The following is a 142,654-nucleotide window of genomic DNA, read 5'->3' on the forward strand; positions in this document are numbered from 1 at the left end:
GAGTAATGTTTTTTCAAGCAAAGGTAGACACAGGACATTATCTAAAACTAAAAATACACGCTTATTTTTTTTTTTTTTGTTCCTGAGAGTACATGCTTAAATATTAGTACTAGATTTCAAACTATGAACATTAAAAGGGGTCCAGCAGTTGCAGATGGGTTATGAAAGTAATTAATAGTACTAGTAGCCAAACTTGACCAGCATCTTGACCAGCAAGTTCATCTCCTACCAACTACAAAACATATGCTTGCTGCAACTGAGACTGCGCTTAGAGATAGAGATAGAGATGAGAGAGACCTAATGGCAGATTGCTAGAGAAGAACAAAGGAAAATATAGCAGTCTTGATTGCTCACTGCTTAGTAAGGAGAGACACCCACATTTGCTGAAGCAAAAAACCCATCTTTCAGAAGAGCGTCCTCTCCTTCCTACAAAGACTCAAAACGAAAGAAAACTTCCATCAGTTTAGTAATAGTAATGTCTATCAAATGTTTTTGGTCATGGGAGGAAAGGGTGCAAAAGTCACCTGCTGGCGCACGTTAGTCTTCTTTGCATTCTGATCAGGCATGATGCCAAAATGAATATGTGGGAAGTGAGCCCACTGACAAAAAGAAAACAAAATAGGATCAGTCAAAGGACCCCAGCAAAAGAGAAGAGCAAGAAAAAAGATAAAATTAAATGAAACCCTAACTTTATTTTGTGTGTGATATAATAACTAATTTGGTAAAGAAAGCAAAAATCATATATCTCCAAAAGATTTTTGCCTTGGATCTTACATTCTTTGCAGCTGCACTGAAGGCTTTTCTGTGAGTTATATCAGGATTTCCTGCCTTGATGCGTTGGATCTCGTCCCTGCAGCACAGATTCATTCACCACATCCAATTCACATGATTTACCAACTTTATATTTCAAGAAAACAAAAACCACACATGAATACGTATTTATGTATACAAAAAAATGTGTTTGACGTAAATTGCCAAAAAATCAAATTGCCTTAAATGATTGCTTACTTGATGAATCGGTTGTACGCGGAGGGGACTCTCTGTCGCTTCTCCGGAGCTGAACATGAACAGACACATATTAAAATCACTATACTGACTTTTACTGGAGTTCTGCCTCTTTCTTTTTTATCTTTTTCTCTACTGTCACTTCACCATCATTTCTAATTTTCACTATTCAATGTTTTCTTAAAGATTCTCTCACTATACTATTACTATCTGCATTTAATTTCCGGGGGAAGAAAATGCTTTATCATTCTTTACTGGCTAAATCTGCGATTGGGGGATTGAAGCACTGTTGCACTCAATGAAAGGCCCCATCTCTTAAGTGATATTTTCTTGCCTTTAAAACTTGGCTAGGCCTTTGATCAATTATTACCAAGAATTTAAAGGGACTATGATGTCATCTTGGTTTTCCGTGGCGATGGCGATATAGTGCTCAAGTTTTATAGAATTGTGGGCAGTTTTGCAACCATTAAAGAAACATTTTTTCTTGCTGCCAATTATAATGAAAAGATAAGAAATTTTTTTTTTTTTTTTTCTAAATCAGGGCGTCTGGTTTTGAAACAGAAGGCTGAAATGGCAGGCATTGGAGGGTTCTTATTATAGTGGTGAAAAAAGGAGGTTTCTCTTTCTTGTCTAACACCTTGTGAAATGACCTTCAAGATTGCAAGAAAGAGTGCAAATAATGGAAATGGTCTGATTTCATTGCCTTCTTTTGCAAGTGTTATGATCATTCCCTGCCTCTCCATTTTTCCTTTATAACCCTGGAAAACATACCGGATGTTGAACAGGAATATAAAGTGAAAGAATTTAGAGAATCTTTGAAAGAAAAAAACAAGTGCACAGTGGCTTTGACAAAAACAGTTTCAATAGTTTAGACAAACAATATTCAAAGAATAAGAGTTTTGGGCACTCACGTCTGTTGATTACTGGGGGCTTTGGAACCCCGTCAGCTGCTCCACGGGTGGATAAGGTGAAGTCAGTCGTGTTGGTTTGATTGACCAAAATGTTTGGAGAAGGATTTGAGATCTCTTCCTGGAATAAAGACATCAAATTAACCAGACTCAAAATACAAAATTCATTTCTGGATATGCTATACCAGTACGAATAACAAGTAGTACTAATGTTTAGCTGCTTAATCAGCAAAAAATATATATATGGTCCTCTAAAATTTGCTTATATCATTATACCAGAAGATTATATGAAGGAGAGAAGAAACTGTGAGCCAAATGAAACTGATTAGCTGAAGGCAGAAGCAACCCACGCATGTTCACTGGCAAGTGATTGGTGCAGTGTCCACATCGAACCGTTACAGTCTTGAACAAACTTGTGCAAGGAACACTGACCTATATAGCACAAAAAAGAATCCGCAAAAGACATCCCAAGTGAAAAACATCATCCTTATGAAGGGGACATATATAGCAAGAAGGTGATATAAAAAAGGAAAGAAAAAGAAAACCCTAAGCTATAAGACCCTAATTGGTGAACAAAAGGTTAAACCAAGAAAAGTGAAAGTGAGAGGGGAAAGCAGTGGATGAGCAATGAAGGCAAACATTGGTTAATGGTACCGCAAGAACAGTGTCGCAAATGTTGCAATGAACATAGCAGAGCTGCTCGGAGGGAGGGAGGTGGTCCAAAGACAAGGTAGAAGAGGAGGACATCTTCTTTGATTCCCCTTTCCTTTCTCTTTTAAAATTGATTGATGATTGCTCTCTTTTTGATTGATTGATGGATTGATAGAATGACAGCTTAACCACCACCTTGGATCTGCTTTTCTTGATTATGAGTTGTTAGAGAAAGAGACAGAGAATGAGGAAAGAAAGAGAGAGAAGATAGATGATCTACTTGGTCTACTAGATATAAGACGGCAGAAAAGGAACAGAGAAGGGGGAAAAACATAAAAGCGGAGAGAAATCTCCTTCCCTCTTTGCCTTCTGTGTATTAGTTTTGTTTGTAGCTAACATGTAAATTTGGGTATTAAGACATGCATGACATATACCAAATCATAGCATCATACATACATGTAAGACATACACACATCATGAGTTCATGAGATGTGTGGTTGGCATTCCCAAGGTAAAGTTTGTGTTTGTGCAAGTGAAAAGGAGAGAGAGAGAAAGGGCTGAGGCGGTAGATGTGGGGGAGAGAAGCAAGAAAGGGACGTGTGCATGGGGTGACATAGCTTTCACTTACTCACCCGTTGCTTTCAACAGCTAAGAGGCTGTGTTTGCATAGTGTTTGCTTCCTTTTCCTGATAAAACTATTATTTTATATTTTTTGCTTCAATTTCCGAACCCAAAAACCCTAACGCGCCTTTGTACCATCCGGGTAATAAACCCCTCAGCTCTGTCCCCTGTCAACTCCTCGCTTCCACCTCGTAAAGGCTCCCCGTCCCCATCTCCATCCATATCCATCATCTGAAATCATTCACTCATTCATCATAACATGAATCATCAAATTCATCATAGCACAATCATCAACCAGCATGCTTTTGCTTTCATAGTATTAAGTACATTACACTATATATACAAAACAAAAAAAGTTAAAAAAGACCATAATTTAATGTTATGTGTATTTATTTAGAGCTGAAAGGTTACTTTTGGTGAAATGACCACTCAATTTCTCTCGACTTACACGCAGACAGAAGCGTATTTAAGTCAGTCGAAGCCCATTTGCCAGTGGCCACAGACTTTGCTCCCAGATACAACCTTTGTCCTTTCCTAAATTTCTATTTCTTTCTGGCTTATGTTTGTTAATTTGGTTAGAACTTTTTCAAGCTCTCTTTTCTCACCCAGAAATCGGGCTTTTGTTATCTTTTCTGCCAACTACCTATCTTAACTTTGCTTTGATAATTACTAGTAATAACATATGAGATTATATTCAATATATTATCAATGTATAAATTTTATACGTTAATAAATCAAATGATAATATCTTATCAATAAATAAATATAAATCTTTAAAATAAATATACATAAATTAAAATTTTTTTAAAATTTTTCTCGTTAACGAGATCTTATTATTTGATTCACTTAATAAATAAAATCTATAAATTGATAATATATCAAACATAAGTTCGTAATATACTATTCAAAGCTCAAATAACAATTCTCTCCTTTGAATATTCTCAATGATTTTTTTAACCCTTCTATCTTCATGACAGAAAAATGAATGAGGGGCCTTTATAAACTCGTATGCAACACATTACCATTAATTGAGTTGTGAGAATATGGTATAATTGAAATCAGAAAGGAAAAAAAGAGGGGTTTGCAAAGTTTTCTTGGCCTTTTACAGGCCATGATCAAAATGAGCTATTCAAAATTTAAACCATACCCCTTACCATGCTGAAAGGGAAATGAGCCTGAGAATCTGACACACACACTTGAATAAGCGATCTTTTGCTCAAAAGTCAAATTTGAAAAGAGTTGAAAGGCTATTTCGCTTGCGGCCTTAATGTAAAACGTAAACAAATTAAATCCACTAGCAGTATAACATGGAACTTTTTTTCCTCCTTCAAGTACTTTAGTACATAAAACAATTGACATTATCTGCTTTCCATACTGTCCATTCTTTACTCTCCTACTTAAAATTAACAATCAGTCACATTTTCAGTTTGTATTGGCTGGCCAAAAAAAAAGATTTTATCTTAAGAGGCAATGATATCGTTTAATTCTAGCTAGTATACAAACTATGTTAATAGTGTATTTTTGGTAAGTTTTATGAAGAAATGCAACTCGTTTTCCGGCCTAAACCAATTGGTGCTTTATTTGATCCAAATAGTGATGAGAAAGGAGAACAACTCATGTACGAGAGTAGTGTCAGGATGCTCTAGATCAAACCATATATAGGGCTTGAACTATCGCCTGACCTAAATCTTTAATATATGTGTATGCATCAGCATTTTGTAGGGATAGGGCAGATTAGATCCAGAATCTGACGCAACATTCTGAAGTTCTGACAATTGGCGCTCTTGTTCTGCTTGAGCACAAGGCTCGAGTTGTTAGTCCTCTACATCGGTCTACTTATAAAAAAAGCTGGTTTAACTCTTATTAATCTTACTGTTGCTAACTTTGGGGGTCAGGAGACCGAGAACTGGCTTAACTTTGATCAATTTTAGTCTTATGTTATGCATTGAATTGCCCATAAAAATATTGGTTTAATCAGAAGATTTTAACGAGATTTATGAGTAAACAATAGAACGGGGATGATCAGAGTCTTGCTCTCATGGTGATTGGGAAACATATAATACTTTCAAACAATTACTATATATATGTTGCTAATTAAACTTTCTACTTACCAAATTAGGTCAATAATAGTTAAATAAAACATAATATCACAGGCTACACAAAATTATTTCATTAACTAGTTTTGTTTCAAAAAAATAATTTGTGGAGATTAATTATATTTAAATTTGAGAATCTTGAGGTATATATGATCAACATGCATGCAATGCAGCTATAACTTATTATGTTTTTAGTTTATTAACTAATTTTCCATTAGCATACACTAAATAATATATGCCAAATTGGCAATTGGCAAACAAAATAATTTAGAACATTAACCTGAAAAAAAAATTAAGAGACAAAAAAGAATATTGTAGTATATGAAAATGTATCTCACACACCCGTTGTAAAATCTTTAAAGTTTACAAATGTCAACTCTAATCCCTTTTGTGAAGTTTAAGAATTCTATTTTCAGTATATACTTAGAAAAAAAAAAATCTAATTGTCTATAGACTAATTTGATTCTTTCTTTCTTGTTACGTGTGCATATGTGTGTTGGCTTTGAATTTTATATACACACATACTAATAAATTGATTTCACTAATGACCCATCATAGGTGAGAAGCTGTTATGTTGAGTTGTGTTAGTGAAGACATACCAGCATATGTATTCATGCCTACATGTACGAAAAAAGGAAAAGCTGTCTCCCTCTGTATAAAGCCTGCAGAAGCTATTTGTTACTGTTTGTGAAGGATATGATTGACCTTCTCTCTCTTATGGTTATGGCTGGTGCCCTGGTGGGATTGGGTAGAAATTGATAAAGTTGATATTGAATTTGGTGTGTTGGTGTGTGTCTCATATTTTGTGTCATTCTCCCAAGCTCCAAACTGAATCTGCGTTGGCTTTTGCCTCCTCTGAAATTAACGTATGTCCGAGTTCGAGAGGGAGCTGATAGCTAGATTTATAGATTGATACGTTAGGCTTGGAATGGATATGGATATGTTATTGTTACCCCCACATGCTTTTTCCAGCTTCTTGCAGTTATAACTCTGCTTCATGGGCAACTGGAACTTCTTGTTGTGTCTGAACGACTGAAACCACACAATAAGTAGGTGAAGAGGTTAATGGTGTTAAGAATTAGGGGTCGTTTGGTTCGGAATTTAGAGCTTTGCCTTCTAAATGTGATTTTAGGATATTCAGAGTTAAGACTGCACTAACAGAGGCTTACGTCAGGATGGGCCCAAACTTCTGCCCAATAAATTCCGTCTGGAACTGGGAGACCCTTAAGACCCATATTCGCCCACTAATAGGCCTGGAGGGTGGACAGCCAGAACCCACAATATTAATTCATTTGTATTTTCATATTCTTGCATTTAGTGGAGGCGTGGGCCAATAGGATTTATGCTGGTCAAAGCTGGTTCCTTTCCGGAGTAGTGGATGATGGAATAGCAATAACCAAGGAAGAAAGAAAGACACGTGTGCTAATATTCCCAACCTATCCCCCACTGCAAAACAAATGGATAAGAATGGACCAAACATATATTAAACGTGCGACATCCTACTCCTTGAACACTTTGGCTTCATTTTGACTGTGATGCCGACAATGATAAAGATAAAAAAATAGAAATAAAAATTATTATAATTATAATCGAAAAAAAATTTATTATAATTATTATTAAAAAAATTTTAATAAAAATTTTAATTTAATTTAATTTTATTAAAATTAATATTTCGATTCAATTAATAATATAACAAATTTAATTACATCAAAAATATTCGAACGAGTACTTCCTGTTTCCCTCCACATTTCCTCTTCGTAAGAACAAAGGAATAAACCAAACTAACCACTACTACTTGTAAATGGCAAAAGCTCCATGTTACCATCTGCAATCTTTCTCGAAATGTTTTTGTGTCTTTTGCCGGATAAATGATCCAGAAATTAAAGCCCGAAGTCGCTGCGAGTAATGATCTTATTCTTCCTGTTTGATGAACATTATTTTAATTTTTAGTACTCAACATTTACAGTGTTTTTTTTAATGAAAAATTTAATGATAAATACATTGTTTACTTTTTTAGGTTAAAACAAGATATCGTGCAAAAAAATTAAAATAAATAATTAAATTTATACATTTAAAATAATCTTAATAAAATTCGAACCCAAAATTTTATGTAAGAAAAAGATAATCTTTTGCCGGTTGAGCTAACTACTTATCAGCAACTTTAACAGTGTTCTCCTTTGGAAAAGCAAGATTGTTCCAACAATAAGTCTGTAGTCACAGGTGATAAGTTTAAGAGCCGGAGAGCCTTGGTTTCAACAGCAATATTGCCGGCAGCAATGGTTGCTTTTCCTCTGATATTTCTGCTCTGGCTGAATTTAATTACCAAAATCACTTTGCTTTAGGTGATCCACGCTGATCCAAACATGGCTGACACTCAATAATAAATGACATCCTTTCACAATATGTGTACAAGAGAATTATGTTGCTATGTGGAGTGACAGTGTGGATTAATGTTTGCTGTTTCAAATGATGTTTCAAAGGAAAAAGCTTATGATTTTTATCAACAACATGACAAGTTGACTTCAAACCTGGAATACCAGTTAGGCTTTGCGATAATTATGTTGTTACTCCATTTTGGGATAAGCTATTTTGGAGTAAACTTACCAGTCTAATAAATTGAAATATTCAGATGATTTCTGATATTGGGAAGCCATTACAGCTAATGGCTTCCTGGATGGTCCTTGAAATCCAAGGCGTATTGATGCCAAAAAAAACTCTTATAAAGACTAAGCATCTGACTCTGCATCCAGTTGTCAGAACAGTAGACTTCTCCAGTCATGAAGACGGTCAAAGAGCTAAATTTATGTTAGCTACCTGTTATTGATTGAAGTTGAATTAAATAAAATCTTAATGGTTGAGTTGGCTTTGAATTTTTTTTTTTTTTACCTCTTTACTTATTATCTGGTAAGGTATAGAACAAATTATTTCATCAGTTATGAATCATCTATGAATGAAGTGTCATCTCTGTCTTTATGCGATGAACTCCCCAATAAAATTGCCTGATCACCATTAAACGACACAAAGAGTGATACCTATTGAACCAATGAGTCCATAAACAAATTGTTTGACAAGGTCAAAGGATCAAGCTAGACATGTTCATAAACACAAGCATGCATTCATTTTGCCTGGGCACTCATTCCTCAGTCGTCAATTTGTTCCTTCACATCCTTTCTATGATTGCGGGATGTTCATCTGAGTGGAACACTGGAGAGAATCTACCTTATGACCGCCATCTGAATGCTCCTAGTAACTTGTAATTGTGCATTTTTATTCAAGATGTTCAAAACATGTTAGCAGAATAAATATTTCATATTTAGAAACAGTCTTCTTTTTTCATTTCTGACAAGAGCCCTGCTTTATCTTTCAACTTTTATTTGATGTTGGGTTGAGTTATTTACCTTCTATTTATCACACTAAAGCCCTTAACTTTCATTTTGAGCTCAGTTTCATGCAAATTCAGTTTGGCATCAAATATCTTTGAAAACACTGCAATTTGAAACTTTGCTCTGCTCTGAAAACAGAGCAACTAATCAGTGTAATATTGGGAGAGAATCCAGGACCTTAATCCTGAAAAGCTGGAGAGATCATGTACATGAACATGTGCATGCAACTGCAAACCAATCACTAGGCCTTGCACTACTTGCACTACAGCCAAAATTGTTCCATCTTATCCTCTTTTGTATAGGTTGTATGGTCATCTTAAGCGGAGCACCACAGAGAATCTACCTTCTGACTGCCCATCTGAATCTTCTAACACTAAATTATGCAGTTTAATTAGCCAAAACTAGGCTTTCCCTCTCAGTTTAAAAGACAGTGGATATAACCTAGGAGGAGAAGCCTATCTCTGCTCCCAAGTCAAGCATAGATCACTTGTTAGTGAAATCAATCAAGTTGCTTGAACTTTACTTTTTCTTCCTTTTTTTTTTAACTTTGGTTCTAGTGGGCCAGCAGACAGCAACTCAAACAAATAAGAGCTCAACATCAATAATTGAACAAAGTATTGCTTGTCCCCTTTATGGCTAACTCTCAAGTGTTTCCTATCAGGGTTTGCCCCCATTATAGCTATGTATTTTCATCCTTATGCTTCAGCAAAACCTTTCATGGTATGACATTCAACTCGACTCTTATCACCCAAAACTATCCATGTGCTCCAACTCTTTTCAATACACTGAGAACAGCATTAATCTCAACAAGCATAGAGAATTATGATTATCATACAACACAGGAGACCATGGGATGAAAAATATATATTGCTGTCATATTTTATTCCAGTACATACGTTCTGCCCATACCAATGTAGCTACTAACAGAGTAGCTGTATTATGACAAGGAATTCTACACCTTGAGAGATGGATCGAAGATTTTTTTTAAACGGGGACAAATTTATTATATAATATATTTACTTAAATTTTTTTATTTAACGTAAAGATAATGTTTTCTAATTGTAACACAGAGTTTTAATAAAAAATTTTGAAATATTTGTTACACTACCAAATATATAAAATGTTTAAATAGAAATTAATAAAAATATAACAAAAACTTATAATATTAAATGCATAAAAAATTTAAATATCAAATAAATACAAATACATAATATTTTCATTTTTCAAATGAAAATAGTACTATAAAATTGAGTTAAATAGTTTTCATAAGTAGAAAATGTAGGATTTTTTTTATTGACATTATTAAAAGATATATAACTTTATTCAATTTCATATATTTCTTTTAAAATTTACTTTCTCTTATTAATAATATTTGTCTTTGACTAACTTAAATCAAATTCTAATTTAATTTCTTTATAGTTTTTAAAACATAAGATAAGATATAAAAATACAAAATAGGACCAACAATAAGCTATTTTGATATAATTTTTAACTTTTTTAATAATTTTAAAATCGATACTAGTTTTTTTTTTTTAAAATTTAGATTTTGTTAGATTATATTTCCACAAGTTTGATATGTTACATCTCTACAACATTATTTTACATCAAATACATATTATTATAAATTCTAAATAATGTTAAAAAAACACCCTATCACATTATCAATATAAAAGAAAAACAACAAGAGAAGAAAGTACTTTGATATGTTAAGAATAAATTTTTTTATCTTGAGTATTTTGTCATAGTTTTGTTTTACTTGTTATCTATATTTTACTATATAAGATTAATTTAGCTTTAGTTTAAGCTTTTTTTTTTCTTTTTACAAACATTTTATTATTTTATGCTTAACTTTGTCACTTTTACAATAATATAATGATATTTCAAATAAATAAAAAAAATTGAAGTCTGCAAATGGAAAGAGAGGAGAATAGAAAAATGGAGACAAAAGAAAGAAAAATAATACTAAATTGTGACTTAAGTTAGCTAAGTGAGGCTTACATAAAATAATTACTTATAAGCTAAAATTTATTAATATTTACATATGATACTTTATTTTCTTTTGAAATGAGTCAATTTTTTTTTACTAAAGTATATCTATACTTTATAATATTTTTAAAATTTTTCCTTTTATGTGTTTCCTTTTTTAATTTAGTGAGGGTAAAATGTAAAAATATTAAAATTTTTGTTTAATATCATAATATATTTAAAAAGGATTATAGGATTTCCGTCCCTGTATACCTCCATAGTTACTCAGGTATTGCAACAATTTGTGAGATGTAAATACTACTTATTCAGCTATCAAAATTTTACCATGTTATGATATTGTTTTATGTGTATATATGTTAACAGGTTCAATCACTAAAGGTTCGGTTATTCCAGTAAATAATGCGTCAAAGCAACACAAAATGAGTAAGCTGAATTGCTAAGTTACACAGGTTTGAAAACCCACTCAAATCATGAGCCTACTCAAGCACCAAAGTAAGGGCGATTCAGACAATGTGGTCCAAGAGATCAAATTGAAAAAGAAAAATACTAGGGCTTAGAGCATTTTAAAACATTGTTTATTCTCACAGCATGTTAGCAATCCTAAGGAGATGATGGCTAATGGAAACATAAAATGGATTAAGGTCTGGACTGCGGGAAATGTGGGGGTTTGGGATTTGGGAAACTAATGAAGCACGCTAATTAATGGTGACTCACATGGAGATTTTGCTTTCACATGATCAATATTGATGTTATCTTACTTAACCTGCAAACAACATTTCTAACATTGAACCCTAATTATTCTGTCACACCTATATGCATCAATGTGCGCATGGTCTGCTTGCTATGGGCTTTGGTGGGCACAGAAATGAGGCCACCCTCTCTCTCTCTCTCTCTCTCTCTCTCTCTCTCTCTCTCTCTCTCTCTCTCTCTTATTCTCACATTTGGTTCAGAGAAAATGGACGGTAAATGTTCTGTTTGGAAAGGAAGCCATGATTATATACCAAGAAGACTCCAAATAAAACCCTAAGGAGGAAAGACTAAAATTTCACGTAAAACTTAGTCAGAAAGAAGCACTTTCTAAAGCATTTTATCTTTCGATCTGCTTCTTTCCAATGAGGAATCCTTCGGCTAAGCATGCCTCTTTACAAGTTAGATTTGTTCCATTATGAGTCCATGAGAGCACGCCCAATGATTATGTCGCTTGGAAAATTTTCATTGCTTTAAAGGGATTTTCATGCTTGACTTCAACCCAAGTAAAAGGATGTTCTACAAGTGAATAACAACCAAACAATTGTACTGCTTTTCTTGCTGGTTAGTCCTTTTATACATTATTACTAGATTCCTTAAGTTTGTTTCCCTTCCTCCTGCTATTTAAACGAAGCTGGTAAAATTTCAAAACATACTTCATGCGGTCAATTGCTGCCACCCCTCTCCCTGCCTATTCTTTGAACAATTTTAGCTCCTTCATGTTTTGCAACCTTGGAAGCTCATCATGAAGGCCTGAGCAGCAGAGCTGCGTGGCTGAAAATCTATGTCAATCTCTGATGAGCCAAAAGTTTAAAGACATTTCCCATGTCAAAGATCTGTCAATATCCAGTCTCTTCAAGGCATTTTCAGTCTAAATATATTGCTGAAATTTGAGACATATGAGAGTGCTGCAGCCTGAAGGTTCCTATATATATGCTTCCCTATCTCTCTATATATTATCAAGTTCAACTTTTTGCATAAGGATCTAACGAGTCTGCTAACCTGAAGGAGATAGAACTTCTGGCTGCCTTCGTCTTAAAACATCTTCTTGAACAGGTATGTAGTTACACCAAAGGTATTCTGTTAGTAAAAATTATTCCAACAACAAATTTTTTGTGAAAGGAACTTTTGTCAATCTTTTTGTACTCTTCTGCAACTTTTAGACAAAAATTAAGATATGATTTTGTGAACAGAGAATGACAGTTAATATTAGCATCTAAATTCTTTGTCCTTGTTTAGGAAGTAACAAAAGCTTTTTTCATTAAAATGCATCCTCCCTTATCTCACATTTGGTAGTAGATGGTCTCCATTATCCTTCTTGTTTTGGTGCTTTCAACCGTAAGCCTATAACTGCAACCTTTTTAATGAACAGTTGGTAAATATTTGGGTAGTGTATGACCATTATTTTTTTTTGTGGTTTGCTTTGGTTACAGCATAGACCATTTATATCTCGTCACTAACTACATGCATTAGAGTAGGACTGCGCTAGCAAGCCATTTTGCTCTTTTAGTGATTCTGAGCTGCTGGCATTTAACTTGTCTTCATTCGACTAATTAGTTCAACGTTGAGGAATGAACTTAAAATAAGATTCATTTTAGCCTGAGATGTAAAATTAAACTACTATTCTTCTTAGCTTATGCATATATATATATATATATATATTTATCATATCTGCAGCATGATTGGTCCCAAAGTAGGATGTTGTTCTTTTTTTCACAAAATGCAGCTTGTTTTCCTCTCCTCGCTGAAATATTTCACTTACTGCATCAAATTTTTTATCAAAAGGGATTGAATTAATTCACTTACCGCATATACGATTCTTAGCCAAAAGATTAAGCTTTTGTTTATCTGAAAATTTGTGAAAGCAAGATTAAAAGGTAAATTAAAAAAAAATGGCAAGGGGGGATGACAAGAGAAATAGTACTTGCAATGCTATATCAATTTGAAAACATAGATTACAATAAAGACACCCTTCATATGTATATCAAGAGCTGCAATACATTCAATATTAGGCCGAGTCAGACCCAAAGAGCACTCAGCCATAGTCCACCTAAAAGTAGTAATTTATTTGTACTTGCAATGCTCAATCTAGTAATAACTCCATGCCTAGTATTAATCAATACAAATTAAGGACACCAGCAGTCCCATAGCTAATACAATACCATTATATAGTTTTATTATGTACAGCAACCTGGATTAAAGACTTCTTTTCTTATAAGTGTGCTTCCTATAATTAGTATGTATGCTATAATTGCTAGAATATGCTTTCACTTCCACAGATCAATTTGACAACTCAAAGTGGATGTGGAGGCATATTCCTGATGAACAAATTCTGGCCTTCCGGATTCATTGGATAGAAAATTCATTTGTTCAGCCATTTGAAAGTTGTTGGCTGCATTGGAGTAGTTGTTTCCCTTGGAAGCTTCCTCATGACTGAGCTGAGAGGCAACAAATTTATCAAGAACTCGCCAATCTGTCACTTGATCCACAGCTTGTTCAGTACTATTGTTATAAAGCGAATTCAGATTTTGCTGATGCCCTGGGTTCATGTGCTCTTCTTGTGTTAGGGTTGAGGACTGCAATGTGCTTCCATTGTTCCTATCGTAACCATAAGGAGCTGAGTTGCAGTTTACACTAGCAGCAGATTGTGGAACTTTCGGACTTTCTAACTGAGGGAGCTGGAGCAAAGGGTCATGAGGCAAATTGTATTGCAACTCAAGCTCCTGCTTGCAGGGATAATGGGGATGGTATGATGCATAAGGCTGAGGAATTCGCCTTGGGGAATCAAGTTCCTGCATGAATGAGACCTGGTCGTCGTACCAACATGAAGATTCATATTCACCCACTTTTTGCACTGTTGTCATTCGCTTCTTGAACACCCTGCAAACCACCCATCCTTCTTCCTGCAGGAATAACAAAAACATCAAATTAGTCATACCATGGAAATGCAAAACTTCAAGGAGATCTCATTTTCGTGCATGGTTGTACATGTGTATAAAAATGTACACACATGGAATTGCACCAAACGTTTCTCAACTTAGAAAAAGAATAAATTATCAGATTTCCTACAAACATTACTTAAGAAAAAAAAGGTTTAGAATTGATAAAATAGAAATTAAAAAATATATATCTTATGGAAAAGACAGGAATCACAAGCATTTTTTAATTACAGAGATAAAATGGTAAATATAATGTACAATATATATCAATTACTAATTAAAGTAAACAAAAACTTTTTTTACCTAGATAAAACAGTAAATATATATACTTACCTGAGGAGTTCCATTTTCATTTGTTTCTAGTCGATACTCATGCATGATCCAATCAGATTTTAGCCCATTGGGTGCTCGTCCTTTGTAGAAGACTAGGGTTTTTCTCATGCCAATGAGGCTATGCCTGGTGTAAATACCCTTGTCTCTTCCAGTAGCTTTCCAAAATCCTGCTTTTGTTGCTCTATTAGTGCGAGTACCTGTTGGATACTTCTTATCTTTGTGGCTAAAGAAGTACCAGTCATTCTGCTCCTCATTTCCTATTCTGCACAATTCTGTTTATCCAAACAAACCAAAATAATCAATATCAATGGTTGATTAAATAATTTAGGCAAGGGTTTTGTTTTTTTTTTAAATGCTGTACCAGAAACAATGTGAGAAAAAATGGGAATATTTATACCTTGCAGATCCCATGGTTCAATTTTATAGAGGTCAACATCTTTGATGACATCCAGATCTATCCGTTTTGAAGCAACCTTTTTTCTGAGATAATAATCAACAAGTTCTTCATCTGTGGGATGGAACCTAAAGCCTGGGGGAACGTGTGTAAAGGTATTCATATTCTTTCAAAGACTCAAAACCTGCACATATTAAAATGGCACATTATCAGTAACATATATGAGCTCATAAAGATATACAAGCACAAAAAAAGTAAAATTTACAACAAATAGATAATTCAAAAGTTAGGAATCATGGAAGAATTGTCATGGAAGTGTATGACACAATTTGATACTAAATTCCAATCGAACGTATATCCACTACTACAGTTTGATATGTTCTCCATCCCAAATACTGGTGGGAATAAGAAGAAGCACAGATGAAATATGAATGGTAAAAAAATCACACACCTTTGATTTGGTGCGTGTTTTGGAACTAAAAGAAATTTAATTGAGACTTCTCACTTACAAGTTATAGTATGAAGCTAATTTACAATAAAAGGAGACTTGAAAACAAAAAAAGAGAAAAAGTAAGAAAAAAAATTCATATTATAAAGATATATTGTGAGATTATATGTTTCTCAAAGTTATAGACAATCCATATCAAATATGGCCGTGCAAGTCACCTAACCAGGATACAAAAGTTATTATATTGAGACAAACTGAACATTTGTTACACAAGTAGAGCACTTAAAGGGAAGTATAAATGTCTTCACATTTGAAGCAAATAAAGCACTATTAATTATTGTTTCAAGTAAAAATATATTTATCACTTACTCACTACTTTTGGTTTCCTTGCATGAAACATATGTATACACAAAAAATCATGCTGAATTCCATCCCTTATTGGCGTATGTAGTGCAGATCATACATGAACAAACATCATATGTTTCATGTGGAAGGCAAAGGATTATGGCGAAAAGAAAATCTCTTTGAGCATGGAAATTCAAAATGCATAAACCATGCATTATTACTATTTTGCCACATGATATATGTTAGGACAACCGAAAATAGTCTATAACAGTTCCAAGAAAAAGGAGTGGATGCAAAAATATATTATTTGGATAAGGTCTAATTCAAGAGGGAATTGGTTTAACCTAATGCATTCTACTACCCAAACAAGATTTTGTCTCCAGCTGTAACAAAACAAATCATTATATCTAATAATGATTAAGTTAGATGCACTTCTAAGACAAGTTTTCTCAGACGGAAAGAGCTATCATTTTTTTGGCTTAACCTTTCTATTTTAGAATATATTGTAAGTTTTAGCTCCATATCTAAAAGTTGGCTACAAAATCTCCATGCTGCTTTCTATGCTACACCGAAAAAGCATATCCCTTGCATATGCATACATGGACTAAACGGGCATTAATGTATTACAGATAGATCGGGGTCCAGGATACAAAGTCTCTTGGAAGGGTATAAACAGGAAAGCTTTTAAGTCATTAATCCAATCTTCGCCTTTCTCCTATATGATTTAGGGTCATTAGCTCCAGATTCAAAACTTGTAATTTAATTCTGGATACTGTATAAAGGAGAAATGGTTTTTTTTTTTTTTGGTTGCTCAATTGTGAGAGGAAAAGAATTAGTTCCATTAATATGTGACATTCGATCATAATAGAATCTCATAAAGAGTATACAAAAACTAGGGATAAAACTGATGAGAAATTGAGAAGAATAAATATAAACACTACTCTACTCATAAAAACCATGGCTGTTTACTCATGAGTTTTAATCCTAACTAATAAAATGTGCAAGATATATAAAGCTCAAGTTTTCTTGAATTTCAGCTATGTGCTATATGAATGAAGAGTAGATGAACAATAAAGTGTTTCTCCACTCATAAAAGTGAATTCTGGATAGGTATAGGGAATCAAATTTAAAATCTTTACTTTATGAGACAGGCATAAGAAGAGTAATTGTTTTAAGAATCGACAAGAACATAAGTAAGATGATATTACATGTAATATTCAAAGTTAATATTCATAACTCATAAGAAGAAGAAGAAGAAAAAAAAAGTAGTAGAAGAAAGAATAATGATGCATAAAACTTTTAATGATTCTTCGTTCCTTCTGTAATAATTTCGAGATGACAATTTCATGTACCCCATAGCACTAGAACTATCATCTAATTCATATAAAGTGAGATCTAAACTCAACCATCTCAAAACTAAAAAAAAAAAGTTGAACATGTGATATGTGGAAACAAGATTAATCCTCTGGTTGTGATACCTCAAAAAACAAAATTTCAGAAAGAGAAGAAAAACAGCAGTTCTTTATGTCAAAGAAAAAGAAAATGTTGCTAGAGAACTTGAAAAACCTAGGAAATATAATGAAGAAAAAACAAAGACCTTAAGCGGTTAAGCCCCCTTGCATAAAATATCACCAAGTAATAGAAACAACCCAATAAAGGAGACGATACTTGGGATCTATGAAACAAGATTATATATATATATATATATATATATATAGGAATTAAAAAAGTATACAGATCAAACTGAAGCCATGTTGAGCTAAAAAGCAACAATCTTCAAGAACTGATCAAATAGTGAAAGACATCATATCTTGTATAGTTTCATATTTCATTGCTTAGAGTATAGCAGAAGCATCTTCTATTTATCTGAAACCTTAGGGAAATGATCACTCAAAAAACATTCAGAAAACAAATAAACTGAAAAGGAAACAGCAAAGAAAGAGGAAGAAAGCTCACGATAGCACAAGCTTGATAATTCTCTAGAGCCCCATAGTACCCTATCCAACTCAAACTGGTTAATCCTCAGAGATCTGATTGAAAACCAGACTCGTACGTGTATTTGCACCGATCAACTTAAAGCTAACTTTTTTGTTCACTCTCTTTTAACTTTAACAAGGCACAGCAATTGATCCAGACAAAAAAAACACAGAAAGAAAGCAAGAAAGGTGTGGGCGTGATGAAAAGTTATAACCCTCGGGAATTGAGCTGAAACCCCCCGACAACTAACTCTTATAGAGTCAATAACTTGTCCACTAGTTGTCGGCAGGGGAAGAGGGAGATCAGATCCCAAGGAAGGAAATTAAAGAATGAAAAGAGAAAAGAAAGGGGTGAGGAATGGGAAAACGAAGAAGAGATAGGGTTATATAAGAAGGGTAAGGGGAAACGAAAATGAGCAGTGCCAAGAAACAAACACATGCCCTAATAATCTATCCCTCTCAAATATTCTCTCTCTCTCTCTCTCTCTCTCTCTCTCTCTCTCTATCTTTTTTTTTTTTTAATCTTTTTCAGTGGAAATTGCTTGAGAGAGATTTATGTTAAAAAAAAATTACTCGGTAACCTCCAATGCCACCCCACCAGCTACTGACAAAGACCAGAAGAGTGTTTAATTTGCTCCTTTTTTTCAGAGAAAAGAGAAAGAGATTGATGAATGTTGTGTTCAGTTGATCCGACGGCAAAGATTGAATGGGCAGCTCGAAAGGCCTTCAAGGAAGCAAGAAAAGTGTTGCTTTCATTACTTAGAGACATGATCAGAAGCCTCTCCATTTCTTTTTATAATTTTACAAACATCTTTGTAGTTTTTGTTTTTAATTTTCTTTTAATTTCCCACTTTTTTTTCTTTGGTTTCTCTTTTATTTTTATTTTTTTTTGTTCACCGCGTGATGTACACTTTAAGATTCATAATAATAACAGGAATATTACCCTTCTAGAATATGATCATGTCCATGCTCATTCTTAAGGGATGCATAGGGTTTTCACTTTACAGCCTTTTCTCTCTTCTCATTTCTTTATCTTTCTCCTCTCTAATTTAGAATTAAAATCAGCATTCATGGTGAAATGTATATAAAGTAAATCAGTTTCTTTTTCTTTTGAAAATATTAGCTTATTCAAGTTTACATAAATATAATACAAAGTTTATTCCCATGTAATAGTACTTAAAAAATACTTATATATTTGAATTTTGCAAAGAATAGAGAAAATTACTAACAATCTCGTGATTTGTTAATAAAATCTTAAATTTTTAATTTCGATGATCAATATTTAATTTCTCACAATCTTAAATATATATAGAAAAAGATATTTTTATAAGATAGGAAAAAAAATTATCTTCATTTGATAAGCTCAAGTCTACAAAATTTTTACACGTACAAAATTAAAGTTTATTTGCAATAACTTTGATAGCTTATATATATTCAAAGATTCTTTTATTATAATACTAAATTTGATAAGTTTTTCGATATTTTTAATGCAACTTTGATTTTTGCTTCACATAAAAAAAAAATACTATACTTTTACTCATTCCACCATCCAATTCTTAAAAAAAAAAAAAAAACACCATCCAATATCTTTAACCAGTATTAAGAGTTTTTGTGCATTACTCATTAATCTAACTATAGCTTATATCATATTAAATTTCTACATTATACAAAAATGGGTTAATTTGTAATTTGATATCTAAATTACATCATTTTTATAATTTAATATCTATGAAAAAATTTATAATTTGATACTTTAACTTTACTTTCGTCATATATTTTGAATTGTCGATTAATAGTATTAGTCAAAATAATTATATGATAAATATTGACTAATGAAAATGTATCATATGTTATAATTTTATTCGTTATTTTTCGTTATATTATTATATTATTAATGGAATTAAAATATGAGATAAATGGCTTGAAGAATTAAAAGTTTGAATACCAAACCATTAATTTTTTATGGGTATCAAATTATAAAAATTAGTGATATAATTCAAAAATCAAATTATATATTAACTTTACAAAAAATTTAAATGCAAAATTTTAGTTTTGATGTCTGAATTTTTAAATATATGTATATAAAAATCGAGAAACATATATAGCCTACCTCCATGACTTTCTGCTTTTTTATGTAAAGAAAAACTGATTTTTAAAACTAGCAAAAGCACAAACCAAAATAAATTTTAAAAAAACTCAAAAAGTGCAAATATTTTTTTGGGTGCATAACTGTGCAAATATTTTAATGACATGAACATAAATGAACAATACAAATGAAAAAAGCCAGGGAGGATTAAGTAAAATAAAATACTCTCAAAATGTACTCGCCCGCAATTGCACGCGATGTGAGGCTCCCCCGTTGGTTGGTCTGCAATTTTTTATACTAATAATATATTTATAACCTTAATTATTTTATTTTATCATTAATTAATTTTTTCTCTTGTAAGTTTTAACTAGCTTTCACGAGCTGTCCCCACGGACCGACCCTATACACGTCAGATACTGACACTTTTCCAAATTAATCATATAAAGTAATATAAAAAATTCTTTTAAAAATAATACACTGACTCGATCGGCTAAACTCCAAGTCATAACCAGATAAGCCGAGTTTAAAGTTGCAGAGAAGGATATTATTTTTTTATTGAAAGCGTTAAAATTTAAATTTTGATAATTAAAATTAAAATTTAAAAATTTAATTAATATTAAAGTTCAAGAAAATATATTTATTTTTATCTCAAATTAACGAAATTTAAATTTTAATTGGTAAAATAAAAATAAAAATTTTTATTATTAAATCACGTGATTCTTATAAGAAATTAATACAAATGCATAAATCATTGATAAATAAGAACAAAAATTTACAAATATGAAATTTCAATTTTATAATCTTGCTTGTATACTTAATAAAATTAAAACTGTTATTTTCTAATTAAAATTTGATATATATAATTTTTACATTTTTTCAATAACTAATAGGATAATTACCCTTTTTTCCAAAATAAGATAATTATCTTTGTATCTTGGAACACAAAGAAAATTAGCACTTTCTATAGCAATATTGTATGAGTAATTTTTTTTAAAAAATTAATTTTTATTTATTTTAAAATTAATATTTATTTATTAATGAGATATGTTATTTAATTCATTGACATTTAGTGTGTGAAATATGATTTTTTTTTTTTATTTCTATAAATAGTGGACTGCGGCTAATGGTTGGCGTGGACTAACCCATGATCATTAGGCTCCCGGTTTTGGATTGTAGGCTGGCTCTTTCAAGTGGGCCCTACCAGGTTAAGCCATTTGGGCCCACTTTTCTGTGGGCTTCTCTCTCTTATTTATTTATTTTGTCATTTTCACTCTGTGTTTGTTTACACGGTGCTTGTGGTTGCCGATAAAGTAATAACACATATAAAATAAAAATGTGTGGCTTGGCCAGCGTCAGGGGCATCGCCTAGGGTTGAGGGATTGCATTAAAATTTAACAGGTGTTTGTGTGTATTTTTTGCTTTCTTTGTTTTGTTGGGGACAAAGTATAGAAGTGAAGCAAAAGTCTCTAACGTTATCCAACTGTCATCTTGGCCCCATTCTTGCTTGCTTGGCGTTGTGCCATTCGATCCTAAAAGCTCTACATGTATATATATGTATATATGGACTTCAGCATAGTTGATTGATTATTAATTATACTATAGGTAATTTTTATAAATATTAATGTACATGAAATTGCTATTTTACTTTATTGATCAATAACTCGAAGTAAAACACTTGAAGGTTAGGGTTTCAAATTATTTTGATGAATTTGTTTGTTTTATAAATTGTCACTTAATTAATAACAAGAAATTAAGAAAACAAGAACATGAGATTGGATGGAATGGGCTTTTTTAAAGAGTGAATTTAAAAAAAAAAATGTTATTCAACTAAACTTATGGTGGGAAGCTTTGATCATCACAAAAGCAAACACAAGGGTGAACAAAGAAATGGTCAAATAAAAAATTGGGTTCTCAAGACTGTCCATTTGGTTCAACATATGACATTTTCGAATGCACTAGAACACTAACAAGTTGTTCATTTGATAATAAAAGGAATTGGATTTGGTTAGGCCACGTACGGATCAAAAAAATGTAAATTATATAGCAAAGGCACATTTGTTTTCTTTCTGGTTTTGTTTTTTTGTTGCTTTGCAAATAAATGAAATGCAAAGGTTTTGTGACGTTGAAAAAGTTAATGAAAGCAAGTGGGTTTAGCTGAATCCCAACCAATGGTGGGGTTTCTTTTAATCATTGCTGACGTGAAGTCATTATTGTTTTGGTTCCCCACGTTTAATCAAGGGAAATGGGCAACTCTTCAAAAAACCTTAATTAAATTGAGCGGAAGGTTTCCATGCCTTTCTCCATTCTCCATTTCTCTCCAACTCTTATGTCCACGACATGGGTTCTTTCTATCTTTTCTTTTTCTTAAAAAAACCCTCATTTTCATCATGGTGAGTTCCTACTTGTCACCTACCAAATGTCTAATTATCGAGTTCTGCCTTGATCTCATCCAATTCATTGCTTTCAACTCTAATTGGTAAACAGTTCATGCGTACATAAACCTTTAAGCCATTGTAGGCGGTACCTAGCTGGCTTGGAGAATTTGTTTTTGGAGCAAGTCATTCCTAGAATATATCTATATGTGTGTACCAAAGTGGTACAAACAAATGGGTATTGAGTAAAGCTTAAACAATATTATCAACAAGTAGGCCATATGCTTGATACATACCAATAAAATTTTATATTATATGCATATATAAATTTTAACTGTACAATTGAACATCAAACTTGAAGACTGTTTACCGGTCCATTATTCAAAGGGATGTGGGATTAGCTTTCCTAGTTTTTTTCCTGCTCTTTCCCTTGGAAACTTAATTAAGGTGCAAAGAATGATCAACATTCAATTAATTTTATTGACTTAATCATGACAAGGTAGACGAAAATTGGTATGTCTACAGAAACAAATTCACTGTGTTCATTTCTAAGTAAAAGCTGTCAAAGTTGATTACTTAGTAGGAACCTTCATTTGCTAGGCTACTTTTTTTTTTAATAAAGAAGATCGTAATTTGAAAATATAAAAAATCAGATTTCATTTTCGAAGATTTTGATAATTGGTATCTATAATCGTATAATCTTAAGGTTTTTAAATGGTTTGCGGCCCTTTTTATAGGAGTGTTGATACTTTACATATTTTTGGTTACTTAATTCGGAGCCGCAAAAGCTATTTTAATTCTTGTAAACTCTTGCAACTTGAAGTTTCCATATGACATGGCAAACATAAGTTGGATTTGTTTTCTTGTCTGTAATCGTATATTGGAATTCGTAAACCTGATATTCTACCCTTTCTCAAACTTCAAACCTGAATCATGATTGACATTTTACACGCCGCTCATGATCATCATCAATTATAAGAGACAAACAAATATTTTGTCTTGAATTTTTATGCATGCCATTTTGAAATGCCATTTCTTGATTTGAATTAATCAACCCTTTAACAAAGTCAACATTTCCTCCAGGGGCGAAATGGGGTCAGACCTCATCAACTTTGGTCTTGATTTGTCTCCAATGAATAAGATTGAGCCGAAATAAAATTGTGGGAAATGAGGTGTAGATCAGGTGCAACCATGGCCGCAGCTGAATTGAAGTTGGTGGAGGTGGGACTGAAATAGATCAAATTGATAAAGAGAGTCAACTGAGACGCTGTTCCAATGATAACAACGCGGGACCCTGGACGTTTCTGTTGATATTTTCCTAGTAGTAATGTGGTAAACATGAGCAAGCGTTTAAGCCATTACCGAATCTCATTTTATAAAAGTTTATCAAGATCATTTTCTTATAATTGAAGCAAAATCTGCTTAGGAAGAGAAAATAGTTTATATATATATATATATATATATATTTAAGATAATCGGAAATCGAACTCTAATAATTAGCATTAAGAGCCTAACATTCTACCAAATCAAAATTGATAAAAAATTTTATCCCAATAATTAGCATTTGGAGGAGAACAGTATTCAAACGTTGAGCATTTCAGAAAACAACCTAGATAGAAGAAAAAGAAGAGGCGGAGGAGATGGCCCATCAACCAGATAACACTCTCTTTCTCTGACTAGGAAGCCAGGTTGCCCTGTCTGTTGCTTTTCCTCAAAGGTCATTGAGCCTTGAAGGGTACTCTCGTGATCTAAACAACATTGGCTTTTACAATGTGAACTGTTACAAAAGGGATTGGCACTGCACAAAAGAGCTCTTTTTTTTCTCAAGGCAGATCATATTGAATAAAAATAAGTTTGGGAGCTGTCCCACAAAGCAGTTATAGTTGAGATCAATCCCTTGTACGGTCTGTTGTGTGGGGCTTCCCCTAAGATAAGGCCAGCAAATGTAGGATAATCCTAATATGTAAGGCGATATTCCCTGTAGTGCATTCACATTTGAAGTAAACGGGACGATGCAATTTCCTCTTCTCTGTCAAGTTCCCTAACCTTGGTAGACAGTCCCTTTCTATTCATACGGATGTATAAATTGGTAATTAAATGAACTTAACAAAATGAATTGGACTCTTAAAAGATGAATCAAACCCAAGAAAATGGGGCATAACATTTGTTGATCTAATGAAACAATGGCCAAATGTTAAGTCCTCATTTTTCCTTCCTTGTTTATGTTTTCTTCGTACTTTCCTAGAGATATGATCTTTTTTCCGACTCTGTTTTTCTTTTAGTACCTTTTTTCTTTCTCTTTTTCCTCGTTCCAAACAAAAGTCTACAACTTTAGATAAAGTTGGCAGATGTTATCTCGCAGATAGATAAAAAGATGCATAAATTCATGTTGTTAGGTACGTTGAAAGAGCTAATTGGTGTGGTTTTCCTAATAATTTTGTAGCTAATTATAATCATACCCATGGGGTCAATTAATATCGAATTACGTATATCGAACGTAACCAGACAGCCCATATGGTGTGCGTGTGTGTGTGAAACTGTTTGGAAAAAATCTTACTAAAAAACAAGAAGAGTAACAAGTTATGGCGTCCATGTTCATAATCCCAACCCACAAGAAAGGCCAGACAAATTGGGCAGCAACTACCTGGCGCAATAAGTCAGCCCAAGTATGTACTACCAACAATGGATTTCGAAAATACAGAAAGCTAAATCATTTTCGGGCCCAATTAAGGGAAGTCGAGTCATTCTGATCCTTTCTGCCTCTACTTCTCACATCTGATCTTGGAAATCCTATCTTGGTTGGACCCAATCTAGTCGAATCAAACTGATTCTCTTTTAGTTATAACTAACAATTAGGACAGAAACTTATTGCAGATATATTTTCAGTCAGATTCTTCAATAAATTATTAATTCTTCAACTAAGTAGATTGACTTACTAATATTTTACTCATCATTTGCAACCCTTACTGAACCAAGTTCACCAAGTGCAACTCCCCAACAACTATGTTTTTTTTTTCTTTGAGAGGTTATAAGAATACAGTTCAATATTATAATAAAAAAATTGGATCAAGATGAAAATATACAATTAGAAAGATTGTCACCTTGTAATTTTGTATCGATCCACGTATAGTAGATTAATATATTCTATTGTTATGCTGAGTAAAATATTAATACTATGGTGTCACGAAGAATCACAGCAGATCTTAAGGTCCATGCACAGAGAAAGAACAACAAACTTTCAAATCGGGAGATACCCTTTGTCCACTTGCCTATGCTGGCGATTCTCAAACATAATTATCAAAGAAATTTGTCGCCTTTAAGCTTTGCAGGTTAAGTAGTTTAATGTAATGAAGCAGACAAAATTAGTGTTTGATTAGTGTTTCATACGCATGTCAAGTCAAGGAACTAATAAATAAAAGAATTGGCTGCATTTTTGTCACCATTGGAGCAGATAATTGCATGTTGGAAAGAGTAATCCATATTATTCCAAATTTAAAGTCAGCTAACTTTTAGCTTCGGATTCAAATTCAGTGGCTTAAAAGATTTGGCATTCTTGTTAACTTTTGATCTCTTTCTTCTTGCCCAAAATGGTCGTATTCTATTCTACTTAATTAAAATTGGACAAAACTTACATAAAATTTACATAAAAGATTAAAACTTGAAATGAAGTACAAATCAAAGAGAGCCCTTTCTCTTGCTGATATCAAATGTTATAGATCGGCCATATCCCTCTAGTTCTTATCAATTTATGTGTCATTTTTAAGTGTACCATCAAAGAAAGAATGCAGCTTCTTTTAAGTGTCCTCCAATGTTATTTTTTGATTGACAGAGCTAAAAATGGACAAATTGATCCCCCTTACCCTCACCCTGATCTGTTGTTTTTGAGCATTAATTAACGTTATTTTATGCTCCCATGGCCATGGGTCAATTTACTTTGTACGACACTACAATTTTGCAAAACAGAAGCCTGCTTTTTCGCCTTCCGATTGTCTTCTGTCTTCTGGTTTAACCAATACCGATTCGCTTCACACATTATATATAATTAGATATTCGTGTATTTATATAATATAAAATATAAAATTTTATATTTATATTATATTTTATATAAAAATTATATGTTTTAATTTATGTTAACATAAAAATATTAATTTTATATTTTATATTTTATTAAATTTATATATAATTATTATTATAATTTTAAATCTTTTTTTTTTTTTCGAATAACAACATGATATCATATTTTAAATTAATTTATCTACTCAACATACAAAAGTCTCCTCTCACTCATCAAAGGGGGCGGCTCGTATTTTCTTGTTTCTTCGATATATTAAATATCATTACTTTTTCTTGGTTTTGGAATGCGTAATTTTGACTATAGCCTTTACATATACCAAAAATGAGGAAAAAAAAAAACATTTGGCTTTAATAAAAGGGATAGTGTGTAGTTCTCTTGAGGGATCGATGTCCAAGCGTCTCTACAATTATTTTTCGGGTGTCCATTCAGAGCTTCCAACGATCGCACATGGAACAATTTGTACTAAATCGTGGTCAACTATTGACTCTATTCCCTTGTTTATATTTCCTTAAGAAAAAATAATTTTTGACATAAAATACCCTTTTTAGTTCAATTTTCAATTCTTTTTTTCGAGAAAATAAAATTTCATTAACTGGATAATAAAACAAATAAACTTATTAATTTTAGACAATACATAAAAATAATAGAAAAATATATAATTTAGAATTTTAATAAAATTTAATAAAATTAAAAAATATATTTCATATTTAATGTATCAATAATAATTATGATATAATAATTTTATATTTTATATATTTTTAATATGAAATAAATATAATAAAAATTTACTCTTAATCAGATCTTAATACAAATAATCTTTCAATCATTTTTTTGGCAATAAAAATATATTCTTAATTTTAAGATCTGATATATAGATCGCATATGCCTCATTATGAAACTCATGTTTTATTGTATAAAAAAAAGAATTCCAATGTTTATTTGCACTACAAGCTCTGTAACATACACATTTTTTTAATTACAAATGTGGTAACATTTTACAACAAGAAACTTATGATTTGTTTCCTTTTTCTGTCCCACGGTCCAAAGTAATTACCGCGTGCCTGATGCCGACAGCCGACCATTCCATGTATTTTTCTTACATTTTAATATTCCAAATCTGATGATTCAAAAGGTCTCCCATATATAAAAACATCCCTCAATATCCCTATAGCCGAACCTTATTCTCTTCTTATGCTTTATGACTCGAATCCAAGCATACATCCACTGTTCAAAACCACCACTTCTGCTTTCCTATAAAACCAAACTCAAAAACCGACAGAACAACAGAGGCATTGCTATGAGACCCATGTCTGAGAACGGACACCATTAGCAAATCCGACAAAAACCCATTTCTCAAGTTCAGATTTTAACACTACCCATTGATTATTTTTCGTTTTTCTTGACAAAGAGATTATGAAGAAATTTAGAGGGTTCAGGCTTGGACGCAAGCTAGTGAAGGTTTTCAAATGGATAATCCGACCCAGAAGAAGAAACTACAGGAATTGTTTCTTGAGACGTCCAACCCGCAGCAATAACCCGTTATCCAGACTCTGCTCTTTGGCGAGGTTTCTTCGACGTGGAACCAAGGGGCTGTTTAGTTCGAATTCCGAACCGGGTTATATCCGATTGGGTGAGAAGGGAGTGAAGCGGGTTGGGGTACCGAAGGGGCATCTTGCCGTGTACGTGGGCGAATCAGAAGGTGAAACGAGGAGGGTGGTGGTGCCTGTGATTTATTTTAATCACCCGTTATTTGGAGAGCTATTGAAGGAAGCGGAGCGGGTTTATGGGTTCAATCAATCGGGTGGGATCATGTTGCCTTGTGGACTTTCGGAGTTTGAGAAGGTTAGGATGAGAATTGCTGATTGGGAGCATTGCCGACGGAAACAACATCGTCGCTATTTGTAATGATATTTTCCCCTCTTATTTTTATGGTGGATAATAATTTGATTTAGCTAATTTTTGTGAATATAGGATGTCAATGATTTTTTTCCCTTTTTTCTTAACCTCTATTTTCTCTGTCTTTTTGTATTTTTCTCTCCTTTTTTTTTTTTTAATTTACGAGAATCATTGCATTAAGATTCCTTTTTGTTATTTTATTTCATCATTTAATTTGCATTTTCACTTATTTCATCGGTGATAACTATTAAGCTTACGAGGGATAAATTTACATCATTAATATTAATTGTTACTACAAATCCAAACTTATCTTATTAGCTATTTATTCAAAACAATTACATTAATACATTTAGAAGGGATCTATCGTGCTATAACTGCATTTTATTGCGTTTTATAATTGAATTTTAAATCATAAAACAACATCGTCACAAAATGAAAAAGAGTCTATCGCATTGCCAAATGGATGCTAAATGTGTTAATTAGTTCAGATACAGGAATATCCTCACATTATGAGCAACGAAACGTAATTTGTCGTCTATTTATATATAGATAAAAACTTTTAAAATTTTATAACCATTATTATTATGTTAGCGTGAGTAAGTTTGATATTGAAAAATGATTCAATTTTTTACAACCTAACACCAAACATAAAATCCAGTGACAAATTTTATTAGCTAACGAAAAAACAGGCCATGTGCGCAAGCTTGACTTGCGAAAGAGAAAAAAGAATAACTGTTAGATCAGTATGTAGAACACGAGCAACACAATGATAGGGAGTTTGGTTATTAAGATTGGCACTATCCAAATACAAGAATCAACGTGGCAGTGGCACGACAGATCTGGGTTTGTATAATGAGCTTAAAAAAGGAAAAGTTGAATCGATCTGACACTTGATCTTAGCCGACGGGCTAGTATGGATTCATGTCTCAGAGAGATCACTGCATCATTGGGGCAGAAAATTTTGATGCTTATTGAATTTCTATTTCCCGCTTAAAAGGAAAGACTTACATGAAAGTTTTAAAGGTTAAGTTTGTAAAATTTTTTATTAAAAATAAGTAAATAAAATAAAAAAATTAAAATCGATAAATTAAAAAATTTTATCACATAAATTAAATGTGTAAAATTTGATATATTAATTAAATAAATATTTTTAATAAAAATATTAATAAAGTTTTTATTATTGAAAAAATATTGATTAAATTTAAATTATAATAATACTTTTCGTAATTTTTTTATAAGTTATTTTTTTTATATTGAATTTTATCAATCTATCGTTTAGATTTTTTATTAAAATTTTTATTAAATTATTTTAAAGATAAAATTTCACAAATTTCATATAAATAATTCTGTATAAATTTTGTCCGTCTCTAAAGTGTACTAAGTCTTTTTCTCTGTCATATTCTATTTCCGAAGAAAAAAAAAAGAATAGAGAGAAATCAACACGTAAAATGAACTTTTTTTATATAATTGTTAGAAAAACAACTCTGTTGAAATCAATAATTTGGAATTCAAGGATTTGAATTCTGAAAATGCAAATATGATGTAAGTTATATCATGATATAAATAATTTAACATGCATCTTATTTAAAAAAAAAAAAAAAAAAAAAAAAACCTTACATCTATTCTGAAACATAGCACCTTGAAATAATTATTAAATATTAAAAACTTAATTTCTATTTGAATACCTTAAATTCAAATCTTAAAGATTACGTAAAAGTTAATTATAAATTAAATAAAAAAATAATTATCTCTTATCCTGTAATTTAGAATATCTAATAATCATTGATATCGCAAGAAAAGTTTCAGCTCGAAGGAAAAGAAAGAAAAAAAAAAAAAAAAACTCGAATAAAGAAAACAGCTAGCCTGATTCAACCGTTAGCTATTTTAGATGAGTAACTCTCCAAGTTTTCTGTATTGACCATGACCGATTGATCATTTCATAGTCCATGAAGAATGGTATATTTTAAAATTATGGATGCAACTTATTAATTGAGACTAATATATTTTATCAAAGCAAGGAGTTGTGGAGGGGACCAAAGAAATTGTAGGTTTTGTCAAAGAAGAGATGAGAAAACAAAGCCAAGCATATTAATTAAATACATTGTGATCTTGAAAAAATTATACATTGCGCGATCAAAGTGGGGTTTCAATATCTTAGCTAATGTGACAAGTGTCATGAGTCCATTTCATTTCGATCAAGTAAGATGAACTCTCTTACGGCTTCTGCATTTAGAAAATAAATAAATAAATAAATAAAACCATTATATATCGTTTACATTAATGTTAAGTTTGATTAGTGTTTTTGTTTTCCTTTATATTTTTTTATTTTTTTTTCATAATGAAATAAGAAAATAACAAATAACAAAAATGTCAACTAAATGAAACCTACTAGTTAACATAGTATTTAATATGATTGCAAAATCCTTAAGTCAATGATTTATACGTTATTGTTATATTTAATATGATTGCAAAATCCTTAAGTCAATGATTTATACGTTATTATTATTATTATTCAAAAAATAATTAATTTCTATTGAGTTCTTAAATTATTATAATAGATCAAAGAATAAATTAAAAAATTCGGACATGCTTAGAATGATGAATGAGTCAACTACGAAAGAAAATAATGATCAAAGACTAGAAATTTCAGACATGGGTGCTTATTTATAATAGATGAACAAAATTTGGTAAAACTAATATGTATTACAGCAACTCTAGGTCCCTTTGATTAATGTTAAATTAACCTTTTTGGGTCTTCTTATATGCAGAACATGGAGAAAAATAGTAATACTAATTCTATAAGAGAAAGCAAGGAAAGCCTTACTTTGCTTGTTTTCTAAGGCTTGCAAGAAAAGAATAATACTATCAAATACGATAATAGATAGTAGACATTGGGGGACCAGCGTCCACTAAGAGAGGCGCAGGAGGCAATAACGTGGCTATAGCCTTAGCCACTACTCGGTCGTTTCATAATAATTTTTAATTTATGCAGATGAATGAAAGAATGAGAAGCTCAAAGTATAATACCCCAACTTGGCCGGAGAAACAAAGGCTTTTCTTCAATTTGGGGCTCTACAGGTTCATTCCCTTTCACCTTGTTTTTGGATATTCTCAGAAGCATAAACAAGTATATGGATCCATTTGGCCGAATTTCTCCACTACCTCATTAGACCTTTAAAATGTAATTCCCATGTCAAAATTTCCCCTGGTCGAACTATACTGTGAAAAAAAAAAAAAAAAAAAAAAGAAAGCTATGCCAAATCTTTTACTTTATTCCGTAGGCGGGGCGAGGCCGAAGTCCAGTCCCTTTCTGTTTTTTTACTCTTGGACTTGATATTTTAGGAAGCAAAGATGTTATGTTTTGCTGTTGGCAACGAATTGGCCCATCAACATGCCAACGGATCTTAACTTTTCGGAAATGGCCACTCAAAGATTAAGCGGATAAGCCCCAAGGCCATGCTTCCTAAATACTTTCACAGGCCCCTTTGTCTTTGAAAGGAAGCAGCTCAAACTCAGGCCATAGAATATATGTCTACAAATGAACAACTGTAAGTATTGTTATTTTGCATTTAATGTACAAATATTTAATACTATAAAAGATCTATATATATATATATATCACTAATTTTAGAAAAGATTCAGGTTTAATGGTAGCCTTGATTTGAAGGGTGCCATTCCCTTAGATCATGGCTACTGCATGCAGTAAGACAAGCTTCCTCCATTAAGGAGGTTAAAACACCACTATTGCAGATGTTCGCGAATACACGCATGTGTTTCATGCCGTATCGAGTTAGGCACCCACAGTGTGTTTCAAACAAACGAACCTGGAATGAAGATTTGGTTATAAACAATGAAGAAAGCAGACTAGTTCAATTTTGGGTGGAAAGTTAAGAGGAAAAGAGACTAATATCATTGATTTCAAGCACTGCCAGTTATCAACAAGTGGCAAACGAGGTTCTCTGACAGAGTTGAGAATGGCAGAGCCCTTTGCTAGTCGATACAAGATTGTTCCAATCAAGTCAATGCTGCCATCCAAGTGAATTCTGTGCCTCAAAGTCTCAGTAATCTGTTTGAACATTTCTGTCCTTGATCCACCTTCTGAATTTTTGTACTGGATAACAAATGAAATTACCAACATCCATACCTAGTCCACTGGGATATCATTTCAAACAAATAAACTACTTTCCCTGTCATGTACAAAGTCAAAACTAAAACCCAAATATACTAGTCTTGTTGGGAAATGCAGGTTTCTGATCAGTCTAGCAAACCTCTTTTGATGAACCAGTAAAATCAAATTTTAAACCTTATGGAACGATTTATAAGAAATTTAGCAAAGGAAAACTTGACTTAGTTATAAAGTTATAATACTGAAAAGGTATAAAGATCTAGCTAGATGAGCAATAGAAAAGAATAGGACTCCAAGCTCATCATATGCCATGAAAAGAGAATATCTGAATCTCTCTGATTAACAGTTTCCATGTGGGTTTCGGGCTCAACTCTATAACTGCCTCTCTTCATTCACTTGGAAGATAAGTTATTCCTTCCATTAAAAAAAAAAAAACAAAGAACAAGACTAGTTATTCCTTCCAAACCTGTAAATTGAACATGCAACTTCTAATGATGTCACATAACAGAGTTTAAGAATCACTAAGAATCAAACCATAATAAGTTAGAAAGGAGCACAAAGTTAGCTATTAACCACATAGTTCTATGGTTAACAAACATGTTTCATGAGGACACTCAATCCCCTTATTGTAAAAGAACAAAAACAACAAAGCTCTTGCTTCTGGTTTCGCTTGCCACCTGATGAAAAATTATCCATTCAACAGACAAGCAGTAAAAATAAAACTTTCAGTATTTCCCCCGCCATGAATACCACTTCAATTTCAACTGAAACCACAGTGGAGGTTCACCCAGAACCCCTCTTGCTAACCTTGAATCAAACACATCAAACTGTACACGGCTGAGGGAGTCCAAGAGAACTTGGGCAGGCACAGCCACTAGAAGTGCTTTTCGAGCCTCAAAAGGTACAGCATCAGCTAAGTCACGGGCTTTCAGCAAATGGGCATTGGCTACTGATGCCATTTCAAAAACTGCATCACATAAGCCCTCACGAGAATCCAAGCGGATCTCTGATCGACCTCCCTCCTTAACTAGCAGCCCATGCTTGGCTGCCACTTTAGCTGGTATGTAAGAAAAGTGACGGTTGCGGCTAGCATGGTATGGCAGTGACTTCAGTAGCAAAAGAAGGCCACTTGCCTTACCAACATGTGATGCTGCATGGTCAACTGCAGTAGACCTGATGCCACCAGACTGAAGAGTCATGTATAGAAGAGTCGATGCAGTATCCTCTGCATATTTCTCTAACTCCTCAATACTCTCTGGTAGGTCAGTAACTTCTTTGCTAGCATCATTGATCCGAGCTTCAACTAACCGTTTCAACCAAGCCTTGCTAATTTTACTTTCAGATATCACTGACGAGAGGGCCTGTGCTGTCGGGTGCTCAATCAATTTGTTAGCATAAATTTTGTCAATGGCTTCTTGCCACCAAACAAGGCGCATGAGACCAATCTTGGGATCAGAAGCAACATCCATAGCTCTGGCAGTTTCAACATTGAAAGCGCGGAGTGCAAATGCAGCCTTTCGCATGTCAGGAGGAAGCTCAAGGAGGCAGAGGTAGTGATGATAATCATAGCTCCGCACTTGCTGTACACAGTAGGAGAAAGCTGCCCTTAAGCTACTAGAAACACCGTTCATCAAACTCCCTACTGTGGTTCCTCCTGCAATGCATTAGTATATTAATGGCAAAAACAGATCACTTTCCAGGACAGAATTTCTAAAACTCCATTGTCAATGAGTATTTTCAATAGATAAAGCAAGCTAATGACAAACAGAGAAAGAAGATCCTGATATATTTACTTTAGAAATCCCTCATGAACTGACCATTTTCTAAGCCCAACCTTCCCATTTGCCTAAAAAATGCAATGATTTTAACTTTTATGTTCATACAATAAAAGACAAAGAAATGCAGTGAAAGATCCAGAGACAAGCATGCAATTTATTGAAGGTTACCTATCCAGGCAAAAGATATTGTAACTGAACCTAAGTATTAGTGTTTTAACACTAATTCTAGGTCACTCCATTCAATTACTAAACAAATCCTTTAGTACATGGATTGGGGTGGGAACTTTCCCACGATTTTTAGCAATTGAGAATACTTTATTGAAGACACTTATCAGCATCTGCTAACAGATGGGATTACCAAGGACTCATACGAAAAATGGGGTTTCTGAATTCTAGACAAACTTAACTATTAGCTCTCATACAAAGTAAATTGAGAAGTAATAAGTCAGAGAGACATTTCATCGAACATGCAAGATACATTATTAAGATCCAAAGTACATAGTAACCGATCTGAGCCCCCGAGCAAGATATTAAAGAGGACAAAGGGTAACATACCGAGAGTAATATAAGCGTTTCAAATGGAAGTAGCAAAACCAGAGACTGAGCGCGGCGAGCAAGCAATTGTTCGTGTGGAAGCCACAAGAGAAACAAATACGGTAAAAAATTTCAGGGGTTTCCCCCTTTTTCCTCGATGATGAAAACGACGTCGTTTGCGTTTTTACCTCTCTTTCCTCCTGTGCTCCGGTCTACTTTATAGGGGCGTTTAATTACTCTGAACTCGTCGACTTATTTACATTCGTGCTTTTAAACTAATTAATTAATTTCTAGAATTTAAGATTACGTTTTTAACTTATTTTATTCAATTTTTTTATTTTAAATTTCAAATCAACTTCTCTATATCCATAATCAAAGTTTAATCTTGTTTTATTTCGCATATTTTTGGCCAAATAATTATTGATTCAAATAAAATAAAAGTAGTTATGTAATCTTAATGCAAAAGGAAAAGATATAAATATATCCATAAATCCTTCCACTGGCCGTTAAAATGTGCATGTTACTTGCTATGAAAGTCAATTCCAGAATCCCATTCGCTTTAAGTAAATTCCAGACAGCAGTAACATTCTTTTCTGTACCAAATTGCTGATAAATTGATCAATATTTTGGTCCTGGTTGATCATTTGCCAGGCAGTTGAGGAGACTTCAACAAGATGAGCGAAGGCGGAGAATAAACGGGACAAAAAAGTTAATGAGAAAAGTTCACAGCAAATTTTTTAGAATTTCCAACTGAAACTAGTTTTTATGAATTAATCCATCCAAATTCACACAGCAAAGTACAAATTTACTGAACTGGAAAAAGTAAAAGTACTTAAATTTTTCTTCACATTTATCTGATCTGGACAATCCCAGCAGTGACCAGCTTTTGAATCTTGTTCATCACCATAGGATTCTTCGTGTGCTCCTGGGCTGCCTTTGGATTCTCCTGGAAATCAATCAACACCTGCCATCCCAACTCTTTTTCAGTAAACACACAAACAACAAGAATCCAAATATGATCACATTGTAAGTACTGCACAGCTGAACCAATAATTTTTCACCACTTACCTGTCTCATGACTGGGTCTGAGAGAATGTTTTGAATTTCTGGATCTTGCATTGCCTTGGCCTGCAACACACCAATTTAAATTTATATTGACATCCTAAGCAGCTTTTAGAACCCTAATGTAAACAAAAACAATAACAAATCCTCACCTGTCTTTCCTTCAATTCTTCAGGGCTCAAATCACCTCGACTAGCTTTGTTAATCTGTTCTACGCATCTGTAAAATAATTGAGGAAACAAATAACTATACGATACTACTGAAATAGGAACACAGAACCACAGATCTAAAGCCGCATACCTTCTAACACCATCAAGCAATTCCTGGTTATTAGGATCATGTTTCAACCCTTCCTGGTATGTTTCTAAAGCTTTGTCATACTCCTTCATGAAGAACTGAATAGCACCCTTTCTTGTGTAACCCTTAGAAAAGGTTGGATCGAGCTCAATGCACTTCTCAGCATCTTTCAATCCCTCAGGCAATGCACCCAATTTAGTGTAGCATGCAGCTCTATTGCTGTACGCCTGAAAGGCCCAAATGCATTTAACAGTCAATGAGATACTACTTTTTGTGACTTGGTCACAAACAAACTCACAAAAATAGAATAAAGCCTCTTACCTTTGGATCATTGGGGTTCCTTCTCAATGATTCTGTATAATACTTTACAGCCTCCGGATGCTTCTGCTGCTTGAAACATTCATTCCCTGCATATATGTTTGTGCAGTCAGCAGATGAACATTATAGGGGACTACTACTTTTGCTCACTCCAGCATGACTATTACATGTGGACTTAGACCAAACTCAAATGAACAGGACAGTGAGATGTAGCTTAAACTGGGAAAGACCAGTGGCCAGATACAACATAAACTAGTAAAAAGAATCTGAGATTAAGAACCATGATGGTGCAAGCAAAAACTAAACAAAAACTGATAAAAAAAGACCTTTCTCACGCTCCTCATCAGCTATCTTAGGATCAAAATACTCTTGTTGTTCCAGTTCCTTCTTTGCTTTTTCTGCATCATTTAGTTTCTTCAATGTGTCTGGATTGCGATGCTCTGTAAGAGCTTTCTGGAAAGTCTCAATAGCTGGTTCATAATCTTTTGAGGATTTCGCCATCTTCACCAAAGCAGTTCCCTTCCTGGTCAAAGCTCTTGCTATCATTTTAAAGTCTGATCTGAGCTCTCTACCTCTTTCAACAGCCTTGTCACAGTCTTTAATGCAGTCCTCATACTGCAGTCGACAAGTTTAGTAGGCAAGAAAAGGGCAGCGATGTTAGATATACATATAACCCATTGTGATCTATATATCCCTTAATGTAGGTTCTTTCCAAGCACAGAACAAGCTACGCCACATGATGCTGTTAGAAAGGTTAGGTCCAGTAGAAATAAGGGGAGCCAAAGAATGATTATGATAATGAGTTCAAATCTATCCAAATCCAAAAATTTGAAACCTTCAGTAATGGTATTGGCAGGATAGAATAAAAGGAGGCGAAAATCAATTAAAAACTAGGCCTTCCCCTACCCTCTCGCAAAGTCATCTTTTAAAGAAGAAGAATGCAAAATATGTTTGTGTTTGTGTGTGTATAAACCCATGAATACCAACATAATTAAGCAGATAATATACATTCTGGACGATTAGGAATGCCTGACAGAACACTCACAATCACGCCATCATAAAATCATACTCTGCAATCATGATAAGTTTGACACTCAAGATGTACTTTCATAAGTTCAAACATCTGAGAGTAGAAGTGACCCAACAGTGAACATCATTCTAAAGAAATATATAATCATTAATTATTGTATACTAACATGAAATTAGCATGAATCCTACTAATCTAAGCCACCTACATTTCGAGGTTTTCAACTAAAAGGCAAATGTAAAAAAATAACATCAACCAACAATTTCACAAATAGAAATAAATAATCATACCTTGCCGATTTCCAAATAAACGGCAGCCCGATTGGTGATGAACGAAATATCTTCATCATCAAGCTCCATTGCTTTCGTGTAATGCTGAATAGCCGTCTCGAAATCCTTCTTCTTATATGCAGCATTTCCAGCCTCCTTCTCCTTTAAAGCTTTCTCCTTTTTCTCCTTCTTTTCCTTCTCTTCCGTAATTTCCATCGGTTCTGGTTCAGGTTCAGGCTCTGGCTTCTTCACCTCCTCCTTAGCCGGTTGTGAAGGCGGCGGAGGTGGTGGTGAATCAGCCTCCGAAACCTCCATGTCATCCCCAGCTCCATGTGCCTTAAACTTAACATTCAACAAAACCCCCAAAGCTTGCATAACTCTCTGATCTTTCAAATACTCGTTCAATTTGCTAGGATTTCTCTGAATCTCCTGCATCGCCTTAACAAAATCCGGCTGCTGTAAATAAACCCTAGTCGTCGGATCCGCCGTCAACTTCGCCCACATCTCCGGGCCCTGAAAAGCGTCACCAAAAGGACTAGGCGATGACGCTGCCCTAGACCGGGAAGCCGAAGCCGAAGCCGAAGCCGTCGCCGCCGATTGAGCATCAGCCAAGCCGGACTTCAAGGCTTCATTATTAGGATCAATCTCGAGACCCTTTTTATAGGCCGAAATGGCGTCCTGGTATTGGTGTAAACCGAGGTGAGCCGCGCCGAGCCTGCTGTAACCTTTCGACCAGTCCGGTTTAAGGTCGACGGTCTTTTTCGCATCAGATAACGCGGCATCATATTGGAGGAGAGAAGCGTAAGCGGCGGATCGATTAGAGTAAAGGACGTGGTTGGTCGGAGAAAGGTTTATAGCTTCAGTGAAGTGTTTGATTGCGGTGTTGAAATCGCCGGAAGAAAAGGCGGCGTTGCCTTTAGCTTTGGCTTCGTCCGCCATTGTAAAGGAATTTGTTAGCTTTAATTTTGGTGTTTTGGGTACTTTAGATAGTGAAGGAACGAAACAGAGAAGGGATCTAAAATAGGGAAGTTAGAGGAGCAGACCAGAGACCTCTTGTGCTTCTGGAAGCTTCTTAATCTGCTAGGATTAGGGTCTGTTTGTTCATGGGCTGATTTATTTCCCGAATTACCTAACCGTTATTTGGTTATCGCATAAGAAGGTTTAATAGATTGGGCCCTTGATGGCTTTGCCTTTTTTTTTTTTTCAAGTATATGCATTTCCGCTATCCAATGGTTTTGTCCTTAATAAATTTGAAGACAGAAGCAGTGTTTGTGCTTACGAATTTGTTACTTTTGTATCCCAAACTGATACATGAAATTTAAAATTAAAAAAAAAAAAAAAGGGAAAAAGAAGAGTAATGTTGCACTTTATGGAGTGAACAAAAAAATTGTGCTCCTGGTAGTTGGGACGCCAGGAAAAAACAAATCAAGCGGCAACTTCTTGCCCTTTTGAAGCAAGCTCGTTCTGGATGTGTTGAGGAACAACATCAAACTTGGCTAGTTGCATGGTGTAGGATGCACGACCTTTTGTCATTCCTCGGAGAGTGCTGACATACTGGAACATCTCCGCGAGCGGAACTAGGGCATCCACCACCTGCAGTTATCCAACAGCAAACCATGAACAGTAGGATTACAAGGAAATTTATCCTCCATCTCGAATCCAAAATGAAATTATAGAACAACTGTTAGCATTCTGATACGAAGTTTGAATGGTCCAGATGTGAAAATGGAACTAAGTCATAGAATTGCAATGGTTCAGATGCCAAAATGGTACCAGATCTGGGCTTCTGCTGCCAAAGCTCTCTACCAACTAAGAGTTAATTATTAATATGCAGTTTGTCTAAGCATGTTACTATGTACAGTAAATGTTGAAAATAACAAATTTGAAAGCAACAAATTTAACAAGAAAGGACTACGTAATTTGATATACCTTGAGCCCACCAGGTTTATCACCAAAGCTGTTAATCTGGCCTCTTCGGGAGTTGAGATCACCAATCACATCACCCAAGTGTTCTTCAGGTGTGACAACCTCAACTTTCATTATAGGTTCAAGCATCCTAGGGCCAGCCTTTCTAATCCCCTCTCTGAAGGCTCCCCTGGCTGCCAGCTGAAATGCCAAGACACTTGAATCAACATCGTGGTAAGAACCATCTACTAGCACGGCACGTACATCAACAACAGGAAAGCCTGCAAGCACACCATTATTCATACACTCCGCCAGTCCCTTCATCACTCCAGGAATATATTCTTTTGGCACTGCTCCTCCCTTGATTTCACTCTTGAACTCATATCCACTACCTGGACCCATCGGCTCAAAACGTACAGTAATATCAGCAAACTGCCCTTGCCCACCTGACTGTTTCTTATGCACATACTTTACTTCTGAAACTTTAGAAATGCTCTCACGGTAATTTACTTGAGGTACACCAATATTAGCTTCTACCTTCAGGCACCAAGCAACCAAATTTATGACAATTAGAAGTGAACTTGATACCAACTTAAAATGCTAGGGGCAGAAGAAGTGTTGATTTTACCTAGGACAACTTCACAAGAGAACACTCTCCAACCCATAAACAGACGAGATAATAAGAATAGATCCAATTTTGCAAACAGTAATCTCCAAACAGATCAAAAGAATAGCATGCATGCGTGTGTATTTAATATTTTGCCTTGGTACAGTAATTAAATGCACACACAGTTGAAATGGATGATTAAGGGTATTAATATGTTTCACAATTAGATGTTCTACAAACCTTGAACTCTCTCTTCAGACGATCAACAATAATCTCTAGATGCAATTCTCCCATTCCTTCAATCACAGTCTGGTTGATCTCTTCATCCAGTGAGAAGTGGAAAGAAGGGTCTTCTTGAGCAAGCTTGATCAAGCCATTAGCCATTTTATCAACATCAGCTTTAGTCTTGGGTTCAATAGCAATCTTAATCACGGGATCAGGGAAGTCCATCCGTTCAAGGACAACAGGATGGTCAGCATCGCTGAGAGTTTCACCTGTAATAGTATCTTTTAGACCTGCAAGAGCAACAATATCACCAGCCAAAGCAACCTTAACATCCTCTCTACTGTTGGCATGCATTTCCAAAAGTCTACCAATTCTCTCTTTCTTTCCTTTGTTTGCATTCAGCACGTAAGATCCTGCACTAAGCTTCCCTGAATACACCCTGACAAACGTTAGGGATCCCACAAATGGATCAGTCATAATCTTGAAAGCTAGTCCAGAAAATGGTTCATCATCACTTGCTGTCCTTTCAATTGTCACTTCAGGGTTTTCAGGATCAGTCCCCTTCATAGCTGGCAAGTCAAGAGGTGATGGCAAGTAATACATAACAGCATCAAGTAACGGCTGAACTCCCTTATTTTTAAAAGCTGAGCCACATAATACTGGCACAAAACTGCTTCCAATGGTACCTTTCCTAATTAATTTATTAATGGTTTCCTCATCAGGCTCAACTCCTTCTAGATAGCTCTCCATAGCTTGATCATCTAATTCAACTATGGTTTCTATCATTTGTGACCGGTACTCTTCAGCCAACTCCCCAAGATCAGCTGGAATATCGACATAGTCAAACTTTGCACCCAACTCTTCCCCTGACCAGAGAACAGCTTTCATCTTTACAAGGTCAATCACTCCTTGAAAATTGTCTTCTGCACCAATTGGTAGTTGAATCACAAGTGGTTTAGCACCCAAATTTGTTACCATCATGTCTCTTGTCCGGAAAAAGTTTGCTCCTAGACGATCCATCTTATTGACAAAGCAAATTCTGGGTACTCCATACTTATCAGCTTGCCTCCACACAGTTTCAGATTGTGGTTCAACACCAGCAACACTGTCAAACAAGCATATAGCTCCATCTAAAACCCTGAGAGCTCGCTCCACTTCAAGTGTGAAGTCAACATGGCCAGGGGTATCAATAATATTAATTCGGTGCTTTTTCCAAAATGCCGTAGTTGCAGCTGATGTTATGGTAATACCTCTTTCCTGCTCTTGCTCCATCCAGTCCATTGTAGCGGTGCCCTCATGTACCTCACCAATTTTATAGTTTCTTCCTGTGTAGAATAGAATACGTTCTGTTGTTGTGGTCTTTCCTGCATCTATGTGAGCCATAATTCCAATATTGCGATAATCTTTCAATGGCACCTCACGCTTTGTCTCTGTGAAGAAACCAAAAAGATTTCCATCTCAGAATGTTACAAAGTAGCAAGAAATTTGTCATAATGTGTGGAGTCCAATATTCTCTTCTGATTATCCCTTAAAACTTAAGAGGCTTCTAGGCAAGAATGCTCTTGACTTTGTAATTAAAAACAAGAGTATTTACTAATGCGTATCAAATGAAAAAGATTGAAAATTCAACACACTATTTGAGTGTCCAATGAACCGAAAATTAGCTTAAACTGGCAAGTACACCAAATTTCAATGGCCAAGATATGAAAGAACTAAATTAAAGCTGAAACAAACATAAACCAGGTGTAAAAGTTGCAAAACATAAAACCCAAATTAAGGGTACACCAAATTACTTCAGGAAATGAACAATTTCAACCACATAACTTAAAAGACTAACACAAAACAAGAAAAAACAGAGCAAGAAACAGAGAAATAAAGGATATGTACCGTCGGCGGCCATAGCGAAGACAGAGAAGTTCCTTCTCTTCCCATGTTGATGACGGGAAATGGGAAATCTAGAGCCAATTCGGACACTTCCCAAGAACTGAGAGAGAGAAGAGGAAATTGAAGAAGAAAAAGAAGCTCGAGGAGGCAGACCCAGAAAACGAGTTACAGGAGATAGAGGGGCTGGCCTCCTCTGAGACCCATTTAGATTACAAACAGTTGCACTCGAACCTGTTACTCTCAGAGCTATCTCTACTGCCATTTTCTTCTTTTACTATTTCTCAGTTATCACTCTAACTCTCTCTGTTTTCTCTTCTTTGTTTTATATTGGCTTTGGTTGGTGATTTTTATGTGTGAGGTTAGGGATAACGAGCACTAAGAGGTTCTCATCAGTTTTAGCTTTGGTTCCGTCTTTTGCTGTTTTATTTCTTTTTATTTCTACAATTTTTTTTTCTGAACCCAAAAATTTGATAAAATTTCGCTATGTCTGCCATATGTTTGCCATCAAGTATGATTATAATAACCAAAATAACCTACCCTTTGCTTTATTTATTATTTTTTTTATAAAAAAAGTGGTTTAAAAATAGAGATGGAAGATTTAAATTTTAAATTTTAAATTTTTTTTTTTTAAATATTGCATAAATTAATTAAATTTAAATTTTATTTTATTCAAAATATCATTATAATAAATAAGTAATATTATTTTAAAAAATTCATTTAGCGTCTCTAAAGAACTCATTAATCACATCTTTTGATTTAGAATTCATCATAAACTCATTAATTATATTTTTGGTTTAGGATTTAGATTTTCACTTTTAATGTATGAATCTTAGTAAAATTTCATTCATTCAAATAAATCAAGTTTGAGAACGTATTTATAGGAATGAAATTTACTTTGTTACAAAAATAAATAAATAAAATTCACATAATTTCATGAAAATTTATATTCACATGCAATTATCATGGATTGAAAAACACAATCTCATATTTATATGCATTTTTCCCATTGATAATTTGGAAAGGAAATGTAATAGTCTTGTTAATAACTTGGGTGGTAGCTAGAATTTGAAGGAAAAAAGGCTTATAATGAGCGGATTTATGATTTTTTTAAATATTTATTTATAATATATATAAATTATCGATAAATTTATTAATTTTATAAATGAAAAAAATATTTAAGACAAAATTTCCTTCAAAAAATTTTTTTCAATCTTTAAGAGTGCTTAGGAATTTTTTTTTTAAATTTTATTTATTTTCCAATCATAGACACCCTCCCATAAAAAGTGTCATAAATTGTAATTAAGATCAAGTTCAACCATTATAACAAAAGTCAAATTTGAGCATTTGAGTGTTTGATTGTTTGATATAATTATAAATGCACATATTTTAGTGTTAAAATAAAAATTTAGATTCAAAATTTTACTTTTTAAATTGAAAAAAAAAAACAAATTTTCCAAGAAAATATTGATGTTATAGACTTTTAGCTCATTATTATGATTTCCAATTTATAAGCTCAATTCAAATGTGTTGGCCAACTTGAATTTAAAAAATGTCAATATTGCAAGATAATTTCATTCATAATTTTTTAATTATAAATTTTTAATTATTTAATTATAATAAAAAATTACGTAAAAATATGTCATTTATAAGAACTTTATATAAATTATTTATCAACTCCATTCAATTTAACTTGTGATCAACTACTAATTCATCATAAATTCATAATACTAACAATAAATGGCAATTCTGTAAAATTGTAAGTGATATTGGTGGTAGTAGTGTCCACAGGTGGAAAGAATGAAAGGACAACGTTCCAATTTGCAAATATAGGGTTGGAAAACAACGGGCTTGAAGATGCCACGTATGGCAGAAATTATATATCCGCATATATGAGGATGGTGGGGCAGGCAGCCAGGGACTCCGGTGGACTCCCCTCAGCCTATCCATTGCTTGAGCTTTAAAACCTCCACACGTGTTCACTAATTCGCACGATTCTTTTTTTTTTTTTGAATTTTTTTTAGTTAAAAAGTGTTAGTCATCTATACCCATGGAATGGTATTGTGCAAAACTCAGTGTGTAGTATATTTTTAAGATCATTATATTAATTTAATTAGATTTAAGTTTGTGTGATGCATAGATAATAATTTTAATTTATAATAAAGTTTAAATAAAGTAAAATGAAAATTTAAATACTAATAATTGACTAATAATAATAATAACTTAGAAGTAATTACACTAAAAAGATTCAAATTAGTAATAATATTCATTTAATATGTAAACACTTTAAAATAAAAAGACAATAAAAATAGAATAAATGAAAATTTTGATTGAAAAATGATTATACATACAAATTTTTTAATACATGAGTAACAAATTCCTTTTTTATTTGAATTTGTAATTAAATTTTCATTTATTTATTTTTTTGGACTAATAATTAAAATTTTTTTCCAAATCCAAGTTGAAATTTATAATATTATTGAAAGTAAAATGTTATCAAGTAAATCAATTTGGACATAGACAATCAAAAGACATGTAAAACTAAATTAGACTATCAGATGTAAAAAATATAGATCAACCATAAAATTATATGATTTTTTAATATATATACTATTTTTTAAAATTTATAATATTATTTATCAAAAAAAACATAAACTTATTTTATTTTAAGAAATATTATATTTATAATTTTGACAAAATTTTATTTTTTAATGATAAAATACGTTGTTAGTATTCTCATAAAACTTAAACATGTCATCCTCAATATATATAAACCGAATAATTTATTATGTACACTTCATTTTACTTTGCCGACTATATATTTCAATACATTAAAGGTAATAAAAATTCACATTTGAATTTAACTTTTTTAAAATATAAATGATATTATATGTTTTTTAAAATTATAAGAAATTCAACTTATTCTAAATGTTTTAAAACAATTTCACATCCCAAAAAATTTAGTAAAAAAATATATAACATAGTAAAATTTTGCATAAAAAATTTACATTTTTGAATTATTTAATAAAAATAATTGTTATTTACCGCAAAACTTATAATATTTATCTTGTTATATGTATCAAAAATTTGATATTAAAGAGATACTTCTATCAATTTTCATTTATTTGTATAGTAATTAACTCTGTGTTCAAGTTAAATCAAGAAAGTGATAATATCAAGATAACAAACATATAATTGAATGACAAACAAAAAATATATATCACTGAGAAAAGAAATAAATCAACTCACTTCATACAAAAAGTAAAAAATAAAATATATACTTGATACATATGATAGGATAAGTGATAAGAGATCACTTTTTATAATTTATTACCTTGCTCTTTTTATTTCGTAATAAAGTATAATAGGAATTTTGTATATAAATCGATATCATAATAAAAACTTTAAAAAAAGTATAAAAATATATAAATATATGTATAATTTAAACTATAGTAGAACTAATAGCAATAGTCAAAACTTAAAAAGAAATCTAAAATATTAAATTTTCTAGAAATTTTGCTTAATTTCAAAATTTCTTTTCAAAATGATTTAAAAAAAATCATTATACAACTATGATGAAGAATTAATCTAAAATATCTTATCACAAAAGAAAAAAACAAAGCAATACCCAAAATAATACAAAACCAAATATAAAGTAATTTATACATCTAATCTATCTATATATAACATCACAAACAAAAAAAAAATCTAAATTAGGTTCACGGTGTGGCAAAAGAATGTCACGAAAATATAAAAAATACCGTAGGGATGCAATTTATGTCTTAAACATCTCAAAAATACTCTTATTTATAAGATAGGTCTTGAAAATTACTATGAGATGATTTGTAAATTTTGAATGTTTAATTTACTAAAAGGAATTTAAAAACCAAATCAAGAATAGTAATAATATTTTAAATTAAGAGTAATTTATGCTTGATAATTAAAATAATCAAACATTTTATGTATTTAACTTGTCTTGAAAAAATGAAAAAATAAGGATTTTGAAATTAGTGTAATAATGGTAATGAAATTCATTTTGTTTGAAATGTTCCAAAATTAATTTTAATTAATTTGATCATCTTTTAATCATTTTAAAATTAATATATATATATATATATATATATATATGCATATTGAACATGTGTACATAGCTTAAAAGGTAAAGTAAATAAATAGATCATAGATTAAAATATTAGAAAGTGAATTTTTTTTAGACAAATGCAATTTAAAAGTTTAATATTATAATTGAAAAAAAAAAGAACAAAAAATTATTATATGATGATGACAATTAAAGTTTTATTACTTTTGATATGAATTTATGGAGAGTGATTTAAGGTAAATAATAATAAATAAATAATTTAATTAATTTAATTAAAAAAAAACAATTCAAATAAAATAAAACAACATATAGCAATTTTCAAAATCGTTCATATGTCAATAATATAGGGCATTTACATTGAAATTTTTTTTTTATCAAAAACTTTGGCATTTATATATTTATATTAGATTATCAAGGTGATCTTATTATTAATGTGATATTATCACTCGTGATTTAAAATCATTTTATTTAGTTAATAATAATCAATTGCTAGGAATTAAATATTATGTGCTTGGTATTATTAAAAATTAAATATGATTTTATTTAAAAATACCAAAATAATCATGTATATTGTTACAGTTACATAAGTTAATGATTTTAATATTGATAATAATAATTTGTAAAAGATAATAATATTTTGTTTATTTTATAATAAATTATGATTAAATTATTAAATTAATAAATAAATTTATTTATTAGATAAACCAATTTTTATAATATAAATTATGTAAAATAATCTATTAAAACCATAATAAAAAAATGTAGAGACCTGCACCCAACCTGCGAGGTATTGTCCGCTTTGACCTGAAGGTCTCACGATTTTGTCCCACAAAAGGTGCCTCACAAGTTTAGGATTAAGTTTCTATATATATATATATATATCATTCTTTATCCACATATCCTCCTAATGTGGGATTGGGACGTTACAATCTCTTCACCTTTAATGCTTGACGTCCCTGTCAAGTCGAGTCCATCCATAAGACCAAGATCACATCAGACCATCATATAACACTTAGTGATTCCCACGGCTCCACTGTGTAGCACTTAGTGACTCTCACGACTGTGGACTGGTGACCGCTCTGATACCATTTGTAGAGACCTGCATCAAACCTGTGAAGTATTGTCCGCTTTGATCCGAAGGTCTCACGGTTTTGTCCCACAAAAGGCGCCTCACAAGTTTGGGATTAAGTCTCTACATATATATCATTCCTTATCCACACATCCTCCTGATGTGAGATTGGGAGCGTTACAAAAAAATAAAAAGATTATATTATATATAAAACATTAAAAAGTTAAAAATACACAAATTATTTTTGAACTTATTATGAACATTAATTTGAACATATAAACATTTTACAATTTTAAGAATAACCAAAATTTTAATTCATATATTAAATAGGTAATATAAAATAATTACAAATTTAAGAAAAAACAAGTTTTTATTTCACATATTAAATGGGTAATATTGATTATTGTTAAATTTACATATCATTTCATTTTGTAATAAAAGTTTCTCACATTTTTTTATAGGAATTAGATCACTTTCCAATGTAATGATCTAATAACTTTCTATGATTTAAGATTATTGTCATGAAGGATCATAAAGTACTTATTAAATATAAAAATCTAATTACCATATGTAGATCACCATAATTTTTTAAGTGAACATCTCATACCAAACATTGCATTAAAAAGTTAATATTTTATACATTATCGATTTAAATTTTTAATTTCACTTGATATATTTTATTTTTAATTATTTTTAATTATCAAATAAATTAAGAGGCTGACATATATTTTATTTTTTTTATTTTTAAAACATACTTTAAAAGTATATGTATCATCTTATAAATCTTTTTTATAAAATCCAAATATTTTACTAATAATAGATTAAATGAAAAATAACATAAAATTGGTAAATTTTACACATTTAAAGATGTTTTTATTCAAAGAGAATACTTAAAAAATGACAAAATCAAGCTTTAAAAAGTTAGTTTATATATTATTCATTTTGATTCAAATGTTTTTATAGTTTTGTTTAAAAAAAATCTTCTAAGTATGAGTTTATGTCTCTACTATATATTATAACAAATTTTAGAACATCTCAATATGATATTGAGGTATCATAAACTTTTTGGTTAAAACTTAATGTCTTAATCAATGACAACATAAAACACACACAAAACATGAATCACACTAGATGTTGGGATTCTAAATATGACTCCCACCATGTAGCACTTAACTTCTATTAGGATTTTAAAAGTGGCTTTTATAGTCTAGTACTTAACTCTCGTTCGATTGATGAGCACTTTAATATTATTTGTGAAGATTTTGACTGATGAGCGCTATGATATCATTTGTAAAGATTCATACTTAACCTATAAGATATTATTTGTTTTGATCTAAATGTTCATGATTTTATTTCATAAAAGATACCTTACAAGTATAAATTTAAAATTTTACTTATATATCATATCATATTCTCAGAATATCCTAATACTTGATTGAAATGTCACATATTTTGTTAGAGAAGCATTTCACTTACAATTTTTTTTATTACAATTATACAATTGTCTTATTATGATAAAAAAAAATTATGTAAGAATCAATTACTTATAAGTATAAATCTCATATAAATTTTTAATTGAATCTAAAATAATTTTAAAATTTAATTAATTAATTGTAATACTATAATTATGAAGAATATGTTCTCAACTTGTAATTGATATTGACTTGCCGATTGTTGTTTTCAGCCTTGAATAATTATTACAAAAAGGATGTCTTCCAATCGGAGTAAAAATGGTAGGTAGTCACCAATTAAGATAATCTAATTAGTAGTAATGTAGGTAAGAAAGCCATAATTTTTCTTTGCAAATTGATTATAGGGGTGTTGATAAGTGGGATATGAAATTAATAAATAGAGCATTTTTATTTTCATTCTAGAATTTTTATATTATATTTATTTTTATATTCATATGTTATAAATATTATAAATATATTTTTATCCTAACGGTAATGGATATAAATAATTTTTATACCTATAATTTTTTAAAAAATAAAAATTTATTTTAAAAATATTTTAGTTATATTTTGTATATTTATATAATTTTTTTATAAATATATATTTTTAAATAAAAAATTTATTTATTAAATATATATATAATACATATATGAGATTGTTATTATATTATCTATATTTATTTTCATATCTAATAAAAATTTTAAATTATATCCATTTTATTTTTTAAATTTAATATTTATTACTCTCTCCGATGAAACTAAAATATAACTTTTCTATTGAACATGGGTAAAATATGAGTAAAATTTACATGATTAATTGACTATCGTCAAAGAATTGGAAAAGAAAATGATATCCCCCTAAGAAGACGACCACACCCCGGTTCAAATCTGTTTTGACCGTAGCATCAACGACTCAACGCCCAATGAGAAACGTCTCTGATTAACCATTTGCTGTTTTATTTCTTTTTATTTCTACAAAAAAAAAATTTTCTGAACCAAAAAATTTGAGAAAAATTCCATATGTCTGCCATATGTTTGCCATCAAGTATGATTATAATAACCAAAATAACCTACCCTTTGCTTTATTTATTATTTTTTTTATAAAAAAAGTGGTTTAAAAATAGAGATGGAAGATTTAAATTTTAGATTTATTTGCATTTTTTTAAATATTACATAGAGTAATTAAATTGAAATTTTATTTTATTCAAAATATTATTATAATAGATAAGTAAAATTATTTAAAAAATCATTTAACACTCTGAAAAATTCATTAATCATATTGATTTAAGAATTCATTGTCATAAAGCAGCTCATTAATTATATTTTTTGTTAAGGATTTAGATTTCCATTTTTAATATATGAATCTTAGTAAAATTTCATTCATTCAAGTAAATCAAGTTTGAGAATATATTTATTTGTGAAATATGCTTTGTAAAAAGAAAATAAAGAACAAATAAAATTCACATAATTTCATGAAGATTTATATTCATATGCAATTATCATGGATTGAAAACACAATCTCATATTTATATGCATTTTTCCCCATTGATAATACTTGTAGGGAGATGTAATAGTCTTGTTATTAATAGCTTGGGTGATAGCTAAAATTTGAAGGAGAAAAGGCTTATAATCATAAGCGCATTTATGATTTTTTTTAAATCATTAACTTAGAATATATTAAAAAAAATATCTACAAATTTATTAATTTTATAGACGAAAAAGTATTTAAGACAAATTTTCCTTAAATTTTTTTTCAATCTTTAAGAGTGTTTAGTATTTTTTTTAAATTTTATTATTTCCAATCATACACACCCTTCCATAAAAAGTGCCATAAATTGCAATTAAGATCAAGTTCAACCATTATAACAAAAGACAAATTTGAGCATTTGAGTATTTGATTATTTTATATAATTATAAATGCACATATTTTAGTGTTAAAAGAAAAGGTTAGATTCAAAATTTAAATTTTTAAATTTAAAAAAACAAAAAATTCCAGGCAAAATATTGATGTTATAGACTTTTAGCTCATTATTATGATTTCCAATTTATAAGCTCAATTCAAATGTGTTGGCCAACTTGAATTTAAAAAATGTCAATATTGTAAGATGATTTCATTCATAATTTTTTAATTATTTAATTATAATAAAAATTATATAAAAGTATGTCATTTATAAGAACTTTATATAAATTATTTATAAACTCTATTCAATTTAAATTGCGATCAATTACTTGTAAATAATATGCTTTCAAAATTTTCTTAACAAATAAATAAAAATTCTTATTCATCAAATAATAATAGATGGCAATTGTGTAAAATTGTAAGTGATTTGGTGGTATAAGTGTAATGTTTCAATTTGCAAATGTAAGGTTGGAAAACAACGGGCGTTAAGATGCCACGTATGGCGGAAATTATATATTCGCATATACAAGTAGGGCTGTAAACGAGTCGAACCGAGTTGAATAGTGAGAAGTTTGAGTTCGACTCACAATTTGGGGCTCGATACTAAGCTCGAGCTTGATCGAGTTTTATTTTTCAAGCTCGAGCTCGATTCGTGATCGAATTCGAGCTACTCGAGCTTGCTCAATTAAGCTCGATTAATATATAAAAATAAGCTCGATTCGTATACTCGACAAGAGTTTGATTATTCATGCTCGAACTCAGACTCGAAATATTTTATTAATTAAAATAATAAAAATATATTTAAATATAAAAGTTTGATTAGGCTTGTGAGCTACTCGAATCAAATATAAGAATACTCGAATTCGGCTCGATCGATAAGTCGAGCTACTCGAACTCGACTCGATAATAATCGAACCGAATTCGAGTTTTTTTCAAATCGAACCCGAGTAGCTTACGAGTACTAATATATCATTTACACCCCTATATACGAGGATGGTGGGGTAAGATTCCCCGAGGGACTCCTCCCAACCTGTACGAAGTTCTAAAAGCTCCACACTTTTTCACTAATTCGCACGATTCTAGTCTTTTTTGAAATTTTTTTATCAAAAAGTGTTAGTCATATTAATGATATCGTTAAAACTCACTTTAAGCAGTATCATTTTTTAAATTATCGTATTAATATGATTATCGAATTAATTTTATTATTAAGGTAATCGTATCATTCATAATTTAAAATTATTTTATTTAATTAATAATAATTAATTCATAAAAAATAAATATTAATATATTTGGTATTATTAATAATTAAATATTATTTTATTTAAAAATATGAAAATAATCATATATATTACAACAGTTATATAAATTAACGATTTTAATATTGATAATAATAATTTGTAAAAGATAATAAATTTTGTTTATGTTATAATAAAATATAATTAAATTATTCAATTAATAAATATATTTATTTATTAGATAAACTAATTTTTATAATATAAATTATGTAAAAAAATTTGAATTAGAAAATAAAAATTATATATTAAAACCATAATAAAAAAGATTATATTATATATAAAACAATAAAAAGTTAAAAATTATACAAATTATTTTTGAACTTGTTACGAATATTAATTTGAAAATATAAAATTTCACAATTTAAAAAAAAATAAAATTTTAATTCACATATTAAATAAATAATATAAAATAATTACAATTTGACAATAAATAAATTTTTAATCTACATATTAAATGAATAATATTTATTATTATTAAATTTACATATTATGTCACGTCGATAATAAATTTTTTTTATCTTTTTAAATGAGAATTAGATAACTTTTTAAGATAATGATCTAATCACTTTTGATGATATAAAATTATTGTCATGTAGGACCACAAAGTACTTATCAAACACAACGATCTAGTCATCATATGTAGATTAGCATGATTTTGGAGTGATTACCCTATACTAAACACTACCTTAAAGAGTTAATATTTGAAACATTATCGATGTAAATTTTTAATTTCACTTAATATATTCTATTTTTAATTATTTTTAATTATCAAATAAATTAAAAGGTTGACATATATTTTATTTTTTAATTTTTTAAAACATACTTTAAAGTTTTATGTATTATCCTATAAATCTTGCTTATAAAATCTAAAAATTTTATTGATAATAGATTAAATAAAAAATAACATAAAATTGGTAAATTTTACACATTTATAGATGTTTTATAATACCTAAATTATGAAAAGATCAAGCCTAAAAAAAGTTAGTTTAAATAATTAAATAATAAGCTAAAAAAACCTTTTATGTATCTGGCCAATATTTTATGGAAAGCATCACTTAATTTATAAGATATTATTCATTTTGATTTGAATATCTTATAATTTTGTCTTAAAAAAAGTGTGTTACAAGTATAAATTTATGTTTTTACTTATGTATTATAACAAATTTTTAGAACATCTTGATTTAAAATTAGAGTATCACAAAATTTTCAATTAAAACTTAATGTCCTCATTAATGACAACACAAAATACACATAGAAGTAGAATCACACTAAATGTTGAGATTCTAAAAGTGACTCTCACCGTATAACACTTAGTTCATACTAAAAATTTAAATGTGACTCTCATAATATAGCACTTAATTTCCATTCGATTAGTAAGTACGCTAATATCATTGTGGATATTTTAATTGATAAATGTTTTGATATCATTTATAAAAATGCATACTCAACTTATGTGATATTATTTGCTTCGACTTGAATGTCTCATGATTTTATCCTATAAAAAGAGTATCACAAATATAAATTTAAATATTTACTTATATATCAAAGTATATTTTCATAATATATTGATATAGAATTAAAATGTCACGTATTTTGTTGGGGAAACATTTCATTTATAATTTTTTATTATAATTATAAAAATTTTCAATTATAATAAAAAAATATGTGAAAATTCATTACATATAATTATAAATCTTATATAAATTTTTAATCGGATCTCACATAATTTTAAAATTTAATTAATTAATTGTAATATTATAATTATAAATAATATGATCTCAATTTGTAATTGATATTGACTCGCCGATTATTGTTTTCAACCTTGAATTATTAGTAGGATTGGCAGTCCAACTCGGAACCGATGGATTCCGACCTAATTCGATTTTATAGGGTTAATTTTTTTTTTTTAAATCGGGTTTCGAGTCGGGTTGGATGGTATTAAGAGAAAATCGAGGTCGGGTCGGGTTTGCCTCCTGACCTGATATTATATAAAATATTATTTTTAATTATTTTTAATTTATATGTATTTATATTTAAAAAATAATATTTTATATTTTAAAAAATAATATTTTATTAATTTCAGGTTGAGTTGAATCGAATACAGTTTATATAATGTAGGATTCGAATATAAAAAAATAAAAAAGTTTTCGAGTCAAATACGAGTACAAATTTTATGTTTATAAAATTGAATCGAATTCGAAACGAACAAAAATCCGTATCGACCCAACCCATTGCCAACACTAATTATTAGTAATAAAAGGATGTCTTTCTATCGTAGGAAAAGTGGTAGGTAATCACCAACTAATATAATCTAATTAATAGTAATGTAGGTACGAAGACCATACTTTTCTTTGCAAATTGAGTATGGGAATGTAAACGGATAGTATATGAAATTAATGGGTAGAGCACTTTTATTTTTATTTTTATTTTTGAATTTTTATATTATATTTATCATCATATTTCTATCTCACAGATATTTTAAATTTATTTTTATTTTTATGAATATTTAATGAATATAAATAATTCGCATACTTATAGTTTAAAAAAATAAAAATCATAATTTATTTTTTAAACTTTTTTATTAAAATTTTGTATATTTATATATTTTTATAAATATATATTTTAAAATTAAAAAATATTTATTTTAATTAATCTAAATAATAATTTATATTATTTAATAAAAAGTTTATTTATTAAATACATTCAAATAAATCTATAAAATATGGATATGAAATGTGTGCTATATTATTTGCCATAATTGTTGTATTTGATAAAAATTTTAAATTTTGTTTATTTTTATTTTCTCAATATTATATTATTTCTATATCCATTCAAATAAAAATTCGAATGTTTTATTGAATATGGGTAGAATATAGGTAAAAATGACATGATTAATTGACTATCCGCAAAGAATTGGAAAACAAAATGATATCCCCTAAGAATACGACCACACCCTTGTTCAAATCCGTTTTCAGCGCAGCATCAACGGCTCAACGCCACGTCAACGCCCAATGAGAACACATCTCTGATTAACTATATGCTCCCGTCACTTTCCAGACCAAAGACTGGACTTACTCTTACCCTCCAATTCCAAAGAAGTCATTATTTAAGCAAAAAACATAGCAGCCAGGGCAAGATATACAGACTCGAACTGAAATTCCTAAACGCCATGGCTAAGTTGTTGATCATGGCGGTTCTTGTGATTTTGGGCACGATGGCAACCGTTACGGATGCGCAAGCAACTTGTGCGCAGAAACTGCTGCCTTGTTATCCTTACCTTATCAACGCCACGGCCCAACCTCAAGACGACTGCTGTAAACCTCTCAGAGAAGCTGTGGCTAATGATCTTCCCTGCCTTTGCAACATCTATAGCGACCCTAATTTGCTTGCTTCTTTGAACATCACTGTCACCGAAGCTTTCAGGATCGCTCGTGAATGCGGGCTCACTACTAATCTCAGCGCCTGCAACGGTATGCCCCATCACGTCTATTGGCAGGAAAAAAAATGCCCTTTTCATCAATTGGTTTTTACTTGTACGATATGCTAGAATTCTTCATAATTTTGATTAAAAGATTAATTATTGATATCTTGATTGTTTTTTCCATGCCACAGCTACCGCCCCCGCCCCCACCCCCACCCCCACGTCTGCTCCTCCCCCACCAGGTAACAGAACATATCTTTAATTTTCTCAAGTGGACTTTATTATCTTTCTCGGGATCCTTTCAGAATAAAGGATTCTTGATGAGTTTAGTCGGGAGCAACTTTTAGCAATCTGAGTGAGTTTTTTTCATTTCGACCAGGCCTTGGAGAAAACATGTGAACTTTATTTCTTTGTTTTTATTATTATTGTTTTTGGTTGATTGGCTAGTCAAAATTGAAGCTTTTATAAATGTGAAAGAGGATAGGTGGAGTCAGCGAGTACTTGAATTTAACTTTCGGTGCTTCCGAAATTGACTCGAAATCTATGGCCAAAAAGAAAGGTTTTTTTTTTTTTTTAACATCCAACTGCATACAGTTCCTGGGAGAAACTAAACAATAGAATTTGAATATCTTCATTTGATAAGAAATTTTATTCTGATGCATGTAATACAGTATACACAGGTCAAATCTTTGTGCATTTTAGCAAATAAGAAAAGTAATCAATGAAAAAACTATGTTATGTCTAGTAACGACAGCGGATCGGATTGAGATTAGTTTTTGTTTGTTGTAATTTTGACTTAATTTTATAAAATATATATTTGATTTTGATCCTATTTAATATTAAAATATTATTTTTTATATTAAATCGATTCACATATATATAAAATTGTAATCGATTTGATTTGATTCAAAATTAATTTAATAATTTTAATTTAATATAATATTTATAAAATATTATTTTTAATATAAATTATATTTTAATCATACATAAATATAGTATTTTTATTAAGTTAATATTTTAAATTAAAGTATTAAATACTAAATTTATCAATAAATATATATAAATATAAAATAAAATAAATAATAAAAATATATTTTTTATATATATCAGGTTAGGTCATGATAGATTTACCTAAAACCCAACCTTGACCTGACCTTAATTTTCTTTACAAAAATTCGATCTAACTCAAAATCTGATTTTTTTAAAAGAAATTATAGAGTTGGGTGGAGTAGAAATTTGACAGGGTTTGGACTCATTTGCCATCTCTAGTTATGTCTATAGTTTTAAATATTGTTATTTATGTATTTGTATTATGTCTATTTTATGTTAAATATGTGTAAAATATGAAAATTATTTTATTAAATCCGTGTCGACACATTAAATATGAAATATATAAATTTTTTAATTTTATTAAATTTATAATAGTTTTTGTTAAAATTTTAAACTATGTGATTTTTGTATTTTTGTATTTTTTTTTTTATAATTTTTGTACTATGTTACTATATTTTATTTTAAATTACTAAGTCTGCATGATCCGATAGCATTCATCCTGTCTCTTTCTCTTATTCTTTCTTAATCCACCTTTTTTAGTTAATAGCTACCATATCCATCAGTCTATGACCAGGCTTTGCCTAAGTCGTTTACATATGCCTTCAAAAGATTTCTATTTTCAATACTCTGTGCTCCTGCTCAATTCTAGGACTTGAGACACACCATTCAGTTCTTCACTTATTGTACAAGGGCCCATGCCACTACAACGCGAGGCCTTGTCTGAGTATAGTGCAAATTGATGTTGGGAAAAAGGAACAAACCTTGGCTGAATAAAATAGATTTACTTATCTGAATCATGAATCAGCAAAACTATCTATTTTGTAACTAGCATGAATTACCTACTGCTTCAGCCTTAATATTTAGCTCCTCAAGTTTTACAGGACATTCTGGAGGTGGAAATGGAGGTGCTGACAGGATGGCGTTGACTGGAATCACCACCTTGTTCTTATTTTTTATCTCTATAGCGATGTATTAAGGTGACATATTCCTTGGAAACTTTGATGAGCAGATGGGTTTCTCAGATATAAATAATACAGAGATCATTCAGATTAGTCATCCGAGTTTGAATGTCTAGAGATTTTATTGTTTTCTTGTGTTTTTATTGCTTGATACTAGACTTGGTTGGTCAGTGTTGCTATCACATATATCTGTTATTCAGTCGTATTTATGTCAGCATTGAGTTCATCATTTTGCTCTCAGAAGTTGAAACTACATGGAGTAGTTACATATTCCTTGTGCTTTCTTCGTGCCTTTGGTTACGGCATCATCAGAATGAATGTTTCCGTTTTAGTTTTGGCATGGCCGATACTCGAAACCTGGAAAGTTGATTGAGAGAGTTTCATGGATTGATCCTTTGAGGCATTGATCTCAGTCTTACATGAAAATTTGCACCATTATCCCACGGTTTAAGAAAATGAATAATCCGTCAAAAAAGAAAAATCATCACAAACAAAAATTAAAACCAATCAGCTAGCATTTTATGATCAAATAAGATTTTTTTTTTTCTAATTGAAAGCTGATCCCTATGATCTACCTTTACAAGGGTACTAGAAGAACCGAGTCCTGCTCTGCACTAGTCTTGTTATTTTTCTCTGCTGTTTCCTTTCATTTTTTATGCGAAAAGAAAACCCCAAAGTTTGTAAATACCCACTCAAAAGAGAAAAAAACCTCCCTAACCCCAATCCATCTCTGCAAAAACCCAAGTTATCCTCTTTCCTTTGGAAAGCACTTTGCTTCCATTTTTTTCTTTTATTATGTAATATATTAATGAAAGATTTTCCTTTTCGGAATACACTTTTAACCGAATGCACTACTAATAAGATCATTGCCTATTATTTAAAGTTTATATTTGATACGCTAACAGTGAATATATTTTTGGTTGAAATTAGTTACAAAAATAGGAGATAAAATAGATAATATTCCATCTTCATTGCTTTTTAATCAAGAAAATTCTAGTCATTAGTTTTTTCTCTCACACAATTTTCCTATCTGCTATTCCTTCCTCCCACATATTAATTTGCCGGTCTTATAACATTAACCAGGCTCCTCCGAAAAATGTAAACAACAGAGTCAGAGCTCAGAAGTACCATTCCTTAGTACCGCAGCAAGCAAAGCCCTGATCCATCACCCTCCCACGGCCTGCAGTTGAAATAATGTCGGAAAGCAAGCCAAAAGGCCAAGTCTTGACTGAAAAATTTGTTACTACTACCAACTTACTAGCTATTTACTTTTATTTGACTCACATCTCGCATTCTCATTAGGCCAGAGAAGGAAAATGACCCATCACCAGGAGCTAATATTCCACCACCAATCACCAATCCTCTCTGCCTTGAAAAACATACTCATTTAATTGGATGCTTCCATCCAATCAAATTCAGCAGTTTAGCTACCTAAGCTCACCCACCAGTTCATATAACCTATCACTCCTTTGATTATAAACCTAAATTCATTACTTGGAGGAGAAAGTTACAAGACCAAGCTAGGAAAAAAAAAGTAAGCAAAATGATAATTTCTTCAACCATTTTCAAACTCCCCCATTTTCCCTACCAAACTCTATCTTTGTTAGACCTGTCAAAGTGTCTTGTAACACAAAAGGGACAGTGTTGAGGCTATACATACTTAGATCAATCAAGAAATTCTAATGTCTTTTCATTACACACTAATTCTAGGGGAGTTTCAACTCCTAAAGATTTAGAGTCAGACCCTTAATCGAAACCCCAACTTATATTATTTTTGACCAAATTCCCTTCTCATTTCTCCATAAAGTTGAGCTGAGAAATTAATTTCGTTTTGTTCTTGGAGCTTTGTGGATCGTCAGTCTTCCCCTAGTATGCTAATTGTTTATGCTTTTAGAATTTTTTTTTTGTTCAGTGACGACTGCATTACTCATAAAATATGCAATTAGACAACTCTATTGAACTTAACATATTGATCTTTTTTCTTCACAATAATTGTTTTCACATCATTATTTCTATGGAGAATAGTAATCACAATGTTTTTAAATTCCATTTGGTAGTTCATCCGTCGCTTTAAGCTTTGCCTTATGGTATTCATGCATAATGATGCGCATGTACTTTTCATGTTCAACAACACACACTAGTGAGTTTATAAATATAATTTGACACCACAAGTAAATTTAGATTAATTTAAAATTTTTCTTTAAATGTACCTTCAAGAAAATTTTGAAAGATAGATCAAATCGGCTTTGAGTCACTAAAAAAGTTATGGAATTAAGAAAAAGTTGGAATAATGAAATCCGTCTAGATTGTATATGTTATCTTTTCAATTAATTAATCTTTATATATATTTGGATGTCCATATTGAAAATTGTACTTCAAAATTCTGATTATACATTAAATGAATCCATGATGAACTCATCATTTGAACTTAATCATCAATAAAAGAGATTGCTCTTGGGCGGAATTAGATATATATTTGACTGAATAAAGTTCATATCAAAATTAGTGAAATAATGTAAACAGATATATATTTGTATTTTTTTTTTTATATGCATTCTCTTGATTCACATGCTGCCACTTACTAGTGGAAAACAGTGAAAGGAACAAGAAATCCTTCAATAAAGGAGAAACTTCACCATCATGGAATGATCGAATGTGTAATCAATACTGTGGAAGGACCAATTGTAATAATGTGAACATATTTAAGCTATGTTCGTTGAAGTGATCATGAACTCACAACTGCTACAGTAATGGCTAATCAGAGCTTAAACCAGACAGCCCCAACTCTAGAAGCAATGCCAGTTTATATCCTCAGCTACCTTACCTCACTAAGTATTAATTTTCACCTGTTTTATACCTAAAAAATTAATGATTCATTTCTTTTTACCTAAAAGAAAAACATGCAAATGCAAGCTTAAATCAGTAACATGCAAGAATATCTTCTTTTAGGGTTTATTGATAGATCGATATTCCATGCGTCGATGTGGATTCCTGAGATGCCAGAAGTTTTATGTGCTTGAATTTATTCCATTGTTAAATGTTGGGAGATCACTTAGCAAACTCCAAAATGTGTTGGTGAAATGGTGATGACGACCTTGCATTGCATTTGCGTGGCATATTTCACACGCACGTTTTGGCAAAAGGTTTGGTTTCCTATCCCTTTTTTTCTTTACCTTTTGGGGAAAGTATGTGTCAAATGTATGCATGTATAAATAATAGTATATTGCAGTTAATTTAATAAAAAGAACAAAACAAACTAAAATGATTTATGTGCCTTGCAAGTCATTCTATAATCTCCCTCTGATTCTTCAATGCTTATTGGCAAAATGCAAATGTTGTCCTTATTGAGCATGAATTTTACATGTGTATGTCGACCATTGATAATCGAATTAGCAGTTTAAATTTAGCAATTCCAATGTTTATTCACCTATAACATTTTATTTTAAAATAGTATATACATACATACAAATATATATATATATATATGTATGTATGTATGTATGTATATATCTTCCACCCAAAGAGTCACATTAGTTTTGAATCTCTAGCTTTTCTCAATAAAAAAAAAAATTGTTGTATGTACATATTTTATTTATGAATGATTTAAAGTAATTGATTGAATAATTCATGGATGATTCGTATGGCTTTTTAAAGTCATAAAACCTTTTGATAAAAGAATTTACAAAGATCTTGAATTAGGTGATAAATATTAATTATTTAACAATTTTTTAATATAAAAATGTCGCAATTTATGAATAGAGAAAGAATTATAAGCGTTGAAAATTAAATTCGAAACTAGTTAAATGTTATCTTTTAAGAGTGATTATATAAATCAATTGAGCTATAACTTTGGATTTTAATTATTTAATAACTTTATGATTAATGGTTAATTTTTATCATAAAGGTTTAAGGGAGGAAAGCTTGAGATTCCAAACTAGGGTTCTTGTGCTTAGATACGCAATGGAGTTCAAAGTTGAGCTATTGAGGAAAAGGGTCGACATTGAACTACACCAACCTAAGCCAAGAGAAACAAGTCAAATAACCAAGAAATTTGAACATTAACTACCCCTAACCCTCTCATCTTATTAGATTATATAGTATATATGTTTATCAAAATTGCCCATCATCATCAAGAAGAAAATGTGTATGCATCCTTCAGTCATGGTGTTGAAACAAAGCTTTAACATGGGTTAATGGAGATTACTTAGAAAGGACATGCGTAACAATGGGTCATTTTTATAAAACTGATTTAGAAGTGAAAATCTTGGATTATCTCAAATATACCTCAGCTCACCAATCAAGGTAATCTCAAATAAATCCGGTATTAACAATTTGACAAAAAAAGTACCATGATAAAAGATCCATTAGCACCCTAAAAATTGAATTTAAAATATAATAAATACAACCAAGTTAATAAGCATAATGATAAAAAAAATAATATCCAAAATAGAAGCAACACGTGAAATAGTAAGAAACAAATAATGATTCATGATATAGAAAGCAAAATAAATAAAATTTTATATTTGATATATTATCATTTTATACACTATTCGTGAATAAGCTTCTTTCTTTTTTTCTTCTCTATATTCTCGTTTATTTTGCATAACATTCTCTTTCTTTTCAATTTCTCTGCTGTCTCGTGTTTCTTTCTACTGCTTCTCTGTTATGTACGCTGCTGCACCTCCGGTTTCTTTAATGACTTATTAAATAAAGATGATTAAAGGAAGATGATTGTGCACATATATCTATTCATATATATATATATATGTGGATTGGATTAACAGATAAGTAACCGTGTTCCTTATCAAGCATTAGTTTGCTAATCATCAAACAACTTAGAAGATAAGTTCAATTAGGAAGTTGTTAATTATATATGAAGCAACTTGTTATATAATGACTTCTGCGTTTTGATAGAGGGAAGCAACTAATTGATGTGGTTTTTTTTTTTTTAAAGCGATATGTAAGAGATTTGAAGTTTCTTTCAATACATTTTTTTCCCGAACCGATCTAATGTTGTGGGTTTCGAAGGCTAGGGTTTCTTCTTAAGTATAACTTAGTATTTCTTAACAAAACACGAAAGAAAAAGCACCACATCTTAAATTGATGAGGAATGAGTTTGATAAAAATGAAGAAAAATGGAATTAGAATGTCAAAATGATCATGTTTTTGTTGAAGTAATCATGAAGTTTTTCCTCCATTCAACGGAGTTAATTAGAGTATATAATAATTGTGGAAGAGTAAAAGGAAATCATTGACTGATTTACTTTCTGTCTCTCTCTCTCGAAAAACAAAAAAAGAGACTTTGAAAATATGGGTTATTACTCATTATTATTTAAGTAATTATTAACGAAATGGGGAACATTCAGATATGGAATAAGAAAATCATTTTTGTATTTCTAAGATATGGGTGTTTTTCTAGGAAAATGTTAATGTGTATTCTAATATCTAAGATTAATTATAAAAACTAAAATATATATACACATATATATACACATATAATGAAGTTATGTTTGATGTAAGCATATAAATTTTATATATTATTCGTGAATTGAATGATGTTATTTTATTAATGAAATGAATAACACGATGTCATCTCATTAATGATTTAGTTTTAAAAAATAATTAATTTTTATATATTTATTTTAAAAATTAATATTTATTCATTTATAAAGTGATATTATATAATTTATTGACAATGTATAAAAAATATATCAAATATAAACTTGAATAGGCGGCCAATAATATTAATTTGGTTACAATTAACAAAACAAAAAACCAAGATAATTTCCCTAGCTCAAAAGGCTAATAATCTCTTATGTAAACTGACAACTCAAGTCCATTAGAAACAGTAACACCGTAAAAATTTCTACTGCAATTGGGTACACGTAAACGTGGTGATGACGAAATGGATGATGGAATGGTTGAGTAAGAGTGCAATGAGGGAGAGTGGGGTTGTGTAGGAAAATGGGAAGAAAATTTTTGGAAAGCTTAGATGTGGCCATGTCTTTGGGTCACCCATCATCCACTCTCCTCTATCACTCTGTTGTGTATCTACTCGCACCAGAACGCCCCATTTTAGTTCCAACATCGCTTTCACAAACCAATGGTGGTCCCCGGAATCTCCTCCTCTCATCTCTCAGTGAATTCTGAATTACTATATATAGATATATATTTTTTGCACTTGTTAAATTACATAATCTCCATTTTTGTATTTATATATATATCAGCCTCTGAAAGCCGCTCAAAGACTTTATATAAAGGTGGGTGTGGGGCTTTTGGGTCTTTACAGGTACAGTTTGTGTTTAGAGGGACTAAGCTATGGGTAGGCAGCCTTGCTGTGACAAACTCGGTGTGAAAAAAGGGCCATGGACAGCTGAGGAAGACAAGAAACTCATCAACTTTATTCTCACCAATGGCCAGTGTTGCTGGCGTGCTGTTCCTAAGCTTGCTGGCCTCCGCCGCTGCGGCAAGAGCTGCCGCCTTCGATGGACTAATTATCTTCGACCTGATTTGAAGAGAGGCCTTCTTTCTGAGGATGAAGAAAAGTTGGTTATTGACCTTCATGGCCGTCTTGGCAATAGGTTAATTAGACTCTTTTCACCGTGTCATTCATTGTCCTGCATTTTGTGATTGCTTGGAGCAGTTTTGAGTGAAAACCATTAGATTAGTCTAATTGCTTTTGTTTCTGAGACAGACTCCTGCATATAATCATCTCGTTTTCTAGTTTTGGGTCATGGAGGTTGAAGAGGATGCTATGCATTTTGAAACGTAACGTCCTTGACAGGGACAGCTTATGCTTTTTGAAAAGGAGCACCTAAATGTTGTTGTTAAAAGGCTTTCTTCTTCTGCTAAGGAAATGATAAGTTGCAAATTGCGATGATCATGAAATTATGTTTGAAGAAAAGTCTTCACAATGAACTACTACTAGTTTTTTATGTAAGTTTTTGTAAAGTTAAACAAGGATACCATTCTTGTTTTGTAGCTTATTGGTTCCTTCCTGTTCACGATCATCCAGTTCAGCCAGCTCCCAAATAAAGAATACATTGTTTTATGGAGTTGCTTCTGCAACTTGCTTGCTTGAAATCCGAATGTTTGACATCTTTGCCTACGAAGATTTAGAATAAACATAGTTTGTCATTGAAGTTTGGTTTGTTAATGGGTTTTGATATATGTTTTGATATTCAGGATTAAACTTAATATTGACTATTGTTCTTTTCTTTATCAGGTGGTCGAAGATTGCAGCCAGGTTGCCAGGCAGAACTGATAATGAGATCAAGAATCACTGGAACACCCACATCAAGAAAAAGCTTATTAAAATGGGAATTGATCCTGCTACTCATGAACCCTTGAACAAACAAGCTAAGGCTGAAGAAAGTTCTTCCCATGCTGATAATTCTGCAGAAAATCATATTACAGAAAATGATAGCATCGTCAACTCATCAAAGGATAATTCGAGTTCACCAACTGAAAATTGCTCTAGTACTAATGACTCTAATTTATTAGACAGCATTTGCAAAGATGAATCGTTATTGACTAGCTTATGGATGGATGAACCTCCCCTAGTTGATGCTTCATGGAACAGCATACCAGCAGGAGAAACTTGTAATGGCACAAGCTTGCCATCTTGGGAGGACAACTGCGCATGGTTGCTGGATTGTCAGGATTTTGGTATTCATGACTTTGGGTTCGATTTCCTAAACGACGTTGAAGTAAACACGATGAACACGTTAGAGATGGGCGACAAAACAACAGCCTGACGCACCATAGTTGATTACTTAAAGCTTCAAATTAAGGTGCTTTATGTTTAGTTGATTTTAGGTCCTCACTGTTGATTTTATGTTCCTGTATTTCGGAATATTGTTGGAAGGTCGAAGGTAAACCTCGCTTCTTCAAAGGTTTCTCACCTACCAATTCAAAAGTGATCCCAACCCTCATATCCTCAAGATGTGATATTTCTTGGTGCCTTGCAAATATTGTAATCTTTCTTCTATAAAGGACAGGGAAACAATTATTATTCAACCGAATGAAAAAGGAAAAAGAAAAAAAAAAGAAGAAGAAGATAGGGACACAATGGAATGATAAAAGCGCTAGTGGGTTTTGTGAACGTGAAACCTCTTGTATATTTAATACTTTTATTTTATATATGAAATAAAGATAAATGAACAGTTACTTTATTGTAATTTAAGTTTCTTAAGAAAACTACATAGCCATTAGCTTTGGCTCATAGTGCTTCTAATTATATGTCTCTGAAGCCATTAGCTTATGCTAAAGACTTTCATGTTTTTCTTATAATCAAATACTTTAATTTGATCATTTTGGCATTGCTCTAGCAGAGATGATATCCTTTATCAGGTTTTCAAGAATTTGAAATGTTTATCATTATCTTGATGAATTATTAACAATTTTTTGTTCCCAGGGCAAAGCTTGTGTCACATTGTACAACAATTTCCCTTTACAAGCAAGCAAATCAACAAGTCACCATGATTGTGCTGAGTGCAGACAAAATCATAGACAAACTTTCTTTTATCTTTAATGAGGAATGAATGCCATAAACTTTTGAAAAACAGTAAGTTATAGTAAACAAAACATTTTAACTTTCTTTTCTATAACCAACGGCAAATTAATAATTGAGTTAACAAAGTCCGCAAGATGTTATGTCACCATGAGATTGATGCAGAAGGTTTGCAGTGACTAGCAACAAGTTTATCTAATCAATTATTGAGTATATATATTGACTAATTTGTGACTTCTGATTAGACCTTAAATTCAACACAAGCTTTCATCAACAGTAAAAGGTTGACAGTGAGTTCCTTTAGTACACATTCTCTGCTGATGATCCTGAACTGACCTATAATTTAAATCCTCAAGAAACAATTAAAGTAATTAATATTAATTTTAATATTATGTAAAACAATATTAAATGAACATTATCCAGTAAATCACATAATCAAAGGCCCTCTAATCATGATTTTTCTTAGGACACAAGTTAAGGATGATGTTCCATTGAAATTATCCATCAAGGAACAGAAGCTGAGCACATTTACAATTAATTCATATATATATATATATATATCTTGTTAGATATTAAACAAAAGAAAAGGACAAAAGTTACTCTGGGATTATTCTGATGATACAAGCAAAAGTTACTTCAGTAATACAATGATATGTAGTATAAAATTTCTTGTACGATATAGTAAGGAATTACTTAACAGAAACAAAATGAAATGACTTGGAATTCCATTTGAAAAGGACTGAGGGAGAAACGGTCCCTGGAAACAGTTAACAAGATTTGAAGGAATTAAAAAGGAAGAATGGACATGTCTGCAAAAAGGTTAGGAAGGGTGGGAGACCCAACACCTAAGATTCTCAGGGCTAATCTATCCTATGGTTACCCGACAAAGATAAAAAGCTGTGACTACAAAGTGGAATGTTCAATCATTTGGGTATTTTTGTGGTTAATTTTGAATTCAAATTGAGTCATGCTTTTTTAAACATTACACCATTTTTTTGTAGTCTGTAGATGCTGCTGCGGCTTTCAAGCGTTTGTTTGAACACTAAAAACAGTGTCCATTTTTGTAAGAAATGTAAGGAAATGTGTCCCAATATTTCTCCAATGATATGCATATGCCATCTAAAGTAAAAGCTATTGGGCACCACCGCCTTGACTTGGTCTGATCATGCAAAACTTTTGTTTCTGATGGGAAAACAAGGGTTCTACCAATCGAGCATGCTAAGAAGAATATGGGCGTATCTCCGTAAAGCAAGAGTAGTAGAATGTTGTCAAACACGGCATCAAGACATATGTTTCAATATGAGACCATGTTTAAGAAAAATTGTTGAGGTTGCAATGATGACTTTCCCATTTGGTCTTCCCTTGGTTGAATGGTATAGATTGCAAAGCGTGAGCCCTAAGGTATGGATTCAAATAGCGTTGTAGTTGCGGTATAGTGGCTGTTATATTGCGATAATACCACCATCCGTTATCGTTATTTAAAAAATATAGGGTGAGAGTTTAAATCTCATTGATAACGGATTATTGTGGCCACGAAAAAATGATGTAGCGGTGAATAGCGATCTTAAAAGGCTGTTATTGCTGCTGCTCCATTTCTTTGTCAGAAAATCAAAATACAAAAAAATTAAACCCCCCCCCCCCCCCCAAAAAAAAAAACTTTAATTTGACGTCAACCTCAATCCAACTTCAAACAAAGTCAAATTTAATATCAAATCAGTCATCAATCCATTACAACCAATAGTTCAACACAAGTAATTACCTTTAAAAAAAATATTGCAAATTTTTGTTGAATTTTAATGGGATTGAATTGATTGGTGAAGTTAGCCTCTCCATCTTACATCTTCTGCTAGGTGAGTAGGAACGGTAATTTAATTCGTTCTCGACGGATTTCGACCTGACCTGATCTTATGGGATCGATTTTTTTTTTTTTTTAAATTCGAGTTTCGAGTCAGGTTGGATTGAGTAAAGTTAAAAAATAATCGGAGTCGGGTCGGGTTCGGATTTTAGGTAAACCCGATCTGATCCGATATTATATAAATAATTATTTTTTAATTAATTATTTAATTTTTTATTTATATATATATTTATATAATGATATTTTTAAATATTTATATTTAAAAAATAATATTTTATTTTTTAAAAAATAATATTTTATTAATTTCAGGTCGGATCGGGATTCGATACGATTTATATAGTATTGGATCGGGTCGGGTTCGGGTATGAAAAAATAAAAAAAAAATTTGATAAAATCAGGTTCAAGTTTAATAATGCATAAAATCAGGTCGGATTCGAAGCGAGTTTTATTCCTGCCCAGAACCTGACCCGATGCCAACCTTATAGGTGAGGGCTTTGACTCTGACGGTGGGGGATTGGGGCTTGGACACCAGGGTGGGCTATTGGGTGGTGGTGATGAATTTTCTTGGTTGAGAATTAGGATTTGGGATAAGGAAGAAAATCAGAGCTTAAGCAGAAATCAGACGTATGTCGCCATGACTAAATCGTCTAATCGATAGGGCCATATCTAGTGGAAGGGGGAAGCTTCTATTTTATACTTTTGGGTTGAGTTCGAGAGTTGAGTGTAGCACATTGAGAAATAACGAGAAGAGGTTGAGATGAATGAAAGTGTGAGAATGAGACTAAAGAAAATAAAAAAGGAAGAGATGCCAAGAGAGGAGAGCGATTAGAGGGGAATAAAACTAAAATTTTAGTTCTAGGGTAGGAACCACTGGTTTTGTTCATGTGAATATATATATTTTTTAGGAAAAAAATTTTTTATAGGAAATTTTAAAGGTTAAATTTAATGATAGGAAAGTTTAAAATTAAATAAATTTAAGAATTAATACGAGATAGATAGAGAAATTTTGGATAAGTTAGATAAAAATTGAGGTAATAAATTTTTTGTATAACTTAAATGAAAATTAATTAAAGTTAAATGATTATATATTGAATTATTATTTATTATTTTATATTTTATATTTGAATTTTATTAATGATATTTTGTTTTGGTATTTGTATTGTTAATTTTTTTAGCATTAGATTAATTATTATTATTTTTGTGTACTTAAATAAAAATTGAAAGTTCGATCCCTTGTATAATAATTTAAAAGTAATTTATGATAACAATTTTAAATTAATTAATGTGTAAAAAATTAAAATACTTTATAAATTATTGCATTTCAAAATCATATAATAATAAATATTTAATAGATTATTACATTTAAAAATCAAGTAAATATAAGATATATGATATTATAAACTATTTTAAAAATCATAAAATAAGAATTTTTATAATTATAATTATAATTACAATATTTTATAGTATGTTGTGCGAAATTAAAAAAAATTCACGATCAAGATAACTGTGATGACCGCAATAACTTTTGTTATGCCTGCAATCACGATAAACATAATGTGATCGAATTGCGACCGCAATAGCTTCCGTTATGCCTGTAATCACGATAAACATAACGTGATCGAAATACGATCGCAATAGCAATTTAAATCCCTACCCTAAGGTCACCCACTCACATGAAATTTTGATAATTTTCAATGCCTAATTTAATTTAATTCACAAAAAGTTAGGCCTTTTTTTTTTTTTTTTTTTGAGAAAACACAAAAATTAGGTTTTCGGTAATGAAAATTTGGATGGTTTTGGATATATATATATATATATATATATATATATATATATATATATATATATATGCCCTTCTAGATCCTCAAACTATGCTGCATAAATTCATTAAATTTGGACTCGCATGCTATTTTGAGAAATAATTTTTTTTAAATTTTTTTTAATCTATTCTTAATTCTCTTTTCCTTACTAGTAGTCGAAAAATATTACACGTATTAATTTTTGAATCCGTAATCTTCAAAAATCACATCACATATCAAAAACTCCAAATGTGGTGCATGAGTTTAACTATAAATAAACTTTTTATTCAAAACATATGTACTATATCAAATCAGCTAGTAGATTAAAAAATTTTAAGAGTTGATGAGTGAAATATGTAAAATTTTCATTATATAAATAAATAAAAAGTAAAAGATGGGACAAGCTTTACCCAAGATTGGGTGTGGGTTTTGGCTCGGTGAAATTTCAATTAGGAGGCAATTATTTCCCTAATCCCCTCGAATTTTGAAGGCATATTTAGTGAGTTGGGCTGGTAGAGAATAAAGCTTGATCCATCCAATAGAAAAATAAAATTGACAGCATGTTTGAATCGCTGAATGAAATAGATCGGGGAATGGAATAAATATTTTGTAAAAATAAAAAAAAATAAAATAAAATAATTCTTATGATGTGTGGTTTATTGAAATAAAATGCAGTAGGAATTAATATTAATATGTTTATTGGTTTAAAAAAATATTGTTGGATAAGATTAAAAGATTATTTTATTTTTTATTCAATTATTATAATTTATTATTAAATTAATATTAATCATAGTTAATTAATAAAAAAATAACAAATTTAATTTTTTCACTCTTATTATTAATTATAATTAATTAATGTAAAATTAGTCATAATTAATTATTAAAAAAATAAAAATTTACTTTACAAAAATAAAATATGTCTCTCCTCTCACCTTGATCTTTCACCTCAAGTTCGAAAGTTTTTAATTGGATAGGGCTCCTATAATGAATCCAATAAACAAAAAGCCCAACTTTAGGCCCATTATAACTTTTTCTAAGCAAATGGATCGTCTAAACAAGCGAAAAAAGGAAAGCCCAGCCAAGACGAAAATAACCTTCTGTCTCCGTAAGAGGAGGATATACGAAGACCCTTGGTTTCAATCTCTCTTCTTCTGTATCTGCGGCCATCGAACCTCACCTTTCTATTCCATCCTAAACTGCGGAGCATCCTTCCTTTGTTGGGTTTTGGCGTAGATCGAGCTCCAGGCAAGAATTCATGACCTAGTTGCAAAATATCTTGATAATTCTTCAATTTTGAATCTTAGCCCTTAATGTTTTTGCTCTCTTTTTATTTTGACATGCTTTTTGTTTGTAATTTCGTGAGGATCATAGAGTATATTGGTTGAATGAGTCGGTTTTTGAATTAGGTTTTGTTTTTTTTTTCCAAGCAATTGACTGAATTGGGATGATAAGTTTATAAACGGGTTTGGGTTTCTTTGTCTTTGTTGTGCCTGTAAGTGATCTGTTTGTAATTTATTCGTTAGTTAAAGTAGTTTATGAATTGGAGTAACATAAGGATGCTGCATTGCCTGGTATCAAAATTGAACAATGTGCTTACCAGTAGTCCTCTAAACTTCAAATTTTCACAGAATAGATTTGTAGTGTGAGCCCTTCTTTAGTATCTGAGCTGTTGGTTTGCGTCCACCCTTGTTTTGTATTGGTATTTGTTTGTCATTACGCTCCAGTTATCTAAGATCATAGATTTCATATGCTAATTTTAATCATGAGTAAGAAAGGATTTTCAGGTACTTTTTTGCTGGTTTGTTGTAAGATGGATGAACTTTTTCCAATCAGTCACCCTAGATATTTGTTTGAGTTTTGTGTTGTTCTTTCTATACTCTTTGGTCTCTAGCTGAGTTATATGTGTGTTTTTGTGCTATTTTAGGCACTCATTAGTTTTTCGTTTTGCCTTATGCTTTGAGCTAGTTTCCTGATGAAAGAAATTGCCTATGAATTTCTAATCCGATACATGTTTCTTTGTTGATGCTATCAGGTATTTTGTCTTAGGTTGGTTGCAACATGGGTGAATTTTCAATCCAAATTAGCACCAACCTTATCAACCGACTAGCCGAAGATGATGAGAAGCTGAAGAAAAGAACAAAGAAATCTAAAACCAAGGTGCCAAGGGAGCCTCAACGACCACAAACTAAGGTAGATCAGAAGCAAATATCTGATGATTCTGAAAAACGGGAAGGGACTACAGGCACAGGATGGCCAGTTCAGCCTCCCTTATTTCTGCCTCTAAACCAACCTCCTTACTCTGCAAGTGCAGAGTTAGATGCAATTCTATCTGTTGTTAAAGAGAGTGAGAATGTTGTAGAAAAGTTGCGGAAACAGGAAGAGAAAATGGTGCAGGAAGTGACACAAAAAGCTAAAGATCTCCATGATAAAGAATTCAAGATTCCAGAACCAAAGCCTATGCCATGTTTGGTTGAGAATAATGCTTGGATGGCATGCTACAAGGAGAATGCTAATGACCTTACTAAATGTGCCCCTCTGGCACAAAATTTTGCAGACTGTTCTCGCAGAGTTAGGCAGCTGGCAAAATCAGCTGATAAGTAGACTTTGACAGGGACAAATTTTCAAGTCATACAAAGAGTGCAAGCCACTTGCCAGTTTGAGTGAAACTTGAATTTTGCAATGCAAATAACCAGCAGAAAACAAAAACTACTAAATTGTTTATCACCCTTCTTGGGTTACATTTTGTGCCATTTGGCATTTGTCTTAAGATTTTGGTGAGATGTTCTGCTTCTCTCTAAACTCTTAACTAATTCATATATTCAAAGTGACATGATTTCCACCATTTGAACTTTGGTGCTTTGACACTAAAAGTTGTTTTCCTTAATGCCTTATCCTTTGCAAACATAAATTGCATTGTTCATTCTGCATCTGTAAATCTTATGGATTAATATTACTAACATTTTTGGGACTTTTTTTTATATATATCACATTAATAAATCTTTATTCATAAGTATTAGTAATTATTTGGTTGTTTAAGCTGTTATTCATGTTCAAACTCTGAAATTTTCTATTCTGAAATTGACTTGAAGAACATCGGTGAATTAAAAGCTCATAAGTATTAATTAAAGAAACTAATTCTCTTTAAAAGTTATCTTAGCCCCGGAAAAGCAAATTACAATAAAATTCTTTTCTTCTCCTAAATTCTTTATCTTTTAATTTTATAAACAAGAAAAAAAAAATCTAACACAAATGATGAATGGAAAATTAGAAGAAAGAATGGAAGTATGAAACAACTTCCAGTGGTGCACTAAGCGCTAACTAAAAGCTAAGAGACACGTCATCACCAAGAGGAGAGTCACGCAGGGATCACGTGAGAAAGCGTCGACGATTTCCAGTTTTCCACCACTAACCTTTGAGAGCATAACCATACATACAAAGAAACGCAACCGTGTGGAGCTGGAGAAATTCAATGATTTGGTTTTTGTGCATTGCAATCTTGGGCTACAAGCCATTTATCAAAGTAGGGGTGGAAAATGTAAACCCATTATCTTTGATGAAATAGACGATTCAGAATGGCCCACCGAATTGGAACCTTCGGCCCCTCTATTGGATGATTTGCCTCTAGAACGCATAGGTAGTCCTTAAAATTGTAAACCAATCGAAAATGGATACTATATATTCGATTACCGATTGTATAAATGGTTCTTGAATATGTTCATGGTATTTTGGGCCTAGTGAAAGTGTGTTTATGCATCTTTGACAAGGTGAAATTGAAAGAAAATAAATATAAAAAAAATAAGGAAATTGAAAGAAAATAAAGACAAATTTTTTTTTTTTCAAATTTTACATCTTAAAAAGAAAAAAAGATATCCTTAAGTAATAATATGGTCCCTGAATATTCAAATTCAAATAAAGTTGCTGATTATACCAATTGAATTTTAACATCATAGAATATCTTGTTTGACCCCATTGAAAATTTTCTAGAAATAAACATAAAACTTTCTTCAATCAAACAATGGAAGAGGTACGTTGAATCCTGATCTCAGTTGATAATTTTAAAACTATTAAAGGGAAAGTTGAAAAATCTTAAAATTGTAGCTCTAGTCGACGTTAGCGACTTTGGAATGAAAGAAAAGAAAACCAAAGTGTCTATGCTCTATAGAGTCACTGCAATTGCAACAGGTAAAGATGACTTTTGACCAGGTACTAGGTAGGTGCGGCAACGCCATTGTCTTGGCGCTGCAGTTTCCTAGATTGCATACATAGGAGCTTGAAGAAGCCCCATTGTACTTTTCCATTGTCACCATTGATGACAGTATCAACATTACCTCTCAACAACTCCATTTCAAAGAAGATGTTGAAGAAAATACTCTTCTGTCATGTTTTCTTCTCTTAGTATTCTTTTTTCAATTTTTCCTCCCTCACCAACCAGGACAAAACAATACGGATACTACTTGCTCAACGATTTCATTTTCTTTAACTTCAATTGTAATGGTTGAACTTGGAAACTACAATCTTTTACGAATTAGATCCAGTTGTTTGCTTGATCGGTCGATCCACTATTGCATACAGTTTTATGTAGAGAAGTGGGTAATCTCTAGATGTAAATCGTAGTACAAAGCTTCTAGGGTCGTTTATGGCTATGCCCATCTTCTCTGACTACTCCGCCTAGCAGTTAGCTCTGTCAGTTGACTTGAATTCCTACAAGTGATATCCACGTGCTTTAATCTTTACGAAATTGGACCATTGATCTTTCATAGTTTTTGTATTCTAACGACTACAAATCTTCATTTTTTGGGGAGGGGGGAGGGGGATAACCAATGTTCTAGTACTATAAATCATGGTGACTTCTCAGCAATATTAAACCGTGCACTTCCTGGTTAACTCAGTGTCTCAAATTACTATTTCTTATTTTTCCTTCCAAAGCAACATGCTGCACACAGCTTACAGCTCGTCTTCATGGCTGCTGAATGCTAGCGAGCAGAAAGATGGACTGTTTCAAGCTGCTTTCTCGTTTCTGATTGCCATGTTGGCAATTTCACTCTGGCATGTATGGACTATCAGAAAATCAAGGAAGCCAATCACTCCATTGCCGCCTGGCCCTCGTGGCTTGCCATTAGTGGGATATCTTCCATTTCTTGGAACTGATAATCTTCACCTGGTCTTTACAGAATTGGCTGGAGTCTACGGTCCTATCTATAAACTTTGGCTTGGAAACAAACTATGCATAGTAATTAGCTCACCATCGCTAGCAAAAGAAGTGGTTCGTGACCACGACATAACATTTTCTGAGCGGGATCCTCCGATTGCTGCCCAGATTTGTACCTTTGGCTGCAGTGATATTGTTTTTGACTCCTACAGTAGTCTGACTGGAGAATGAAGAGAAAAGTTCTTGTGCGCGAAATGCTTAGCAATTCTAGCATTAAAGCTTGTTATGGTCTACGGAGAGAACAAGTGATGAAAACCATTACAGATGTGTATAAAAATGCTGGCAAGCTAATTGATTTTGGTGAATTGTCATTTTTAACGTCAATCAATGCGGTCATGAGCATGCTGTGGGGAGGCAAACAAGGAGGAGATCAGAATGGGGCTAATATTTGGAGTGACCTTCGAGAGCTTATAACAGAATTAATGGTGATATTGGGAAAACCGAACGTTTCTGATATTTTCCCCGTTCTTGCAAGGTTTGACATACAAGGATTAGAGAAGGAAATAAAGAAAATATCTCATTTGTTTGATCAACTTTTCGACTCTATGATTGAAGCAAGAATGAACGTAGCCACCGGAATAGACAAAGATGGTGGAAAGACTGAACAAAAAGACTTCTTGCAGCTTCTTTGGAACTCAAGGAGAAGAACGATAGCTCATCATCAATTACAATGAATCAACTCAAGGCCCTGCTGATGGTAAGCATGTTCTCTCATCTCATACACCATTGACCATTATTCTCTTACTTTTTGGGGTGCTAATAATTTTTAATTAGGATGTTGTGGTGGGTGGAACTGATACTACATCAACAATGATGGAGTGGACAATGGCAGAACTAATGCAACATCCTGAAATAATGGAAAAAGGTGAGGAAAGAAATAGCTGATGTCGTTGGTCCAAACAGCACCGTCGAAAAGGTTCACCTGCCTAATTTGCGCTATCTAGATGCTGTAGTAAAGGAGACCTTCCGGTTGCACCCACCTTTGCCACTCCTTGTGCCCCGTTGTCCGGGCCAATCAAGCACTGTGGGTGGCTATACCATTCCAAAAGGCACCAGGGTCTTCTTAAATATTTGGTCTATTCACAGGGATCCACATGTTTGGGACAATCCTTCACAATTCCAACCTGAGAGGTTCTTGAATGATCCTGACAAATTCGACTATTTAGGAAACGATTTCCGGTACATGCCATTTGGTTCGGGAAGGAGAATGTGTGCAGGAGTATCTCTGGGAGAGAAGATGCTCTATTCCACGTTGGCCTCATTGCTTCATACTTTTGATTGGAAATTGCCCCAGGGTGCAGAGCAAGACTTGTCCGGCAGATTTGGAATTATTATGAAGAAAATGAAGCCTTTAGTTGTTATTCCAACACCAAGATTATCTAATCTCCAGCACTATATCAAGTAATTGTATTGTTGTTGTTATTTTTTATTTTTTAATTTCTAATGTATCCTTAAACCTAATGCCCTGTTATTTACTTAGTTGAAGAGAATATATTTTTTCGGACTTATAACTTTTAAATGTCAATTTTATTTTTAAATGTCAACTCTAATAACATGTCAACTGATTCAAATGATAATCAACTATAAAATATATAAATTTATATAAAATAATATTGAGAATAATATAAAAAGTAAATTATAAAACATTTAGCATTATAAATAACTTCAACTACCAATTAAATAAGTTTTAAAGTATAAAAAATAAATAAAAAGTCATAATCAAACAATTGTATTGAGGTTAGAAATATTAATTATATTAAAACAAACTGAACCATGTGTTAATCATATTCTAGGAATGCCAATGCCAGCTTGCTGATACAAGAGATAATGTTAAAATAACATTATATTTGGCAATATTTTATTCCACAAATCCACATTAAACAGAATCGTATTGAGAACCCTAACTTAAATTAGACTTAAAGAGCAAAAAGAGCAAGAGCTGCAAAAAAAAAAGAAAAAGTTCTTTACAAAGCTTTTATCTGATGTAATTCACTGAAATACATTGAAATAATCAGAAATTACCGAAATTGACTAATATTATCCAATATCACAGTTAATACAAAAAGGTCAATATAAAAATTATTATTTCATATATTGTCAATGAAATTTAAAACTTTTATAAGTAAGATTAGAATATTAGAATATATTTTATTATTTATTATATTTTATTAATTTATTATGTTTTATATATATCTTAATAGGGTATGGGATATCTTTTAATTTCAGAATTTAAAAACTTTACTGAACTAACAAAAACATATCCTACAATACAAATAACAAAGCCTTGAACTCATCCTCTCTGAGGGCAAAAAAAAAAAAAAAATCCTGCTGAAATCAAAGCCATGTGGAATGAAAGATCTTGGGATTTTGTTAGATGGGTTGGAAAATGGAATATTGGGTTCGATCGGAGTGAAAATAACATGGGTATTTGCTTTTGGTTTTTGAGAGATAATAAAAATTAGGGTGTAATTGAGTTTGAGTTGATATTGTATTAAGTTTAAATTCGAATTTGATTTGAAATTTGAAGTTTAAAACTTGATTCGAACTTGATCAAGTTTTATTTTTTTTAGTTTAAGTTTGACTCGAGATAAAAATCAAGTTATTTGAGTTCGTTCGATTAGGCTCGATTAATATATAAAAATAAATTTAATTTTTATATTTGATAAAAGTTTAATTATTTATACTTGAACTCGAGTTCGAGATATTTAATTAATTAAAATAATAAAAATATATTTCAATATAAAAATTTGATTAGGCTTGCGATTATATTCAAATTGAATATAAAAATATTTAAATTCGGTTCGATTGATAAGTTAAATTATTCGAATTCGAATTTGATTCGATAATAATTTAATTGAATTCGAGTTTTATTCGAATCAAATCTGAATAATTTATAAATATTGATGTATTATTTATACTCTTAATAAGAACTAAGAAAAAATAGATAAGAAAAAGCGAGAAAGAGAGGTGATACAATTATGGTGGTTATTATCTATTAGAGTTATTAATTAGTTTTGACTAATTAAATAATTAATGGTGATAAATATTTATTTTTAAAATTTTTTAATTTTTCAATTTACTTATTAATTGTATGATAACATATTATTAATTAATGTGTATAATATCGGGAAGAGTGGATGAAAAGGGTGCCTTTGCTCTATCTATTTTTTCCTCTTCCCATAAATGAACAATTACAAAAAAATTGATCATCTTATTGTTGATAGATAGATATAGAGTATTTTATATCTATTATTTATTAAAATAAAATAATAATTAATCAAACGGGTAGGGCTTCATATTTGCTTGCAATGCCAACTGTTCGTGTTTAGTTAAAAGTTGGAGTAGATTGGGCTCTTTGTCCCACACTTCAAAAATAATAATAAAGTCTAAATTAGGAAAAAATGCATAAAAGGAAAGAAAAATTTAGGGATGGGTAAGGGTGTAAATAATATATTAGTATTCATAAATTATTTGGATTTGATTAAAAGAAAATTCGAATTCGGTTCGATTATTATCGAGTCGAGTTCGAGCTTGAGTAGTTTTATTTATCGATTGAGTCGAATTTAAGTATTTTTATATTCGGCTCGAGTAGCTCGTGAACCTAATCGACCTTTTATATTTAAATATATTTTTATTATTTTAATTAATAAAATATTTTGAATTCAAGTTCGAACTTGAACATAAATAATCGAACTCTTGTCGAGTTACGAATCGAGATTATTTTTACATATTAATTGAGCTTAATCGAGCGAGCTCGAATTCGATCACGAATCGAGCTTGAGCTTAAAAAATAAAACTCGATCGAGTTTGAGCCAAGTATCGAACCACGAGTTGTGAGCCGAGCTCGAGTTCGAATTTCTCACTATATCAACTTGACTCGATTACACTCCTAGGGATGGTAACCGAAGGTTCGACCGACTACTTATTTTAGTATAGCTAAACTTAAAAAAATTTATATTATTAATATGTGTATGATTTTAAAATTTTATCATATATTTCTTAATAAATGTAATTTATTTTATTTAAATTATTTAAAAAATTAAATTAATTGTATTTATTTATTTTTATTTATTTTAAGTCATTCTCAATTAAATTTATATATAAAATATTATACATCAAATGTGTATGATCTCATATGATAGTTTTTAATTTAAAAAATCAATTTATTTTAACAGAATTATACCTAAACCATAATTAATCCAAACCACATATTTATGGTTAAAAACCAAAACATATTTAATTGACTTTCTTTGTATATGAAAAATATTGTATTGATTATACACATTTAGTAAACTTGATTTAATTGTCATTTGCCAATTTATGGAAAATATTAATTGCTATAGGCTATTCCATTGCGTTGATTGTAGGCTGGTTATAGTACATGTGATTGGTTTACAATTACATCAATATTATGTATTGAGTTCTTTTTTCAATTGAAAAAAAAAAAAAAAAACTCTCTTACTACTCGCTATAAATAAACAACTTTAGGGTTCATGATAAACTAATAGAGCGTTATATGCAACAGTCAGTAACAATTTGTTAAATATTGTATTATGATAATTTTATTGATTTGTTGAATGCTAAGTTTAATGGAGATATTTTACTTAATTATTAAATATTTTTTTCGTCTCTCGATTGAATTTTTTTATATGTTGTGACTGATTTTTTTTTTAAATGTTATATGTTCAAAGTTTGTTCTTTTGGCAAGTATGAAATAAATTCGGTAACACATAATAGTTAATACACAAGGTTAGATATTTTAAGTTTCTTCATTTATAAGAAAAAAGAAATACGTATTTTTTTTTATTTTACATTGAGTAATTATTTATTTAAAATATTTATTATTGAATACATAACTTCTGATATTAATTTTGATTTTGATTTTTATATTTAATTTTTTTTAGTACTGTATGTTGACTTAATAGTTCAATGATTTCTTTAAAATTAGATTATTTAAAATTTAGTTTTGATTTGCAAGGACATTCCCCACTATTAAAAAAATACTAGAGATCTCCATTGTTTTTATAGATAATTTTAGAAGAAATTCTATTTTTGTTCTTTATACGTATGATAAACTCTATTAGAAACACTCTACTAATGCTTATTGATGTTCAATAATATCAAATCATAAGATTTAATATAATGATTTTTTAAAAAATCATATTTTTTTATAAAACCATTTACGAAAGTAAATACAATTATATAAATATATACATATATATTACCACCGTTAATGAAATTAGATTCCAAATTTATTATCATGAATAATTTTATTAGATCTGAATTATTAATTAATTATTTTTTGAAATAAAATACATTTAATTTTTAAATAATATTTTATAAATATTAAAAAATATAATTGATCTGTATTCCCGGATTTAAAACTAGTTTTAATATAAATATTAAAGAAGAAAAATAAAAAAGGTAACGTCATTGAAATGAAGAAGCCAACTTGCAATCGATCACAAAAGATGTTAGAAAACCAATTGCCAATGGGAACTTTAGGAGTAATTACAGGAATAGTTTCCATCCAAACTGTATATATAAGGTACATTTTGCATCCAATTCCAAACCAAACTCTTCTTAATTCTCATTTGGTCCTTCATATGCGTTCATTCATTTCGATGTCTTTACCAATACCGGTGAAAAATATCTTTGAGACGGGAGATCATAAGCTTCCGCATATACTTTTCACTGTTTTGCTAGCAGCAGTGGCTGTGCATCTGTTTCCACTGTCATTCAAGAAGCTGAGGAGAGCAAAGGTTAAGCTGCCACCAGGCCCCGACGGCTTGCCGCTTGTTGGCTACCTCCCATTTCTAGGCAGAAACATCCATCAAATGTTGATGGAATTGGCCAAGATTTATGGTCCAATCTACAAACTCCGATTGGACAGAAATTATGTGTCATAATTAGCTCTCCGTCTTTGGCAAAAGAAGTGGTACGTGACCAGGACATAACATTTGCCAACCGAAACCCAACTATTGCAACCTTGGCTTTCTCTTTTGGTGGTAATGATATTGCGTTTGCGCCTTACGGGCCAGAATGGCGCATATTACGCAGGATCTTTGTCCAGGAAATGCAGAGTAATGCCAATCTTGATGCATTTTATGCTTTTCGGAGAAATCAAGTTAAGAAAAGTGTTAGAGATGTCTACGGAAAGAATGGAACACCCGTTGATGTTGCGGTGTTAGCATTTTCAACTGTGATGAACATGATAACTAGCGTGTTCTGGGGCGGCACACTTGAAGGAGACAAAGGCGATGGCATTACAGCTCAGTTCCGAGCAGCAGTATCAGAACTCCTTGTTTTGTTGGGGAAACCGAATATTTCAGATTTCTTTCCACGTCTGGCAAGCTTTGACTTGCAAGGAGTGGAAAGAGATACAAAAAGGGCATCACAATGGATAGAGCAAATTTTAGATTTCGTCATAGATCAAAGGATTAAAAACAAAGTATCTGAAGGACAAGGTGCAAAAAAGAATGATACTAACAAGGACTTCTTAGATTTCCTCTTGGAGTTCACAGATCATGTCACAGGAAAGTCACTCTCCCGAGCACAGATGAAAGGCTTCCTTGTGGTAGTGGCATCTTTCAACTCCTTTTTTCTACGTTCTCATATTCCTAGTCAAGCGTATTGAGTCTCCTTTATGTAATTTATTTATGCATATGTTCAATTTTCAATTGACAGAACATACCAATCGGGGGCAGCGGCACGACCTCAACTGCTTTTGAGTGGACTATGGCAGAACTAATGCTACACCCGGAAGTAATGAAAAAAGCCCAGGAAGAATTGATAGATGTTGTGGGTTCTAACAACGTTGTTGAAGAATACCATATTTACAAATTGCCTTATCTGCAGGCAGTTGTGAAGGAATCATTAAGATTGCACCCACCTGCTCCATTGTTGCTACCTCGCAGTCCTGCCCAAGCTTGCACAGTGGGTGGATATACCATACCCAAAGGTGCTAAGGTATTCGTGAATGCTCGGGCTATGCATAGGGATCCTCAGCTTTGGGACAATCCTAATGAGCTTCAGCCTAAGAGGTTTCTTGGTGATGCTAATAAACTGGATTACTCGGGGAACAATTTTCACTATATCCCGTTTGGGTCTGGTTGCGGGGCTTCGCCTGGGGGAGAGGATGTTGATGTATGTTTTGGCTACATTTTTGCACATTTTCCATTGGAAAATTCCGGGTGGTGAAAAGCCAGACACTCAGGAAAAATTTGGGATTGTTTTGGGGCAATCAACGCCGTTGATTGTTATTCCCATGCCTAGATTGAACAACCTAGAGCTCTATGACCAGGACCATCCCTGTATGAGAAATAATGATTATTTGCATCATATATATAGTTGATTATCCATCTACTATTAGTATGCCTCCCATAGGGCTCTATCGAATATAAAATAGTGTTATGAGGTGCTGACATATAAGTCATATAAAATTGCCTAATGTCAATTTCTTTCCTGTAGCATTATTATATATTCAAGTTATAATTATTAATGTATTGTATGTAACATATATCAAATCAACCTATGGGTAGATTTGATTTCGATAAATTATTTGCTTTTAACAGTTGTGCTTTTATTGATTGTTGTATGACTATAGACTAAATCATCCAAATTCGACAGCCATGGACAGGTAAAAATTGCTTGATTTCAGATACAAACAATACAAATTGCCTGGACAACGCCATAATCTACGTCATTGGACTTGGTGCTTGTCTGCTCACACCAGCTTGGATCATATTCAAGCAATTTCTATCCGTGCTGAAACTAGCGAGGGTAGTTCATTTGGTCCAATCAAATGTAAAACTTTCAAGTTCAACACTGACGGAAATTGCACTTCCCATTTTCTTTTATGAATTTGGGATTCATTTTGATAATTTTCAAATGAGCCAATACTATTTACCTTTGACATTGATAGCATTTAAACAAGTCCACTTGCTTGAATTCAGAAAAGAAAATGATGGTACTGAAGTTTATCTGCTAACAATATATAAAGAAAAGGGAAAAAGTAATGAAACTAGTTCAGGCTCCATATGAAAATTCCAATTACTTCTCAACAAACTATGTAAATGAGCTCACGATCTAAAACTTTTCAGATGCACCAGTTGAAAATTATGAATTAAGGTAAGATTTCCAATCTGCTGGTGTCATATTTGACTTTAATGATCTAAAATCAAACATAAAAATAAATATAACATTTTTCTGTTTCTTCAACTGTAATATTCATGATGAGACTTTAATGAGTTGGTGGTTCTCTCAATGTGATTAACAACTCCAAAATTTGAGACATCCTACCTTAAATTAGAAAACAAGATACCATTCAGAAAGCCTTGCCTTGTTTCCAAGTTTCCTTTTTCACTGTTTCAACTCCGCAGGTATCTTCTTACCTTGTTCTTTCTTACATTACATTAGTTGTTCAAAGACACTCAGATGCATGAAAGTGAAAAAATTAGAAGTCCGATATAAGCCAAGCCAAAGCCCCTGGAATCAGGAAAAGATATTTGATCTGAAATAACGTACAGATAAAAGGTTTAAATCATTTATATAAAGCAGTGAAAGCCAACCAAAATTCTTGATTAGCTATAAAACACTCTCTTCCTGGAAATCAAACTTGCACGCACTCATCATGTCTCCTGATCTGTTAGGTAAAACCACCAAGGAGAAGCTACTCGTCGTATCATTGTGAAATTATTGAACTGAATTAATTATAAAAGGAAGTTCTTTCAAAATAATTTTCAATGATTTATTGAAATTAATTTAATAATTTATTGATTAATTGAATTAAATTGATTGAATTGATTAATTCAATAAGAATCAAAATATGTATATCTTAACTGAAAATATTAATTAATTATAATTAATAGTAGCAGTAATTAAACCTGTAATGATATGGGAGCTTGCCTTTGTTACTATTAAAAATCAAGGAAAAGGTGGTTACAAGTATTTTTTTAATAAAAAATGCAATACTTTGTTTATTTCAAATTGAATGTTCACTTTCAATTTTTTACCAAACAAAATTAAATTTAACAATTATTTATTTTAAATTTCAAAAAATAAATGTTAAAACACTAATCCCTAGATTTTTAAATTTTAATTTAAGATGATATCACAAACAACTACCCTTAAAGTTGATTAAGTTTGACTTAAAAATATGCAAAATGAACATCTAAATTCGAATTGAAATCCCATCCCCCCTCTCTGACCTTTCTATGGTAAAAATAATAATTTCCCATCAAAGATAAAAAGTTTCCCAATGAGCCTTTTCCGCAGCCTTCACCGCCACCAACCAAACCCTTATAAACCCCCCCCCTCCCCCTAAATCACCCACTATTGAAAATGACCACCAGCCTTCCACCTTCCTCCTCCTCCTACTCCACCACTTCCACGACCAACTAAATACTCCCATTTCCATACCCAAATCAGAATCCTTATCCTAAAATTCCCATATTTCCTTGTTCCCTAAAAGCAACGAGGACAAATGTCAAACCTCGACAACATTCCTTCCACTCCAGGCAAAAACAAACCTGACAAATCTTTCCGTTTCCATTCCTCCGCCGCCTCCTCCTCTCTTACCAAACTAACTCTTTATTCCACCCTTTTCCTTTCCCTCCTCCTTATCCTCCTTCTCCTCTCCTCTCCTTCCTCCACCCCATCCCCAGGCTGGCACCTCTCCACCGGGACCCACCGGACCCCAATCTCTCTTCCCCACAAACTAATCCACAAATCGGCCCGTCCTCGCTCAACCACTGGCCACACCGTCCTTGTCACTGGCGCTGCTGGCTTCGTCGGAACCCACGTTTCCCTCGCCCTCAAACGCCGTGGCGACGGTGTCCTTGGCCTCGACAACTTCAACCATTACTATGATCCTACCCTCAAAAGGGCACGCCAAAAATTACTGGAAAAAGCTGGGGTTTTTATCGTTGAAGGCGACATCAACGACGAGGGTCTTATCCAACAACTCTTCGACGCCGTTTTGTTCACTCACGTAATGCATTTAGCAGCCCAGGCAGGTGTTCGTTACGCTATGCAAAATCCAGGGTCTTACATTCATAGCAACATTGCTGGGTTCGTGAACTTATTGGAAGTTTCGAAATCAGCAAACCCGCAACCGGCGATTATCTGGGCGTCTTCGAGTTCGGTGTATGGTTTGAATTCTAAGGTACCCTTCTCAGAAAAAGATAGAACTGATCAACCTGCGAGTTTATATGCTGCTACAAAGAAAGCTGGTGAGGAAATTGCTCATACTTATAATCATATTTACGGGCTTTCAATAACTGGATTGCGGTTTTTCACGGTTTATGGACCCTGGGGTCGGCCTGATATGGCGTATTTCTTTTTCACTAGAGATATAATGAAAGGTAAAACGATTACTGTATATGAATCGGGAGACAAGGGTAGTGTGGCTAGAGATTTTACTTATATTGATGATATAGTGAAAGGGTGTTTAGGAGCATTGGATACGGCAAAGAAGAGCACCGGAAGTGGGGGAAAGAAGAAAGGGGCAGCGCAATTGAGGATCTTTAATTTGGGGAATACTTCACCAGTACCTGTGAGTAGGCTGGTGAGTATATTGGAGAAGATTTTAAAGGTAAAAGCTAAGAAGAAAGTAGTGCCATTGCCAAGAAATGGGGATGTGGAGTTTACGCACGCCAATATTACCTTAGCTATGAGAGAACTTGGGTATAAGCCCACAACTGATTTGGAGTCAGGGTTGAAGAAGTTTGTGAGATGGTACCTCAGTTTTTATTTGGGTTCAAAGAAGAAGAGTTCTTGGTAAATTTTCTCAATCTTTTTTATTTCCTTTTTACTTCAATATTGATTTCTTTTATTGTGTTCATTTTGAGGTTTACTGAGCATTCACTTTATTGTATGCTTGATATAATCATGCGAGGAAGGGTAATGTTCCATGAGGAACCGTTTTACTTGTCGGCTGGGCATTTTCTCTCAGACATTATACCCAATTTGTGGTGATGGGAAACTAGCTGCATTGTAATTGTTCTTCCACATGTTGGAAGCTTCTTTTAGCAGTTTAAGCATTGTACAGTTCATGACTGATAGATCAAAAAGCTGTTCTGATTGCTGGGTCATTTTTCACTCAACCTTACAGTTATCTCAATAAATCAGTGTCTGTTGCAATCTGCTTTTGAATGATATTATTTTTTGTCTGTTGAATTCCCTTGGTTTTGCCTGCCCAGTTTTGGTTGGAATATCTTGGAGATGGATGATGGTTTTACTTAAAGATATAAAATTTTTTAACTTTTAATATATGCTATTAATGAGCATGTTAAAAATTTGAAAAACAATTATATTTTTTATTTATGTCACATAATTATTCTTTTCTTATTATTTTTTTTTTTTACATGTATTTATATTATTTGTAATAGTTTTAAAATTATTTATCCTATTTTATGGTAGGATATTCCGTTCTTAAAAATATATTTTCGATTCATGATAGTGTTTCGGTTTAACAACCACGATGTCAAAAGACCAAATTTAACGAGACTTGACTATTTGTGCAATTTGATCAATTTTTTACTCAGCAGTCAAAACCTAACACAATTCTGTTAGCCTACATTTTGAAGCTTTTTTTTTTTTTTACCAAAAAAGGAAAGACCTGTTAGAAATTTACCCTTCTTAATCATTGGAAGACCACCCTTAGCTATCAAATATGTGAATTATTAGGCTGCAGTTGGTCACTTCTGATGGCTAGGGGCTTTAGCCATTACTTTTTGATAGTCATAAACAACAATAATGTTCTCTTTTCACCTACTAGCATTCAACAGCTTCCAATAGTTGCTGATGCATTAGGGCAACAGCCACGAGCAATTTGTATTCTTCCTATTCTCAAGATGTTTCCACTCCAAAGCCTAAAGTATATTACCAGATGACCATCTAAGTCACTTTCTGTCAAGGACCTTGGACCTTTCTCGTAGTTAAAGATATAACATGCATGAAGTTAGATTTAAAAATGAAAGAACAATGTATCAGTGACAAACGTAGAACAGCATCAATGAAGGACAAATCTAAGCACCAATAATGTGGAAGCTTTCCATGACCCTGGTTAGGACAGCAGGCCAAGTAAATGGCAGCACATATTTTGACAAACAAAAGCTATATCATCTCTGTACATCTAAATGATATGCCGGAGGGAGCCATAACCAGTCGACGGTGGATACAGTGAGACCAGCTTTTTCCAAGGCAGACTCAATTGATTGTGGCACACATTGGACGGCAAGATGTCTTCAAAAGGAGTCACAACTCAGTCAAATTCCTCAGGCAAAGCAATACAGTGTTTTTATAATTCTACAACAAGTGTTTTTATATTGAATTGCATAAAAGTTTTTGATAATAATTTTTAAAAAATTATGGTTAAATTTCAGAGATAAAGATAGAGTACTCGATCGAAAAAAAAAGAAGATAAAGATAGAGTGTAAAGTAATTAAATTACCTTATTTGCTCAAATTTCTAACTTATCATTTTAACTTAATTTTTATATTAATTTTGAATTTTAATAATAAGAAGATAACATTATTTTTTAATAGGAAAGAGTTTCAATCACATTGAATTGCTGTCATTAGAATAAAATTGTTTGCATAATTATTCTTTAGATAACTCTCAATTGATAAAATTTTATCAAAGTAAAGGTTAGAATCCATAAGTAATTAAATCACATCATATATATTCTTTTTTATCATTATATTATTTTGACTTGATTTTGTGATATTACTATTTGTAATTATTGTTATAATTTTCACAAAACCACCCTTCGCAAGAAGCGCTTTCATCAATCCCTTGATTTAACAATATTCATGATAAGCCGCCGTTTTCAACTTAACAGCAGCAGCTTCAAATGGAGGGAATGAATTTGGGGGTTGGTTTGTTACCCAAATCCCAGAATATCGCAACACTGTTTTGGGCAGTTTTTTATGCCAAAGTTGATTTTGGGTTTAAAGGCTCAAACCCCTTTTTTGCCTTAAAATGACAATATCTAGACAGGGAAAAATACATGGGTTTAGGGTTTTAATTCTTGTAGACTGTATTGAGTTAACGATGCTAGGAAACTTGTGAAGCATGACTGAAAGTTGCAGAGATTATTGTTTGTGTTGATGGATTGTGAAAGGAAAGATGGAAAAACATAGAAATGGGTGAAAAAGAGAGCTTTCGGGTTTGGACTTGATTAAAAACAAGTGCTTGGCCCAATTGACTCACCCAATAATTGGAAACAATAGAATCGAATGGAATGAATGTAGATTGAGTGGGAGATTACATCCACTTCAAGTCCCAAGTCCCTCTTCAGAAGATCCCTGTAAGCTTTTTTTTTTTTTTTTTACTATCCTTCTAATTTTTTGTAATTTCAATTTTCATAATTTTTATGCAATTTTAATCATGGGTTTTATTGATTACCCTTATTGTGGCAGTGGGTATGTTTTTGTTTTAGCTACGGTCTATTTTATGTGGGTTTTTATGAGAATTCTGATCACAGAGTTGCGAAATGTTGTTCCGGATGTGCCTAGAATTTGCTTAATTCTATGCTTTATATGTTATAATTTATGCTGGGTGTGAATTTCTTTCGACGGTGAATGTCCTTTTTTGGTAAGTTGTGATAGCTGATATGTATGAGCTTAGATTTCTACTCTTTGGGACAAATTTTATATTCGATATCAATTTGAAAATTGAAGGATTGCTTTTTGTTTTATGCTAATTATTGAATTCTTATTTGGCGGGATTCACTACTTCTCTTTGTTATATCACTGAGCATGTCTTTGTTTGAAAGGTTATTAACCAGTAGGTAGTTATCTGGTTTTCCTTACTGCTGAAGTTTTCTTATTTTTTAAACCTTTATGCTTATGGTTGTGAACTCCTTAGCTTCAATGTGGTGTATAGTGGAATCTGCTGTTAAATTTTTTTTTTTTCATCTAAATTCTGATTTTCTGATAAGTGACCAAACCTTGTTGGTTATTGCATTGCTTAACATGTGTCTTGAAGGGAAACACAATCATGGAGAGTCTCTGCTATTACTTTTTATCAATTGTGATGAATCTGATTTTTTTTAGTTTCTTATCTCTCTCTCTCTCTCAGATTGGCACAAAGCAGTGGCGATATTATGATTTTGGTCCCAAAGTGGTTTCTCCAATCATATGTCTTCCTGGAACTGCAGTGACAGCAGATGTCTACTACAAACAGATCGTGTCATTGTACGTGAAGTTTGTAAGCTATGTACTATAGTATCTTTTGACAAGTTTTTCCTTTCTGCTTCTTTTAGTTCTTGGAAGGAATCCTTTGGGAGCTTACGTAGGCTGTTTTATCTCTCCAAAGCTACAAGAAAAATAGAAAGCTATGTATTATAGTATCTTTGGGAAGAATTTTTACTTCTTGTTTAATAATTTAAATTTCACAAATGTTCAGGGTTACCTGGTGAGTTCTGTTGATATTCCCTGTGTTTGGAATCATCAAGAGTGGATTTAAAGTTTTGAAAAGTTCTTGGATGCCATTGATTTTCACCATGTGACAGCTTAATATGTTTATGGCGTATCCTTTATTCCTTCCCTGCTACAGCATCTATTTGTCCTTTTCAGTGCATATTTCATATTTATTATTCCTATTATATGTTTCTGAAATAAAGAATAGGCTGCCTACATAAAGTGAAACAATATTTTGCTCTATTAGTTTCATGGTAAGTTTGCTGCACTGTTCTAAAATGGCAATCTTATCCTAATTTGCTGATTCTACTGTTGAAACTAAAATCAATTTTATGGTATTGGTTGTTCATTTTGAATTGTAACATTTGCTTAGTAGATTGAGTAACATGTCTTTTGCAGATACATTTATATGGTACATCCCTTGGAGGCTTCCTAGCTCAACTTTTTGCTCAACATCGCCGAAGACAGGTTAAATCCTTAATTCTATCAAATACATTTTTGAAGACGAGCAGTTTGCAGCAGCAATGCCTTGGGCACCTATGTATGTCTTTACATTTCTTGTAATCAACTCTAAATCAACACTGCTTCATTTGTTGGATTATGCAATCAATGATTCTTTTGCATATGATTTGCCTCTTAGTGGGATGTAAATTAATTGGCATTTTGAAATCAAATAACTGTATGCTTGAGTTTAGTGTGGCATTGAGTTAGATCAAATTTCATTGCAATGAGTCAATAACCTGTAAATTAACCACTTGCTCATGCATTTCTTGGGTGATAGGAAAAGTATATGCTTTTCGCTTTTACATATATTTTTCTATATAAACTAGTCTTCCCATGGTACAAATTTACTTATTGCTCTACATAGTTTCTTGGGTATTAAGTTTAAAATCAATATATATATATATATATATATATATATTTTTTTTTTTGGGTAGTTCTTGCAAGTATTTCTCGGTTTTTCTCCTTGTATGATCTTTATTACTTATTGCATGTAAATGTAAATATGAAAGTGTTCTTAATATATTTATTTGTCACATGCAGTGTTGGTTGGACCCATCTTTTTTGTTGAAACAATATGTCTTAACAGGAATTACAGATGGCCCTCGTGAACCTTTTATTGCTGATTCTGTGGACTTTGTTGTTTCACAGGTAGGTTTCTAGGAATACCTGGACCACTTTTCTTTATTGGATTTTTGTTATTTTATCATTTTTTATGAGGTGCACATCACTTGCTTGTTGTGGATTCATATGATATCTTGAAGTAATCTTGCTTCACAGATTGCATTTTCACAGTTTTCAAATGCAGAGTTGATTTTGCCATCCTCTCAATCGTTGCATTATCATATGTAGTCACCTGTCTTAATTACAGCCTTGTGTACTCTTCAACCATTTAATTAGTGAATTTGCATCCTCTTCCCATTAGAAGTGGTCATCCTGGCAAGGGAAAGTTCATGTTTCTGTAAGCTACATGTAATACAAATACAATTATAGTTTTTCTAGGTTTTAACTTGGTTCTATCGATTTAGAAAATGTGATCAGTTAAGGTGGATCTTGTTATGTGCACCATCTTTATGTTTGGCGAAATTCGAAACAGTTTGTTTTCCGTAGATTCTCTCTCTCTCTCTCTCTCTCTCTCTCTCTCTCTCTCTCTCTCTCTCTTCTTTTTCTCTGACTCTTTTCCTTTCTTTCTTTAATGGGCAAGGAGAACAAGCCCTTTTATTTTCTGTAGGTAAATTGCTTTTTCAGTTAGAAGTCTGCACTTTGTATCTTTTTCTTTAAAATGCAAAACAATATGCTGCAAGAAAGAGATTGCTTTCTTTATCTGAGGCCATATATGACATCATTTCAGGTTGAAACACTCTCAAGAGATGACCTGGCATCCAGGTTGACTTTGACAGTTGATTCTGCTTCAGTTGAACCTCTTCTACTTTCAGATTCATTTATTACTATAATGGGTGTAAGCTGTCAGAAACTCACTTTTCATGGGTGTGCAAACAAACATATTTTGAGTATTCATGCTCTTTAGGAAACAAGGTTTATTTGCTAAACGAAACAAGGAGAAATAGAAAAGATGGTTTCTCTGTCTTCATAAGCTGTTAACCTTTTCCTTTAAAAATGAATGAAATATATCTTGTTATTCTATTATTTGTGATTTTATAAAATTTGTGTTCATTTCCCCAATGTTTAGATTTATTGGTTAATTTGCAGGTTAACATGCCCATTTTCCTAGCCGCATGGCTGTAGAAATGTTTTAAAGCACAAGATAATTTCCTTCTTGCAACATTTGTATTCATTTTAGGAAGCTTTTCTCTTTAGTTTTGATACTTGAAGGGAAAAGATAAGGCTTTTAGCTGATGGCTGTATTATTGAAATGGTTTTATACATGGCCTCAAAGATGAACGATTACTCTGCAATTCCTCAACAACTCAAAGATGACATGAGTGAGAGCTTATCTGAAAACAGGAGGTGATTTCCCATTTCTTTCCCGCCCAGATGAAGTCAACCTACATCTCAAGGTAAATAACGTGTATATATCAATGCAAGATTTATCTCATAGTACTGTCAATATATTGACAAGACTGTTATTTCAACTGGTGTATGAAACATGGCAGCTGCACCTGAGATGAGTCGGAGTAGAAGTTAAGCCCGATTTAGTTCGGAGCATCCCAAAAGATGGCACTGGTAGGAGCCCTAACAAAGAAAATGATGAAATGAAGGATCGTGATGACCTACCAAAAGATGATGGGGGCAATCCTGAAAGTACTTCTGAATAAAGTCAGTTACCTCCAGCTCCTGCAAGTTCAGTATCTCATGGCTTAGATGATCAGCTACTCGGCAATGCAAAAATTTGTTCCATCGATCATGAAAATTCAATTGTTTCGACGCACTCTGCATTGTTGAAGAATAAACACACAGTAGCAACTAGAATCCTTCTTCAATCGACATGGAAGTTTAATATCTTCTTTTTGCTTCCCTTTTATGTGGAGTCATTGCACATTACTTCTAATAATGTTTGGAACTTCAGACAACTGGTGTAAAATAGAACATAAAATAGCAGTTTCTTCTCATTGTTGTTGTTGTTGTTGTTCATACAAGCAATTGTTGCAGACCAGCCTGCATTTGTCCATTAACGGGGTTGCACATGTTCCATTATTTTCAAGTTCTTGGTATTATAAAAAAATAAAAGAAATTGTGCTTACAAAAATTTGGAACTTAATTCATATCAGGGAAAAGCATTGGGACTACAATTAAACGACGTCGCTGGCTACCGTTTATCCTTGAAAAGTGAAAACCCATCTCAGTTTATGAACCCCAAAAGGAAACACAGCCAGATAGGACTCTCTGCTTCTGTTGTTAAGCATGTCATTGTCTGTTTTACTCGTATTTCGACAACATTTGAACTGCCTCTTTGTTCAGCATTTTAACACTTGCTGTAATAGACTAACTTTATTTCCTAAAATTACGGCTTTTGTAATGAAAGGAACTTGTGCAACCAGCATTGCGTCCATCTCATCCAATTTTTTTATACCTTTTGGATTGTGCCAATATCATCATTTGAGTCCAATATTTAGATGTTAACAAGATCAACAAAATGCAAGCCCTTGTTTTGAGTCCCGAGTTCTGGCTATCCGGGGATGCCTAAACAAATCCATACTGCACTATAATGTCTGGTGCTTATACATTCTTCAATACCTATGCACATATTGGCAATTTTCAAGAATCATTTCCAGAAAAGGTGCTACTGTGTTTGCTGTCAGTGTCGATACACAAAGGCAACTTGCCACAACTCAATACTACCAGCATTGGAAGAAGCTCAATGTAACATCCAAGGGTGGACCGGTGAGGCCGCAACAGGAAAGCAAAGGAGCAGCCTACATCTACTTTTGCACATCAAAAGAACCCAAAAATAAAATGATGGATCACACAGCATCAGAACCCCACAGACTTATTTAAAGCTATCAATCAAAGGAATGATGATATGAGTTGGCATCTTCTAAATACGCAAGGAAAATGACCCAAAGGCCAAGTTACCACTTCCTGGCAACATGATTGCTTAAACAAGGTTATGAATAATCCATCTACCCTATTCTAAATAAATTGTAGATAAAGGTGGTGGCCTTTGCTCCTCCTCTAAACCTTTCTGCAACCATCAAAAGGTAAGTTGGATCCTTCAATCATAAATTCCCAGACTTCTAGAAAGAAAGTCTCATAGCAAACCCACCATGGATTGCAGCATGTACAAACTAAAGTTCCAGCAATTCATTACAAGTATATTATTCCGTACATACACCCTAGTTCTACAAACTTTGTAGGCATTAGTATCACTTAAGTCCTGACTAATGCGGTATGAAAGTCCACAATCAATCTTACAGTTATCTTTCAGCCATAAGTCATACCATGATTAAGACAAGAAGGTCAAGCCAAGATGGTTGAAAGTGATCATCTATAAATTAACATGCTCCTCCTACAGATCACTTTTAAAAAGTTCCTAGGAACTCAATCCTATGAGCATATTTATAATGATTCAAGAATAGAAGTTTGCAAAAATCAATGTCACTGTGAAAGTGTGTCAGGGAGGAAGGACATTCATAGACCTCTCAAATTACGAGGATAACACAAACTCTGCGGTCTATTACTCCATGAAGGTCAGCCAAAGAGGCTCACAGAATTGGAGGATTCAGTGCTAACCTCAATCCTCCTTTTCCCTAAGGAGAGACAACTAAGGATAGCACTCTACCATAATGCCATCTGAGAATTATGAGCTTTAGCGGCAAACTTAAAACATAATCCTAGTTTCAGTTTCATCTTAGCCATCACAATTACTATCCTTGAATCATTGACAAACTATTCTCGACGGAGTCACTCTACCAGAAGATACTTAGCATGCCATCCAGATAAAATAAACACCTTTCATCTCATTTCACCAACTCCATAAGATCAATACACCAAAAATTATAGAAACAAAAAAATTGGGTCCTAACTTGCATCTATCTTGATAACTGAAAATTTGAAAATAAATATGTAACAAAGATACACTACATAGAAGTTAATCATGAAATTTTAGAGGCATTTTAAAAACACAACCTTGCATAAAGAATTCAAAGGACCAAACAAGAAATTGTTAGAACAAAGTCATCAAAAATATGAAAGCGCAAATTTCTAATGCAAAATCAAACCAAGCACAAGAATATTAACATAAATTACATAACTACACATTAATCAAAGTGTCTAAGAAAGAGAGTTAGCATTACTTCCAACAATTCCATAGAAACAAACAGAACATTATCCTCCATCACATCAAATCCAAACAAACCTTAATTCCCCTCAGAAAAGAAAAAGAAAGAAAAGAAAAAGAAAAAACTTTTCTTCAAAAACAAAGAACAAACAAAACAAGCAATGACCTTTTTCTCACTTAGCAACCATCCTGGCAATAAATTCCTCGTATCGGATCTTCCCATCTGACCCTACATCCACTTCCCTGATCCACTCATCGAACTCAGACGGCTCCAGCTTCTCCCCAATGCTAGTCAATATATGTCTCAGATCCGCCACGGAGACAAACCCGGTCGAATCCTTATCCAACACCTTGAACGCATCGCGTAGCTGCCTATCGAACGGCTCAGTTTTCATGTGCTTGGCCATGAGATCCAAAAACCGAGGGAAGTCAAACGGCGAAGTTAGCTTCTCTTCGGCGACTATAGCTTTGAGTTGGGCTTGGGTCGGATTTCCTCCGAGAGACCTCATTAGGATCCCTAGCTCCGATGGATCGATCTTTCCGTCGCCGTCGGTGTCGAAGAGAGTGAAAGCCTCCTTCATTGATGAGACTTGCTCGTCGCTCATATCCTTGCCCATTTTGTACGGTTGGGGCTTTCGGGTTCGGGTGCTTAGCTTTGAGTAACTTTTTTTTCTCTGAATGTTTTTGTTGGTGAGAGCGTGAGGGAAGGAGTGAGAATCGGAGACTTGTCCAAAACGGTGCCGAATTAATGGTTTGATTTAAACGATGTCGTTTTTAGAGTCATGGCAGAGAAAAAATTATAAAGTGTGACTTGTCTTGTCCCATCAATTATTCTCTGAGCAGGAATATTGAGAATTGGAAACGGGTCCCAATCGAGAGCTGATTTCAATTAATTAAGACATTACAAGCATTAACACTATAATTATAAATAATAATTTCAATAAATAAATAATTGCATGCCTAAGTTTTGATATTGTATCATTGATTAATATATAATAGTAATAGGATAACAGATTTCAATTTTGTGGTGGTGCAGCCCAAGGTTCATGGATCTGTCCCATTAACTTTCAGCCCAAGGCTGGTATGATTACCTGTAATCGTGTCTTAATAATTATTAGATATAATAATTTCAAACATGAGATAGTAATATCGTACAAAAATTATATAAATAAAAATTAAAAAAATAATATGATTTAAAATTTTAATAAAAAATTATAAATAAATTTAATAAAATTTAAAAAATATTTTTTATATTTTTATTAATATAAATATATAAATTTTTAATATTTTATATAATAAAAATACCCTATAATATTAGCCCGAAGCTTCTAAACTACCAATCCCCGATTCATCTTTAGCACATCTTTTAGAGCTTTCAATTTTATAAGGTCATTTCTCCCTTTTACACGTCGCTCCATGGTTAAGGCCTAAAGTCATATTTGTTTTTCCAAAAGGAAAATCTTTTAATTCTTCCATTAAATCATAGAACTTCCCGTTATCAGAGGAGGTGTTTATGGAAATTATTGCTATAATTTCTACTTTTCAAAGATGGGGAGAAACGCTGCTGGTCGAGCGAAAGATAACAATAGATTTAATAATTTATATATTTACATTATATAAAATATTAAAATTTATATATTTATATTATATTTTATATAAAAATTATACATTAAAATTTATATTGATATAAAAATATAAAAAAATTTATTTTTATTAAATTTATATATAATAATTATTAAAATTTTACATCGTTTTAATTTTATTTTTTTTATATTTTATTTATATTATATCATATTTTAAATTATTAAATTTAAAAATAAAAAAATGACTATCATAAAGAGGACACTTTTCTTGTTGATCATATCTGAGAACTTGACCTTTATTTACTTTTTCTTTTTTTTAGGGTTCATAGTTGATACCTGAATTTGCACATGCAAGTTGAAAAAAGAAGAAAAATTAAAGGTCTCAACAACAAATTTCAAATGATGGGAAAGGCAGGTCATTGGTCTGTACGACATTTGACTTAGACAAGCTAAAGTAGTAGTTGTTAGATACCCGTCAATCTCAACCAGTATGCATTTCCTGACCGAAGAATAATGATAAAAAACAAACAAGATTAAGTCTTCTAAAGACGGTGAGATTGATTGTGAAGCAATAAAAATTATTATAATTAAGATTAAAAAAATTTATATTCATTTGATTTAATTAAAATTAATATTTAAATTTAATTGTATTAAAATAAAAATACAATAAAATTTAAATGAAAACTAATATCAATTTTAGTATATTTCAATCTTGTTTTATATATATATATATATAAGTATTGTGTATGCATTTATTTACTATTAAGAATTCAATATCAGCATCGGAAACTTAATTTGTTTCAAATACGCGTATGGTTGTTCAATCATTGCAATCAAACACTTAAAAGAAAAATTAATACATTTATTTATTTATTTTGCTAGAATTCCAGCCCTTTTTTCAACAAATTTGATCTTTTTTTTCTTATCAAGAAAATGAAAATGATGGGGAGGTATGCGTAATGATAATGAATGAATTCATACTTTAATCAACTTTAAAATTGAAGATTTCAATCTTAACTGTAATTTTAAAAAAATATCATGATATTTCAATAAAATTGGCATGATTTTCTTTGTCAATTGTCATCATGGCCTGATATCCTCCTTTTTTTCACGACTAGACCAGGTTCTTTCGCTTTCTTATTTAAATTACACCATGTGAGATAAGATCATGTATAAGAGATTGATACCTTTTTTTTTAGAACAATGAAAGACATGGCTCCACTTGTTCAAAGTGTAAAGTTGACAACCTCCTTTTTCTTGTGGACCATGATCAAGGATCTAATTGAACGATCCAATTCTTTAATTGCATATCAACATAGTGTCTAATTGCGGGACCAATCTCTAGTTTTGCCTCTATTATTTGTTTTGTTTTATTTGAGAGCGCCTCATGACATTAAACTACCCTTTCTTTGAAAATGCAAGGAATTTTTTCCTCTTAGACGACGGATTCAGTTTTAATTTTTCAAATTTTATTGCATTACTCTTTCATATTTATATGCAAATGAAAAATGTAAATGGCGATAGTTGAATAGCCATATAATAACATTTGAAATTTAATCTATTTTATTATGAAACAAACCATTTAACTCAAAGTTAATAATATAAAATTTATCGATTCATACAATCATATTTAATAGATAACACAAAATAAATTTAAATTTTGAATTTTAATATTTACAATTTCTTTCATTTTCCTATGATCGTCTATGCATATAAGAAAAAGGTCATTAGTAAGAGGATGGGACAGCCAGGTTTAACCATTATCTGCTGTCGGCGTTGCAACAAAACATTTGAACAAATTTATGATCAAAGATCATTCAGACAAGAGAATCCCAAAATGGACCCCTTTTTTTTTCCCTCTTTGAAAGGAAACATTAGTAATAATTAGCGACAAAGAATGCCTTAAACCATTGACATGATGCTTTGGTGAGGGCAATGAATTAGAGTTTACGAGAATGCAAGGTCAAGGAATAGTTCTATATGTTTGTATAAAGAATAGTATGCTTTTGGGTCAAGAATTCAGAATCCCTTATTTGAAGCTAGTGTAAAGAACATTTTGGCTAATTGCAAGTTTGAGTGACATCAAACAGGTACATATCGTCAACCATTGTCTGGTTCCCTCCTCGGAGAAGAGGAAAGAAAATCCCTCCATAAATTAGGCAGTGATCTCCAGTTATTCAACCACTTTCTAGGCTGGTTTTCTGGCCCTTATCTAATCATATCTATCTACTAGGTGTGGTGGTTTGCACTTTGCTATTTCTTGCTCTGATTTCTACAAAGCACGAGTTATAGTCAATCCCCATGTGGGAGGCCATGTCATTGTTTTGTTAGGTTCCCTACCCAGTTCCGATTGACCTCCAAAACTTTTCAAATTAACAAGGAGAAGAATATGTTATGAACAACTGCAAATTATAATATTGTTTAAGTATGGCACATAGTCAGAATTTGGCAATCTAAAGGAACAATTGTCCCGATAAAGAAATATCTAACATTTGAAATTCAGAATTAGTGCCTTTTTTTATTGCCACTACTTAATTGTTCTCAATTATGTTGACATATGCATGGGATTCCTTTGTAATTGACTAGTAATTTCTAGTTTGAAAGAAATTTGACTTTTTAACCCCTCGAGAAAGTTTTTGAGTAAGATAATTTGAAATTGAGAACCATTTTTAAGTAATGTTACTTGCATTCCGTTAGAATATGCAATTGCTTCTGATTTTGCCACATATTGTAATAACTTGAGTAATGTTATTGACATTTTTCGAGTTTGAGGGTCAAGATTGTTGTCTAATGTTCTTCCTCTAATTCAAATAAAAATTATCCCAATGTAAGATAAATCTCTATACTGTCAATCATCTCCATCTGCTTCGGTTATCCTTTTTCTGTACAGTCACAAACTACCACCAAATTATTATCTATTTGTGAAACTCCATCACAGTCCATTGCTTGATAATCAGACCTAATTCAAAGTAAACTACAAAATCAAGCGTAGGAAAATTGTTTCCTGTGGCCACAGTCATGATGACTAGCTGTCATCATACCTTCACCCATATTTCTTTATCAAGTGGTATTATATTTTGAATGGGAATATGTTGAGTTGCCCCAAAAGTTGCCATTAATTGTGCATTCTCTGTTCAACTTTGACATGCACTAAGCACTACACTTCTCCACTTCTCTTTCCTTCTCTTTTTTCTCACAGCTCTTTTTTTTTTCTGTTCTCACTATCTTCTTCTTCATTTCATTAACAATTGGATTTACAACAAAAATTCTACAGAAAGAGAGACTTAATTACTCTTCAAGGAAGAGATAGATATGGGTTCTTTTCTTTGATTTATTTTATTATAAACGAAGAAGAAGAATTCTCTTAAAAGACAGCAAACCTGGAAGATTTGAACCAAGGGGAAAGATGGGTGTCTTTCAGTTTTTGTTATTTCTCTTTCTTTTGTTCACAATCTACAATATTCCACTGTCGGTTCGTGGGAACACGGAGCTTAGAGTTCTAATGGAGCTGAAGACTTCTTTAGACCCAACAAACAAGGTCCTTGATTCATGGAAAAGCGATGGTGACCCTTGCAGCGGTACTTTTGTGGGTGTGGCTTGTAATGAGCACCGTAAGGTGGCCAACATTTCGTTACAGGGAAAGGATCTTTCAGGTAAAGTCTCGCCTGCTATTGCGGGACTGAAGTGCCTCTCCGGTTTGTACTTGCATTACAATTCCTTATCTGGAGAGATACCTAAAGAGCTTTCATATCTTCAAGAATTAACTGATCTTTATCTTAACGTTAATAATCTGTCTAGTAGCATTCCTCCAGAGATTGGTAACATGGCTGCTTTACAAGGTTAGTTCGTCATTTGGTTTGTTCCAAAATATCAACCCTTGGTTTTGTTTAATCCAGTAGCAGATCATGAAAAATTGGCAATTTATCTTTTCATTATTTCTTCAACCGTTCAAGCGCCTAGTCCTAGTTTCTGGCTGAATGAAAATCTTCCTTTTCGGCTTTCCGAATTAGCTTATCTGTGGACCCTATACTTCACCTTGCACCATAGAAATCACATGCTTTATGATTTTTTTTTTCTGGTGCCCTTTTGATATCAGCTACCTCAACCATGGAAAAAAGGTTGCATTATGCTCCACCAATTTTAGAATAAAATTTGCTTTCCTTTCCGTAGTATATATAATGCATCCCACCAGAAACTTAGTACTTAGAGGACCATGAAATTGAAAGATCTTGCTGTTTTACCAATGTACAATTTTTAATGAGTTTTTGAAATGTTAAATAATGGAATCCTTTTTAATCTTATGACTTACTTTATCTTGTATGATATTGATCGACCTTTGAAGTTCAGACAGTCATCTTAACTGAAAATTTGTTTGTCTTGTAGTTCTACAGTTATGTTGCAACCAGCTGACAGGGAATATACCTACTGAGATAGGGTCTTTGAAGAGACTAAGTGTTCTTGCTTTGCAATATAATAGACTAGATGGTAAAATTCCAGCTAGCTTAGGGAACTTGGGAATGTTGAAAAGACTTGACTTGAGCTTCAATCGCCTCTTTGGTGCAATTCCTACAACATTAGCTGATATTCCACAATTGGAAATTCTAGACATCCGAAACAATGCTCTATCTGGAAACGTCCCTTCGGGTAACCCCTTGAATTGAATATTGTTCTTCAATGATTCTTTTTCTTCATGTTAATTTAAAATTGATTTTGTCTGTAATGAATGAAAACCAAGGTCTGAAGAGATTAAAGGGAGGATTCCAAGGTGAGAACAACTCAGATCTATGTGGAACAGGCTTTCCAACAGTGAGAGGTTGCACTCGTTTTGATACTCAGAACATCAACCAGCTTGAACCTGTCCGATCACATTTAAATGACACTGCACCAGGAGCTATCTCACATACATCAAATAACCAGGGACATTGCAACCATACTCATTGCTCAAATCCATCGAGATTCCCAAAGATACCTGTTATTTCAGGGGTTATTCCAGTTAGTTTCGTTTTTATGGTTGCTGGATTTCTTACATTTTTTCTCTACCGTAGGCAGAAACAAAAGATTGGAAATACATCTGACCCTTCTGATGAGCACCTCAGCACTGACCAGGCAAAGGAATTTCAAAGGAATGGAAGTGTTTCGCCACTTGTAACTCTTGAATATTCATATGGATGGGATCCATTAGGTGATGGTTGGAATGACATTGGATTTTCCCAGGAGCATTTGAATAAATTTAGGTTCAATATAGAAGAAGTTGAGTCTGCAACTCAATGCTTTTCCGAGTTGAATATTCTGGGAAGGAACAAGTTCTCATCTGTCTACAAAGGAATTCTAAGAGACGGCTCTGTTGTAGCCATTAGGAGCATAAATGTGACCAGCTGCAAGTCTGAGGAAGCGGAATTTGTTAAGGGCTTGAACTTATTAACCTCCTTGAGACATGAAAACCTTGTTAGGCTGCGAGGGTTTTGCTTCTCAAAAGGCAGAGGCGAATGTTTTCTCATTTACGACTTTGCTTCCAAGGGAAACCTATCTAACTATGTCGATCTAAATGACGGAAGTGAACCGATTCTTGACTGGTCGACAAGGATTTCCATCATCAATGGCATCGCAAAAGGTCAGTTTCAAATCAGGTTTATGCGGCATAAAAGATCGAGAGTCCATCATATGTTTCTCTTTGACTAATGTTCTTGTATTTTGTTCGAACAGGTATGGAATATTTGCACAGAAGTGAAGCAAACAAGCCACCGATAGTCCACCGCAACATATCTGTAGAGAAGATTCTCTTTGACCAGCAATTCAACCCATTGATTGCAGACTCTGGTCTGCATAAGATTCTTGCTGATGACATTGTCTACTCAACTCTGAAAGTGAGTGCAGCCATGGGTTATCTAGCACCAGAGTACATTACCACCGGTCGTTTTACAGAGAACACTGACATATTTGCATTTGGGGTGATTATTCTCCAAATCCTGTCTGGTAAACTTCAACTCACAAGCTCAATGCGGTTGGGAGCAGAATCTTGCAGGTTTGAAGATTTTATGGACACAAATCTCGGAGGAGACTTTTCTGAATCCATGGCAGCTAAGCTCGGGAAAATTGCACTTAATTGCATTCATGAACACCCTAATGATAGACCAAGCATGGAGACAATAATTAAAGAGCTAAATGATAGCACCATCAGTTCTTGATGGGCATTCTCTTTTCCCAACTTAAAAAAGTGATGATGATTGGATCAAAGAGATAGCTGAAACTGCCTTTTATTGATAGATCTTTTGACAGGGATTATGAGGTGTGAAAAGAAGGCAAATATCGTGAATTGGAGTCGCAGATAGGAAAATTCTGCCTAGTGATGACTAGCAGCCATCACTGCTTATAACCGTAGCACCAATGTAGCACAATTGGAAATAACAGCAGCCAAGTTAGTTGTCATACCGAATCCTCAAGACATTTTTATTAAGCACGTCTTAACCGTTCGTGAGAACCAAAAAATTTGTAAACAAGTTAGCAGTTGCAAAATAAAGTTCTAACAGGTTGTAACACTGCTTGTAACTGTGTGAGATGCCAAGCCTAGTCGAAGATGCAATCAAAGCAGTCTATGCAACAGCGGTATGCTGTTGATCTTGAAACCATTCAGTAGGCCACCAATCTGGTCTAATTGCCTCAACCTTTATATTCCCCCGTCCCTCTATTGTCAATGAGCCAGACCCTTTGAAGGCCTCATCCAGCCGCAAGACACCCATTCCACGAAAGCCAAGTGCAGCGGTCACACTCCCTGCCTTCTTACTGGAGGCAGTGTTAATCACCTGTGAACCAGGTGTAACTTTCCCCTCCACATCTGAAATAACAGAAAGGTGTCAGTAGTGTTGTTGCAAGATAATTAACTTCATCAAAGCCCAGTGGGGGGAGACCACCTTTCTCACTATTATCAAGAAACTTTAAAGGAAGCAAACGCTTGCGAATAACCCCCCTGTGGTGCGTACGAGCTATAAGCTCCTGCCCCACATAGCAACCTTTATCAAAGCTAATCGCATTTAGGCCTGTGAAATTGTATTCAAGTGGAATTGCCTCCCCTAAAAAACATAATGACAATGTCACAATAGAAAAGGCCAGACATATAGATCCAAACTCTGAAAAGGAAAGTGAAACATCTCATGATAAGTTGAAGAAACAAAAATAAGAAGATTAGCCATGGTTAAAAAAAAAAAGTTAAGAAATGAAAGAAATATTCAAGAAACTTAAGTATATATTAGCAACAAAGCAGACAAGCAACTTTTGGAATTTCAGTTGAGCCCTCTGCAACACCCTTCTCTAATCTCCATAGAAGGCAATTCTCTTCATCTGTTTCTTTATCAGACTCGACTAAAGGTGCTGCAACAGACAAAAGAATGTGAAAATTTGCAGTTTAAGCAACAAGTAGATTGCATGACTTCTTAAGAAACAATACATCTTAGATTGGTTATTATCTCAAAGCAACTGACTTACGTTAAAAATATAAAAACAAGAATAAATTTCAGAAGCAATAAAGTTCGGTAAACTCACGTATTGTACCAGATGGAAAAATCCCCCTAAAACCTAGACAATGCAATCAGGGATCCTTAAACCATTGCCACCCAACATCATTGCCATGTGAAACTGAATTTCCAGAACCATCAACACCACTCCTCCAACCAACTGAAGCTGCCTCTGGTTCTTCAACAGCTGGGGTCTTCCCAGATAGGTTCCGCCCGTACCTCTGCCAGCAAGAGAAGTTTTCTGCCACATTCTCAATATCTACTTTAGACCTCAACAGGTATCTGCAACAGCAAAAACAGGAACAAACATTAACAAAAATTCTAAAGTTCAAATTACTATAAAAGACAAGCACACATCACTAGCTGGGATTATTGTCAATGCCATAAAGATACGAGAGCATTGTCAGATTCATCTCTTCAGCAAATCATATTGAAAAGAAACAGCAACACGGTAGGATTCATGCTGATTGTGAATTTAACAAATAATAATACTCTGAAGAATAACTTATCTGCTTTAAACTTGGTCACCTGTGATTGAGGCATGTTCTGGAACAGAATTTCTAAGTTCACGAAGAAGGCATTGTACATGGCTATTCAATGCCAGATTTGAAATATAGGTCCATCCAGCAGAGGCTTATCAAAGCAACATGCAAAGCAGCTACTAGAATTTGGAAACACAAAAGAAAGCTTTTAATTAAAGCTAAAAACAACAGAAAATTTGACCCTGATCCTTAATCTGAGGATGCGAGATCCTAAATAATTCAAATGAAGAAGCTATAAACAACAGGAAATTATTCTTGCAAAATCAATATTATCAATTAAAATGAAAAAAAAAATCCAATCTTTTAAGAAAACCAAACTAAAAATACCCACTTCTTAAGAGTCGCCAACAACTCATCCAAGACCGACCCATCGACATCAGCCAAAATCTCCACCGACCCACCAGACCCACGACCAGGACCCGACCCAGTCCTGTGCAGCTTCTCCTCGGGGCGGGGCGGCCTATATAAGAACAAGTCATACAAAAACCTTCCTTGAGGCGTCAAAAGAGCTGCATACATAGGCGGAACTACGACAGAGGCCACGTTTGACGTAGGAATAGGGGAGTTATCTTCACATGGGGTTTCACTGAACCTCCGTACGTCATTTGATAAAAGACCCTGAAGGAATTTGATAGTGTCCGATCCCGAGAACCGGATTACGGACCGAGATTTTAAGTGAGAGCAGAGCAGGCCGGTGTTTTGAAGGTGATGAAGGCAACGGTGGTGGATGAGAAGGGAGGGTCTAAAACGGTTCATTTTGGAGTCGTTTTGGGATGGAGTTTTGGGTCGTTTTTGTGGGGTTTAAGGTTAGAAGGACAGAGGGGTTTAGGTCTTTGGCATGGGTCAGTTGCGATGAGTGACATGTGGGCTTCGGTCGAGCTTTTGGTTCGTAACACTGACACGTTATTTGGACTTTGGAGAACGCAACAACTGATATTCTACAAAATTGAATTTCAAGAAGGAATGTGGCCTTTCAGTTTATTTTTAGATTGGATCAATTTATTTATATATTCATATCCTGAAAAAATAATTTATTCATTTATATTATACAAAATATTAAAATTTATATTTCATATTATATTTTACATAAAATTATGTATTATAATTTATATCGATATAAAAATATAAAATATATATTTTTAATTTTATTAAATTTATATATAATTATTATTAATTACTAAAATTTTAAATCATATTATTTTTTTTTCATATTCTTGTGTTTTTTTTAATATTATATTCTTATCGCTATGTTTGTATCATTTATTTTTTTTCATATCATATTTGCATCACCAACATATTATATTTTAAACTATAAAATCTACTTAGAGGATAAGTTAGGGTGTAAGCACTGGCTTCAGAGTTTGGAGGATCAGGGGCACTCAATTCATGCATGGGCATATTCAGAGAAAAAACTGGAAAAACTCATTTCTCTCAGTTTGATATAGATTCATGAAATACCATTTTTTTCTCGTTTTTACACTTTGCTCCTTTCATTTACTTTCGTTTTTTTTATATTCTATCTTGAACCAAACAAGCATGAAGCAACCACCCATTCTTGCTCTTAGTATTTCGTATAAATGGTATAACGGATTTTAACCATAAAATTAGAAAATTTTTAAACAGAGGCAGACCTAAAAACCCAAAATTGGGGTTCCCATTTCAAATCATCGGCATATAACAATATAACTGCCTTGTTCAATATTTGATGTTCTGTCCTCCCTGTAGGTAGAACTAGGATCAAGGAACCATGAAGCCATCCACAAGAAAACAACATTGCAGCAACGTTCAATTCATCACAAAGTGAACAAATGCATAAGAAAGAAATCACGAACTTGCAATCATGAACTTGCAATCATCTCAAAATTGCAAGTTTTATACAATGAAAACTCGAGATTATAATGTGACATACGTAGAACTAAGAAGGGCATCATTTGCAGTAATTGTCTAACCTCTCTGCATTTACCACCTCATAAGCAACGCGTGATATAATATGCAACTAAAGAGCTGAAAACTAAAGGGAAAACAAAAGCTCTTAACTAAAAACGATGGCTACGGCCAAGCATAGGATACCGTATGAGAAAAGGCAAAGCCCTTTTCGCCACATGATTTACTCAGTGCCTTCCAGCTTAGACCCTGCGCTTCCCTTGTAAGTGAGAACTCTTATCTTTAAAATCTGTCGAACCTTTCATCCTTGTAGACTGCTGGCTGTGTGAGGACACTGCCCTGTTTCTGGCATCCAGCATCACTCCCCCTGACTGCTGAGAAAGCTCGGTAGAAGGAAGTGCCCATCCTCCACAACCAGCCTGCCCATTCTGTCCACTGCGGCCAGTCCCTGAGACAAAAATTGTAGCAACAAATATGATTTCATGTTGTAAGGTGTAAAACGCATTGCCAAAGAGTTATATGCTACTGTTGTACCATACTAGTACCTCCCTCACACATCCACTATTGACATATACTCTGAAACAGTTGAAAACCATACAGTAATAAGGAGTGTTGCCGAAACAATCACACGGATAAAAAGAGGACGCACGTCTTACTTTTTCCAGATAACAAATGACAAAAAATTACCAGGAAAAAAGCATATCTAAAGTGTAGTACCACAAATCTTACCTAAGCTATCATGACCATTAAAACTTGCAGACCAGCCAGGCAAATGCTTTTGGGCATTTACATTCCAAGAGTTTTCAAAACCAGCAAGCTCATCTGAAAAAGTCACCAATTCAAAACGGTTACTTTAACTGCCATGGATCAGTTAGTATACCTCTATGAACAAGTATAACATAGCACACTGTTGCATATAACATGTACTTACCTTCATTCAAATTGTGCAAGGTTTGCATCGTATCCACCCTACCATCTGAATTCATCTTTCTCATGACTGAATGACCCTACGACAAAAGTTCTCATCATAAATACGATCTACAATCACACTCACAGTCGATAACATAAAACAAAGTCAAAATTTAGATTGACCAAGAGAAATGAGATTTGGAAGCTACTTTGTCGTAAAGTCCTCTAGAAACCCGGTGGCTTGCCTGACCTGTAGTTGTGTTAGCTTCTTTGCTTTCCTCAAGCGTAACCTATTCCACAACAGAGGGATGTAAAACACAAAAAAATAAAGGGCTTACTAATGAAAATAATTTTAAACATCCGAAGTACTGACTCCATCACTTCCAGCCCTCCTTGTTTTAGATGAAGTATAGTAGGCTCCATTAGCACCACCATAAGTGACAGTGGAGCTCTGAAACGTAAAGCTACGAGTTTCAGGCTGTTGCTGTTGTCTATGATATGAATTATTGTAACCATCCATATACTGCAAATGCCTGTTCCTTCTCTCAGACTGTTCAGCTTCATCATCTGGAACCTCAACATAAGGTTCATCATTCGACCTACCGTGCTTTCTATGATTTTCTTTCATCTCTTTATCTACTTCTTTTTCATCATCAGAATTTAGTTCTTGGATAATCGGACACCTTGGTCTCTTTGGCTCCGGGGCCTGATGCTCAATAAACCCAGTTGGATGCATATTCAGAAAAGGACTTTGGCCGGGGCCAAAGAAGCTTGATTCAAACATGCTCCCAAAGGGGCGTGTGAAGAAAGGGTCATCAAAAGGTTCCCTCCCTCCAAAGAAATTGGAGAGTAAACTCCTAGGACCACCAAAGCCCCCAAAACCACCAAAGGGGTCACCAAAATCGAAGAAAGGATCCCTTCCACCTCTGCCTCCCTGCATTTTCTGATACCCTCTGAACTCTGAAAAGAAAAAACACATAAAATATCAATTTTAGAACAACAAAAATGAAAAACACATTTTTAATTACTTAGATAACATTGATCATTCTAAATTTAATGTTTTTGCTAAGCCATTATATCACAAATATAGCAACAAAAGCAATTCTACTCCTAGTTAATAATTTATTACAATATTTAAAATAGAAAAAGCAAAAACAAAAGCGACCGTTTCACATTTCAGAAGCAAAGATCAATCAAAACCCTAAAACAAAAAAGTTTGAAGAAACATTTGACATAAAGCATCCATCAAATACAATAAATGTTCAAAAAATGAGTAAAGTATATTTAAAAAGAAAAAAAAAAAGAAGATGAAGAATTTTGTATGAAAGAATCGTGAAAATAAACTAATCAGTGATTGGATGAAACGTGATCATCGTAGCATATGCGCTAAATTTGAATGGAAATCAAACCTTAGAAAATGGAGAGAGATTGAGAGTGTAAAAGAGGGGAAATCGATGCAAAATTTGGGAGGATCAAAACCCTAATTGCTCTGATGATTGATGGAAATGCTGTTTTGGGGGTGGCGGTGGGGGTGAATTTCAGGTATCTCTGATTTTCTGTGGGATGACAAACCGCCCAATTTGCAAGAAAGAAACGGAAGGTTCTAGTACGTGCGCGAGTTCTACAGGATATTTCACCCCCTCAATCCGCACATGTAAAGCAACTTATATTTTTTTTTTTTTAATTACGTACTTGTTTACCCCTTTTTTTCCTAAAAATTCACAAAAATCCAGCAAACACACGATGAGCAAAATTCAACTAACGAAAGTTACAAAACCTCGTAAAATCAGTTAAAGTGACTCTGTTTTGACATCAAGGAGAGTTGGTCTTGGACCATAATGAGCAGCGACCAATAATCCCACGAACCGAAACAATCATAATTGAACCCAAGCTGAATTTGGGCCGAAAATTTTTCTAAGAGGAGTCGGACCAGGAGCACTGAATAACGTGAAGATCGTGGGGCTTGGTTCAATTATTATGGATTTTGGTTTCAGTTTGTTATTGGGCCTAGCCTAAGCGAGCTGTAAGCTTATTAAAATATCTAAATCCATTTTCGCTGAGTTGATATTTGGTATTTGATAATCAAGTCGTAGATTTAAAATAGATTTAATAATTTAAATATCATATAAAATATTAGTAATTTATATATTTATAACATATTTTATATAAAAATTAAGTATTATAATTTATATAAATACGAAAATATCAAATTTTTTTATTTTGTTAAAATTTTAAACTATATTATTTTCATATCATTTTTATATTCTGTTACTTATTGTATTTTAAATTATTATATCTAATTTAAAGTTTAAATCAAGCAAGCACCCATCCTCCATCTCCCTTCTTAAACGGTAGGGAAAAATTCGTATACTATTTGGACAAGTATTAAGATATTATTTGGTATTTATTTTTATCATACACTTTTATTTTCAAAGTAAAAGGTTTTAATGCAAATATATATAATCATTTAATGGTAAATATATGAGATGAATATTTGCGATCAATCTACTAAAATATCTTGCATTTAAGAGCAAAGCTCACTAAAACTGGATTTTTTTTATCATAAATTTTAAACGTAATTACTCTAATTGCAATACCAAACGGGGTATATTTATTCTTCTACAATTAATAATTTTACTACTAATTTTTAAGGTGTTATAGGCTTTCTGGATTTGGTTTAGTACTCCACTGCTCCTATAACTTTCACAAATCAAATTCGAATTTCATTTTGAAAAGACATACAGGCAAAATACGAACCAATCGACCAACATAGGTAGCAGAAACCAGCTTCAGATCAGCCCCATGCAAGGGAAGAAAAGCGTGGACGCGTGCACGTGATTCCATACGGAAGACACAAACGGAGGACGCATTAACCAAATCAGCGCTCGAAACTCTGCTGGCAGCCGCTGTCGTCAGCCTAGCTAGCCATACCAATGACAAGGACCACTCTCTCTCTCTCTCTCTCTCTCTCTCTCTCTCTCTCTCTCGGAGTGCCATTGTCCAATTTATTACTCTCACATGCAAGGCTGATCGGTCCAACGGCGCGACCTGGTTGTTGGATTCGAGGACCACCTAAGTGACTGAGAGACATTTATCTCTGTGGAATCAATTAATGCTAGTAGGTGAGGATTTTGATACGGAAAAGAAATACATTTAAGAGGGTCTTTAATGTCATACCTTCCTCCCAAATATTGTAATAAATGTTTGACGTTGATGACTGGGATTCGACTACTGTTTAGACTTGTTCGATAAATTTGAGAAGATTACATTCCCATAATTGCTTATAATATTTCTGTGATGTCGGTCCCATGAATTTCCCTCTACCTGCCAAGTGTTTTTTCAGTTTTTCTGTCTCGTTAAAACCAAATTAGAATGAATAATGTTAAAGGTATTTTTGGGTTGAAATAATAAAAGGGTTTATTTTATTAGACATTGCAATAAACAATTAGAAATATTTATGATTTTTAAATTTATTTAATATATATAATGTTACGAAAATTTGATCATTTTATTAACGTATTCAAAGGACTTCTTTTTATGTTGATATATCATTTTTTGAGTGAATGGTTTACATTTAAATCAGTCTAGTTTATCATATTATCTCAATTATAAAATTAATTGTGAATTGTTTCAAAATTTTTTACCTCCAACTATAAAAAAAAAAACATCTAAGTATTATTTAGATATCTCATATTTTTTTCCTTTCATACTTTCTCATTTTTATCATTTTTTTATATCAATCTTTGACTTAAACATCGAAGTATAAATACTTAAAAAAACTCTCAACTTTTTCTTTTAACTGCTCTTTTTCTTTCTCTTATAGATTCAAAGTTTTATCTTTTAACTCAGAGCTCGAAATTAATAAATAGTTTATAGTCTTGTTTTTAGTTGTTCTTTCTGTTGGAGTTTACCATGAATCTTTTAATTTCAGATTGAAAATTAAGTAAAGTTATAAGAGTTAGAATTTATCTTATATATCACATTGAGAGTTTAGTAAAGTTATAAGAGTTTCACCCTTATAAATAAGATGTTTTAATTTTAATTTATTAATTTTAGATAATTAAACATAAAGAGGATAACTAAGTGATTAGATTATTAAAATGATGTAATTAGATTTTAAGTTAAGTTTTGAATAAAAAGTTTTTAGCGACTTTTCTCATTTTAAAAGTTTCACAATTATAAAGATTTATTTGTTAATTAATTTATTTTGGAATAGGTCATTTTTTGGTTGGGCTAAAATAAATAAATTTATGTGTTTTTTTTTTTGTGAGGTTCGAAAAAAATAAGAGGTAGTCCTAAAAGGTCATAAAGATAGTACAAGTAGATAAGGTATGTCTAGTATGCCTATGTCCAAGTTTGAAATTTTTTTATTTTATGGAAATAGTAAGTTTATGTTATAATAAAGTACAATTCAAGATCTGTTAGTATAATAAAAATTAGATCAGGCATTAGAAAGTATTAAACCTGAGAATATCTGATAGTAATTAGAATATAATTCAGAAGAAAAATTGTTAGTATTATTTGATTGATGCTAATCCCAGAGGTAAAGTATAGTGTGTTGATTGAAAATACTTTGAAGAATTTATGGGATAAGTTTGAAGTTATTTACATTTTGAAGTAGTTGATTAACATATTATATTTGAAGATAGCTTTGTATTATCTGAATATGAAAAAAGGTAAGAATTTTTATAATTATTTGAATGAGTTTAATAAGTTAGTTTCTTAATTATTGGCTATTTTTGTTGATTAGTTAGAAAATGAAAAGAATATTTTAATTCTGTTGTCATATTTGTCGAAATCCTATATAGTTTTAGTTCAGACTTTGTTAATAGGTAGGCATACTTTGAAGTTTGATGATATGATTACTCTATTGCATGAGAACAAAATATTTATAAAAACGTAGAACTCATTACTTGTAGAGAGTGTATTGGTTGTAGAGGGTTCTAATCGAGGAAAGACTCAAGAAAAAATTGATGGATCAAAGGTTGATGGTTCAAGAAACTAAGAGAGAACTCAAAAGAAGGTTGATGAAACGAAAGAGATATTCAAGTCAAGAGGCAGAGATTATAATGATATAAAATATTGTTATTATGGTGAAAAATGACATATTCAAGTACATTGTAAGAAAATGAAAAATGATATAGTTGCTTTTAAAAAGGTGAATGATAAAAAGAAATCAGATAAAAAAAGTAATATTACTGCTGTTGTGTTCGATGGTGATGATGTTGTTTTGACAACTTGTGTAGAGAAAATTCAGACTTTAAAGGGTAATAAATGTTAGGTTTTAGATTTAGTTGCTACAATTCATGTCTGTAATAATAAGAGTTGCTTTGTGCAATTAGATAAGAATGAGAAGTATGGAGATATTATGGTTACCAACAATAAAAAATATACAGATTCAAGGTATTGGGAGTGTTTGCTTTAGATTTCACAATATTATTGTTAGGACACTTCATCATGTAAGGTGTGTACTGAGTTATAACTATAATTTGATTGTTTTTTGTGAGTTAGCTTATCGGGGGTATAGATATTATGATAACAATGATTGGTTGAAAGTGAAAAATAATGGTAGTATGATTTTACAAGGGAATATAGTCAAAAATCTATTGTACATGCTTAATGGAGGCTTAGTTGTCGGGATTTCTGTAATGAAATAAAATAAGAAAGGCAAGCATGTTAGTTTTGCATATATTGCCAAAGTGTTTAGATAGTTAAATCAAGATAAAATTTATTGAGGTTTGTCTTGAATCTTTTAATCCCACATTAAAAGTTGAGTAAAGTTACAAGAGTTAAAGTTTATCTTGTATTATACATCAAGAATTTAGTAAAATTGTAAGAGGTTTCAATCTTATAAATAAGATGTTTTGATTTTAGTTTGGTAATTTTAGATAGTAAAACACGAAAAAAATGGTTAAATAAGTAATCTATTAAAAGAATATAATTGTGTTTTAGGTTAAATTTTAAGAAATAAGCTTTTTGTGATTTTTTTCATTTCAAAAGTATCACAGTTGTAAATATTAATTTATTAATGAATTAGGTTTAGAGTAAATCATTTTGGATTGAATCGAAACAAATATATTTGTATGTTTTTATTTTTATTTTAAATTTATTGTTTTGTGTGTGTCGATACTATACCCACGTGTTGATTTCCTAACACTTTATTCGGTTTTTCTAGCAGACAACACTTCATCCAGTTTTCCTAGCTGATGAGAATCGAAATGACCAAATTTTTTTTGCAGAAAGGGTTTTGGTGATCAATTAATCAGTTAGTTGGTGCCTGACTTGACAAAAATAGTACCATAACATGAATGAAAAACTAGAAAGTTAAAACTTTAATTAAATCTCGTACACTATCTTTTATCTCAATTCCCAATCTTCACCCATTCCAACTATTTCAGTTGAGTCTAACCATCATCGTGCCAACTCTTCTTGTATGTATATGTATAGCCATTTCATTATCTTTCTATTTCTACAATTACTATTACCACCTAAACTGGAACCTATTTTAGGGTTTCATGATGAAATTGGAATGGACCAGCCAGGCCTTGGCGAACCGGTATTGTTGAAGGTTGAATAGAGTAAAAGCCAACAAACACGATTGAATATGGAAAATTTTACGTGTTGGAGAGGGCAAATCTTGGTGCATGCTTTGTTGCTTACATTTTTTATAATGAAACATGGGTGGCATGGGCCCCTTGGGACCATGACTGATGACTTGGTTTTATTAGAACAAGAACAAAGACCCAAGCTTCGTTGCGAAATTTATATTAATGTAATTCTTTTAATTAAGTAAAATGATATAAAGTTTGTTTATTTTTGGAACCTATATAATCTATATGTAAATTTTTTAAAATAAGGTAATTAAATATAATTGTTTTCGAAACTTATGTAATCTAATTGTATTTTTTTTTTCAAAATGAGCAATGTAATTAAAAAAATCTTTGTATTATATGAATATTTGTGAAATGTTTTATGATCGTAAAAGAATTTTCAATATCTCAAAAATATAAACATTAAAAAATTTATTATGTTTGTCAAGTCACTTTAAAATAAAAAAAAAATTGTATATTACATACATATAACGCAAATATAAACTTATAAATCAAAATTCAAAATAAACTATTGCTAGTGCAAAAAATGGTGTTAAAATTAATTTTTAACAACTTGTCAACTGCACATAATTGTTAGTTGTCACATCATACACCAACCCTATAATCATAGATATTGATCAATTGATGATATTAGGTATTTTATTATTGGTCACTAAAAAAAATCTAATCATCAAACTATGATTTCAAAATTCAATGCATTTTATCATATTGAAATCAAATTTCTTCCCTTTCATTCAATTTGAAATTTAGTAATATATTTCATTAAAATCTTATGTTTTTGAGCTTGAAATTAACCTAATCAAATGTAATCCATGCAATCAAGAACTTTCATTAATTTGGGTGCATGTTGATTCGTAGGTACAATGCCATTTATGAATGAACAGCAACAAGATTTCAACTATATATTGAATTGATCATTAATTTAAAATCAATTAACTATAAGTGAAAAAATTTAATTTAAATATAAAATTATATAAAATTAAAAATTTATTAGATATGAGATAATATATTTTAAGAAGCTCTCATAACGTATAGGTGAAAATAAAAAAAAATTTTCATATGTCAAATTAAGAAAGGACAAAAAAAAAAATTAATTCTGATATCATATTAAGCTTTCAACTTAAAATTAATTGATTATAAATAAAAATTTCTTTTAACTTAAATATAAAATTATAAAAAATTAAAAATTTATTAAATATTAAACAATTCACTTTAACATCCATATGTATAATTCCCTTCTTATCTTAGTTAATGATCTCTCTTCTTATTGAAGCATTTTCCTAAATATAGAATAAATGTTGATTCTGATTAAAAGTGATAGCTTATCGTAAAAGATGGGCTAAATTCGTTAAAAAATTTTAACACCATAGCCAGTTTCATTCCTTTTTTTTTTTTAATTAAAAAAGACTTTATCAATAAGAAATATAAGATCTATAACCAAGCTACAAGATCAGAATTTCTATGAACTCCAAACTTCTTTAAAGAGTCAGTAGAATGATTTCCACGAACAAAAGATATTTTCTGGAGGAGGTTATACAACTTGTTTAATAAAACATTGTATTTCCATGAGTTACCACTAATTTTATTCAATAAAAACATAAACATTTTAAAATCACTTTCATTAATAATTTTTAGAAGAGGATCGATATTCACTTTAATCACTTTCAATAATAATTTTTAGTTAATATTTGATATGTTGACAGCATATAAGTATTATATATTATCAATAAATTTTATAATAATATTTTATTAATGAAAAGATAAAAACTAACCAAGTCTTTTAAAATAATTATGAGTGAGATTAATAAGTAAATTTTTAATATTTATTTTTAAAAATTTAATTATTTTTATTGTATTTATTAATAAAATATTATATAAAATTAATTAATAACGCATAACATTTATACAAATAATGATATCAAATTTTAACTCATACTTTTTTTTGGTTTAATTTTCTTTTTTAAATATTTATTTATACTTTTCCGATCACATTAATTTGGTCTCCGACGTGGCTCGAGGGCCAAGGAGAGGGAGTTTTCATGCAGAAAAATCTAATTCAAGCAGAGCACTGTCCATTGACCACGCATCGTACCATAACATCTCTCCTTCACACCTCTGATTCACAACCATGACGAAAAATCAAACCCCTTTCGAAAATGAAAGAAAACGATAAATCAGAGTGAAAAACATCACCCAAAAGCTCAACCCATATTCCACGATTCTGAGTTCTTAAAGATAATAGGAATACATTAACTTTAACCCCCTCAACCCAATCATAGATTTCAGTGAAAACCAAATAAAAACATGGCTCCTTCTTCTTCTTCTTCTTCAAGTTCTCCTTCTTCCTCCAAATCCCCTCCACCTCCTCCTCCATCTCACCAATCCCTTATTTTTACTCCTGTAAGTTTGTTTACAATTCAGTTTTTCCTTTTGTTTCCCGAGAAACAAAATGATAGAATGCATAGTTAAAATGGGTACCTTTTGTTTTGGGTAATCTTTAAAGCTCCTTCGTTTTGGCTGATGAAAAGTTTCTTTCTTTTGCTTTTTCCTTTCTTTGTCCAACAGATTCAAGAGTGTGAAAGGGAGGAGCAAGAAGATGCTACCCCAAGTGTAAGCATGGACAAAGGGGTGACTCCAAAGCACCTTCCATCACCCCTCCGTGACAAAAACATTGGAAAAGCCAACTCCAGGAAACGTCAAGGATCTGGCGAAAATGAATGTGGAGATGGTTCAGTTTCTTGCAACAAGTGCAGGCCACACTCTAGGGAGAAGATCTCCGTTGTTCCTTTGGACAACAATGGAGTTAACAAGCACTCCTTTTCCATGGCAAGTCCTAATGGGATTTTCAAGTCCATTTTCCATTCTTTAACAAGAAAGAGTCCAAAATCAACTCATATTAGTACAGTCAGAGAAGAGCAGTGGAAAACTGCTGCTGCAGAACTGTCACACAAGCTTATTCAAGCTACAAGAAAGAGAGATGAAGCATTGCTGGAAGCTTCAAGGTTGAAATATTCCATGGCTGAGCTTGAGAAGAAGCTTAACAAGCTTGAAATTTACTGTCATAATCTGAAGTCTGGTCTGGATGAATGTAACGGTAACTCTTCTTATGGAATTGGTAAAGGTCATAATATTCATCAAGCGAAGAATCAAGATGGAGTTATTGGAGCTAATGAAAAAGTAATTCAACAATTCTTGGTCGCTATCTCTGAAGCTAGATCTTCGATCAGGCTTTTAAGTAGATCACTCACCATGCAATTAAGGCACATGGGTAGCAAAGTTTGTGAGAGGATATCTTTGCTTTTACAGCCGTATGATATGAAGATTTCTAACTCGAAGAACCCCAAAAGCCTTTTTCTTTGCCTAGAAGCTTTGTTGAACAAGGCTTTTTTTGAAAATTTTGAATCAATTGGGTTTCAAAAGAATGCAGTGAACCAAATATTGAACCCTATTGATCGCTGTGAAGCCAATTACGGGTCATTCCATGATTTACAAGGTTTAACATGGGAGGAGGTTCTGAATAAAGGGACAAGGCATTTCAGTGAGGAGTTCAGCAAGTTTTGTGACAGGAAAATGAGTGAAATTGTAGCTATGTTGGGGTGGAACAGAGCTTGGCCTGAGCCATTGTTGCAAGCCTTTTTTGGTGCGTCAAAAAGCGTGTGGTTGGTGCACCTTTTGGCCAACTCGGTGCACCCTGGCTTGCCAATCTTCAGGGTGGATAAGGGGGTGAAGTTTGATTCAGTATACATGGAGGATATGGGTGGAGAAAGAGCCAGAAAATTGGTTCCAAGCATGGTCCGGATCATGATCACACCAGGGTTCTATGTCTATGGCAATGTGGTAAAGTGCAAAGTTCTTTGCAGGTACTATAGCAATCTCGATAGTAGTTTAATTGATAAGGGTTTATCCCCATCTCCTAATTAGCCTTTAAATTTAATTAGGTTGAGTTAAAAATTGAAATCCCTTCCATTACTTTTGCACTTTGTAATATTTTGGTGCTGGTTTATATGTGTGATAAATGGGTGTTGATCAAGACCACTTTGAGCTTTTGGGGCAGGGAATTTAAGGGGTAGGGGATTCTTGGATTAAAGTAAAGAATTGGCCTTTTCTTGTTCTCTTTGTTTTATTCTCTGTATTATCTGTTTTGAATTTGGCCAAGTTTCTCCAATAATATAATTTTTTTGTGGGACTTGGCTACGTGGATAGAATTATCTCAAGAAGAAATGAAAGGGAAAGAAGAGAAACCAAAAACCTATGTCACATGTAGATTGGATTCTTATCTTGTGAAGGATTTTCGGATCTTCTGCTATTAAAAGCTTAGTTCAATTTCAATTTATTTTAAATGTTTCATTTATAATTATTATTTTTAAATTATTAAATACGATATATTTTATTTAAATTAAAAATTAAATAATTTATTTATTTCGAATTTCTTCCGCTAAAGAAAAGCAACAAGCAAATTCATGCATTTAATGAATCATGAGCAAACCGTGAAATACGGAACATCGGCTCATTGGTCCTTCCACGACGCATCAAAAAAAGCCAAGATTAAAATTTAGAAGTCGACTAGTGCGACATGTCGCCTGTCGGCCGTGTGTTTTATCTATTTTTGTTCGCTTGTATGAACAGCACCTAATCAGCCGGTATGATATGAGGACAAATGGCCTGGGCTTTTTTATTATAATCCTCCAAAGTCCAAAGTCAAAACTTTTGCTCTGTTTTTTTTTTTTTTTTTGATAATGGTCAGCCGAGCCCCGACAATTTACAAACATTGTTCAAAACCCAACCCAAAACAACAAAAACTCTTATCCAAATTATTCCCTATAAAAAAAGTTAGAAGAAAAATGTGAAAAATGAAAACCTTAGCTAAAATAATGTGCAATGTGACCAATTGACATGACATTATGATATTATTATTATTATAACTATTATAAAATAAATTTGGAGTTTCTTTATGATAGTTGTTAATCGAAACTTATTATTGACCCGAACAAAAGAAAATTTTAAAACAAAGAGTTCATTTTTTAAACCATTTAATAAAAAGATTATTTTCTAGTAATAAAGTTTTTAGATTTTATAAATGAGATTAATAAAATGATATATATTTTAAGGAAATATTAAAAAATAAAATATTTATCAGTTAATTAATTTATTTATAAAATTAAATTTTTTAATAATATATAAAAATGAATTAAATAAGATATATAATTTTTTAAAAACGGGTTTAATCATGCTTAAATCATATATTTTTCCTGTAAATTAAGGAGAAAAAACAAGTAGATTGAATTACAAGGAGACAGAGGATTCTTGAATGAGTAAAAATCTAATAGAAGTTTCTTTTGTTTTTTTAATAAAAAAAATCAACGGACCTTTTCCAACAGGAAAATATCGTAAAACCCAAGAAATGAAGAAATTTCCGAACATGGAAATGCAATTACAATCATCAACGAAGGCAAGCGAATAAGGTCATAATAGTAATTTCACCTCCACGTCGACCACTGTCGGTCCAGATTACCTTGGCCAGGTACGAGTCTCCGTGACGGAAACGTGAAATCTGCATGCTTTTTGCCGTTTCACTGTTTGTCAACAGTCAACACGTCATCCGAAATTGAAAATAATAATAATAACAATAATAATAATAATTTCCCTTTCTCCTTCTATTTTTTTTTTTCATAATAATAATAATAATTAACTTCTAATTGATCAAAGCTCTGTTTCCTTTCCCCCCTCTTTTTCCCTTACATTTTCTGCTTTGATTACTCCTCGAGCCCCATCTCTCCGGTTCTGCTTTTCACTGGATCGTTTAATCGAAGTTTCTGGAAACGATGTCGTATTCGGATTCCGACTCTTCCTCCGGCGCCGGTGACTACAAGAATTTCAGGCAAATTAGCCGTGAAAGTAAGTCTTTCTATTCTCTGTTTGTTTAATGTTTCATGTTCAATCCGGATTAAACTTAAAATTAATATTCTCTAATAATTTTTCTAATGCTCTTTCTCGTTTGACAATTGTTAGTTATAGTTTGAACTTAATCGTGAAATTTCAACTGTCTATTTTCGTAATTAATTTGTCAGTTAAGTTAATAATATTCTCAACTGTGAAATTTCAGACTGAAAAACCAAAGAATTAGTGTTGTGAGTTATGACTGTGCTATATGCTGTATTATTTTCGTCTTCCTTTTTGTCGCTGAGAACTACTATATTGTAAGAACGATGTTTCTGATGAGAAGGAGAGATACTTTTTATATGAGCTATAGTTGGTTATACTGTATAGGAGTTTGTCATTAGCTTTTCGCTATGAAATTAATGCATGATAGGAACGAGAAAATATGAAGAAAAGAATTTTAAAACAGTTGCAATTTGTGTTCTTTGTAGAAGTTTAGGGGTGTTTTGACTAGTATTATCAAGGATGGATGTGCATGTTAAAAGCGAGGTGCCGGATAGTTAGATATGTCACCGCCCCTTGGCAAGGTGGCTTCATCTAGTGTTTGCTCTTCCTTTGTTTTCTGTTATTTTAAAAAACACAAGGTTATTATGTTATTTGGATTGTGTGTTATTTTTTGTTACTAGTTTCATGTATTCTTTGGGGATGTTCTTGTTGCTGACTAATTGTGGGTGGCTGAACTGATTTAATAATTTATGTAAAGGGTTATTATACGAAATGCTTCGTTCTGCAAAAATGAAGGATTCAAAATCTACTTGGAAGGTATGCTGATCTAATTGTGATTTTTTTTTTTTCATTTATTGGCTGGCTCTGTTCTGTTGGTATTGTTTACTAGTTGCTAGGAATGCCATTCTTATTTCTCTTGTTTTCAATCCCTTCTAAGTAGGTGCTAATCATGGACAAAGTTACGGTTAAGATAATGTCTTACTCTTGCAAGATGGCTGACATCACAGCAGAAGGAGTTTCATGTAAGCCGAACTTTTCTATCTTTTGTTTTTTTTACTGTTGCATAATAATTGGTGTAGCAGGACGGAAAATGAAATAATAATAAACTGCGTAAGATACGACATCACCTTAAATTTTAAAGGATCATTTTTTTTCCTGTAAGTTTAATGGTTCTGGTTTTGTTGTGCAGTGGTAGAAGATATATACAGACGTAGGCAGCCATTGCCTTCGATGGATGCTATATACTTTATTCAACCAACCAAAGAGAAGTAATATATCTTCCCTTTACTGAGTTCCAATTATTAAGTCTTTAGCTGGGGTGGTTATGTTCCCTTTTGGGCTGGGGTTTATGTGTGGATCTCATTTTAGTCCATTCCCCCTATCTTTACACGTATTTAATTTTACATTTACAGGAGCATAAAAATAATTCAATTTCTAACATTTGCCGACACCTTATTGAGCATTTTCCCATCCTATGTTTACATTCATAACTTGACTGTCTATATCTTAGATGACCTCATATAATACTTCCAATATCAGAAATTTACCTACTGAAGCCTTATTTTATTCTATTTTCTAATTTAACTTTCCCTATTAGTAAAGATGCATGCATGAATATTTTTCTTTTACACGATTTAGTTCTGTTAATCAGTTAATAGAATCATTTATGCGAGACTTATATGCCATAATGCAACATACTCCTATTTCTCTTGTGGTTTTTTTTCCTCACCCTTTATTGCTTCACTTATTTACTTTTGCAGTGTTACTATGTTCTTGTCGGACATGTCTGGAAGGACACCCTTATACAAGAAGTATGTGAAAGATTTTTACTTAATATATAATCTTATATGTGTGGTTATATCTTCTAAATTCTGAGAATATTATAGCTTCTGATATATTTTTTCTTTTATTTGGAATGTGGAAAAGGGCATTTGTTTACTTTAGCTCACCTATTTCAAGAGAATTGGTTGCTCACATCAAGAAGGATTCAACTGTCTTGCCTCGCATAGGTGCATTGAGTGAGGTTAGTTTTTTGTTTTTAGATTGGCCATTGTGCTTGAAGCAATCTGCACTGTGCAAACTAGTCACATTGTTTTGTCTTCTTTTTTTTTTTCTATTGATTATTGAGTTGTCAGTAAGTGCTATTTTTTTTTGGTTGGCATATGCAGATGAACTTGGAGTACTTTGCAATAGACAGTCAGGTATATGATTTGGTCACTTAGTTGAATACCATACAGATGACGCATATGTTCAGAATTAAAATTGCACAAATTCAATTAAAATAGTGATCATCATCCTTTTTTTTTAACATATATGAGGGACTATGTGGCTTTTTCACATTATTATGTGGATCAGTTCATTTAGATTTGCTCGGAACTTGCATCTAAAAACATCAAGGTTAGAATTTGAGATGCAAATTTTGGTAAAAAATGAGTCTTATATAAGCCTTGGTGGTTTAAGCTTGAAAAACTTTGGCGAAGAATAAGCATTTTATTTATATATTTTTATATAACCATTGACATGTCCTATTTTGGGAAGAAGATGGTTTTGAAAGACTTTAACCTTGAGTTTTAAGCTACGTTTCTTATGGCATATGATGAAGTTAGTGTATCTTTATAACTCTAATTTGAGCTTATATGTTCGAACTTTGTCTGATAAGCTGTTTTCTCTAATTGATGGTAATGGTTTATCATTATTGTTATCATGTTAACTGTGATTTTCTTCACCACAGGGTTTCATCACTGATAATGGGAAGGCTTTAGAGGACCTTTTTGGTGATGAGGAAAATACTCACAAAGGTGATGTGTGTTTGAATGTGATGGCTACCCGCATTGCTACAGTTTTTGCTTCATTAAGGGTATATGCAACGGTTTTTGAATCTTGATTCTCAAATGTAGTGAAAATTTTCTGAAACATGTTTATTTATCAGGAGTTTCCTTTTGTTCGCTACCGGGCTGCCAAGTCTCTTGATCCAATGACCATGACCACTTTTCGTGATCTAATTCCCACCAAGCTGGCAGCTGGAATCTGGAATTGTCTAGTGAAATGTAAATCAATTCCTAACTTCCCTCAGAAGGAAACATGCGAGTTGCTCATCCTCGATAGATCTATAGATCAGGTAATATTGGTTGTGATCTAATGATATTTGCATTGCATACTTGTACAATTTGCTTATGATAAATTGTTAATTTCCATATCTAGATTGCTCCTGTCATACATGAGTGGACTTATGATGCCATGTGCCATGATCTACTGAATATGGAGGGGAATAAATATGTGCATGAGGTATGTTCCATTGTTAGATTCAGTGTGTTCTTGAATTCACTGGGAATTTTCTTTTGGTTTTTGTATATCAAGCAAGTGTACTGTTTAGGTTCCAAGCAAAACAGGAGGCCCTCCTGAGAAGAAAGACGTTCTTTTGGAGGAGCATGATCCAATATGGCTAGAGCTTCGCCATGCACATATAGCAGATGTATGTATGGTGCTTTTATAAATTGTATTCACAACCTATATTGCTCTGATTCTTCATTTACCTCAAGTGCTCATGTTGGACACTTGTCTGACATGGCAAATTGGACATTGATATGGTGTCTTGACTGCTACGTAGATAGAAAAACTTTAACAAAATTGAACGCACCCATGTATGACCCACACCCATGTCCAATGTTCCTAGGTCTGACCAACATAACATTCCATGTTGAATCCTGATTGACCCTTGGGTGTATTCTTAGGCTAGTGAAAGGTTGCATGAGAAGATGACCAATTTTGTATCAAAGAATAAAGCTGCACAACTTCAACATGGTTCAAGGTTCGTGTAAATATTGTTTTTAGTTTGCTTTATTCATGATATGGATGAAAGTTCTAGGGAATATACTATCTTCTTACCTGGCACCTTCTGATTGTTTCATTGATGCTGTAAAAATAAAATAGTTATTCATCATTTGATCCATTTTATAGAAAATTGCTTCAATTGATTTTGTATCTTTATTATATGGTTCTAAGATTCATTATTTCATTATGGAAGTTGATAGTTGTCAGCTCTATGATTTATCTACGAGGTCATGGTCATATGCCAAATTAGAAAAATTATTAATACTGCAATGCAATTGCTGAAAGATTGAGTAAAATATGTTAAATATGTTGAAGCTGTAACATCTTCTACAGTGAATTTATATGGAACTTTTACTTATGTTATGACTCTTCTCTCGCCTTAAAATTCAACATATTTATAGAGATGGCAGTGAACTTTCTACAAGGGAATTACAAAAAATGGTTCAAGCATTGCCACAATACAGTGAACAAATTGACAAGCTCTCCCTTCATGTAGAGGTTAGTTTCTTGTCTGTGCAAAAGCATGGAGTTATTTGCCCAAGATTTCTGCCCCCCACCCGTTTGGAAAGAGAAGCTATTTATTTTTGTTTTCAGCCTTCTCTATGGTACCCACCATTTTTATTCCTTTGAATGATCAGATTCTTTGTTATACTTGCATTGAATTTCTAGATGCTACTTTTTGATACTTATGTTTAGCTTCGTAGCATCACTATTGCTGTTATCCTATTGGGTATTTAAATATTGTTTAAAAAATTTTTTGAACCAATTTTATTCATTTTTTTTTTTCATATTTGAAGCTGTCAGAATTTGAACACTAATCTTCTGGTCATTAGAATTTAGAGTCCAGCATTCTACCAACAAACATTTTAAATATTTGGATGATTCATGGGAATCTTCATTTCTTCTGTTCAAGCTCTGCATGTGTTACCAGGTTGCTATCTCTTTTTCTGACATGATTACACACTTAACTTGCAAGTTATACCTTCTATTCATGAAAGAGCTGCCAATATTTTACTAAAAAGACAGATGTTAATGAGTGAAGCTTCATGCATTTCCTAACCAACTTCAGATGTATGAATCATGATATTTTATAACTGAAAGAAAATGCACCTGACTATCAAAGATATATTGTAGGATCCTTGGCTTCATGCAGATTTGGTTTTATAATTGCAGATTGCTGGAAAAATCAACCGACTTATCAGGGATCAAGGACTTCGAGAACTTGGGCAACTGGAGCAAGACCTTGTTTTTGGTGATGCAGGAATGAAAGATGTAATTAAATTTTTTACTACAAATGAGGTAAGAACTTTTACCAGCATAAATTGATGTATTACTTTGTCAACGTTTGTAAAAACTAGAAATACTAATTTTTGCAGGAAGCATCTCGTGAAAATAAGTTGCGTTTGTTGATGATTCTTGCGGCTGTTTACCCAGAGAAGTTTGAGGGTGAAAAGGGTCTTAATTTGATGAAGGTTGCTATATTTTTCTATGTTTGTTCTTTCTGTTTCATCCGCACCCTTCCCTCCTCCCCCTTCCTATTTACAGGCTTACAACACTATTCTTTTCCCTTAGGGATTTGAAGTCAAGCAGTTTACAGATTGCTAATTATGTTTCTCCAACCTGATGCTTAAATTTTTTTTTTTTCAGTTAGCAAAATTACCACCTGAGGATATGAATGCTGTGAATAATATGAGATTGCTTGCACCACCATCAGATACCAAAAAAAGTTCAACAGGTGCTTTTTCTTTGAAGTTTGACATGCATAAGGTAAATGTTTTGCTTGTTGAGCCTTTGCTTATGGTGGTTGATCTGCTGTTGCTATTTGCTAATAAATATGGGTTCTTTTCATTCTTTCTCTGCTCCTTTGCTAATGAATTGCCAGAAGAAGCGTGCAGCTAGGAAAGACCGCAGTGGTGAGCAAGAAACATGGCAATTATCACGCTTTTACCCTATAATAGAGGTATGTGTAGACTTAGGTTTGTTCTTCAGGGACCATTTTATTTAACATTTGTGACTCAAATAATCTCTGCACCTTAGAATAACTTAAATGTTATAACTTGTTTTGATAATATGATGATGTATTATTTGTTATTCTTGGAGAAGTTCGTGTGTTGTAGGCATTGGTAGGAAAACTATCTTTTTCTATGTATTTTGGTTTTGTTTATGAGAAAGATCTAAACTTCTTTTTGCAGTACGCTTTTCCAATTTATTTAGTTTTACACTATGTCCAAACCTCCAAAATATTAATAATCAGCTAATACATCTCAACTCCACTCAATTAACTTCTAATTCCAAGTTTGTATCTAAAGAGATTTTTTTTTTTCATGCTTTCCAAATCTTTAAGCAGTAATTCATTGGTAATAAATAAGCTTCAATGGGAGATTATCATTACAATTGTCTTGTTATATAATTTACTCCTAAATTTTTCAACAACTTATCCAAAAGAGTAAAAAGATAGTATTGCAACTTTACATCTGACATTTTAAGAGTTCATGGCAGATGGATTACTTACTCATGTGAATTGTTTTCATTTTCAGGAGCTTGTTGAAAAACTTAGCAAAGGAGAACTATCAAAGGATGATTATCCTTGCATGAATGATCCTAGTCCAACTTTCCATAGTACATCTCAAGCAGCATCTATACATGAAGCTACAGTTGCTCATTCCATGAGATCAAGGAGGACACCGACCTGGGCTCGGCCTCGGGGCTCAGATGATGGATATTCAAGGTCCTGACCATGTATATGTAGAAATTACCTTTAGTCTTTCTCCTTGGTTTTCTGGTTTTTTTTTTTTTTGTTTTTTTTTTCACACCTGTATTAGTCAACTGTGATGTATGACTTTTTATCCGTCAATGCCACTGTCAGGACCGTTGTGCATTATCCTTGTGTTTTCTTATCCTTGATGCTATTTCTCGGTGGATTTCATTTTAATGTTTGTTTTCCTACACGTCTCAGTGATTCGGTACTAAGACATGCATCGAGTGATTTCAAGAAGATGGGCAAGCGCATTTTTGTGTTTATCGTAGGTGGAGGTACAAGATCTGAGGTATGAAAAATTTATAATCTCAGATTGACTTTTCTGATACTTTGTCTCCTAAAATATTCTTCATGCACAGCTAAGAGTCTGTCACAAGCTTACGGGAAAGTTGAACAGGGAAGTAGTTTTAGGCTCCACAAGTCTCGATGATCCTCCACAGTTTATCACGGTATTGGTTTTCCAACACCCACAATTTTCTCGGTCTACTTTGCAGAATTCTTCGACAGCTAACCTAACTTTCTATTGTCATGATCTACAGAAACTGAAGCTGCTGACAGCACATGAATTCTCTTTGGATGATTTGCAGATATAAACCTGGTGGAGTAGGAAGCTAGGAATGCACCTTTTTGCACCATCCTGATTTGTAATCATAGATGTCTCATTTCATTAATACGCCATTTTTTTAACATTCAAATCAATGGAAAATGTCTGCCTCTTGATTGCTGTGGCTGTGCCTGTCAAGCCTCGTCATTAGCGTCACAGTTTTACCTGGCTCTTCGTTCTGGTTGTGTATTGCAACGGATGTGCTGGAAGCCACCAAGAAATTCACCTGTATTATATTATTGTAATTGATAGGATATAATTTTCTGAATTTTGAAATTTTAAACATAGTGAAGCCTAACACCATTCTGCTTATGAAAAACTTAAATTCTTTTAAATGCCTCCGAATGTACAAATCTTGGGCACAACCATGATACAAGAGAATAATGATTTGTTATGAGGAAAGTGGTTTACCGGTGGACAGCAATGCCTAGCACTGATTCAAAACTTAATTTTTATAATTTAATTTCTCCTTTTTTAATAAGAAACAATGCTTTTGTAGTTCCTATTTCTGTTTTGTTTCCAAAATTAGGTTTCTTTGGAGAAGGCCTGCTTCTTCAAAGCCTTTTGAACGGCATTGATTCAACATTTTATCCAAAGGAGGCATTGTCGCGAAGAATTTCCGAACCAATTTAAAACAATGTCCAAAGATCCAATTGAACCTTTTACTACAACGGCAAAAATCAACGATAAGACACAAGTGAACCAGTTTAGTATTGATATTGTGATTATAAAAAGTTTTGAGGTTAAAAAATTGTGATTAAAAATTTTAAGTGTTTAGTATTATTGTAAAAAAGTACTGTGAATACTTAAAATATTTTAAAAATTAAATAAAATAATATAGTAATTTTTTATTCCATAAATATTTTTTAACGGTAAAAGCATTTCTGGAGCAACTTTTTGGTTTGAGTTGCAAAATCAAACTTCCAATTGAAAAGTCATTTTTTTATTGTTTAGGATCGAGATTGAGTCGAAAGTAATTTTTAAACTCAAAAACTACTTTCAATAGCATTGCTGAATTAGGGCGAAGACAAACCTGGCCATGCACGCCGCAAATTGACCGCATGCAACCATCGTAACCATTTGGATCCCTCCCAACTATTTCACACTGCAATGAAGAGTTCCATGTCAAGAAAGATGGCACTTTTGCACTAACATCATGGAAGCAAGCAAATGTAGCATTACTTAATCTACTTTGTCATTTAGATACATGCATCTTATATATCAAGTCCATTCAAATAATTCTGAAGGTTGCTCTTTGTTCAAAGTATTGGTCTAAAGCCTGAAAAGATGGTTGCCGCAGCAACAACATAAGCTCAACAACAGTGAGAGAAATTCATTAATTTGCTCCATTAAATTTGCTTTTATTTCCAATTTTTGTTGAGTTGGTTAGACTTTGATTTTTCTATGTTTTCACTTGTCATACGTTCATGAGCTTACTGGAAGGCAGGTTTCAACTTTGCTAATATCTTCATAAATACGTCTAACAAGAAGATATTAGCTAAAATCAATCTGGGTTCTTGCCACTGAATTTTATTATCTTAAAATTTTAAATTGATGAGAAATGTTTCAATTTTTATATGATAAAATATATGATCAAGCGATTATAGTATGAATTTTTATTATTGTCTTTTGCATCATGTGGTGCCTGCAGGATGTACATGACATGACATAGCTTTCAGTAACTTTCAGATTGCTAGAAATTTTACATTTCATACATACATTTGTTCTTGTCGGTTGGGCTTGAGAGTTTTTTTTTTTTTTTTCTCAAAATCATTCTTGATTTCTTCGATGAAACGAAATCATGATTAAGGATACTATTTAGAATTATTATGCGAATTAACATATCTCTTTTATAAACCCTTTTAGTTTCTGTTCTTTTGTCTGCTTTCTTTCCAGTTTCTCTTGTTTAGATCAATTATTGTCAGTTTTCCCTTGACTGATTAATAACTCCAGAATCTTGAATTAGTAGATGAACAAATTCATCATTCATTATCGTCAGCCTGCAGACCTGCCGATTAAAAGGCAGTATGGACTATGAAAGCTTGGCCAGGGAACAGTCAAACTGAAGATCATATATCAAGCTGTTTTTGCCAGGGAACAGTAGTAAAAAAGCTAAAGTTATTCCATGGAAAAATTATGAAGTTTTAGGTAGAATTTTATCACAACAACTTTCCCATATTAGTAGCTTTGAAATTTTATTCCCATTAAGCCATTTTTCCTGGTATATATTGACTTTCTGAATCAATAGAGAGACCGTTATAAAATGTCATTGTTCACCAATAGCCTTCAATGGTCAAGTCACACATAGGCTTATCCGTTTTCTGTATTTGTTCTTTTTCTTTTTTTTTTTTATACAGATACGTAATTATACATCAATCTTAATTTCTTCGAGCACCATTCTTGATTTCTAACTTCAAGAAAATGATATCATAATTGTAGATACCCCAATACGTTTGGAGGTCTACAAGATCAATTCTGACAATTAAAAAATTAAAAATATAAAAAAACAAAAAAAGGTGTTTGAATTTCCATAAAACTTGGCTGATATAGTTTTGATTGGATTCAAAGATTGAATCACAATCACAAAAAGGAATTGAGATTGATCAGAAACTTTTTTGATGAATCCCTATAAATAAACGCTAGAACACATAGGAAGGACATACACAAAAAATAGAGAACAAAACAGAGGCAGAAACACAGAGAGGAAAAATCAGAAAAAAAAAAGCTAATCATAGAAGAAATATAGAAACACAACAAGTAGAGAACAAATGGAGCCTTTTGAAAAAAAAATAAAAAATTTTTTCTGAAAAATTTTCAGATTTCGACGAAATTTTTTTACGCCGATTGAATTTTTTGACGCTGGTTGAACCTTTCGACGTGTTACCCAAAATTCAGCATAGATTTCAACATCGGCTAAATTTTTTGGTGAATTTTTTACGAACCAACCCAAATTCTGATGACTTTTCTCAAAATTTGGTGAAGATTCAACCGAAGTTCTTCAGCTTCTAGAGAGAGAAAGAAAAAAACAAGAGAAAAGAAAGAGGGGAAAGAAGGATTATACTGAAAAGGCTGAGAATTAGCCTTATATACCCATTGAAAACGACGTCGTTTTGGCCTTACTAATCCCAAAGGATCGACGCATTTTCAAGCAAACGACCCGACCTATAGCACGACCTGAACCAGCAACTCGCGTCCCTACCTGGGTTCTAGCCAAGTCGAGCCGTAAATTGAGCCGTCGAGCCGAGCTTTTCGAGCCATTTTCTTCCTAGAGTCGTACCATTTTTAAGCCGAGTTGAGCCGTTTAAAGGTTTTTTTTTCTTCATTTATTTATTAATTTATTAATTTTATTATTATTATTATTATTGCTTATTTATTTATTGATTAAATTAGAATTATTTGGTATTCTGTAATTTTAATTTTAATTTAATTTAATTTTATTATTTTTTAATGATTTTCCTAAAATAAAATTTTTAAAAAAATTGATACTTTCAACTTTTCCTTAAAGCATTTGGAAGTTTTTATTTTAAGAAAAATTGATACTTTCAACAAAAAAATTTCAATCGTCTTGAAAAGATAGAGAAAGTACTAGGGAAGCTTGAAGGGGAATTAAACAAAATTCTAGAGGCCTTGAACAAGTTAAACAAAGGGAAGGCAATAAAAGAGAATGCTAGTCAACAAGACCATCTCTTATAAGAGAAGGATGACCCATTGTACCCTACTGATTTTGGGTCACATCAAGCCCAACCCGCACAAGGTCCACCACCACAGTAGTTTACCTATCCTGTAAAGTACACATACCTTAAAATACCATTAATTTCAAACTCGAGGCAATATCAGAGCTACATAAATTCTGTCTTTACTGAAAAGATAGTAGAACCAATACCAGTCCATAATTTGGATGATCTAGAGGATAAAAAAAATTAAAGCTCAAGGAGAATGAGACTTTAGAAACCTCAAAAGCTAAACAAAAAATGAACATGTTAGAAGAAAGGTTTCAAGCAGTGGAATAAGTTGATTTTTATGGTTCAGTGGATACAGCTGGGCTCTGTTTAGTCCCGAATGTTATTATTCCTTTAAAGTTCAAAGTGCTGGAGTTTGAGAAATATAATGGTACAAAATGTTTGAAGACTCACATTACCATGTACTGTCAAAAAATGATTGCCTATGCTAATAATGAGAAGCTATTAATATATGTGTTCTAAGACAGCCACACGGGCTCTATTGCTAGGTGGTATGTCCAGTTAGACAAGACTCGCATTTATTCTTGGAGCAATATGGCCTATGTCTTCATTAATCAGTACCAGCATATTATAGACTTGGCCTCTGATCGTCTTTTTTTTTTTATAAAATATGGAGAATAAAGTAACTGAATCATTCAAAAAATATGCTCAAAGATGGAGGGACATAGCCTCTTAAATGTAACCTTCGTTAACTAAGAAAGAGACCACTGTATTGTTCGTTAGCACTTTAAAAACTTCCTATTATAAAAAGATAATAAAGAATGCCATGAAAAATTTCGTCGACATGGTAATCTTAGGAGAAATAATTGAGAATGCCATTAAAAATGGCAAGTTAAAAGAATGAAAAACCAAAAAGGTACTAGAGAAGAAATAGACTAAAGCTTAAGTCGTGAGCCTTGATCGATAATTCAGGGGATATCAACCTTATCCACCACAACGTTACGCCCTATACTATCCTGCTATGAACAATATCTCACCTTATCCTTACCAACCATATCCATAACCAGCTTACTTATCAACTTACCAATCAGCCTTTCAAGTACCTGCATATGATTCTAGTCATATCAATGCATCAGCTTCAAAGCTTAACAACCAAGCAAGTAGTTTAAGGAGATCTCGAAATAACCAAGAAAGAGCATAAATTGACCCTATCTCTATGACTTATACTAAGTTATTCCCAAAACTCGTTAAGAACAACTTGGTTTCTCCAGTTATTCTAGAACCATTGAAGTCACCCTATCCAAAGTGATATGATGCTAGTGCAACGTGCGATTATCATAAGGGAACATAGGTCATTCTACTGAAACATGCCATAATTTTCAAACACAAAGTGCAAAGTTTGATTCAGAAAGGCTTAGTGAGCTTCGACGAATTAGGAGGGCAAGATGTCGATAAAAATCCTTCGCCTAATTGCACAAGGACATAATTTTGAAAAGGTTGTTAAGGCTGTTGGAAGCTGCTTGTCATTTTAAGATTTCTTTCATAGTAATGTTAGAAATTTTTTTTTACAATATGACTTCACTTGTTATCATTTCAATAAAAGGCAAGTTAATGTATTTCATTACATTTTCTTTTTCATTCAATTATTGTTCCATGCTTTGTCACCTTTTATAACTTTTCATTCCCATTCTTGAATTCTAACGATGGATGTTTAGACAATGATAATAATAATGTTGGGATTTAATTTTGAGAACTCATTCCCATTGATTTAGGAAGATTATTTGAGCAAAAGAAGTTAGCTACTAGCAGATGTGAAATTAATATAACTTGAAGAGGTGCAATCTCTTATAAAGATTCATGAGCTTATTTTTGTTCAATAGATGATGTTCAAAGAAAGCATTCACATTTGAGATAAAAAATGACCATATTTCTTTTACCATTCGAAAAAACGTTCATCGTTATCCCTTTAAGTCTGTTATGATTTTTTTTTCCTAAAAGAACCTTATCCAAGGATCATCTTTCACACTAAAGGATAATTTTTGAAAAAAAAAAAGAGCCCAAAGATCACAAAAGGTCTCCAAAAAAAAAAGCAAAAATAAAAAAAAATAAAAAAATAAATGCCACAAAAAGTAGGGCAAAGCAATGAGAATCTTTTTATGAGAAATGAGATGAAAAAAAAAAGTAGTGAAATGATGTAAAGTGAGGTAAAATGTCGAGCTGCATCAAGTGATGATCATTTAGTTTTAAACCCTTTAAACACATATTTTGAACTTATTTTATCTATTTCTTTCATAACCCCTCACTATGGCCTACGTTATAACCTTTAAAAGTCTATTTGGATTGAATGTAAGTGCTTTAATTAAACAATCATATGTTGGGCTAAAGCATACTCGTGATGAAATAATAGAATTAGGCTATATTGCTCTAAAGATTAATGTGTGAAAGACATTAACAATGGGTCAGATGAGAGAAAATGAAAAAAGAGAAAAATAAAAAAATAAAAAAATAAAAAAATAAAAAAATAAAAAAAATGAAAAAATGAAAGAAAAAATAAGAGAAAAAATAAGAAAAAAATGAAAAAAGAAAAAGAAAACTCAAATTGAAAACTCGAAAGGGCGATTTGAGTAGAAAAATCTCTGAGTTGAGAGTTGGACACATGGATGGAAGGTCAAAGATATCTGAAGATCCCTCAAAGCTGGGGTAAAGTTTAATGAGCTCAATGTGATTTTGAAAAGTCAATGGAATACATTTTTGAAAAAGAATCATGAATTAATATTCAGAATTGTCTAAATATTCATTATTTGGATATACTATCCATCCCAATGACATACATCCAATTTGTTTCTTTTCTCATTTATCTTGTACCAAACTAGCTATTTATTGATTACCTTTTTCATAATTCATCTTGTATTATTATTATTACATCCTAAGAATAAATAAAAAAAAATATATGATTGCATTATAGTTGTCATGATTTGAAATGATGATGAATGAATGACAATGCGTATAAAAAATTCTTACATTTCTTTGAAAAAAAATCCAAGATGATAAGAGAAAAAATGAAAAGATGATAGAAACCTAAAAAAGATTATTTGAAAGGACACGTGATGATGAATTGGTCAATAAAATGAAGATAAGGTAAATTTTGAAAAAAATGTATGACCAAGTGATGAATATGAGGATGAATGGGTCGACATAACCTATGAGTTGTGATTGAGTGATGAGAATGATATGGAGCAATAGACGAAACTGGTGAAGTGATGGAGGATGAGATTTGTTTTGAAATAGCTAGTATTAAGAAGCTTATGAGCAATGATTAAGTGATAAAAGGCATAATTTATTCTGAGATGGCTAATGCTAATAAACTCAAAATGATGAAGTCTTGAGAGCCATATTATCATAATTATTTAGGATTTCATGACATTATTGACATCCGTATTACATGCATCATGTTGGCATCGTTGCTTGAATAGTACATGCATAAATTTGATGAATTAAAACTTTGTTTGGACATGCATGGCACTATGAGAATCTAGGTTATTGCATTTGCATCATTAAGAAGGCATTTGCATCTTTGGTCATGACATTCATTCATGTAAATTTTTGAGTCACTTGAAAAATAATTATGAATATTTTGATGAGGATTTTTGAGTTTTTAAATGAAAATCTTTGAGTTTTAAATGAGAATCTTTAAGACATTTCAAATAAAAATCTTTGAGTCTTAAATGAAAATCTTTAAGATATCTTCAAATAAGAATCTTTGAGTTTCAAATGAGAATCTTTGAATTTCAAATGAGAATCTTTGAATTTCAAATGAGAATCTTTAAGGTGTGAAACCCAAAATTTATCGAATGTGAATCTTCGAATTCAAATGAAAATTTTTAAGTTTCAAAATAAGAATCTTTGAGGTGTGAAGTTTAAAATTTGTCAATCTTCAAACTCAAATAAGAATCTTTGGGTTTCAAAATGAAAATCTTTGAGGTGTGAAACCCTAAAGTTCATCGAATATGAATCTTCGAACTAGAATGAAAAGTTTTAAACTTTTGGATGTGAATCTTCAAAATTCAAAGCTTCAAACTTAACTTTTGGATGCGAATCTCTAAATTTTTAAGTGAGAACCTTTGAACTTAGATGTAAAACTCTAAGTTTTATTGCATATGAGCCTTTGAACTTGAATGAGAAGCTTTGAACTTTTGGATTTGAATCTCCAAAATTCAAACGAAAAGTTTTAGACTTTTTGGATGTGAATCCCAAGTTTGCCAAATACAAACCTTTGAATTTGAGTGAAAAGCTTTGAACTCAACTTTTGGATGCAAATATCTAAATTTTTGAGTGAGAACCTTTGAACTTAGATGTGAAGCTCTAAGATTTCTTGAATGTAAACTTTCAAAATTCAAACGAAAAGCTTTAAACTCAATTTTTGGATGCGAATCTCTAAATTTTTTAATGAGAACCTTTGAACTTAGATGTAGAACTCTAAGATTTCTTGGATGTGAATCTCTAAAATTCAAACAAAAAGCTTTGAACTTAACTTTTGGTGCGAATCTCTAAAATTTTGAGTGAGAACCTTTGAACTTAGATGTGAAACTCTAAGATTTCTTGAATGTGAACCTTCAAAATTCAAACGAAAAGCTTTGAACTCAACTTTTGGATGCGAATTTTTAAATTTTTGAATGAGAACCTTTGAACTTAGATGTAAAACTTTAAGATTTTTTGAATGTGAATCTCTAAAATTCAAACGAAAAACTTTGAACTTTTGGGATGTGAATCTCCAAATTTTGAATGAGAAATGTTAAATGCGAGTCTTGCAATTTGCAAATGAAAATCTTGCAAATCTGAATTATTGCGTATATGAAATCTTGCAAGTTGAATTCTTGTGAAACTGAAGTTTTAATAATCAAATTTCAGCGAATTCTTATGAAGCTGAAAGGTTCTTACGAATTTGAACATTTAAATTTTAAGTTTCCATGACAAATTTCATTAGGTCTGATCTACGATACTTCTGGATATGATTGTCAAGAAGCTTTGTTTATTTTTCAAAAGTTGTCGAGTCTCTGATTAAAGGAGCTTTATTTTTTTTTTAAAGTTATTATGCCTCTGTTTAGAAGAGCTATGTTTATTTTCAAAAATCGTTGAGCCTCTGTTTAGAGGAGCTTTGTTATTTTTTTTTTTTTAAAAATGTCAAATTGATTAGGTTATCTATGTTTTTGCACAATTCTTGTTTCACAGAAAATGTGCAAAGAGGGACAGCTATAGACACTTCAATCTGTTTGAGGGTCTACAAGATCAACTCTGACAATTAAAAAATAAAAAAAAAATAAAAAAAAGTGTTTAAGTTTGCATAAAACTAGGCTAATAGAGTTTGGATTTGATTCAAAGATTGAATCTCAATCACAAGAAAAAATTAAGATTGATCAGAAACTCCTCTGATCAATCCCTATAAATAAACGTTGGAATATACAAGAAAGACACACACGAAAAATAAAGAACGAAATAGGGACAAAAACACAAAGAGGGAAAATAAAAAACAAAAGCCAATCACAGAAGAAATACAAAAACACAGCAAGCAAAGAAAAAAAAGAAAAAATTTTGGAGCCTTTTGAAAAAAAAAATTTCTGAAAAAATTCTAGATTCCAGCCAAATTTTTCGATGGCGATTGAATTTTTCGACGTCGGTTGAACTTTTCAGTGTGTTACACAGAATCAAACATAGATTCCAACGTCGGTTGAATTTTTTGATAAACTTTTGATGAACTAATCCAGATTTCGATGACTTTTTTCAGAATTCGATGAAGATTCAATCAAAGTTCTTTAACTTTAGAGAGAGAGAGAGAGAAAAGAAAGGGAAGAGAGAGAAGGGAAAGAAAGATTCTACTGAAAAAGCTAAGAATTAGCCTTATATACCCATTAAAAATGACATCATTTTGGCTTTACTAATCCCAAAGGATCGACGCATTTTCAAACCGATAACCCGACTCACAGCGTGACCCGAACCAACAACCTGAGTTCCTACCTGGGTTCTAGCCTAGCCGAGCCGCCAACCAAGCCATCAAGCCAAGCTTCTGGAGCCATTTTCTTTTTGGAGTTGTACTATTTTCCAGTCGAGCCGAGCCGCTTAAAGGTTTTTTTTCTTCATTTATTTATTTATTTATTATTATTATTTTTACTTATTTATTTATTGATTAAATTAGAATTATTTGATATTCCTTAATTTTAATGTTAATTTTAGTTTTAATTTATTTTAATTTATTTTATTATTTTTTTAATGATATTCCTAAAATAAAATTTTCAAAAAAGTGTTTATGAGGAAAAGTTGAAAATATCAATTTTTCTTTAAAATAAAATTTCTAAAATAAAAATTTTCAAAAGTATTTTGGGAAAAAATTGAAAGTATCAATTTCCCTTAAAAATAAAAAGGTTTTTAAAAAAATATTTTTAAGAAAAAGTTGAAAATATCAATTTTCCTTGAAATTCAAGAAAAAAATATTTTGAGGAAAAGTTGAAAGTATCAATTTTTCTTGAAATTAAAATTTCAGAAAAAAAATATTTTAAAGAAAAGTTGAAAGTATCAATTTTTCTTACAAAAAAAACTTCCAAATGCTTTAAGGAAAAGTTGAAAGTTTTAATTTTTCTTGTACAAAAGCAATAAGTTTTTTTTTAAATAATAAAAAAAATGATTTATATCAAAAGTTGAATCATTATTCCTCTTTTGGTATTTTATTTAGTTTCTTTTTTTCCTTTCTTTTCTTGAAAATTTTTAATATTAAATAATCCGATAACAAAACCTCTGCAAGAAAAATAGTAGTTTTCTTGAATACTTTTTAGGTGAGGAAATTTTTTTAATTTTCTATCAAAAGTATTAGAATCAATTAAGAATAATTTTCAATAATTAATTATTTGATAAATTTTTAAAGCTTAATGGATAACACAAAATCAAGCTGGTACCATCCTTCAATGTGTGAGGATGCTATAATATTCCTCACACGTAACCGTACTCTCCAACCATGTTTTGATTAATAGATTCGAATCTATTCTTTTAGGGACCCTTAAGCTTAGGTGTTTGTTAAAAGGATAGATTTATTAGATAATTAATCGCACCTAAATAAAAAAGATTGATGACGATTAAGTCAATTTCTAACGATAAATCATGGAATCTAGACGTTACGACAATAATTCACCCCATATTGTCTAAAATTCATATGCAGAAAGTGAGAGAATATATATGTCATAAAGCAAATGTTCTTGATTTTAATTTGCTAGCTAATCCTATCTGTGCTTTATTCTCAGATTCTTGTATTCCTTTTTAGGTTTACCAAAGTGACGAGTGATTTCCAATAATAACATCTTTAGTATTTTCCTGTTCGATGCCGACAAAACCCCCGAACCATGAAAACAATGCAGCTAAGATCACATCAGTAAAAATCAAAGAATTGTCCCTGGGTAAATAAGCAGTCTGTTGAAATTTGAAACCGCTCCTGTCAGACTCAAACCGGACAGATTCGGTTCCTTGATCTCCTGGTAGTACTCTAGTGCGTTGAAAATCTTGAAACCCCAGGCACGCAACCTACCAACACTTTAAACTACAACATGAGTCAAAAATGTTGGGCTTATCATTTGCATTTGCTCCTATAGACAAACAACATGGTTTGGTAGAAACAGATTGTTTGTAATTAAGATGTTTCATGTATTCTCTTTTATCTCAGTCGCAGCCCAACGCCACCGAGCAGCTTGCAAGAGTAGTCGATAGGAAACTTAAAGCCCTTGTACTAAAGTGGCTCTGAAAATCGTTTGTGATCAATGATGCAGCTACCTGGGTATAAATTGTTCACCAAGAAAGAAGAATATTAATGCACATATATATATAATTACATCATGTTGACAGCAAAATGTGAAGTTATGTTTTTTTTTTTTTTAACATCTTGAATGGCCATAGCATCTCAAGTTTAATTTGTCAATTGAAAAACAACATAAAAAATGGTCATCAACCAGCAAACCCTTCAGTATCACATAAACTGGCTAGTTATCTCTTTCATCTGCATCTATGAGAGCCAGGCAGAGATTAATTATTCCATTTCGAACACCCCAAAAAAAATTCGTGGATCAACCTTGGCATCTCAGTTTTAATTTTATAATAATATATGTATGCTTCCAAAGGCATTGGCATTTTCTGTAGCTGTGAAGGTCAAAATGAAGCCGAATTTCAACATTTTTCTTCACAGCAAAGATTGAATTGTCTCCTTCCAAAACTCATATCTTCTCTTCATCTATTCCCAACAAAAATTTTTGTCAGTGGTTTGCACACAATTAAGACATGTTGGGTGTTTGTACTGAAAAAAAGGACTGCTGTCTTTACTCCTCTTTAGCAAGAAATGACTGATATCTCAGTTGGGGAGATGCCAGAGTGATCAATAGTATTAAAAGCTTGGAGGTCAAGTCTTGTGAGTTGTTGTGACTCAATCCGAATGACATAAAGTAATAGTAAAAAAAAAAAAAAAAAAAAGGACAACTTTCAGCACGAATGTTATGTATGTATTTTATCCTAACAAATTGAGCAAACCAGAAGCAATGTCTTCAAGGCAAATGCAACTTCTACTTTCCACTTTTTCCCATAAAAGAAACAAAAGAAACTACACTAATGGCATAGTGGCAGTCTTTTGGAAGTAATCTTAAAAGCTTCTTCTTGTTTCTGTCTCCTGGTTGCTTCTGCTCCATGTGAGGAACATCAAACATGTAACTTTCATGGTTTTTTTTTTTAATTATGTTTAACCTTAAAGAGAGCTCATGATTAAAGAATTTTGACCCTCATGATACACGTTTTGTCCTTAAATTTCAAGTCACCAAACTTTGATTCAAATTAAAAAAAAAAAAAAAAGAAAAGAAAAAGTTGCTATATACTATAATCTGATGTTTAGATTAATTATGAAAACAAAAGGGTAATTCTTCCCTTTTTTTTTCTTTTATTCTTTTATGTAGTAACAAACCATTATAAAATTCCATCTCTTCAAATCATTCCCTTGTCAATGCTTAATTTAACTTTTTTTAACACTTGAATATAATCATTTTTAAATTATTCCTCTAAATATTCAAAAAGAGAACTCATGAATCATGAAAACCCAATTTCAGTGCCCCAATCAACTCTTACATTTTACCTATATATATATATATATATATTTATATATATATATATATATCACAAAAAGTCTGCTTAATCATTGGAAAAGTATGCATATGACTGGAAAAACAAAATATCAAGTTGAAATGAATTGGCTAAGCTAATGACTCACCAGAATTAAAACTTGCATTCATTATATCTTGACAGCTGCTACAATTTAATAATATATCTTCATTAATTTATTAATACTTCGGTTCTTAAAAAAATTAATCCCTAACTCGTATCTACTTAATTCATCTGAGAAGGAATTCATCTCCAAAAAGCATTTTGTTGCTTAGTTGCTAGCTGTTATAGTACTTTTCAAGCTGGGTTTAATGCTAATTACATATTATTGTACATGTTAATCCACTTTGCTTGTGAGCTAATCTTCTTTTTTTATTATTAAATTAAAAATTAAAGATATTAAATTTGTTATTTGTTACAAGATGCCCAATGTAAAAAATAATAAAAGAAATTAATCAATTGCAACATATCAGAAAAACCCATGTATAATAATGTCCTATTGTTTGCTTAACTAAATGCTCCACTTTCACTGAATAAATTTAATGGTTCTTTTTCATTTGATTAATCTTGCAAGTTATACTTTCTTTTGCCCTTGTGTCTAATCACGTGTAACACACTAATACATTCCATTAGCCAATTGGAGTAATGTGGAAAATACAAAAATGAAAAATGAAACTCAAAATTAATTAATCCAATCCAATCAAATTTCTTTTGATGTAAGCAATCCATTGAACTAGGAATATAAATAAGCACCAAATCTTATTTTTGAGATTTTATACAGTAAGGTTAGCAATGATGAAAATGCTTTTCCTTTTGTCACAAATTATATCCGTCTTTTTGAAATGACAAAACTATTCTTGCAAAAAGAACTTAAACTCGAGAGATAAAAGGGTATTTTTGAATTTTTGGTGTTTTAATATTATGGATATACAGTTGTAAGTCCATGAAAATCATGGGTGCCCATATAATGTTAGCATACCTTAGGCACCCATACAAATTATTATACTCATAAAGAAGGAATAATAATCAAATGAAAGCAAAATTGACTACTTTAAAAAAGTAAGGGAAAAAAAAGGAAAAAGTAAAATAATTGTTTCTCAATCAAATTATGTTAATTGGAGATTTGCCCCCACAATAATAACAAAAGCAAAACCAAGCACTTTTCAACTCACCCCATTAAACAAGTCATGAAACCCCACTTTCATCTCAATAAATAAATCAAAGGCACCCTTTTTTTTTTTCTTTTTTTTTCATTGTTATTTAAATTTTTTATGGACAGTTTCGTTTCAGATTAGTAAAAATAAAACTAAATAAATTGAAATAAAAAAATGTTTCTTATATATTTGTTTAATCTATGTTGTATGAAAACAATTAGTAATTATGGAGCAGAAGAAGATGATTGAGAAAGTTAATTACAATAATAATCGGTAATTAGATGAAATAAGTGGAAATTAAAAAAAGATAGTGGCAATGATTTCGTTGGTTGATATTGAAAGCTAAGTTTTAACTGAAACTTTTGTTTTGTATAGACAACTCAATTCCACCATGTGATAATGAGTATTGTTGCAGTAGATTCCAGTCTCACACGTGCTTCCTTATTTATACACTGAGTTATCGCTCTCACCTTTGGCGGTTTAGTACTCAGGGTATTATAGGTATTTTATATTTCAAATAAAATAAAAATATTTGTAATTAATGATGTAAAGTGACGTAAGTTGTCTAACAAAGTTGACGTCAAGAGTACGGACATTGACAAATTGAATCCCAGTCCCATGAATCATCATCCCGACACAGTAGTTGACCACGTGACCGAGAAAAGGAATATAATCAAGTCTGTTTCTGGACGTGTCAAGATTGTAGTGATTGTTTAGTTTTGAGCTTTTGTCTGAACTCTCAACGCGCTCTGCACTGTATCCCTTGTTTTTTTATTTTGCCAACGCCCCACTAGTCAAACAGCACTCAACAACCGGCGCAACCCGTCTTCGGCTTTTTTTTTTTTTTTTTTTGAAAATGTCCCTCCAAACCATTGGGCCCAGGGTGGGGCCCGACTTTTACAGTCAATATCGTTTTGTTCTATTTTATCATCAAGGCTAGACGTGGTCCCCTTCCAAGCCTTGGACGGCTTTGATGCGGCTCATCAGTCATCAAAGTTGGGCTTTTGATTCACGATGATTCGAATCAAATGCCCATTGACCCCTACCGTAGGAACGAGAGCATTCTAAATTGTGACACGTGTCTCGATTGTTGAGCCTCCTAAATATGTTTATGTAATACACTTAAGGCTTCTTGCCTCGTTGTAATTTCATTAAGAGTTAATGGTCTTTAAATTATAATTAAAATATTTAGTGTAATATTTAAATTTTAAAAATTTTTGATATGATATTTAAATTATAAATTTTTTAATTAATATAATGCTTGAAATGTTATATTATCCGTTATAAGTTATCATTTGAAATTAATATTAATATAGCATTTAAAATATTATATTATTTATCACATATTATCATTTAAAATTAATTATGTTAGAAATAAATATAATATTAATTAAAAAATTTAAAAATTATCTAACATATTAAAAAAAATTTAAATTTAAATACTACATTAAATATTTTATTATAATTTATTAATCATTTATGATATTAATCATTTCTTTAAAACACACACGTTATTTTATTTTAAGTTGTAAGAACCCTAATAATTGAATTAAAAATCCAAAATTTTAATAATAAATGGCGCAATTATTGACAAAACATTTTAAAATTTTTAAAATTTTTTGAATTACAATTAAAATTTAAATTCAAAACTTTCTGTCTTATAATTAATTCCAATATCATTGAACTAACCTTTTATCACTATTTAATTTATGATCATTAATTTTGTGGTGCAATTTCCTGCCACCAAAAGAAATTTATTTTTTTTTATAAAAAATAACATATTAATTAATATAAATTATTTATGATGTGACATGTACGCGTAATTTTTGAAAATAATAATATATGAGGGCTTTTAATTGGATTGCTGCGATCTAAGGGTTGCCTATAAATATGTTGTTTTAAAGAGTATGAGCTGTGATTTAAAGTGCAAGATTAAACACATATTTAGAGAAGTCAATT

General features: G+C 32.1%; 14 protein-coding genes and 5 pseudogenes across 27 annotated transcripts in view; 11 read left to right on the forward strand and 8 right to left on the reverse strand.

The window, feature by feature from the left end:
• Positions 1-2,923, reverse strand: part of LOC111286730 (axial regulator YABBY 1-like) — a 2,979-nt gene extending 56 nt beyond the window's left edge. Inside the window, exons 1-7 of one of the 2 annotated variants that reach the window (XM_022876902.2) lie at positions 2,568-2,923; positions 2,190-2,345; positions 1,917-2,034; positions 1,009-1,057; positions 775-850; positions 525-599; positions 1-426 (exon numbers count right to left, since the gene is read on the reverse strand). The exon at positions 1-426 is cut by the window's left edge and continues 56 nt beyond it. In XM_022876902.2, coding sequence (XP_022732637.1) covers positions 358-426; positions 525-599; positions 775-850; positions 1,009-1,057; positions 1,917-2,034; positions 2,190-2,345; positions 2,568-2,660 — 636 coding nt within the window. In that variant the 5' untranslated portion in view covers positions 2,661-2,923 and the 3' untranslated portion in view covers positions 1-357. Of the gene's footprint in view, positions 427-524; positions 600-774; positions 851-1,008; positions 1,058-1,916; positions 2,035-2,189; positions 2,346-2,552 lie in introns of both variants that reach the window. The other variant, XM_022876893.2, reaches the window with a different exon arrangement.
• Positions 2,924-13,131: 10,208 nt separating this feature from the next.
• LOC111286738 (NAC domain-containing protein 7-like) lies at positions 13,132-18,327 on the reverse strand. The gene is made up of 4 exons (XM_022876914.2): positions 17,813-18,327; positions 15,067-15,247; positions 14,670-14,941; positions 13,132-14,300 (listed from the first exon to the last, which is right to left on the reverse strand). Exons 2-4 carry the CDS (start codon positions 15,224-15,226, stop codon positions 13,665-13,667), a joined length of 1,068 nt encoding a protein of 355 aa, XP_022732649.2. The 5' UTR covers positions 15,227-15,247; positions 17,813-18,327; the 3' UTR covers positions 13,132-13,664.
• A 9,224-nt stretch (positions 18,328-27,551) lies between these two features.
• Positions 27,552-28,441, forward strand: LOC111286746 (auxin-responsive protein SAUR36 pseudogene; annotated as a pseudogene). The gene has a single exon (XR_016328943.1). The product of XR_016328943.1 is annotated as an auxin-responsive protein SAUR36 pseudogene (transcript).
• A 4,397-nt stretch (positions 28,442-32,838) lies between these two features.
• LOC111277349 (uncharacterized) lies at positions 32,839-34,890 on the reverse strand. Its single transcript, XM_022863745.2, has 2 exons — positions 34,721-34,890; positions 32,839-34,041 (listed from the first exon to the last, which is right to left on the reverse strand). Exon 2 carries the CDS (start codon positions 34,016-34,018, stop codon positions 33,113-33,115), a length of 906 nt encoding a protein of 301 aa, XP_022719480.2. The 5' UTR covers positions 34,019-34,041; positions 34,721-34,890; the 3' UTR covers positions 32,839-33,112.
• A 518-nt stretch (positions 34,891-35,408) lies between these two features.
• On the reverse strand, positions 35,409-38,663 carry LOC111277342 (hsp70-Hsp90 organizing protein 3-like). Its single transcript, XM_022863732.2, has 7 exons — positions 37,694-38,663; positions 36,703-36,991; positions 36,380-36,465; positions 36,062-36,285; positions 35,914-35,980; positions 35,768-35,827; positions 35,409-35,663 (listed from the first exon to the last, which is right to left on the reverse strand). The coding sequence occupies exons 1-7, from the start codon at positions 38,609-38,611 to the stop codon at positions 35,550-35,552; spliced, it is 1,758 nt and encodes a 585-aa protein (XP_022719467.2). The 5' UTR covers positions 38,612-38,663; the 3' UTR covers positions 35,409-35,549.
• Positions 38,664-38,888: 225 nt separating this feature from the next.
• LOC111277334 (elongation factor G-2, chloroplastic) lies at positions 38,889-42,696 on the reverse strand. Its single transcript, XM_022863719.2, has 4 exons — positions 42,297-42,696; positions 40,425-41,839; positions 39,602-40,114; positions 38,889-39,265 (listed from the first exon to the last, which is right to left on the reverse strand). The coding sequence occupies exons 1-4, from the start codon at positions 42,553-42,555 to the stop codon at positions 39,098-39,100; spliced, it is 2,355 nt and encodes a 784-aa protein (XP_022719454.2). The 5' UTR covers positions 42,556-42,696; the 3' UTR covers positions 38,889-39,097.
• Positions 42,697-55,034: 12,338 nt separating this feature from the next.
• On the forward strand, positions 55,035-57,784 carry LOC111286752 (non-specific lipid transfer protein GPI-anchored 7-like). Its single transcript, XM_022876936.2, has 3 exons — positions 55,035-55,574; positions 55,717-55,767; positions 57,457-57,784. Exons 1-3 carry the CDS (start codon positions 55,142-55,144, stop codon positions 57,549-57,551), a joined length of 579 nt encoding a protein of 192 aa, XP_022732671.2. The 5' UTR covers positions 55,035-55,141; the 3' UTR covers positions 57,552-57,784.
• Positions 57,785-63,732: 5,948 nt separating this feature from the next.
• LOC111286761 (MYB-like transcription factor ODO1) lies at positions 63,733-65,830 on the forward strand. The gene is made up of 2 exons (XM_022876947.2): positions 63,733-64,115; positions 64,760-65,830. Exons 1-2 carry the CDS (start codon positions 63,853-63,855, stop codon positions 65,289-65,291), a joined length of 795 nt encoding a protein of 264 aa, XP_022732682.2. The 5' UTR covers positions 63,733-63,852; the 3' UTR covers positions 65,292-65,830.
• Positions 65,831-70,787: 4,957 nt separating this feature from the next.
• On the forward strand, positions 70,788-72,587 carry LOC111286769 (uncharacterized). The gene is made up of 2 exons (XM_022876960.2): positions 70,788-70,945; positions 71,733-72,587. Exon 2 carries the CDS (start codon positions 71,759-71,761, stop codon positions 72,299-72,301), a length of 543 nt encoding a protein of 180 aa, XP_022732695.2. The 5' UTR covers positions 70,788-70,945; positions 71,733-71,758; the 3' UTR covers positions 72,302-72,587.
• Positions 72,588-73,985: 1,398 nt separating this feature from the next.
• On the forward strand, positions 73,986-76,370 carry LOC111318570 (flavonoid 3'-monooxygenase CYP75B137-like; annotated as a pseudogene). The gene is made up of 2 exons (XR_016328944.1): positions 73,986-75,606; positions 75,684-76,370. The product of XR_016328944.1 is annotated as a flavonoid 3'-monooxygenase CYP75B137-like (transcript).
• A 4,127-nt stretch (positions 76,371-80,497) lies between these two features.
• LOC111318579 (labd-13Z-ene-9,15,16-triol synthase, chloroplastic-like) lies at positions 80,498-82,335 on the forward strand (annotated as a pseudogene).
• Positions 82,336-84,189: 1,854 nt separating this feature from the next.
• LOC111277356 (UDP-glucuronate 4-epimerase 5-like) lies at positions 84,190-86,053 on the forward strand. Of its 3 annotated transcripts, none has more exons than XM_089746095.1 (2): positions 84,190-85,688; positions 85,807-86,053. In XM_089746095.1, exons 1-2 carry the CDS (start codon positions 84,394-84,396, stop codon positions 85,823-85,825), a joined length of 1,314 nt encoding a protein of 437 aa, XP_089602221.1. In that variant the 5' UTR covers positions 84,190-84,393; the 3' UTR covers positions 85,826-86,053. The 3 variants fall into 3 exon arrangements, with proteins under 3 accessions (XP_089602221.1, XP_022719493.2, XP_089602222.1); XM_022863758.2 differs by having other exon boundaries at positions 84,194-85,688; positions 85,811-86,053; XM_089746096.1 differs by having other exon boundaries at positions 84,196-86,053.
• On the forward strand, positions 85,921-92,491 carry LOC111277362 (uncharacterized; annotated as a pseudogene). Its single transcript, XR_016328918.1, has 14 exons — positions 85,921-86,021; positions 86,111-86,142; positions 86,371-86,478; positions 86,598-86,744; positions 87,064-87,204; positions 87,733-87,834; positions 88,172-88,221; positions 88,995-89,123; positions 89,322-89,420; positions 89,735-89,880; positions 90,380-90,487; positions 91,188-91,295; positions 91,734-91,854; positions 91,951-92,491. The product of XR_016328918.1 is annotated as an uncharacterized LOC111277362 (transcript).
• Positions 92,492-94,529: 2,038 nt separating this feature from the next.
• LOC111277366 (putative calcium-binding protein CML13) lies at positions 94,530-95,272 on the reverse strand. Its single transcript, XM_022863784.2, has one exon. It carries the CDS (start codon positions 95,189-95,191, stop codon positions 94,748-94,750), a length of 444 nt encoding a protein of 147 aa, XP_022719519.1. The 5' UTR covers positions 95,192-95,272; the 3' UTR covers positions 94,530-94,747.
• Positions 95,273-99,240: 3,968 nt separating this feature from the next.
• Positions 99,241-102,693, forward strand: LOC111277376 (putative serine/threonine-protein kinase At1g01540). Of its 2 annotated transcripts, none has more exons than XM_022863797.2 (4): positions 99,241-99,996; positions 100,541-100,801; positions 100,893-101,768; positions 101,861-102,693. In XM_022863797.2, the coding sequence occupies exons 1-4, from the start codon at positions 99,564-99,566 to the stop codon at positions 102,340-102,342; spliced, it is 2,052 nt and encodes a 683-aa protein (XP_022719532.2). In that variant the 5' UTR covers positions 99,241-99,563; the 3' UTR covers positions 102,343-102,693. The 2 variants fall into 2 exon arrangements, with proteins under 2 accessions (XP_022719532.2, XP_089602223.1); XM_089746097.1 differs by having other exon boundaries at positions 99,279-99,810.
• Positions 102,578-105,071, reverse strand: LOC111277384 (putative transferase At4g12130, mitochondrial; annotated as a pseudogene). The gene is made up of 5 exons (XR_016329058.1): positions 104,539-105,071; positions 103,694-103,947; positions 103,424-103,522; positions 103,066-103,224; positions 102,578-102,989 (listed from the first exon to the last, which is right to left on the reverse strand). The product of XR_016329058.1 is annotated as a putative transferase At4g12130, mitochondrial (transcript).
• Positions 105,072-105,996: 925 nt separating this feature from the next.
• LOC111277392 (uncharacterized) lies at positions 105,997-108,641 on the reverse strand. The gene is made up of 6 exons (XM_022863816.2): positions 108,410-108,641; positions 107,374-107,960; positions 107,210-107,290; positions 107,023-107,098; positions 106,821-106,913; positions 105,997-106,539 (listed from the first exon to the last, which is right to left on the reverse strand). Exons 2-6 carry the CDS (start codon positions 107,938-107,940, stop codon positions 106,334-106,336), a joined length of 1,023 nt encoding a protein of 340 aa, XP_022719551.2. The 5' UTR covers positions 107,941-107,960; positions 108,410-108,641; the 3' UTR covers positions 105,997-106,333.
• Positions 108,642-115,769: 7,128 nt separating this feature from the next.
• On the forward strand, positions 115,770-117,805 carry LOC111286775 (IRK-interacting protein-like). The gene is made up of 2 exons (XM_022876973.2): positions 115,770-116,011; positions 116,177-117,805. Exons 1-2 carry the CDS (start codon positions 115,916-115,918, stop codon positions 117,530-117,532), a joined length of 1,452 nt encoding a protein of 483 aa, XP_022732708.2. The 5' UTR covers positions 115,770-115,915; the 3' UTR covers positions 117,533-117,805.
• Positions 117,806-119,270: 1,465 nt separating this feature from the next.
• On the forward strand, positions 119,271-126,955 carry LOC111277402 (SNARE-interacting protein KEULE-like). 6 transcript variants are annotated; one of them, XM_022863839.2, is made up of 21 exons: positions 119,274-119,506; positions 120,252-120,310; positions 120,435-120,516; positions 120,684-120,762; positions 121,255-121,305; positions 121,421-121,517; positions 121,663-121,695; positions 122,226-122,351; positions 122,424-122,612; positions 122,696-122,779; positions 122,868-122,966; positions 123,226-123,302; positions 123,727-123,823; positions 124,499-124,624; positions 124,702-124,797; positions 124,973-125,092; positions 125,208-125,285; positions 125,863-126,053; positions 126,282-126,372; positions 126,443-126,532; positions 126,623-126,955. In XM_022863839.2, exons 1-21 carry the CDS (start codon positions 119,434-119,436, stop codon positions 126,674-126,676), a joined length of 1,992 nt encoding a protein of 663 aa, XP_022719574.1. In that variant the 5' UTR covers positions 119,274-119,433; the 3' UTR covers positions 126,677-126,955. The 6 variants fall into 6 exon arrangements, with proteins under 6 accessions (XP_089602226.1, XP_089602224.1, XP_089602225.1 ...); XM_089746098.1 differs by having other exon boundaries at positions 119,272-119,506; positions 126,443-126,955; XM_089746099.1 differs by lacking the exon at positions 122,868-122,966 and having other exon boundaries at positions 119,272-119,506; positions 126,443-126,955.
• Positions 126,956-142,654: the final 15,699 nt, after the last annotated feature.

Source organism: Durio zibethinus, chromosome 17 (assembly GCF_047325235.1).
Source record: "Durio zibethinus cultivar Kanyao isolate XHJ-2024 chromosome 17, ASM4732523v1, whole genome shotgun sequence".
Lineage (NCBI taxonomy): Eukaryota > Viridiplantae > Streptophyta > Magnoliopsida > Malvales > Malvaceae > Durio > Durio zibethinus.

Coding starts and splice junctions, on each gene's coding strand:
- LOC111286738 (XM_022876914.2), bottom strand. CDS start 15,226: ATGAATACCTTTACACACGTTCCCCCAGGCTTTAGGTTCCATCCCACA. Junction 14,942..15,066: donor TGAACCATGGGATCTGCAAG/GTATAAATATTC, acceptor TTGGATAAACAG/AATTGTGCAGAATAGGAAAT. Junction 14,301..14,669: donor ATGAAAATGGAACTCCTCAG/GTAAGTATATAT, acceptor TTATTCCTGCAG/GAAGAAGGATGGGTGGTTTG.
- LOC111277349 (XM_022863745.2), bottom strand. CDS start 34,018: ATGAACGGTGTTTCTAGTAGCTTAAGGGCAGCTTTCTCCTACTGTGTA.
- LOC111277342 (XM_022863732.2), bottom strand. CDS start 38,611: ATGGCGGACGAAGCCAAAGCTAAAGGCAACGCCGCCTTTTCTTCCGGC. Junction 36,466..36,702: donor TGATGAGGAGCGTGAGAAAG/GTCTTTTTTTAT, acceptor ACATATATGCAG/GGAATGAATGTTTCAAGCAG. Junction 35,828..35,913: donor AAGAATTGAAGGAAAGACAG/GTGAGGATTTGT, acceptor GGTGTGTTGCAG/GCCAAGGCAATGCAAGATCC.
- LOC111277334 (XM_022863719.2), bottom strand. CDS start 42,555: ATGGCAGTAGAGATAGCTCTGAGAGTAACAGGTTCGAGTGCAACTGTT. Junction 41,840..42,296: donor CTTCGCTATGGCCGCCGACG/GTACATATCCTT, acceptor GTTTCTTCACAG/AGACAAAGCGTGAGGTGCCA. Junction 39,266..39,601: donor ATAAACCTGGTGGGCTCAAG/GTATATCAAATT, acceptor GGATAACTGCAG/GTGGTGGATGCCCTAGTTCC.
- LOC111286752 (XM_022876936.2), top strand. CDS start 55,142: ATGCTCCCGTCACTTTCCAGACCAAAGACTGGACTTACTCTTACCCTC. Junction 55,575..55,716: donor TAATCTCAGCGCCTGCAACG/GTATGCCCCATC, acceptor TCCATGCCACAG/CTACCGCCCCCGCCCCCACC. Junction 55,768..57,456: donor GTCTGCTCCTCCCCCACCAG/GTAACAGAACAT, acceptor CAAGTTTTACAG/GACATTCTGGAGGTGGAAAT.
- LOC111286761 (XM_022876947.2), top strand. CDS start 63,853: ATGGGTAGGCAGCCTTGCTGTGACAAACTCGGTGTGAAAAAAGGGCCA. Junction 64,116..64,759: donor CATGGCCGTCTTGGCAATAG/GTTAATTAGACT, acceptor TTTCTTTATCAG/GTGGTCGAAGATTGCAGCCA.
- LOC111286769 (XM_022876960.2), top strand. CDS start 71,759: ATGGGTGAATTTTCAATCCAAATTAGCACCAACCTTATCAACCGACTA.
- LOC111277356 (XM_022863758.2), top strand. CDS start 84,394: ATGTCAAACCTCGACAACATTCCTTCCACTCCAGGCAAAAACAAACCT. Junction 85,689..85,810: donor TCAAAGAAGAAGAGTTCTTG/GTAAATTTTCTC, acceptor CATGCGAGGAAG/GGTAATGTTCCATGAGGAAC.
- LOC111277366 (XM_022863784.2), bottom strand. CDS start 95,191: ATGGGCAAGGATATGAGCGACGAGCAAGTCTCATCAATGAAGGAGGCT.
- LOC111277376 (XM_022863797.2), top strand. CDS start 99,564: ATGGGTGTCTTTCAGTTTTTGTTATTTCTCTTTCTTTTGTTCACAATC. Junction 99,997..100,540: donor TAACATGGCTGCTTTACAAG/GTTAGTTCGTCA, acceptor TTTGTCTTGTAG/TTCTACAGTTATGTTGCAAC. Junction 100,802..100,892: donor ATCTGGAAACGTCCCTTCGG/GTAACCCCTTGA, acceptor ATGAAAACCAAG/GTCTGAAGAGATTAAAGGGA.
- LOC111277392 (XM_022863816.2), bottom strand. CDS start 107,940: ATGCAGGGAGGCAGAGGTGGAAGGGATCCTTTCTTCGATTTTGGTGAC. Junction 107,291..107,373: donor GGAGGGCTGGAAGTGATGGA/GTCAGTACTTCG, acceptor GTTGTGGAATAG/GTTACGCTTGAGGAAAGCAA. Junction 107,099..107,209: donor CTAGAGGACTTTACGACAAA/GTAGCTTCCAAA, acceptor CTTTTGTCGTAG/GGTCATTCAGTCATGAGAAA.
- LOC111286775 (XM_022876973.2), top strand. CDS start 115,916: ATGGCTCCTTCTTCTTCTTCTTCTTCAAGTTCTCCTTCTTCCTCCAAA. Junction 116,012..116,176: donor AATCCCTTATTTTTACTCCT/GTAAGTTTGTTT, acceptor TTTGTCCAACAG/ATTCAAGAGTGTGAAAGGGA.
- LOC111277402 (XM_089746098.1), top strand. CDS start 119,434: ATGTCGTATTCGGATTCCGACTCTTCCTCCGGCGCCGGTGACTACAAG. Junction 122,613..122,695: donor TCGATAGATCTATAGATCAG/GTAATATTGGTT, acceptor TTCCATATCTAG/ATTGCTCCTGTCATACATGA. Junction 125,093..125,207: donor TGAAGTTTGACATGCATAAG/GTAAATGTTTTG, acceptor ATGAATTGCCAG/AAGAAGCGTGCAGCTAGGAA.